Raw genomic sequence first — 116,233 nt, 5'->3', positions numbered from 1 at the left:
AGGGATGCAGTTTCCTGGTCCCTCTACCCCATCATTGCTCCACCAGGAGTCAAAGGAGGGCTCCTTCACTACCAAGACCTCCTGAAATTTTGAGGATTTTAATATCTCAGCTTTCCTTCATGAAAGGAGTGATACAGAATTGTATGGGTAGTCAGATCTTCCCTGGAATGAAATCTGTCTAGCAAAATATTTAAGTGTATCACAGACATATGAACCATTAAAAGGGATTAATAATTGTGTTATGGTTCAGTGTGAGCTCAAGAGGTGAAAAATTAAGTGCACACAGATTTTCCTGTGAGCTATGACAAGATACACCATGTTTGTGAGCCCTGTGAAATTCAACAGCATACCTTGGTGCTGTGAGTTGTAGTCAGAAACATCCTTACAAACAGCTACATGTTTTGCAGCCAGCATGGAAGTAAATGCACAGCAGCAAAGTAATACTGTAAGTGATAACATGCAAAACTCCTGCCTCTCTCACCCTGCTCATCATTGCCACAGCTTGACCTCTGCAGTAATATTGTGCTATCATATTGAGCTCAACTAGCTCCATTCCACAGGGCAGAATGTATAAGATGAAGTACAGAACTGCATGAGAAAGAATATTTATTTAGACGTTGTTACTAATAGCTCATTGAAATACTGTGTGAGGGACACATACATATTAAAACAGAACTACAGCATTTTTCAAGTTTAACAAAAGGTTTTATAATTAAGGTGTAACATGAATAAATTTGTTCTAAATGGGTAGTGAATATACTGCATTTCTTTTTTCTGATGAAGCACACTGAATCTAAACTTACAATCACCATGTGGATACCTGATTGCAAAAATAACAACGATAATAATTAAGATGGTGCAGGCTGCCATTTTCTCTTCATTTGCAGCATGTACTCTCTCTTTTTAATAACTCCTCTCTACCCAGGCTTGTTTCCTTGGGGGAGAAAAGAAAGTGATTTCAGAATTGCTGTACCCATTATTACTTTAAAAGAACTACAGAATAAATGCAGTAAGTAGAGAGGAGACACAGCTAGAGTTTGAGGGTCACAGCACTGAGCTCTAATCCTTTCTTCAAAGTAGACACACCATTCCAGCTAGTTCTGAGGGAATAAACAGGAGATCCATCACTTAAGGGAAATGGATAAAAGGAGGAAAGGTAAGAGGTACACTTTTTAAAGGCAATACAATTTTTCTTAAACATTCAACAGGTCATGTTAGTGAGCAAGAAAACACATGAAAAATAAATAATCCACAATCAAACAGGTCCTCCACAAGTATCCAAGTGCCTAATTTAGTTGCAGAGGAAGGAAATTTAATGTGGGCAGAGGCTTTATACACAACCTCTATCTTTTCCTTTATTTCTTCTTTTAGGCATAAACAATGAAGAAAAGGGATTGTTAAAAAGCAATGGGAAATATCTTGGGATTTTTTTTTCTTTTAAAGAAGAAAATATATGGTGTTGAGTGTTACAGAGAACGTGATGGCTGTATTAGGAGTGCAATAATAGGAGGTAGACTGCTTTGATTTTACAGGGCACTTGCACCATAAATGAAACACGAATACAGCCTAATTAACCTGATTAGAGCTATTGCTTCTACACAGCAATTGTCTTTACATAACACATTCTGCTTGAGTAACAGAGTCTTATTATCTGCTGTTGTACTGCCATGGATAGCTCTGCACTCTCCTTGTTCTGTATTCACATTGCTGAATTATGGTGCAGTGATGCCATTTCCATCCTGCTAATGTATAGCCTAATGACAAAGCAGAGATTAGCCAAACAGCTCCCAAGCACCCAGAGCAGGTTAAAACAGATATAACCAGTTGCCTAGGAGAAGAGATTTTTAGCCTTCAGTTTTCCTCATTTCAAAAGATTTTTAAAAGGAAGCTTCACACCTATTTCATATTTAACATTCCCTCCTTGAATTTTTTGCTCAAAACATTCAGCATTTGTAAGAGTGGCACAGCCTCCAAGATAATGTTTGATACTCTCTCCGGAGACATCATCTAATGAATGACAATGTGTTCAAGGTTGGGCTAAATTGCCATATGCTTATTCTAGTACATTCACAAAGGCATTTTTTTTCCATTAGATTGCTTTAAAAGGAGTTGTTGTTTTTTTTTTTTTTTTTTTGACTGTTTTTCCAGTTTGATGCTGGCACACCACCACTGGAGTGATAACTGTGGGAATTGGATACAAAGTTTAAAAATTAAAACAGGAAGAAATGCTATTTATATGTTGTCTAGCTTCTGATGTATGCATGGTTGGAAAGATACTGTTGGTCTAGATTAATAGAATAGCTGTAGAATTTTATTTTGATAATTTTTCTTTTTGCTAATATATGCTGCTAAGACAAAGACACATTTTGGTGCATTTTATGAAGTAGTTGTTGGGACTGTTCCTAAGGCCAAGTGTGCATTGCCTGTCATTTCCAGATAAAAGAATGAAAGTACAAAGAGGAGTGGGGAATCTGACTCTGACATCCTCAATCTGAAAACAGATTGTTTTGATACGACTTAGTTTTACTAAGAAGCTCAAAGGTGTTTATTTGTATTCAAATATGGAAAACACATTCTGAAGCCTGACAGTCCACCACCGTGGCTACCATCATTGGCTCATCAGCCAGCATACAGATTCAGTGCCTTCAGGCTTTCCCCTCCCCTTTCAGGATATACTATTTCCCAAGTCATTCAGCAGGGTTAAATGTTAGCTTGCATCTGAGGTTTGAGTCACAGCATGTTTGAGGACTGGTGTTTGCTGTGTAATTCCATTGCACTAGAAGATAACTAATAAGTTTATCTTAACCCTTAGGCTTCATGGTCATGGGGTGATTGGCTCCTGTGGGGTTGGTGCTGACAGGAAAGCAGGTAGCCCTGAAGTTTAGCCATGTCAGGAGTCCAGCTCAGTCACTTTGGGGATGAAATGGTGATGGCACCGACAGCACACAGAGCTCTGTGCCCTGCACTGCCCTGGTCAGCAGGCTGAGGTGCTGCTTGGGACTGCGTGCCTGGCTCCAAGTGTCACGGCTGGTACCTCACCCGAAGGGAGGGATACTCGGGTCAGGTTTACTGTGGTGAGCTATGACTGGGAAAAGTGTGAGCACTGCTGCAGGGAGATGAGGAGAGCCCACACCACCCTGTGTGCCTCAGGATGAAAGCAGGAAGAGGGAGAAACACCCTGTTAAGCCGACTCAGCATCACAACCCTTTTTCAGGAGGCACTGTGAACACACAAACAGCTGCTGCCACTTCAGAAAACAACCCATGACCCTCTGCTGCACTGCATGACATGCCTTTCTATCTCTGGAAGAGCAATGCCCAAGTCAGTGGTGGAAGAATTTTAAAAAGAAGGAAATTCTCAAGGCTTTATTTTTCTTTACAACAGTCCAAGTGTATTACACTGCAAAACTTCAGATTTGCCTAAGAAAGGAATTTGGCTTATTTTTTAATTTATTTTCAAAGTGTGGGGTGGTAAAAATATAAAATGATTTCTCAAAATTGTTACTTATTGTGGTCCTACCCAAAATGTGCAAAATTTTTTAACAATGAAGGGGAAAGCACTGATTTTTTTTTCTTAGAAATCAATATTCTAAGGTATAATGATGATTTTTTTTTTGTTGTTTCATGGACCTTCATCTTAGTTACATATTCCTTTATATCACAGTACCACTGCAAGAACAGGATGGGTCTGGATCATCCCTTTCTAGTGCCAGAGTAATAGACAGGTTCATGGTGTCAGGAGGAAGCTCACCATTAATTTGCTCTCAGTACAGAATATGTGAGGTGAGTGATACCTTAGTTTCACAGCACTGGGTCACTGTGACATTGGGTCATGGGTCAGATAAGATAAGCTGTGTATTATTCCTAAGGAAGGAGCAGATAATACCCAGCCAGTTCAAACAACAGGCATTGACTTTACCCTCACAAAATAGGTAAAAAAGGCAACATCACCCACCAGTATTTAATGAATGACTATGACTTCCAAACTATAAAAGGCCTAATCACATACAAATAAGAACACATTTTTTTTTAAGTTAGTATGAAAGTTCGTTCAGTAATAAATTGAGCACCATGTCTCACCAGTTTAAAGGAAAATTGCTACAAGGTTATTCCCACAACAGTATGTATTAATCATCATAATATTTTCTGAATAAGACAGATAAATGGAGCACTGATATTCATACCTGCTTATCAAGGACTTCAGCACTGGGGTTCAGCATTGCCCATAAAAATCAGAGAGCAAACTAACTCTTGAACACACTTGTGGCTAAGACCATGAAGATTTAATTTAATCCCCGTAGTATAAAGAATTAAGGCTGAACACATTTGTATATCCAGGAGAGGTTGGATCTGGATGCAGATTCAGGCCCACTGTCTTGCACACTTACACAACTGCATTTTCTCCCACCTTGCAGAAAATCTCTTTAGCTTTTGACTGGGACCAATTCTAATACTTATGATAAAGACTGTCTTTTCCTGCAAGAAGAGCATATATCACTAAAATTCTGTTCTCCAGTGTGGTATGTGCAGCCTTGATGTGTAACTGCTCAAATTCTATTTTCAAGACTTTTAAATATAAATATAGGAAAAAGTTAAAGGCAGGCCCCTGCTCTCTACTCTCTGTACCCGGCACTGAAGTTAATGGTATCTGTTCATGGAGTCTAACTGGAGCTATATCTAGGTTATGCTGACACTAATTTGCTCTTTGAGAATTCACTGTAACTTCAGTGCAAACATTCAAGGAATAAAATAGTTCTCAGTATGAATAGAGTTTGAAAATCTGCTCTAGCATGGATACTTCTCAGAACAGTAAAAATGCTATATGAGAACTCTTTCAGAAGCCGTCCATTTTTTTAAATATTCAATTTTTTAAAAAATAATACCTAAATTAATTTACTTTTGCTCACCATTGGAGAAAACAATAGTAAGATTGTTATTTTTTTAGTTTTCAAAGGCAAATAACTGGAAAAGCAATTTCTAAATTTAATTTTTAATAAATGCCTGCACCTATCAACAAATAATGTCAATCTTGAAACTTAAATTGGACATAATCATCCATTTTTTAATTCTTCAGAGAAGGCAATGGAATGAAGACAGAGAGATTCCATGGATATTTTCTGCAGTTTCATCTTGTTGGCTTTCCTTTCCCCTCTGAAAATTTATTTGTAATTCATTCACTGGCTGAACATCTTCTGGAATAAACTGATGCAGCTCCAATTAAATGGAATTGGATCACTTTACTCCAGCTGTGTATTTAGTATTTTACAGTTTTTAACATAGGGAGGTGTTGGTTGATGCTAACTTAGTTGCCTGTTAGAAAATCTCTAGAAAAACAAGTTCCCTTGAACTGATTATTAGTAAACCCTCTAATTGAGGACTTCTACTACAAACCACAAAGAACCATAAGTACAAACTAGTAAATAATTCAAGCACTCCTATTCATTTTCCCAGACTTTCTGGACACTGTGACACAAGTAAATGAAAATTTGTATTCCTCTTGATTTAAAGATTGATTTAAGATCTTTCCTACAGCAAATAAAGCTACTTAAATTCATATATCTGTGAGTTTTCTGAAGTGAATGTTAACTTTACCACTCCATTCTTTACTTGTGCACTCCTAAATATATGCAGCATATACCACAACCAGGTGTAATAAATATGTGCATTTAAGCATATATATATTTTAACTCCTAATTAATTATACAAACATTTTATACCACTTGTATTCTTGGTCCAGCTATCACAGGCAGTGATCTCTTCAATGCAGGTGCCAGTGGCTGCCACACCCCACAGAGTCACAGCAGAAGAGCCTATTAACACAGCCAAGACTCTTAAAACAAGATTTTCACATTTATAAAGCTCAACTATCTTTCTTAGTGTAATTATTATTTATAGGCATTAAAGATTTTTTTCAAATCTGCCTATGTTTAGCCTCTCCAGACAGCTTCTGGGCTTTCTGTAGCAGCAGAGTGCTTGAGCAGATCATGGCAGTGCCACTGTTGAACTTGGACTTCAATGATGCTATCATTTTAGGTAGAAGTGGTGATACTAAATAATTCAGTGTCTTTCTGGAAGGTAGCAGCCCTGTAACCTTTCAGCTCTCCTCACCAACCAATCTACAAAGAAATGTTGCTAGGAAAAACTATGGAGGAGTGTGGGAACAGCTCATCTTCCAGGCATAAAAGTAACTGCTGGTATCAGCAAAGGAAAATTAAAATATGAGACATACCACTGTAAAAGAAAATATGCTCTACATGAAAGCACATCAGCAGTTCCATCTGTAAGTTTCTACTCACTCAACATGTTGGAAAAAGTATAGAAAAAGATAAAAATGCATGTACAAAGACTTAGGCAATGTCTGAAGAGAGGGTAACAAATGTTCTCTCTTAATGAAGCATGGAAAAGAAACCAATCTCACAGTAAGTTTGAAAAGCCAGGCCAGTCACCTGGGAAACAAGAAAAAGAGGCAAACCAAGAAAATAGGCTATCAGCCTGAGCCTCACGAAGCATTCACAAAATATAAGTACCATAGACTTGTAAGTTGGTGGTTAATGGGCTCTAAAATTATAGAACTGCCTATAGCACACGTGGAACCACAGGTATGTGAGCCAGCCTTGTGACTGAAGATTACTGGGGCAGCAGGTTCAAAGCACATTGAAATGAAGACCATTACAGGAGTTTCTAGATACCTTTCTCTGACTCCAAGGAGCAGTTTAGCCATGAGTTTGAAACAGCCTTTCCATCCTGAAGTTACAACAAGTAAGATTTCATTGCCGTTTAATGGGTAGAATTCCTCATGCAGGAACAGTTAGACCTGTGGACAGTTCTTTAAAATGGACCTGGACTGAGATGATGAGCCTCCAGCTATAAACAATAAGGTGCAAGGACCACAACTGAAGGCAAGAGGAGGATTGTGAACCAAGGAGTGTGATTCCTCAGAAACAGTGGGAAGAATATCCCTGAATCAGGCTTGGGCTGCCTGCCACAAAAGGTGGCAGAAGGTGTGAGGAGAAGATTTGTGCCAGCTGTATGGAAGAGTGGGTTCAGAGAAGCAGCCAGGTTTTTCATGAGGGTATTCCCTTACCCTAAGAGTTCAGGGGAGTCTATTTTGCTAAAAAGCAAGAGACACACAAGATGCTGACAACAGCTTCAGATTGATCTGGAGAGTGGGAAGGGATGATGGACTTCTCAGGGAAGGAGTTGTTCGATTTCTCATCAGAGCACTTTGCCCTCACTGCCACTCATTTCGCTCTAGAGCCTTGTAAGATCTTTAACCCAAAACAGGTGGTTTTGTCCTACTAATGAGACTTAATTGGAAACCCATTGTTTTTACAGGGAGACTCTTAGGTCTTCTCAATAGGCAGATCGAAATAACATGAGGGAAAAAGGGATTTAAACTGAAAGACACGAGTGACATTTTGTCCATGTTATTACCTCAGTATTAAGTAGTTTATTTTTGTCTCTCTGTCTTGGGGAAAAATGGTTTGGATTTGCCTTTGACTATGAAAGGCGATAGAGAGGTTTTAAACAGTTTAGATAAATAAATGGCAAAAAATTACTCTGGAAAGAAATGAGAATAATTTGAAGCCACACAATAAAAAAAGATAGAGATATATAGAAAATTCTACTTTTCCATTTTGAAGTCCATTTAATATAGTTCAGATTAGAAGGCTGGAAAAAGGTTTCTACTTCAGTCTCTTATCTGAAGCCAGGAGCAAGTGTACAATGCAGAAAAAAAGGAACCAAGAAAACTTTTTATTTTTCTCTTTGATGCCTTCACAGATCCTTCAGAATAGAAGAGAGCTTCAGATGCTTTATTTTTTTAGTCTTGAAGAACTTCTGGAATAACTCTGAATTTTATATATTCTGTTTTTTCCTGTTAGCTTTTCTTTTTTATCTAGAAAATTTATTTTAACATCTCCCACCATCTTTAGCTTGTCTCTTGCTTTGTCACATTGTAGACACAGTGACTGTCTCAATGTCAAATGAGGGCAACAATATTCCTCAGATGGCTATTTACTCTCTGAAAAAGCCCATGCTGCAGTTCTCTAAACCTTTCATTAATATACATTACTTTATAGGGGTTTCAGTCATCCTTTGGGTGCTGCTGCCTCCTCCTGTGGTACTCTGACTATTCCACTGTGACAGAGATTTGGACACTGGCCTTGCTCTTCCCCCCTCCCTCATTTGGGACCTCACACAAGATGTGGGAGGCTCTGTCTTCCCAGGCTGCTCACAAAACTGGTCTTGTGTTCACCACAGGCATCGCTAACAAACGAATAAGCAAAAAAACCCAACCAAAGAACTCCAGAAAGACCAAAGCAGAGTTGCCTCCTGTGAGTGTGTGCTGTGTTTGTCACCAGGGATGTAAATAGCTGCCACAGAGATGCCAAAAGGCAAAAAAACCCCAACCTCACCTCAGCCTTATAGCACAAGGGATAAATGGAAAGTGAGTAATAACAAATATATGAGAAGAGAGTGCAAAGCCCTGATTTATATGCTGGTGGTAATTCCTGTGCTGTGGTGGGAGGAAGGTGCTCTAAGCAGGGGTGTGAGGAGAGTAGAATGCTGACTTATGAGCTCCACTCCTACAAATAGATTACTGCTGGACTGTAAAGTGCCAGAGACAGCACTGCTTGAGGTGTATCTGCTTGAAGGAGGTTAACAGGAATGCCACCTCTCCTCACATTTCTGTTTCTCCTTCTATTTCATCAGGTAAGATCTCTCTAGCAACAATTTATCATAATCTCATTAGCAATCTCCGACAACTGCGTTCTCTCCAGCTTTGTTTTCTCTCAGTTCTTATGATCAAGAAATACACAGTTTTCTCTTCCCTGATTTCCTTCAGTTTTTTTTTTTTTTTAATGAAAGCCTGCAGTATGTAATGAACGATTGCTGCCAGGAGCACATTGCACAGTGTCTATGTGATGATTATGTGAGTGGTTCACAGTCTTTCACGTTCCATAGTATAGAAGTGAGCCTTTGGGGCAACTCAAAAAGTTTTAAAACACTTGATTTCATTCAGGGAAGAATCAAAGAGTTTCACTAGAAGAAATTGTCTTTACACATATAAAAATTGAAGGTTTCTAAAGGGATCTTTTGGTTAGATGACAGAAAACCTGCATTTTGTAATACCGCAGGGGTTCTTTTAATAAGTCACTGAAAAGTTCCATTTGACAAGTCAAACCTTGAATTTTTTTTTCATACTTATTATAGCCAAGGAGGTGCTAACCTAATACAATGGGCAAAGGAGTGTCATCACAATACAATAGACCAGACAGAGTTAGTACAATGCTGGGCAATAAGGGATCTCACTATAATGAGTTGGAGAAGCAGTGTCTGCAGCATAAGAAGCATGCTTCAGAAAAGAGAAAAAAATGTGTTTGGTTTGTTACTGGTGATTTTATAGCTGCAATTGTAACCCAATGCAATGACCTCTAGATGCTTAAGAGTCTTTAAAAAGCAGAATGATCATTTCAAAGGTTCACAGGCCAAAAGAAACCATTATGGTACCTAACTGGGGACCTCAGTAACACAGGCTTGTAGATTTCTGCACAATGTTGTCTCTATCTGACTTGATAATTCAGAGTTACATCAGTGGTGGTAGGCTGAGGCTCAGTTTGGCCCTCTTTATTGCTCTCATTGATGCACTGTGAGAGCTACAGAAGTATTAGAGGATGAGATGACAGTGTTTTCTCTTGACTTCCATTTAATAAAAAAAAAAAAACTTTGCATAAATTAAGTCAGAAATCTCTTATTTTCCTGTACTTTTCTGGTATCGGTTTCCAAAATCTTTATTATATTTTTGGCCCTTAAATCACTTTATTCCATTTATACTCACTTCCCAGATCATGTTCAAATTTCAAGGTGCACTAGCTCTGGCATCAGGACAATCCTACAGCAAGTATGAAGGGTCTTTGGCTAGAAAAACATTCCCACTCACTACATCTTTCTAAAGCACAACATGGGCAAAGGATGCTCAGAACAAATCCATACAATATGCTATATGTAAATCTCCACAGGTTTTCAGCAAACTACACTCTGCAAATTTATGTGACCTACTTTTTCAGATTGCTTGGTGCATAATAGCATCCTTGCTGTCAATCACATGGCAACTGCAAGTATAATATATGCCCTTGATGTGGAAAGAAGAGAATGAGGCATAACTTGAATAAAACTTGGGCAAGATGTAGAATAAAATGACGTAGGTATGAGTTCAAATTTACAGCACAACAATACAAATGCTTGGTGGGAGAAAAAGTGCTGCTCATTCTCTGGAGAGCAGAATGAAATATATGGGGTAGAATGGAGTAATTGTACTATACAGAGACACAGTTTGGATCACTTGGATATGCATGTGACAGACATCTGAAAGTCCAAGCAGCACCTTTCCTGATTACCCAGAAGCTCCAATGCAAAGCTTCATAAAAAAGAGTGACATTACAGAATCACAGAATAAGCTGAGTTGGAAGTGTGCCCAGGAGTGTTGCCCAAAAGCTCCTTGTACTCTGTCAGGCTGGTGCTGGGACCACTTCCCTGGGGAGCTTGCTCCAGTGCCCAACCACCCTCTGGGTGAGGAACCTTTCCCTGATATCCAGTCTAAACTTTTCTGATGCAGATTTGAAGAGGGAGAACTCCAACAATATATTGGAGTTACTTGGTGCAGAACAGTTTAAAGAGGAGTGCATTTCTGGACCTAGTTTTTAAAACATTTTTTAATAGTTTAGTACTAATGAAAAATGGCATTCTTATTTAGCACAGAAAAGCTGAAGTGGTGTATAAGCTTTAATTCAAACATGGCAAAACACAGCTACCTGCAAACATCACTAGAACATTTTTGACTTCAGTAAGACCCAATTTACAGCTACTAAGAAAAAGAAACTATGAAATATTTCTGAGTTCCAATTGCTAAATGGCCTTCAGGAGTCAGAAAACTTGGTTTTGTGGTTTAGGCAGTAGATAAAGCCTGAGGAGAACTGGTTTCAATTTATGGATCCATGTTGGTCTTGGAGCAAATCACACTTAATACAAAATGTGGATAGTATGTCATGCCTGTTGCACTATAAACATTTTAAGGCAGGGAAAATCTCTCACTAGGTGAAGACTCTGCATCTACCTCAAAGAAATATCTATCTTGACTAAGAGGATGAGGTATTCCTATATTAGAAATACTGATCAATAACAAAAACAACTATTGCTGTCTTTTCCCAACCTCCCCTGGTTGCTGAAGCTTATCTCAGATGTGAGATTGGGTACACAGATTTTCTTCTGCACTGAGCTTTGTTGGGGGCAGACAGTTCCTGCCTGCTGATAAAGATCAAGAAGTCTGGCAAAGAAGAAAATGAACAAGAATTGTGAGGGAAAACAGAAAGAAGGAGGACCTGATGGAGGAAAATATACTGGTGGAGATATTCTGGTCTGCAGATGGTGAAGGACTTATCCCAAGTGCTTTCCACTTCACCATCTGGCACTAGCTAGAATAGAACGTTCTCAGAGAATTTGAAAAGGTTGCTTTCACCTAAAAAATAATCCAAATATAGGGCTAATGATTAAGGGGAAAAAAAATGGTTATGTAGCCAAGTATCCAGAGTTCAGAAAGTGGGGGGAAAGCATAAGCAAGCCCAGATGAGAGCTCTAAACCTAATTTTTTTTTTTCCCTAGCCAACATTCAGGGCAAAAACTAACCCTTGCTCTGAATTCTCTTCACCTTGTTCCTGTGTTTGATGTTTCGTGCAGTCCTCACCATCCTACTTCTCTCATCCTTTCCTTTCAAAAATCCCTGCATCTGCAATATCACTGTGACTTGCTTCTAGGCCATAACCTGGCATGTGGGATGAGGGTTAATGGTTTCAGTAGATATATATGCTTTTTGTTCTCAAGGGAGATGGCATAGGTTAGAAAATGAACTGCCCCTTTTCTATCAGTGCTATATTCTTGCTTCTCTAAGGGACATTTGGGGTATAATGTGGTGGGAAGACATGTTACAGATGGATAAAATGTGGTGAGAAGTTGGTTTTATCTGCCTCCAATTAGACATGGAGACAGAAAGGACAGCAGTTTCTGGACATTAGGAGGAAAGTTTGTTTGGCAGGGTTTTTGAAACTCGGTCACATATTTTTTGTTTAACAGCTTACAAGATAGTGTATTATAAGACTGAGTGAGTGTTTATGATCTGTGTTAGAAAAGGACTATGGGATGTAAGTTGCTGGTGAATGGTTTCAGCTTATGTCTGAAAGGCTGGCAAGGATGAAGGAGGCACTGTTTAGGGCCCTGAACCCTGGAGAAATGGAAGCTGACCACCCCACATCTGCTCCAAGGCTCCTCCTGGGGAAGAACAGCAGTTGCTACCATTCCATGGGGGGATTTCAGCACACAGTGATTGCTTCACTCTGGTGTTTTTGGAGGAGGATAGCAAGTTTATACTAAAGTGTAGGTATAAACATCCTTCAGTTTACACCTACACTTGCATTTATTGCTAAGGGAATCTAATTTCCCATTAAGTGCCTCTGAACTCAAATAGCTCCAAATTGGGCCTTTGTTTTTGTGAAAGTATGTAAGGAAAGACCTATACTACCAAAGACATCTCTGCTTCTTATTCTTTAAAGGCTTTGCCAAATGTTCTTATTTAATAACAGTTATCTTTATGTAGTAGCTGTATCTTTTCATAAGCTAATAGTTGTAAAGCACTGTCTACTTTGCTTAATGATACTACTTTCCCAATATAAAACAGGTCTAATGGGTGTCAAATGTGAAAGCATTATTCCTGCAATTTATCACTTAAGCCTTCTTTCACTCTTTTGGGGTGAATTGTTGTATTTTTAAAAGGAAATTGATTGCCTTGAGTGAATTCTTTTGTTCTTCTACATTAACAATTCATGAATGAAGCCAATAGCTGCAACACAATCTTCGGTTCCTTGTCCCACCAATAACCCCAGCTGTATCCTGGAGGGTAAACTCACACTGCATCAATCAGCTGTCCCCGTGCTCTGCAGCACAGCCATGTGAACTGTGCCTTACTCTATGTTCTCGTTTGCTCCATTGACTTTTGGCAGTAGGGAACTCCACAAAAATGAATTAACTGCTACAAAGTTTTCTGGTGTGCTGTATTTTACATGATTGGAAAGTTACCTTACTAGGAAGAATACAGACATTTACTCTGAAGTTCAGAACCAAATGCCAATGGTCAAATGATCCTGTGCACCTTTCTTCTCTGCCCTGCTCTTTTCACTATCATTGTTAAGAACTGGGCCAGTCCAGTTAAAAAGATTTGGGAGATTAGAGAAGTTTCGGTTAGGGAACATTTTGGACTACTTTTTTTTTTTTAAATAACCCAATGACAGAAAAATAACCCCAAACCAGCCCTATAAAAATGAGCTGGGAAAGGCAAAGAGGGTAGCAGTTTAAGAATACATTAAGATTGCACCTGCAAATGAGTTCATTCAGTTCTTTCCATGAGCAAACCCTGTGCTTCTATTCTCAAATGAGAAATAAACACCCAGGGCTGGTCAGGCAGACATCCAAATGCCCAGACTCAGTGTAGCTGTGTGCCCACAAAACTCATATGGAGAAAATGGAAGCTGTGAATGTGGACTTCTGCCTAACTTGCAAAGCTGGAGCTCTTGTGCAGGAAAACTCATCAAAGTCTGCTGTCCTGGCTGGCCTTCAGTAGCTAATAAAGTTTCTCTCCTGTGTGTCCCTTTTCTTACTGCTGCTGACTCCTCCCTTGAAAGACACCTGCTCTTAAGCACATTTTCCTCCTTTACCTCCTCCTTATTTTGGCTCGGAGTCTCCACATAAGCATGGGTATGCATGTGCCCTTTGCTGTTTTAGCTCCTCTCCAGCCACGTTTGCCTTCTCTATGCAGCAACCTGTACCCACCCACAGCTCTGCACACCCCAGGTTTCACCCAGGAGTAACACCTTGGGTTCCCTGGACACACTCAGTCCCATCTCAGTTTCATCATGGTACTTGGTACCAAAAAACCACTGCTGGTTTACAAAAACCCAACCGACCAACCAACCAACCAACCAACCAACCAAAACTATATTGACAAAAGCCATATTTTGTGACCAAAACCCAATGAAACCTAGCAAACAGTTACTTTATTTCCTCAGGAAAACAATAAATTGAGATGAAAATAAGTAGATCCCCCTTTGTAATTGAAACTATATTTAAGAGAAGCTCCTCTGGCCTAGTTGCTTCAGCATGTGACATCAGTGAGATAGAGGAGATACAAAAGATTATTTGTTTGCAGATTGCAAGGTAACAAGCAAGTACATCTGAAAATGTAAACCTAAGATAACTCTTCTTACAGATGATCCTGGGAGAAGATGAACAGATACAAGAAAGAAAAAAAAAAGAGGCAGAGAAAGGAATGACAGACCTGCTGTAGGTAATATGAATAAAGATTTAAGAAAAGACCAGTGAAAAGAATTAATTTTTCTGATTCACCACTTAAATTTCTTGAAAGTCCCCAAGAAATCTGATGTCAACCTGAACCTAATTTTTTTTTTCCTATAATTATCCACATTTGAAACAAATATTGCCTGGGATTAAATAAAAATATTTATTTTAGCTGATTTTTTTTTAAACTTTGATTTGATATCTTCTCAGAGAATTTAGAAAATAAAATAAGTACTTGAAAATAAAGGGATTGACTCATAGAGATCATTGCTAAAATAGAAGAAAGAGAAGAACAAGTAATGATGGCACATTTCACAAAATGGAGCAGAAACAAAATCTGGGTTGTGGAAAACCCAGGATTAGATTTCACCTCCACCAAAGCTGCAGTGCAGACAGGAGCCCACCTTTCCTCTCCTATGCTCATGCCATTCATTCAGACAAACATTCAATAAGAGTTTATTTATGTGTTCATTATTCAATATGATATAAAATTATACCTATAGACCCAAGTTCCAGTTGTGATCCCATGCACACGAGGAAGAATTAATGAGGTGACCTCACAGAGTGGAGAGAGAACATCTGCATCCTGATCATAAGCTGTGGCAAGACACACAAAGGCTACAGTTTTCTTGTTGTCCAAAGCAATCTTGGGAAAATGGGATCAGAAATTCCAAGTCCTGGTACAGTGATTTTTCTGAAAAGTGTTCCACAAGACACACTATAAAGACTGTCTCTAATGTCCCTCCACCTCTGTGCTCCCTGAACTGGTTGGGCTGAGACTCCAGGAGAGCTCTGACCAGATAACCTTGGTCAACAAAATATTTTACAAAGACAAGGGCAAGGTAAACTTCCCTGGACTAGTCTGCAGTGTCATAAATGTTTGCAGAATTGACTGTTCCCTCCAGAGGCAGCCCCATGCTTCACTGTCCTTGCTGCATACAAATGAAGTCACTGCACAGCACAACCAAGTGCATATGCTGTGGTGTGACCTTCTGTTTGGTGACATCCATCAGTGAATTGCTCTGTGCTAGTGGCTGTCTGAAAATCAGCTGGTACATGAATTTCTCCTCTGATTTCACTAAAACCCAATCAATAAGGGCACATGGCTTTAGTGTCCTCATATACCTGCTCTGTGAATAAAGTAAATGAAATATTTGCACAGACTTTTGGGATTCTTTTTAAAGGGCCTGACCACAAATTGGAAGATGTCAGGAGCTCTGAGGAGGGGACTACAGACAAGCAGCATTGTATGCACAGGAACTGCAAAGTCCTCTCTTCTAGGTGGAGGAAAAAGAAAATCAAACCAAACATCAATGAACACTTATGCTAAATTAATCTTTCAGGATTTTTTATAAGTTTGTATTGCTAACTCTCTGATGCTGGACCCTTGTGAGCAAGTAATCCTGATGCAACTAAAGAAGCATTATAGATAACTGCTCAAATGCAAGCACATATCCCAGCTATATCTATATTTGCATAGAAATTTGTAAAATAAAGTTCTCTTGGCATGATAATTGTAAGGACATTTTGGGGGAATTTTGTTTTTCTGGTAAAAAAACCTCCAAACATTAACCAACCCAATTATTTTGTAATTATGGAAAGATTAGGTAGGAAGTAGAAACAATGGCTCACCTTGTATTCTATTAAGAAAACTGGGGCAAAACAAACAAAAGTGCAAACAGCAGTTTCAGAACAAAAGGAGATTCCTCTGTTCTGAGTGTGCCACTAAGCACAACATGCCCCAGCTATTGAAAAATATCCATGACTAATTGGAAATCTTCTGAAACAAATTGCAGCTAAGGCTCATACAGAGCTATCCCACTTGGACCAAAAAAGACTCAATGCCCCTGGTGGCAACACTGAGAAAATATAAATACTTGTTATTTTCTGAAGTTCATTCTTAGGTATTGTCTTTTGGTTGCAGACAGTACGTGTGGCTCTGTGAGTGAGAACAGCAGAGCCAGCGTGAGACAAGGGGGTTATTATTCCTAAATGTTATGCTATTGTTCTTAAAACATTCTTCTGCTAAGAAACAGTGCAGCAAGATAAAAACAATGGTATTATACTCAGGAGAAAAAAACCAATGGCTTTGGAAAAAAACCAACTCTGGGAAATGGAGAGGAGGTTTTGCAAAAGAGCTCTTGTTTTGCTTTTCAAGGCTTTACATGGGACTGAGCACACATAATGGCTAAGAGCAGAGACCAGAGCATTTAAATGAGCTTTTCAGAAGTTTACTTAATAGATACATGTTTTACATCAGGGACAGATGATAGCAACTTTTCTTGCTCTGGGTTTTTGATTCTGATAAAGGTGTGGAAAAGAGATAAACATATCTGCTCATGTTACTGTTCTGGTGAGCGAAAGAAATTTGATTAAAACTGTAATTTACTTTACAGCTACAGAAGTTATAGGCTAGTCTTTGGTGTTCAATAAGTGTTTGTTATGTCATCTCAAGCATTTAAACTGGTTGGTGCCCTGTCTTAAAATCCTTCCCCTTCTTGCCAGTCCTCTTAGTTTTTGTTCTTATTCCCTAACCCCTTTTCCAGCTGTCCACAATTATAAAAGTAAATGATTTCAATATGATGCAAAAGAGTAAACAAACCCTTACCCTGCAATTGTTCTAGGCACTGTGAAAGAACAAATAATCATTTTGACAGGTAGACAAGAGACAGGTCAAAGTGATCTGCTGAAAGTCTGCCTTCAAGAAAGGGCAGCAATGCAAAGCTTCTTTCCTTTTCTTCTGTCTTTGTTTTCTTTCCTTCTCCTCACTCTCCTAAATTTCAGGGTGACCCAACAGCATTCATAGATAATGATAGTGACTTTGTTCACAGCAAACTACAAGGCAGACACAGCAGAAATATGTGATCTTTTCTGCATTTTTAAAGTAGTAGTACAAGATCCCTTTGCTTTTGCATAATGATATAGAGCCATTGCCATTTTCTCAATCTATTACAATAAAATACACTCTGAATATTCACTACTTTGAGATATGGTAATGAGAAACTTTCTTTCAAGAGGAAAAGTTTGGACACAGGAATGGGAAGGGTACAGCTCAGAAACTTTTAATTTCTACTTGTCACTGCAAGAAGAAGAATTCCCATCCAGTTAAAACAAGCCAGGTTTGAAATAATAATTTGGAGCCCTGAATTATGGACCTTCAAAAAATCATGCAAATTCTGCAAAATATTTCTAGAGACATCTATATATATATATTGCACATCTATCTTTATGTGAGTAATACATTTTAAAACTCTTTTTAAGGACCTCCAGTGTCTTTTTCTGAAAATCCATTCATGTTCTCAAGCTTTGGCCATCCCCCAGGCTATGGAGCTTAGATTTTTCTCCCCCTAATGGCAGCTAGCACCAATCATCACTTTCCAGCAGCTACCCTGGCAGGATGTGGGCAGCCTTATCCTGATCTGAGGACAAAGGGCAGCTGGGACACCTGTCCTGGCACTGTGGCCTGCAGCTGGAGCTGGGGAGGAGGCAGACCCTGGCCACGGTGTGCTGGCAGCAGGGTGGGGGCTGGAGGTGCTGGTGGCCCTGTGAGCGGGGCAGCCCCTGTGGAGGTGACAGGGTGCAGTGTGGCCCAGGGCTGGTGACAGACCTGGGCTGCTCCTGCCTGTGCAGGGACACGGGCTCCAGGAGGCACCGCCAGCCCACACTGGAGGCCTTTGTATCCTGGTAGCTCTCCACTACACATTTGCTTGTGTTATTACTTCTCATGCTGGCAGGCTTAAACCACCAAGGGTAATCCTGGGACAAGCTACAATTACAACTCCTTTCTGTTGTGGAGACATGACCTTTGACTGTTTGATTGCAGCTGGCTTTGGCTCAGGGCCTGCAGCCAAAGCTGTGTCGCTAGCATAACATGCAACACTCTCTGCAGAGCCCCTGAGTGTAAGCCATCACTTCTCTGATCTAAAATACACATAATTGCAATGAGCTGTGAGATCCTCCAGCATTTCACAGCATATATAAGAGATTTATTAACAAAGATTTTCTGGTTCCAGATAGAGAATTATGCAGAAAGCCAAATTTTTAGCTTTCATGAAAAAATGAAGCCCAGAGTGTGAAGAAGGGGTGAATTCTGGGGGATGTATGTGTCCCCATGGAAAAAGGGACACACCTTTTCCATGTGCCACTTGGTACTTCTATGAGAACAGATCTTCAAAGGAGACAGAAAAATGTGACAAAATTGTCGCAGCTTTACAGTGTTTAGGTTAAAGCACAATACTAAAATAATTCGGGTCATGCCATTTACATACAGTGATGGTAAATTCTTATTAGTAATCCATATACACAGCAGAATTATACTCATGAAAGAACTGTGGTTAAGACTAGTTCAGCAGTCGGACTGCTGCCAAGGTTATGTGACCATCCCAGCTTTAGGCACAAGACAGGGCTGTCTGGACCAGGGGGACTCTGCCTGCAGCTCCTCTATGCTGTGCAGGCTGGCACCAGCCTACTCTGACTCTGACAGCAAAGCAGGCCTCTGAGAGGAGCACTGCAGCTACCAGTGCACTGAATTCCACTGAAGCTTCCAGCATCAAAAAACAGCCCTAAAAAACTCCCTCAAAAGCAACTGCCCCGTCAACCTCTACATAATCCAGTTTATCTGTCACACATGCTTTGTAAAAGCATCAGCCTATTAAATTCAACAGAGTCGACTTCAAACTTGCTAAAAAGAGAACAGAACACCATGGATATATTTTGGTCAGGCACAGTACAATATTTGTGGCCTTTCTTCCCCACTACAGTTATGCTACAGACACATTTTATGTGAGTAGACCTTGTTAGACAAGCAGGCGTTTCCAAAGCATTACAAATGCAACGAACTATAATGAGTACACACATAACAAGAGGATATTCTGCTGTGCTGCTGGCCTTGATTGGGCAGCTTGTTTAAACATCAGGTTAAATCCTTTTTAAAGTGAAGTGCCTTGCAGAGGTTTTGCAGCAGTGCTCTTAATGACTGCAAAAAAAAAAAAAAAAAGAAAAAAACAGGAAAAGAAAAAAAATAGAAAAAGCAAAAAAAAAATAGAAAAAAAAAGAAACAAAAAGAAAAAAGGAAGAAAAATAGGAAAAAAAGAAGAAAAAATAGGAAAAAAAAGAAAAAAAAGAAAAAAAGAAAAAATGAAAAAGAAGTAAAAAAAAGAAAAAAAAGAAAAAATAAGTCAGAATAAGGTCAGGTCACATTTTCTTTCAGCTAACTACTCCAACAAACCTATCCCTAATTTTTTCCACACACATGAATTCTGCATGGAATTGGAAGGAATATGCGTTTTCTTCTTCCTCCCAAGCCAAGCATCGTCCCGATGCCACCCCACCTCCCTTGCTCCGGCCCTAAGCCTCTCGCCCCTCGTTCTCGGGCTGTGTTTTGCGCCGGGCGGTGCCAGCGGTTCCAGCTGTGCGGTTCCAGCTGTGCGGTCCCGGCAGGTGGCACTCGGGCTCCGCGCCTCGGGGCTGCGGCCGCTCTCGGCTGCGCGGCCCCGGCCGGAGCGGAGCGGCGCTTTCTGGCCTCAAATCGCGACAGCAGCGTCTGTCGGGAGTGTGCCCCGGTTTCCCGGGGACACGATGTCCCGCGGGTGAGGCGGCCGTGTCGCGGGGAGGTCGCTCCGCGCTGCGGGACAGCCCGCGGCGGGTGCGCCCTTGGTGCGGGGAGCGGCGGCTCGCGGTGAGCATCGCTGCAAACCATCGTGGAAGGAGAATTTAAAGCGCAGTTATTATCCCCAAGGGAAATGCCGGCATCGAGAGGGGAATGTATGTATGCATACTGTAACTCCTACTAGTGTTAATGGGAATTATGCGTGTAAATCCCCGAATTCCAGCGCACAAAGATGAGAGTGTCCCTGTAAGGGTCTGAATTTATGTATTTGAATTAAATCTGGCTGTTGGGAAACTCATAATGCTGTGGCTCTTATTATAAATTTATACTTAGTAGGACTAAATTTCACCTGAAACAACAGAGCCTGAAGTGTTATTTGTTCCAGCACATTATTTTGTTAGATGTGATAATCAGCTCACAGCAGGACTGTGAGAGGCTACTCAGCTTGTTGACAATTCTGGGTCCCATCCAGCTTCAAGCAGCTTCTGAAGCAGCTCTGAAGGCTCCAGAGGGGGATCCCAAACCTGGCTCTTCAGCAAGACATGGCCTGGGCATTGCTGACTATCCACAATCCCTTCCCAGGACATCCTTTTCCCTGGTGCAGTTACCTGTTCTGCTTTGTGTGCACTCCCACCCCAGAGCAAAGACTACAGGTGAGACTCAGCAGAGCTGCTGCTGTTTCCAGCCCCCTGTATTTTGCCAGGTGGATGAGATTTTTTTCTTATGAGCTAAGTGCCTAAAAAAGCAGTCTGAGGTGGAGGAAGAGCTTCAAATCAGTTCTTCTTGATTTACTGGGCTACTTTGTAGATTATTTCAGGAATTATGTGACCTAAGGGTATGACTTCCATTGGCATTACCTTTGAATTAGGAAGGTGCCTTTCACAGGAGCTTTTGTCCCACATTTATCATCTCAGCCTTAGATGTCTTTTAATCCCAAGGCATCCCTTCTCTCAAGGCTGCACGTTTTCTGTCTGGTCTGAAAGGAAGGAAATCCTGTTCTGACCCTCATGTGTCAGCAGCTGGATTTGATGAGTAGCCATGGTGCTGCAGGAGGGATGCCATGGAGTTGGGGGAGTTCCTAATAGGGAAACATGCCTAAAGAAGCCATGTCCTTCAGCCTGCCCTGTCTTACCTTCATCACCTTATTATATGGGCCAGCACCTACAGGGAGGAAAACAGAGAAACACACAGGACAGCTGTGGAGGGCCTGAGACAGCAGTGCATGTGTGGAGGGCCTGAGACAGCAGTGCATGTGTGGCAGGGAGGGTCCCCTTTCCAGGGCTGTGCAGCTTGTCTGCCTCAGGGATGCAGCAGTGCTGGGTGCCAGCATGAGCTCCAGGGCCACTGCATACAGGGATGGCCACAACCATGGTGCAAAACAGCTGCCAAACTGCCCCTCACCCCCTCCCATGTGGTCATATTTTCTCCTCCTGCCTGTATCTTTTTGTTCAGTGCTCACACACTTCATTCCTCTCAGCTACCCCATGCGAGAGCAGCCGTGTGTGACCTCTAATCCTGTGCAGTCCCAAGCTTAGGCTGCAGCAAACCAGCACTTAATGCCACCCTAGATTTAAATACCAATCATAGAGGCAAGGAATTGCTTTATTGTGAATGAATCCTTAATCTATCAAGTTATTTGGAACAGCACAGTTAATTATTTTTAAACCTTCCTCTCCTACCTTAAGCCTGGGTGTGTCTCCAACAAATTCACTTTCAAATCTTGTAATGGAATAGAGGCATTGCCAGTCCTCATTAGAAACACCACAAAAGCCTCAACAGCAGTGCTGTGTTCCTTGTAATTGTTTGTTTTACTGATAGATCAAGCAGCCTGTTGACAATGGTTGACTGCAACTGACAGCCTCTTCTAATAAGATAAAGAAGATGTACATTTTATTGATTATAAAACAAATTGGGTTTTTGCCTCTTTAAATTTTTTATTGGATAAAATTGGAGAACTTCGGCCTTTGAAAGTGCAGCTTGCCATGGCATTACAATGAATTATAATCCTAACCTATTCATGCTTCCTCAAAGGCCTGACCCGTTTGCCTGCCTTGCAAGCATGTTGTAAAATGCCCCACATTTACATACATATTTTCAGGAGCTTTCTATTCAAGAACTGCGGCAGACTGGAGAAAGAGAAAGAAGCTGAATGGGCAAGAGTTCTCAAGATCCTGGAATTTTAAGACTCTTGCAATATTTTGTCACAAGCTGAGAGCTCAAGGCAGACATTTTTGGATATGGTTCTTAGTTTTTCATTACATAGGAGTGGAAATTTTTAATCCTTTCTGGCTCTGAAGATCTATGTTCCTGAACATCCTGGGGATGGAGCCCCTATTGCTGAAATAAATCTAACATTTTCTAGAACAATTTTTAGGGTCAGATCTTACCAAAGCTTAAAGGTAAATCAAGACTTTTAAAGACCAACTCCCAACATCGGGGCCCCCAAATCTGCTCTCAGCACTTTCTTGCAACCCCAGATGTCTCCCTGCCTGAATCCAGGCTGTGCAGGCACCTTCAGCTCTGCCTGTGCATTTGCTCAGAGAGGAGCAGGTAGGTGGGGATGTGTTACTGAGTGGCACCCAAGTCCCCTGCCTGGCACAGTTTGAGGGGGGAGGCCAGTGAACACCTGTGACCATCAGCACAGAGTGCCTCAAAAACATCACAGTGTCAACTTCACTCTTCTAGCAGAAAGAGAAAGGGAGGGAGAAGAATTGCTTGTGCCTTCCCTGACACATCTTTGTGGGTAAGAAGGCTGGAGCACCTGGCTGTCAGTAAAGCTGCACAGCTGGGACAGCAGCAAGAAGCAGCCCTGACTCCTGGTCTCCAGTCTCAGGGCTGTCTTTGTTCTGTCGCTCTTCCTGCTCTTTTCCTGCTCACCCGTAGCAGTGATAAATGAGGAGGTGGGGGTGGCGTGGGGGAAGTTTTGGAAGAAGCTGTCAGAGCACAGGCTTCCACCTACTGTCTCAGGCACTTCCAAAGGGAGAGACATTTGGGCATCTCTTGGGCCCATGGTTTCTTGCTTCAGCAGCTGAGATTTGTCAGGAAAGCACACCCCTACTGTGCTGAGTAGCAGCTCATGGGCAGGTTTCTGGCAAACACTCCCAAAAAGTCAGAGATTTAGATTTGAATCCTTCCAGGAGCTGGAGCACATGCCACCTGGACCCACTGCTCTGGGTTAGGAGGCACTTCAGGATAAGTGGATCAGTGTCACCATTGCAGTGTGCTATGAATCAAGAGGGCAAAAAACAACCCTTGCTCTGTTATTATGCAACTGGATGTAGGTTACCTCTCTCAGAAATGCTGAATCTGACACACAATGATAGCAATTGCCTTCCTCATCACATCTTTTTCAAAGGACTGACTATTCCTGTGCTCCTCTTTTTCTAAACCAGTTCATATATATGAGAAAAAAATACAACATGTCAGGTACCATACCACCCTAAAAAACATCACTCTGGACTGAGCATTTTGACCATATGACCCTTTCCATGTTCTCAGCCTCAACCTCTTTCAGTAAGGAGGAATCAGACAGACAGACAGACAGAGACACACACAGGGTCCACAGCAAGCAACAAGGGAAAAGTGAAACTCAGTTTCCATTTGCTTTATGGTGGGCAACTTTGTGGTGCTGCCCACAAAGTGATGAGGCACCTCAAACCCCTGCTAGTGGTCTGCAACCAGCGTGGCACTTTCACCTCTGCTGGAGCTCTGCCTCTGTGTAAGGACCAGCTCCTAGGTCTGCACACCTGCTCTGCCAGCCTGGAAACTGGATCTGAACTGCAGCTCTTCCAGCTGGCAGTGCATCCACAAATGGTGACCTACTGATTACACCCACACTTTGGCGCTTTTTTTTTTTTTTTAATTATTATCTGAAGTGACTCCATCATAGATTTCAGTGGGGTGCTTGGGCTTAGGAGACTGGTTTGAAAATTTTGACCCAAGTGTATGGGTTACTTCCAGGTAACATCCATTCACTCACAAGGAGGACCAGTTAAAAGCAGCTTGCAGTGCAGCAGTTTGTGCTACTTCTGTCCTACAGGGATGAAAAGTACTTTGGTTTCCTGTTTGTTGATCGGGTGCTTTCTCCAGTGCTCAAGTCAGTCAAAGGAAGAAAAAAAAAATTAACAGAGCTTTATAAAAATATTACATTCTTTCCTGGAGTGGAGGCAAAACAAACAGAAGTTTAAAGTAAACAATCTCTACCAGCAGATCTTTTCCCCTTTTATTGCATGAATTACAATGCCCTTCAGCCAGCAGAAGGCAGAGAAAGTTCTGCCAGGAAAAAGAGTTATTTGAAAAAGTTTACTTTAAACTTTTGTTTTCTTTGCTGCACACGCACACACACACACACACATAAAAAAAAAAAAAGAAGAAAAGAAAAGAGAACCTTTCTTTTTCCACTTTAGTGCTAGGTAGAAAGAAAATGGATTTCTCTTTATCGACTGGCATGTGATTGGCAGAAGTAAAGGCAAGTTTCCTCATGGTCATGCCTCTGTGCTCAACCATGACCTGGAAGAACACTGTGAGAGATAAAGCAGGACTGTCCTGTTCAACAAGGAGATGCAGAGCAGTGGAAAAAACAAAATATGAGTGTCTCTGATCAATCCACTGATATAAACAAGCACAAAGCTACAAAGCCAAACAGCACAATTTTATTCTAATGTAACTGCTCAATGAATCTTTTTCTTCTAAATCTCTGTCCCTTTTGTAATGAGGACAAAAACTGCAGTCTGTTTTCATTCCCACTATTGTAAATCTGGAGTAACTGGGAAAAAGATAAAAAAGCTCTTTGTTGGCTAGGACAAAAATTCTGACTAAAAAGTAAAGTGTTCTCAAAACAAAAACCATCACCTTTTGTGAAAAACGTTCCATTTCTGATCGGTTCTAATATTTTCATTTGAAACAGACTTCTTGACCAGAAGTTAATAAAACTGTGTTGTGAAATACTCAGAGCATTTTATAAAATGTACAAAAAAAAAAAATAGGTGGTTTCGTGAAGACTTTATAATAGACAGAATAAGAAAAAGAGACTAAGATAAAAGGAGATTTCTAGCAATATATAAGCAGAGGGGGATAAAGCTGAATAGCAGTTGGATTAGTGCAGCATGAGTTTGTTTTTAAAGTACATCCCTTTTCTGCACTTCCACCCTCTCCTGTTTGCCCCACAACCCTGACCTTGTTCCTCCCCATTTCAAAAGAGCCGTCCCTTCTTATTTCCCTTCTGACCTGCATTCCTCCCTGCTGGCTGTAATGTGGCGATAAAGGCACCAGTAAACCCCGCCAGCTTGCCTAAGATCAGAAGATATGGAGGGTGATGTTAGCAAATTAACTGATTGGTATAAAACAAAGGGGGGAAAAAAAGTCGTCAGGAAGCCGAGAACTTTTGAACCCATTTAAACAAATACGTGGCAGAGGAGCAGGCTTGTCTGTTACAGGAATAGCGTCTGCAAGAGCCAAGCCAGAGCTCAGACACCACAATCAGATGCAGCTCAGAGAGCAGCCCCTGGTAGGGGAACAAAGGTGTTTAAGAAAGGGGAGTTGCTGCCTTGCAGAAGGCGGGACACAATGGGATGCTCCTTTCTGTCCTTGCAGACCTGTGCTCCAGCCCCTCCGCTCTGCAGCACCTGCAGAGACAGCCCAGCCTCTTGGTGCACTCCCCTGTGACTGTATGTTCAGGGGCCTGGGCTGGCAAAGAAAGCATGCTGAGCTAAAAAGAATTGCAGTTAAGGCTTTGAGACACACAGAGGCTCATTTATTTAGTACTTTGGGCTTTCCTGCTTGTCCACCAGCACTAAGAGGGTTAATACCTTCCTCCTGGGCTGGCCTCCAGAGATACTGCTCTCTGTGGCTCCAGTTGCCTTTCAGAGGTTCTTGAGATGATAGCTCTCAACTATCTCTTTTGTAGCAGAATTTATTAATTTATCTTCCCCCCCCCTTTAAAAATGTTACATATTCGGGTTAGGAGGCATTCATGCCTCTGTTTTTCTACTCACCAAGTATAACTGTTTCTACCTTTGTTTCCCTGTTGCAGCACTGCTATCCCTTGCTCACTCCAAAGCCAAATGTTGCACTCCAGCCTTCTCCACTTTACTGGGGGCTGGAAGATCTCAACTCTCAGCTGTACTGGGAACTGCAGGTCAGCTGTGGGAGCTGGGTGCACACAGAGGGAGGGTCTCTGGGCAGGTGTGTGCTCAGCAGTACCTGCCAGGGACGGGTGGACACCTGGTCCTGCCCCATCCACTGAGAGAGGGAGTAAATGCAGTACTGCTGCTGAGAGCAAGGAATCAAACCCCAGAGTCTTTAGGAGTTGTATTATAGGTATTAAGTGTCAATCATAATGAAGACAAAGCAGAGCTGAGCATCAGAAGGGAGATTATCCTTCAGTAGGACATGCACTGTAATTTCAGTGAGGATATACTTTACTTTTTTCTGCTTCAATGCGACCCACCTGCCAGAGAGGAGTACAAGCTGCCTCTCCCTTAGCTGGCATCTGCACTAAATGGGTTACAGCTGCTACTCACTTCATTTAGGGCCTAACCCCTTGACGACAGAAGCCATGACTTGTGCACAGGATTTTGATGAGTCCTAGCTGGGTATTTGCAATTGGTATTTCTGCAGATCTCTTACACAGCATGGAGCATATTTTCAGCTTAAGAAGTGTGACCTGATCTTGAGCAAAAATGAGCTCATACTAACATGGTTAAGGTGGGCTTCTTGGAAATGGAGGGAAAACCCCCACGTATGTTAAGTGACAGGGACAAAATCAAAAATGGCTGAGGACTGGTAATCAAAACAACTTGAAGTTCACAAAATAAAAAAAAGAAAAGGTTCATAAACATAATGGAATGAAAAACAGCTAAATTAATTCCACTACTGATAATGAGCAGGAAGCCCAGTGCTTGGGATCATGAGTTTATGCAAATCTGTTATTACTGCAAATTGGCATCCTAAGACCCTGATCATACAACACTTGCACATATGCTTAACTTTATGCACATGAGCAGCCTCATTAACGCCAAAGACTTAGTCGTGCATAAAACTGAGCAAATACATGAGTGTTTGTAAGATTGGGATTTAAACACAAGGGAGAGAAAACAAATTTACTGTATCATCAACAATTATTTCTGAAACCCAGCAGAAGCCAAGGTGATGCCAAGAAGTCTGCATAGTGCAGAAACATTCAAAGAGAGAGAGGAATGGGATTTTGAAGATTGTTGCCTTTAACTCACTCCATTAGACCAAATAATGGTGGGCCAGACACAGGAGGAAAACATCTCTGCCGAGATTAAAATATAACTTATTTTAACAAAGTAAACTGGATTGTCTCTTAGAAACATAGATTTCAAACTTAGTTATTATAAAGAAGAACAGTCTATAATCAACTTGGATTTGACTAAGTTAGCACTGTCTCACAAAAGTCTTACAAAATTAATATTTTGTTTATGTGGATACAGAGCTGACTGCAGCATTTATATAAATAGTTACAATAAATACAAAGGTTTACATTGCAGGGAGGTGCCTATTGCAGTGCAGTGAAGGCTGATGGTCAGTCTTGGAGCTAGTTTTAATTAGAATAATCAGCAATGCTTTGGGAAACAGAGGAGCTTCCCCTATGTTTGATGAAAATACACTTTTTCCTTGGAAATCCAGAGGAAAAAATATAACAAAATATGAGCACTTACCAGCAATGCAAGAAAAAACCCAAGGACCTGCAAAACAACAGCTGTAGAAGTAAAGCTTCTGCCAAATTTAAAGGCATAGTTCTGGAAAAGGAATTCTGGGAAAAATGCAACCCTGCATTAGGAAGATTTAAAAAAAGGCCTCTACAAAACATAATTGTTATTATAAATAGAATCAGTAACAATTTACATTTCAGGGTAACTTCAGTGTGCTTTTTAAGCATTTTTTGTTCCACTTGGAAAAACAAAAGTACATTCTCAAAAGTCAGTTTTACTGTTACTTTTTGGTGTGTATGGAATTTTTTTCATACTTTCTGTTCTTCCGAGCCAGTAGGACTGCTGCTGTCAATATGGCAGTGCAGCAGTAAAGTTGGTGGAATTGCTGTATCTCATATTAGTCACATCTTGCAGCGCGTTCTGAAGCCGCAGTTCCAGGGCCTCCCGGTTCCATGCCTGGCCATGGACCTGACTCGTGGCAAAGTCTGGACGTGCCAAGGGCTCTTGGTTCTCCACAAGGCTGGCTCAGGAGCGTTGTCATGGAGCTGCAGAGCCTGAAGGCAGCAGTCCTGTCCTTCTGTGACTGCGGCTCCGTGGACAGACTGCCCACAGCGCCGGCCGGCCGTGGGGGCTGAGCTGGCAGGGAGCCAGGCAACTCGTGAAAATGCTTCAGCACATTCGCACTTGACAGTTTGGTTGTTTTCAAGTGGACTGTCAGTGCATTGCTGATCAGTTGTTTTCAAGTCTGCATCCATCTTAAAGGCTTAATTTTATATAAAAAATTGCATGGAGGATGACTTTAGTGAGGTGGCACAGTCCCTTCCATAGTCTCAGAGCGCTCAGCGCTGGATGTATGAGAACCAAGGGAAAAGAGTAGCACAGGCTGCAGGAAGCTGCTGGCCAGTGGCCCTCCTCCCACCATCTCTTTTTCCAGAGGAAAGAAAATTTTAACTTCATGGGTTTTGACTTTTTTTTCTAATCTATACAGATTTCAAAGAAGGAGGTAGAGCTTCTCCTGGGGTTAATTGGCACATGGCAAGAGCGTGATTATGAACAGGCCTTTAAGGAACTATGATGAAAAAGATATAAAAAGTGAAATTATTGATGAGAAAAGTGACACTGGAAGTGTAGCAGCTGGAGGAATCAGCCCTGAAAATGTTTGTTTTGCTTCACATAATCATGTGCAGCATTGCTTTATCTGTGTGGTCAACAAGGGGCCCAAGTCCTGGCTTCAGAGCATCCCCATGTTCTGAGCTGAAGGTCTGTGACAGCTGGGGAGTGGAGAAAAGTCTGAAATAAATTTGCACTGTATTTATCTTGTTTTGAATGACTACCTGCTTCATTGCAATAGGTAAAGAGCACAGAAGTTCTGTTTATTAGCACAGCTCCAGCAGACTGAATCTCCCAATGGCTATGGTGATAATATTGCAGTTTCTTTGAAATACTATTCTAATTCTTTGAGGGAATATTTATTTCAGAATAGATGAGTCTTTACCTTATTCATTGTGTTCTGAAGCATACCTTAAAATGCAACACTGAACACAAATTTCTCTTTGGTTTAAGGGAAAAAATTTCTTCATCAAGCATTTATTTTCAGAGTGAAACCTTAACATTTTATTTTTTATATATCTGGTCAATCACTGATTTGTTTTTACTTTTTTATTTTTCCTGTTCGTCCCACAGGACATATCACAGGCCTCTAAAAAGTGTGCAATCTTATAAAGTGTTAAACAGAATTCTTAGTTTTCAAACCAGTCAGCTAGTTGATCTGATAAATAGATTACATGAATTAACTTCTGGAAAAACAGTTTGCTTAGCACTTGAGTGCCAGTTTGCATAACAAAATTGTAACTAATGCCTGATTATTATTTTTCTGATTTGATACCATAGACTAATAGAACAATCCAGGCTGAAAGGGATCTCAGAGGGTCATCTCACCCACCCTCCTGCTCAGAGCAGGGTCAGGTTGGGATCAGGTTGCTGGAACTTTATGCAGTCTTAAAAACCTCCAAAGATTTTAACACAATTGTATGAATTCTATGGGCAATCCTTTCCAACACTTGACTGTCCTCATGGTGAAAAGAATTTTCCTCATATCTTGTTGAAACCTCTCTTTTTTCAGTTTATGTCCAATGTCAGCCCTCCTCTCTCTGCTGGATTGGGGTTCATGTAACCAAGGGCTGTGACAAATAAACCTTTTAATTGGCAGTACATCAGCAATGCATGTGCTAGGAAGGACAACTGCAATATCCTTCAGGGTCTGAGGCAGGGAATCTAAAAAAATGTATTTGCTCTTTATGTGCTGTATTAAAAGATGAAAACTCATCCTTGTATGTAAGGAAAACAGAGTTTCAATGAAGATCTGACCCAGAGACAGGAGAGCAGTTTTCCTATAAAAGATGTTCTTTCATTACAAAGACTATTGTAAGCTAAACATTTATGATATATTTTCTTTCCAAGGAACTTTTTCAATCTCCCTGAGCATGCTGAAGTCATTATATAGTTACTAGAGATGCTTTGTACAGATCAGCTTACTACAGGTTACAGTTCTGCAGGAGATTAAAAATGATGGGCTGGTAGATATCCTTCTAAAAATACTCTTTTAAGTAATATGTATCTGCATTTCCCAACCTTAGAAGAACATAGACAACAGCAAAGGAAGTACAGCAAATAATTGAGGGCAAATGATATGTAACAATGTGAACTTTTACCACTGTATTTATTTAAATGAATGGAAATGTCAAAATGTGAAAGCAAAGCACTCCAGTTTATTCACATATTTTACATTCAAAGGACCAGGAGATTTCTTTAGGTTTTTTTTTGAAAAATAGACTACTCTTTTTTCAAAAACTTGACACAGGCATGGAACATACCTAATGAAGCCTATCACTGCAGTGCATAAAATGAAAACCTTGTGCATAAGGAAAAAAGATAAAAACCAAAGCTGACCACTAATAAAAAAAGATTTCCTTTAATATAAATAAAATTCAGACTAGTGCTTTATTTTAACAGACAACACAACAGTGGGATTTATTAACAACTACATATTTACAGTGCCTCACTGGCAAAAATACTGGGCTTCATCTGAGATCCTAGGACACTTCCTGAGAAGGCAATGTGGACAGGAAATTGCTCAGCACTTCACATAATTTGGGTGCTAAAAGGGTGAAATTAAAGCATATTTTTCAAGATGGAAGAATGGTTGATGCATTGTGTTTATGCTCTGATCTGCCAAACTTGTGCCTTGGTACTCCCTTTGATTTTAGTGGTTCTATTCATACTCTTAAGGTTAAGTGCAGGATTGATTCAAACCCGGGAGTCTCAGAGGAAGACAACTGCTTGACTCAAAGATGCTGTGAGAAAACTGCTGTAGTTGGAATTTTACATGGTACAGAGCCACATTACCTTGAATTTAAATCCGTCTTCTTCTGCATGGGTGATTTCTACCACTTTAATTTGATCCTACAAAGTCTGGGTTCCAACCATCTATGAAGTGACAAACCTGTGAAAGCATCTTCTTCCCACAGCCTCCAAAATCATAGTGCCAGTTAAGCAGATCTCAGTCTTTTTGGCAATTAAATAAAATGAGAACCAGACCTTTTTCAAAGTATTCACAAAATAATCTTTCAGTTATAAAATGACTGTCCCACCATTCTTGTATCAGATCTGACCTCAGCTCTTTAGATCTAAACAGTTCTTTAGAAGTTATAAAAATAAAGGATTGATTAATATACAAATATATATTTCAGAGTGATAAGAGAATAATATTAAACAAATTCCTTTTTTAATCTACTTTAAATTAAAAGAAATGTTTTCAAAAGTCTTGGCTGAAACAGATCTTTATCTATTGACTCTTTAATGGAACCCATTCCCCACAGATGGTCACATACAACTTAATCTATGAAGTTTTTTACTACAAAAGAATGGTGAATATGTTTCCACTAGCAAAGCACTTCATAAAATCTGCTGTGCCAGTTGGTTTTTGGTATCTTGCTTTCAAGAACTGCAGATATTTTTAATATTAGAAACAAAACCTCAGTCATGAGGTCTTGAGATTCTTTAGAAATTTCTTTCCCTTTTCTTTATTAATATTTGTTTTGCAATGATCCAGTTTGTTTTGTATACTGTTAGTATACAGAATAATATAGATGTTCTGCACGAATGCATATGTATGTACAAAACCAGTAATTCAGTTAAGAGATATGCCTGCTCCCTGGGTCATTTCAAACTTTCAAAATACCATATTTTGCAGTAATATCCATAACACCATGTAAGTTTCTTCTTTCTTCTGCTGAGATGCTTTTGGGTGTTTTCCTTCCCTTTATCTCAAACAGCCGAAACAGCAAGGAACATTTTTGAACAATCTATAATACTCCTCCTGGATCTGAAATAAAAATATTGAATTCAATTATGAAATAGATTTATTAATAGGTCTATATGTCTTTGAACTCATTGTACTGCTCCTGCCACTAGATATTTTAAGGTGGGGCTGACATTTACTTTTGGACAGACTACTGAAGAAAGTATCATCCCAGGCTAGTGTGGGTGTATCTTGCTGCTAATTGAAAATACTGGAAGTTTTATTGCACACATTATTATTTCATCAGGTTAATGACACTGTAACCAGTTTTACAGTTAAAATCCCTATTTCCCCATGTTTCATACTTCAGTTTTAAAACTGGACAAAATGTGTGAGAACATAAAAACTGGACAGAGGTTCTGCCTCCACTGAAGGCAGAAGCTCAGCTTCAGGGAGGTGGACAGTGCAGGGACATGGGACTGAGTCACTTCCCACAAGGAGTACAATACTTACCTTCCTAGACAGCACACAAAGAAATATGAAGATGAACATCCCCTGGAATGCATTGAAGATTGTAAAGAGATAGGCAGTAACCACAGACCCTTGGACCACATGGAGGACCCCAAAAATCCAGGTAGCCCCAAGGAGGAACAGGAGAGCAAGGGCACCACGGGCACAGGATCTGGACAGGAGGAAAACATTGTGAACAACACACAGGCACATGCTACTGTCCTTTCCCTCCACTTTGGGTGGGGAGTGCTGCCTTGGAAATTCTTTCACAGCTGCCAAGGCCTGAGAAGTGCAAGTGCAGGGGCTGCTCTTCAGGGTGTGCTGTAGCACTGTAGCATGAACAAAGTCACACAATCACTTCGGAAGAGCAAAGGAGTAAAACTAGAGGGCCTCAAAACACTGGCTTCTTTAATCTTCAGCTATGTTTTCTCTGGTGTACTGCAGCACCATATGATTTGATTTAAATCTACTGTTAGTGTAATTCCCCAAGGAAAAACATATGTCTGTTATGAAGCATTCCCCCACTTTTCCTCCTCCCCCCTATCTTCCTCAAAAAAATAACCCAGAAAAATGTTCAGTATGCTCTTAGGTCAGTGCATGTGCATGACATCAAAGGATTCCCAGGCTGCCTCTCAGGTTCACTGCAGAGGACGGTGCCAGTTATAAAACCAGGCTCTTTTAAAAATTCTGTCTCTTAAAAATGAAAAAAAAAAGGAAATTGTTTTTAGAACACAAGTATTCTCAAATAGTTCCTGGGTCAGCATATTGATGCCTTAAAATTGTAGGAATGATTTGCTACAATTTTTTTCCAAGATGCTGTAGAGCCCCGCTCACAGACTTGCACAAATTACAGCATGTTGTCTTGGAAATGAAACCACTGATTACTTTCTTATTCATTCTCAGCTCAGTCATTGCAGGACTTCCTTTGAACAGCAGAAATTTTTAGCACTGCTCCCCTGAAAATTAATAAGTTTCAACTTCATTAGAAACAGGTCACCACATGAAGCTATGAAAGGTGAGGAATAAGAGAAAGTAATCAATAAAACAATTGCTAAATCTTAACTATAAATCTAGTGCAATGCATTGAAACTGCAGGAGTGTTCCTAAGCAACACAAACAGTAAGTTGTTTTCAATGTTCCCTGTAGTACACTTCAGCTTTTCCTGCACAAACGGTTTTCAAGGTCCCTATAAATCAGTTTTAAAGAGAGTGAGTTGACGGAAAAATCATAGCAGCATGCAAAGTAACGAATCTGCTCCATCCCCCCAGTGCCACAGAAGCACAATGTCCTACTGCAGACTTTTCCCAAGTAATGGGAATGGCTCCAATCTCTTATCACTTGCTACTTCAAGGCAAATATTTTGGTCCCATTTCAGACATAGATTTGAATTCTGTTTTGGCTTGCATAGAAGCTGTGGAAAATACTTAAGAAAAAAGGACAATTACATTAACTTTGCCATCAGCCTTTACCCTCTGGTTGATATGGGCCACTTGTTTTCTTTGTGCATCTTTCATACACACCCTATCAAACAAGGTATGACTCAGTGGGAATAATGACTGCAAAACTGATGCCCAAATATATATATAAGGGTAATGACAGAAAAAAAATATTTCTTTTTCTACAAATCTCAGGATATTAAACTGTTACTTTTGAATGCTAATTATCATCTCTGTCTGTATTTAAACCTACAGAAAGAAGGTAGAATTTGTACTGAATGGCAAACTTACCTTATATTTTCATAACAGCTGACTTCTGGCTTTAACATTGCAGTGTGTCGAAATACTTTATAAATAATCACTCCAAAAGCCAACAAATTAACCTGGGGGGAGCGAAGAACAAAACTTTTAGTTCAAACCAGGATACCTTTAAATGCCAATAACTGTTAAATGTTTAAATGAAACAAGTCAGATAAAATTTTTGTGTATCTGAAATCTACAGAATCCCATGCCAGGAAGGGAAAAAACCCACCCAGTTCTGATTCACTTCTATTAAAAAAATATTAGCCCTGAAATAAATATTGATCAAACAGGGATGTAACCCTACCTTATCTCAACAGTATCACTACCAACAGTCTGCAAATGTTTATTGATTCTATTGGAAAATCTCTTCGATTTCCTGCTGAGATTATTTTTCCTGAGTAGAGATGAAGGAAAGGAAAGGAAAGGAAAGGAAAGGAAAGGAAAGGAAAGGAAAGGAAAGGAAAGGAAAGGAAAGGAAAGGAAAGGAAAGGAAAGGAAAGGAAAGGAAAGGAAAAGAAAGGAAAGGAATTTAAAAAAAGGAAAGAGAAATTTAGAAACTCCTAAAAACTCTCTCCCCTATGGGTTTTCTATTGTTCTGTATCATATTGATCTCAAAATGTGTGTCTTTTGCTGCTAAATAACATTAATAGCATCATACATTTTGAGGTCTTTGGGATGTGAAAACTTTCAAGTGAGAGAAAAGTCTTAGAGGCTTACACAAATAATTTTAAAAATCTAGCTTTTACTGAAAGGCATCTTGCTGTATATCTTTTATGGTTTTTTTCATAGATGAATCATTTTGGTATTTTTTCCTTGATTTTTTACAATGGCATCGCTTGATTTGAGTTTGAAACAAAAAAAACCAACTAAAATAAGCAATTTTGCAAATGATGCTCAGTTGTGATTCGGATGCTTTCTTGCCTTGGCTAGGCTTCACTGATCTTTCAGTTAAATTTATACTGCATTCCTTTAAAAAGGTGGAAGGTTGCCTTCTTAATTTGCAGCATTTAACATCAGAATATATTAAAAATATTAGTAAATAAACCAAATTTTAGCTGTGTTTTATTCAGGTACTATCTGTAAGTCTTTGGTTGCAATCCCTTGGTCAGTTCCTGTGGGCTTCCAGCTGTAGAATGAATAGAATTAATGCCTTCCCCAAGCTGTTTCTCCAGAAAGACTGGATGGTTTTTCCCTGCTTCTTATTCTTTAAAAGAAAAAAACAAACCAAACCAAAAACCCAACCCTCCCCAAAAAAAGTCTCTGGAATAAAAACAAAAAGCTGTTGGAGCACAGCTCCACTTGAAAAGGAATCACTTTCATTTGTTAACACTCATAAGGTATGTCTTTAGAACATTTTTCTTGTGTCAAGGCAGGAATATCTAATATTAAAACAGTCTCTGCTTTAATTAGCTGCATGCTCATAGTTTAATGCAGCATAATATATTTACAATTTGATAAGACAGGAGATAGAGCTGATGAGCAGTTTTGGGAATTAATCCTTCATTGAATACCTTGTACTAGTGCTGATCATGAGAGATATTCTGAAGCTCCTTATATTTAAAATTGTAATCTATGATATCTCCTAAACCAGCAATTTTTCAAAGTTAATTATGAGTCAGTCAGCAGTTGTGGATAATTATATGCAGACTTACTTTTTATTTTATATTTGTTGGTGAATAATATATCAAATAACTTCATGCATACACTGTAATCTGCATAACTCACCTAATGTACTTATTAATTTGAAAAAAGTAGCGGGAAATGTGATCAAAGTACCAGAAGTATGGAGAACACACTGCAACTTCTTTAGAAACTGCCAGAAATAGTTTCTGTGAGAAGCTCCATGGGCCAACCCCCCTTTCTCCCAAAAGCAGCTGCAGAAGTGGCAGGGTTTTGCTGAGCAAGGATGGGGTGGGCAGCAGGCTCCGTTTCTCCTTGTCCCAGTGGGGCTCCTTTGCACAAATACTATTTGCACTGTCCGTTTCACAGGATAATAGGATTTGGCCTCCTGCATTAAAGTAATACCCATTAACTGTGATCTTTTCATTCACCAACCCATTCGAATGGGAATAATCTGTTTGTATCAGGGGAACAGGAGAGGTTAACACCAGCTTCTTGGAGTCAGCTGCCAGAACACAATTATTGTACAATATGTCTCAGGTAGCCTCACAGGAGGTAGTGTTACAGGGTAATGAGGGTGAACTTAACTTCTGAAACACTTGGTCGTTTCCAAGATTTATTAAAGTCTTAAGTCGGTCTTTGCCCCATTTTTAAGCACTCCATTAATAAAAAATTTCTGTAGCAAAGTGAAAGCACATAGACTGGCTATATACAATGCTTCAACCTAAGTTAGAAACCTCTGGAACTGCATTTTGTCCTTTGAGGGGGGATGAAATGGATAACAGCAAAGTTGTAGCAACTACTCTGTGACACAGAAATGAAGCAAAACAAGAGGGAGAACAATAGCATGAACTCATGGGTAAATCCAGGAGGAAAAAAACTAGCTAATGTAAACAATGTGTCAAGTGTGGCCTTTGGAGAAAACTGGTAATCCAATAGATATCCCAAAAGGTATCCTAAACTTAATGCATCCTGCTTCAATCTGATACTCTGCATGTTCTTTGCTATGAACATACCAATGGCCTCTATTTCTGGGAAATGTAAAGTAAAAAGTTCATATTGGATGGCAGGACTGAGTATGAACACTAATAAGTTGAACTTATTAGGACTAAAGGGGAAATAGAACTGATATCCCCAAAGAGCCTTATGTGCTCCAACAAATGGAATGAGAAGTCAAATACCTTAAAATGCCTAGCCAAAGGTACAAGCGCTTAAGACATTTGAATTTGTATCCAAAACTGAGTTTCAAACAAGTAGAAATTGAAGCAGTAGGCTGCAGAAGTAATCTAAAATACAGATGTACACAAGAAGTCCTATGTACATCTCAAATTTTCTGTCTGAGAGAGAGGGGCTTCTGGATGAGAGACACTAAAACATCTAAAAAGTTTCGATTGCTCCTTACAGCCAAATATTGTTTTATACTTACTTTGGTTGTAATCATGTGTTTTCATTTTTGTAATTAAACCACAGTGTTAAGATCTTGTTGACTAGAGCTTCACTGGCACTATAATTAAGGCTGCCTTGAGGTGCCAGGCAAGGTGAATGAGAAGGAAGCGGCAAACATAAGGCATGCTGTCCCCGGAGAGGGAGCGGCTGCAGCGGAGCAGGATGTGCAGGCAGCTGTGACACCGAGCTCAGGACAGGCTCTGCACAGGGCCAGCCTGGGGACAGGTTCCCTGAATAATGAGCACAGTCAGCCTGCAGCTCGGGGCAGACCCAGGGCGTGAGGGGCTGCGGCACGGCCGCAGCTTTATCGAGTGAATAACGATGTTACAGCGTGACACGGCGGCTCTGGTGCCTTTGTTTGCAGCGCTATTACATGGCTGAGCAGGCACAGAAACTGCTGTGTCCTGAGAGGGGCTGCTCGGCAAGTCTAATAGACTAGAGGGGAATTGCATTGATTCCAAGCCCTGAACTGAATAATTTTTTTGTATTTTATTTATTTAACAAACCACCCCAGACTGCTATTGGGCAAACAGTGCACTCAGCCCTTATCATTTTACAAAGGAAACCTCTGACTTTCTCCCTACCAGGGCAATTCTCTGAAGTGCTGAGCATCCTCAGCTCTGCCTCCTCTGCAATTCAGTGAGAATCATCATTCACTCATCATTGCTCAGGTGCACTACAGGACTAATTTTAATAATTAATCTATTCCTTTTTTTTTTTTTAAGTGGTTAATCAAAGTCAAGGACTGATACAGAAAAAGCCTCCACTCACAGCATCTTCAGGGAATCAAGTCTCCCTAAAGATATTTGTATTTTTAGCATTCTTAAATTCTAGAAATGTTGTGGTATATTTATGAACAAATGAAAAACTTAAAATATATTTGTGAGAAATAGACAATGAACAAGAGCTATTACTAGGATGTCCGTGAAATCAGGATTCTGTAGATATAGGCAGCTACATTTATGTAGCTGTATAACCCTGGATAATCTCGAAGGAGACACAAACCCAGGAGCTGGGTTGTATTGTACACCTGAGATGGAGTTTAAAGGAAGGATGGTAAGTGTTATATCTCTCTGGGACATCACATAAGAAAAGGGTCAGAAGGATTTAGGGTTTTGGAGTGAATTCTGGCCCCATTAAGCTAATATGCAGAATGCCAGTTAAATAGTAAAACTCCTATTGCCACCAGCATTGTCAAGGCTTTCTCACTGCACACCACAGAGAATGGCAGCCCCAAGACATTCACAGGCAACAGTGGACACTGCTGCAGGTTTTAGCACTTAATGTGTCATGGATGCACGCTGTGGTAAAGAGCAGGACAGTGATATTTTCCTGCTGCTGTTTTGGGATCTCCATGTTACAGTTCCCATGTTCAGAACTGTGATGTTGCTGGGTTAGGTCCAACAGGCACACAAGGGAGAGTTCAGAGCAATCTGGAGTGGTACAACTCCTAGGATCAGATCTGACCCACAGCACTGATCTGGATAATGTCCTCTTGCAGGAGAGAAAAAGCAATTTAGAATTCAAAGAAATTTACTGGTGCTCTCCTAATCATCTGGTCAACAACAGGGAGGCCTTGCCAAAGGAATTAGCCCAGGGAGCTCTGTTCAATCAATCATGTGTATTTTAGAATAGGATGGGAAAAGCAGTGTATGGAGCTAACCTACCTCCACCTCCATCTAGGATATTCCTGAAAGTCTGCTTGCAGATTAGCATCCCTCCCTCTCTCTCCTTGCTACCTGAGCAGGTGCTTCTGCAAGGAAGGAAAGCTGGGCATGGACAGAGCAAGATGCTGCTGCTCTGGCTGCTACTCCTATCAGGTCTGGGACTGCCCCAGCAGAGGGAACTGAGGAACAATCTCATCTATTGTCTAAGCAAATTACCAGCTTCTCTGTGGATAGCTAGTATTTTAGAAACTAAATAATAATAGAAGAACGAGCATGTAGGTCCTAAAATCCTAAATGTTCCAGGCTGCTGGAGTTCTGCTAATAGCACATTGCCTAGCAACAGCTACATTTAAAATAGGTCCTTAATTCCACTCTGAAATGTAGCTATTTTACATATTGGAAGAGTATTGTTGTGTTCTGTCCTCAAGTAAATATGATATTAGTGCATCACACTGCATGAGACGCTCCCTGTGTAGATACAGAATGGTATTTATTGTTAGTTGAACACTGAATAGGATGAGCTACACAAAATTTAATAAAACTTGCAAATAAAAATATTTGCACTCATGTTGAAGAGCTGTAATTTCTTTCATAATTAATTACAATTAAATTGTAAGAAACTGAGTGAAGTGATCTATCATCATTTTGCCCCATCAAGGTAGCTGAAAGCTGTCAAATTTGACAACTAAGACATCTTTTTTCCTTCTTCCCCCCCCTTCCTTTTTTAAAGGAAGACAAAGAGCGCTTGAAAGCTCAGAGGGGAATGGTCTGTCTTTCATGGCAGTAGCTCAGTTAGCACCTGGACTTGTGGAGAAATTAAATGGATCAGGACAGGGCATTCAAAAAAATTTCATCCAATACTTCTTTTCTTGAAAAATGTCAGTTCATTAGCACTAAAAGACATTTACTGTTTTAGACTGTGTTTTCACCAGGAAACGCTTCCTGACTAGGACAGCTTTTCTGAATAAAACCAGAAAGGACACTCCTGAACAATGAAAATCCCTGTGGACAGCATATTTATACAGGATGTTGGAGACATGGGGCACAATTTTCTGTTTTACTTAATATTCAGACTTGGCTATGACCCTTGGTTTCTTCAGCTCTGTATAGTTATTCACTGCTACTGCTACTGCTGGATCTATTCCATGCCATATAAATAATTAAATATTCACTGGAGCAGAAAGACCTGGATTTCCCTCACCCCCCAGTTCCTTGTCCAGGATTATCTAAAGACAGTTTTGTTTTTTAAACACTGCTGCAATTGTTTAATATGAGGCTGAGGGTTTGAGAGTATTTCCAATGCACATTATTTATAGAATGAAAAAGGAATTAGTAATTTCATGTATGATATCTTTGTATAAAAGGATACACCCCAGCCTTTCAAAAGTTATTAAAACATTTCAAATACCAGCCTTTAAAGGCTCTCTAGTGTTACAAAGAAGAGAAGGTATAAGAAAGAAGCAGCTAATTCTAAAGACTCAGACATACTAGTTCTGATTCAGTCTGAGCACTTTACATTCAAACTTCAAAAATGAAACCCCCAAATCATTCCCTTTTCCTTTCTTAGTCTCTGTCTCAATAATTGATGAAACCATCTATATGCTGATGTCAGATCTCACAAAAAAGAATGAGAAAATTTCTCCTGCTGCTCTCTTAGGCATATACTTGAATTTTTTACATATATCATATTGAATTTGGCTCTTTCAAAAAATGTCTGAAGTTCAGAGCAGCTGTATCTGTATCAGTCTGTACAATGACCCTCATTACGAGTGTTTGAATTAATGAGCTTGTGATGGTCTGGGTTCTGCCAGGGAGAGCAATCCCTTTCTGCCTCTCTGGCTGGATGGCTGATGGCTGGGTGAAAGCGGCGGCGTTCAGTGGGTCATCGTTACTGCAGCCCGCGAGAACGGAATTAAGTTATTAACAATACAACCGTTTAAGCTTCAAAATGAAAATGTATGCTGTATTAATTGCATAAAATTGGACACAAGCTGGCAGTCAAACAGTCAGGGCTTGTCTCCTGACTGATTTATCTCATTACCATGTCCCCAGTGAATATATCTTCTCGAAAGCTTTAAGTATACAACAGCAGTCTTATCTGGGAGTAGGAAATGGAACAAAAACATTAATGAACCTCCTTTAGGCTGTATTTTTGGGAAATATTTTCAATTATTCAGGGGTAGAATTTTATGCTTCTAAGATTTTAATGATTTCACTTGTTTTAAAAGTTAAAACATAGCCAAATGACTTTATTACAAATCCTGACTTGGGGAAAAAAAAAAAGTTCACATAGGATTGCTTTTTATTTATGAATACTTCAAAGTTTTCTTTTACATACTTCAAGCTATAGATTTAGACTCAATTAGCTGTTTCCTTTATATTTTTAGAACACTTAAAAGAAGACATAAATAAATAAATAAATGGGGTTTCCATGCTTTTCATCAGTGTAAACAGCTTTGCAGACTTGTGGATTCAATGTTATTTCTTATTGGATTGCAAAACCAAACACATTATTTACTGTCAGCTCTGCAGTCAAGGGCAGGAGGGATGGACCAACAGAGTTGTACCTGACCTCAGCCATAAATGTTACCCCAGTTAGATCCAGTGGTAGGACTGGGGTCTATTTTGCTCACAGTGTAAATAATCCCTAGGTTTACTCTTCTTTTCCAAGAAGCTTTTGCGAAGGTGTATTGTCTTCTGAGTTGGGAGTGACATAAATCAGGCTGTTTAATGAACTGATTCAAGGTGCATCAAAAAACTCAGACTACACATTGCTCCTATCCCTATGGTTTCCTTGCATACACAGAAACCTTTCCTAGGCTGCATCTGGAGCCTCGTGCAGGAACCCTGCAGGAGTTTTACACAGCAAAGAGGAGTGAAATAGTTGTACATCATCTTTTAGTACAACTAGCTTCAGTGACTAGATGAGCTACCAGGAAGGAGAAAGCATCAGGAGCATGACTGAGATGTGAAGTCTGAGAAAAAGCTGTATTTTCAGTTTTGGAGGTGTGAATATTTGTCAGAAAGCTATCCATACTTTCCACAATTTGCCAAATCCTCTTGAGGATTCGGCCTTTTGCTCTTTCAGAACTATCTGTGATTCTGTTGTGGATATGGTCCCAAAATCCCATGGTGGGATTTATTCAAAACCACAAAAACTTATTTTAGTGTCCAAGTGAGATTTCCAAGCATAGTGCTCCTATGCAATTACTGTTGTGAATTAAATTCAGCTCTCTAAATGCCTGTCAGGGTTGAATCAAAGGGGCAGTAGGATAGTGGAAGAAAATCTGATTCAAGTGAGATGTCATGTGGATGAAGTCGTTATGTAATTGCTAAGAAAGTCCAAAAAACATCATCAGTCTATGGTAACCATCTAAAGCAAACCAATGGTGTCCTTTCAGTGAACAATTTAGGGTAAGCATATATGTTTATAGTAATTGTGCTTAGAACAAGGCATATAACAGAACCACCAAGAAGATATGAAAGAACTAAAAAACCCTAAAATACAAAACAACAAAACCAAGCTATTTCAGTCAGTTGTGTGGCTTTCCTGAAAAAAAAAACCCACAAAAGCTGATTATACATGGATCCATTAAAACAGTGGTCACAGTATGTCTTTCTAGAACTGAAGGAGGATGTGTGCGACATTAATCTGCTCTGAGCTGTGGAACATCTCAGGAAATCTGCAGCCAGCTGGCACATGCAGGTGCTCTTCCCCTTTCCCTTGACATCCACCTGTGCTCCCTCCCCTGCTGTGTCTGCTTGGCTCACTCTGGGTGACAGAGGACACGCCTGAGTTTCGAGTCTAGTGTCCTTCCAGGGACTGCAAGGGAGAACTTCATATACTTTTTTCTTATAGAGCTACTAAGTTGATTAAAAAAAAAAAACAAACACTTTTGTTTGGAGCATCCTTCAAGGACCCTTCAGCCTTATGTAATGAATTTGTTACTATGCAATAACATAGGATCAAGTAATTTTTCTAATTACATTACTATAAAATGACTAATGGACATACCCTCTTTTTTCTAAGTATTTCCAGGGACCATAGAATTGGGGCTTTAATGGCAGAGAGAAGGAAGATAAAACCTTGATTCATGAGAAAGCTCTGGTCTTGCTGAGAAATTGCATCCATTGGGTTTGGCAATATGAATGCTGTTGATCCTGTCCACTGAACAGGGCAAGTATTTTCTGACTCGGTTGTTATTTAGCACAGCAGGTATTGTTGCTGAACAGCACTGTGGTTTAAACTAATCTGTTTCAAGCAAAGTTGCAGACTCGGTCTTTAATGCCACTATATAATTAATTCTCTCCACTTTATCCACAATGGCATAAGAAATGCCATGGAGACACCTTTAACTGAAGCCACTGAGAGGCTAATGAAAAGGGGACTATTACTCTTTAAAAAAGAATAATAAAGGCATTGCTAGTCCCAGTAGGAATTTATTTCCACTAAAAAGGCAGACTGAGAAATAACAGTAGATATAAAAAAATGTTTTAAACAGCTATTTTCTGAAAAAACACACAGTTAACAGTGGAGTATATCTTTCACATCTATCTAAGAAACATAACTAAGCATTTATCACAAAAAAACCCATTGAATTTTTCAGAGCATAAATATTCACTGAAAAATGTGAGATGGTGCTATGTTTTGTTGTGGTGGAAGTCAGAGGTCAAGCAACATTTTTGATAATAATTCTTAGAATATCAAGAAATGTCAGGAATACTTATTGTGCAATGTTTCACTAAAGAACAGGGATAATAAAGTGAGGACACCGAAAGAGAGAGCGGACTTGACATCACTGTGATGTGACTCACCTCAGAAGGGCTGCTTTTTTCTTTTCTTTTCTTTTTTTTTTTTAATGGTAACAATGGTCTGTCAGACCATGTTCTTTATTGAAGCTTGGGAAAATGTAATATCTATTATTCTTTGAATATTTATTTTTTAGAAAAAATATGTTCAGTTTGAATAGTCTAGATTAAGTACATGAAATTTGTGAGTATATGGGAAAACAGCACAGTAATGGATTTGCCAGGAATTCTTCTGCATTGATTGCAGCAGTACTACTAATCCTGAATCAACCTAAGTGTACAGAACTGAATAAGTATTAGAGCTGTCCTTTAAGATTTGATAAATGCACTAATCCATTAATTTTACCTTTTTTTGTTGAATAAATTATTTGACAAATAATGGTAAAATTCATCAAATAAATTATCTGATGAATGTATTTTTTAAGTAATCGACTAGCTCTAATGAATATGCAGGCAGTTCCTTAATGAAAAGCATTACTCTACTGCTAGCCTGCTTTCATCACTCATATGTCACTTTTTTGCATTTTGCAACTGCAATCTGTATATTTTATTCATTTACCCATTCATTTATATAGGGAAGGTTCAAACCAGTATGGTTAATCAATCACTGAAGTTCTTAGAATATTTTTGCTTTACAGTTGATTATTCATTATATTTATTAAAAAAGGGCTTGGATTTTCTGGGGACACCACTCCCAAGAATTATTCTTGGCTTGTACGTTCTAAGTCAAGTGCACAAGAATGCTCTGAAAATTGCAGGGTTCATGTATAAGCCATTTTTATAGTTGTAAACACTACAATTACCAATTGTTTCAAGAACCTGGAACTTGAAGCCAAGCCAGACCCTTCAAAGTCCCTAAAAACAATCATTAGAGGGGTAAAACAAGGAATAGCGTGCAGGAGCTACCTCCTCACTGCACAGCACTGGGATGTTTGGATAAAAGCCACAGAGAGGATTATTTGGATGATGTTCAATTTTGGAAATGTTCCCACCTCAAAGAGCAAGTCTGTATTTTTTATTACAGAGGTGATCTCAACAAATGATAGTGATAGATTTATACTGTCAAATGGCAAATTGTACCTATTAATGTTACAACACGTCACACTTCTGAGTCCTGGTTCCTCACAGAGGTGTGCCAATTTATTGTGACAGTGACAGTAGGTACAACAGTCAAGTCTGCATGACTCTGTCGATACTGTAAAGGCACAAATCATGTTTTCATGGGTGACTTTGAACTTGCTGCACAAAGCTCAGATGAACATATTTGATGGGAGAACATTGTGGGAGACAGGTATATTAGAAGGGTTGGCTAGAGCTGCACTTGGAATAGCAGCGATTCTTTTCCAAATTTTCCTTTTCATGTCTCATAGACTTTCATAACTGCAGTGTTAATAGCCCTTGGCCAACCCTTCCAGACATCATTTCTACTCCCAAATGGATAACTAATATATAACTGAACCTCAAAATAGGTACAAGTGGAAGAACTTATGCTGTGTCTATAGAGTTTAAAAGATGGAGATTCCAAAACCACCAGGGGTAAAGAATAAAGCCCTTACACAGGTCTACTTCCACTCAAAAAGCTATGATGCCAGAGGTGGGGAAAGCCACCTTGAAATGCTCCAAAATGGGAAGGAGTTTGTTGCTGGCAGAAATTACATGCTAATCAAAACTGCAGCCACGTCACCCTGGCGACAAATACTCATTTCCATTCTACACATTTATTACAGGGAGATTATTACTGTAAGAGTGTATTACAATAGAAAAGAAAGTCTTCTAGGGCTTCTTTTTATTCTCTGGGTTTTTTCCCTCCCCCATTTTCATATCTTTTATCTCTGGGGTTTATATTTGTCTTTGCCTCAATCAGTCTTTGGCTGCCATGTGTGTGAATGTTTGTCCCTTAAAGCTTGAGATAAACTCACGTTCCTATTAAAAAGTTTAAATACTTGTTATAAATAATTTCTCCATACTTGTATGCTTTGATCTAATCTACTGCATAGTTTTAGTTAAAATGGTTGTGGTTCTAAAGATTACAAATATTAGGAGGAAGGAATAAATTGTAGAAATTATCTTCAGTTTGCAGCTTGTTTTCTAAAGGTTTAAAATGCTCTTTCTTTGCTAAGTCCATCTAAAGAGTTTCTGACCCACTTCTTTTCATGTACAGTCACCAATCTAATAATAATAATAATTTTTAGATGGGATCAATAAGGCCATTACTTTGCACTTAGGACTTCTAATAGAACCTTAGTATTAATAAGCAAACACCTTCAGAAGTAGTGTTTCTGCTTAGGCAATCAGAGAAGAACTTAATTTGTACTCCTGATAAACACTTGAGCTCCCTATGCTTCATTTTTACTACAGATTTACAGCCCAAGGACATGTCTGAAACAAGGTGCCCTGAGACAGCTAACCATTGGTACAGGAGGGGTTCTGTTCATCATTTACATGCTGTCTCAGAAGCGTATTACACTATAATCCAAACCACAAATCTCCTGGGTCCCACTCACAGAAAGGGAAACCACCATTTGGGTACATGGGCATTTGTCCTGACAATGATTTTAATGGTTTTTTGCAATACTTTTGTGGTGAGTAGCCCTCCAGAGAATTGGTATCCATGGTCTCCTAACTGTCTTGGAAAATCTGCACGTTCAATGCTATCAGTAGATGAAGTTTAGGATTAAAGGTAAACTTGAAGCTGCTAGATTTTTCAGCTTTGAATATGATGGTTGTAGTGCCCTATCTGGTTATTCTAGAACAAAAATGATATTTTCTTGTCAGACTTCTTAATTAATATTTTTAAAATTCTTTCTCTTTAGTTAGCTGTGGGCAGAATGGAAATATTGGGAAAAGATTGGCTCCTGCAATTTAAAGGACTGCTTGAGTGGCACTACTTTGGAAAGAGTAATCTTTGTCATGTTGAAGCCCATGCAGTGTTCTCAATAGGAAGGCTGGACAATGGAAACAGAATTGCTACCAAAAATGTGCTTTCCACGGAGAAGACATCTGACACCAACTTCTTCTTCCAGTGTCAATGCCTATTTTCATAGGGTTTTCCATATTTTCGTTTACTACCTGGATAGAGCATGAGCGAAATACCTAGGTACCTACACCCTTAGAAAATATCCCTCTTGAAGTTCAGGCTTCATTTTGCTGTCAAAACAAGCTGTCAAAACCCTCAAAAAAACCCTAGAGCTGCTGAAGCACCTTGCTGAAAGCAGATTGCCTTTCCCCCCATGATCTAGGAGCATATTGTTATGAAGAGACGCTAAATGAAAGTATGCAAATGCTGTGAAACAAATTAGCACAAAATACTTCTATAACACACAAAAAGTATCTGAACAACCACAGGGCTCTTTGCTGTTCAGCTACAGGTCTTAGGCAAAGGAGTGAGAGAAAAAGCAACTATCTGGCTGCTCTCCTCATCCATAGGAGGGCTGCACTGGCACACAGGCCTGGATCAGCTTCTAACACCTCCCTTTTTCCTTTTAATTTGCAGGGACTGCTGGAAGATCTGGAGTGCTCAAAGAATGTCTACAGGCCTCAGAGTCCAGCTTGCAGGATTTGCTTCTGCAGCCAGCCAGATTTACAGCAAAGCCACTGCAGACCTGCTCTGCCTCTGTGCTGTGTACCTGAGATCCCCACTGGGCACAGCTCAGCTGGAGCTGAAAACAAGGTTACAGATGCCTGCTCTTGGGGCATTTTGTATGTTTTGATAATGCGATTTTCGTGTGCTAACCCTACAGAGATACATCACTGTGCATAAATCTTTACTTGAAGGCAGATGAGGAACAGCAATGAGAAAAATAACAAAACCCCAGCCCTGCTGCCTCCATGGAAGAAAAGATAAGGTCCAAAGAGGAAATAGGAAATTGTAAACATAAATCTAAGAATTGTAAGAATTTCCTAGCAAAGGATGATGTCTTGCCATGATTTTATTCATCTTATTAACCTGCTGGATGCCAGGACTATCTGACCCAGAAGCCCTGACCCAAGGGAGGTCAGGGTGCTTTGCCTCTCAAAATCTGATGTGCTCACCAGAAGGGTGAGATGGGGAGGCACAACCTTGCAGCTATATTGGCAGGTTGTTTCCAGCTGTATCCAATATGCAGTGGGAATTTGGTGTGAAATTTGACCAGAATTATACCTTATATTTTATTAAGCTTTGAAATGGATAATGCCTTGAAATAAAACTGTTTCACTGCCAAGTTACACGTGTTAGGATCTTCCACTTCTTCTTTTTAACAAATCCTCACATTATACCAAATAGCTTAAAAAGGAACACAGCTGTAACTGACTTGACCGTAGGTGCTGTGAGGCCTCGCTATTGCACCTTCTCCTTCTGTTAGCTCAGCTATCACTGTCAACACAGTCATACAGAATAAAGCCCCATTACAGCCAGAATGGTTCCTTAAACTTTATAGCACTTAGGAATGCTCCTGAGACACCAAAAACATCTCGATTCAGAATTGAACATGTAATACCTGCCAAATTTGCGGGTTTGAAACCACTTCCAATAGGAATTAAAAAGGCCCTCTTCACAGCTGAAATAGGGCTATCAATACTTGACTTGTCTGCCCATGTGAAATAGCAGGTTCTTTTCTCTGACGTCGCAATTTAGTTTAAAATGGCTTTGATGATGACAGGGTACATGCGGATGATAAAACCACAAAGATGACAGTCTAATCTTACAAAGATGACCGATCACTGATAAGAGATTAAGTCACACAACGTTTGAAAAACCAGATTATCTGTCTGCTAGGATGGTGTCTGTGTAACACCTCCTGCTGAGCCATGCTGAGATGCCAGTGACACACAAAGATGCTTCTCTGTAAAAACCAGAAATGCTTCACAGAATTTCACAAATCATTGGGATAAAAGAATGAGAGTAAGAAAAAACTCCTCTGATATTATATTGAACTTTTTTTGTCAAACATTCATTTTTCAGACTAGTAAAGTATTTAGATGTACAGCATATAAATAATTTAGAGGTACTATAAAAAGGTCTAAATTAGTCAATTCTGCCCTATAATTAGCACTCACAGCTATGCTGGCAGTGGGTGGGTGATTATTAAACACCTTTTATTATTGGCTTTATGTACTACTATAAAAAATTAAAATTATACTTACAAGAATTATTAGACATGCTGGTCCTATAAAACTCCATATAAAGTTATTCTTAGTGCTGAGCCAACATCTGAAAATTAAACAGCAGAAAATGCCTTGAAATGTGCTTTTGTGATTATTGTCTCCGTCTGTACCATGATTTGGACACAGAAACAGTGACTTACACTTCTGTGGTGCCATAGTACTTGTACCCCAGTGCAGCAGAGATTCCAACGACCACGGCTGGGCTGACATAGCCAAAGACATAGAAATTCTTGTGCAAGAAACCCTTGTTGTAGATGACTCCCACAACTATAAGGTAGAGGTGAATACCTTCAATGCACATCCATGCAAAAGCAGCCAAAAGGAAATAATGGAGTAGTCCAGCAGTAATTGAACAGAAGAGCTAGAAATTCAATCAGAGAAAGCAGGAGTCACAATCCTATTAACAGGCTTTCATCAATATATATTATAATACAAGAGTACATGCACAGCAACTGAGTGACCTTAAAGTGGGGATTCAGCCCAGTTGTAATGCTGGTTAACAAGAACTTGGCCTACACCCATTTGTACATTTGCTCATTAGTGTTTTCTGTAGCAAATGGTAAAATAGACTAATTCCACTTTTAAGATTAGTTTCTGTCTTCCCATAGGTGGTTTGACTAGGTTGATCCTATTGTTATAGCTGAGTAGTCTATTGGCTTGTTCTAAAGAAAGTTAATTTTTATTATTTTGATAACATTGTAATTAGGCATCACAAGGAATTATTTCTGAAATAACTTTTGTTATACAAAGTGTTTGTAAAATGATATTTTTCAATCCATCAATACTGGAGTGCTATCTCAGGAATAGCAGCTCATATTTTTTCAAGTGATTTTAAATCCTATTCAGCTACTTATAGTAGGATATTTTGATAATTTATGCATAATTTTATTTCTTAAAACTAATCCGAGTTGCAAAAATTAACGCCCTAGCTTTCTGAAAAGCAAAAGGGACAGGTCAAGACCTCACGTGTGGTCCTCCAGCCTACAGCTCAATATCTCAGAAGTCAGCTTGGGATTGCAGCTCTGGCCTGATTTTAGAGAAAACTGTTAACCTGGGGGCCACCAATGTGGCTTTATACAGCATCCCAAGTGAAGTGAAAATGCTAAACACATTGAGATCACAGTCTCAGTAAAGGTGACAAATTTTAAGTGAAATCCATGGAGCAAAGTCAATACACACCAGCTACACATCAGACGAAGGCCCTGCCTCTTTAAATGACCATTTTGTATTTCCTGTTACTGTAATGGGAAGGCAGGGTCACTATTGTAGGTAGGAAGTGTGGGGAGTAGAAGGAAGATCATATCTTATACTGTATATTTATTTTGCAATACAAAATCAAGGCACAAGTGAAAACTACCCACCTTATTATTGTTCATATTAATTCCAATCAGAAAAATAAGTTCTGCCAGGAAAAGGCTGCAGCAGAGGTTTTTGTGAATTGTCGTTCTAGTGCTTTGAATTTCACTGAAGAACCAGAAGGTGAAAATGCACATGGAGAGGCAAATCAACGAAATAATTATTCCTAGCTGAGTGATTCTTGTAAGAATGCTATAATTTGTAACACCCTGGGGGAAAATTATAATATAGTATTTAAAAGAACAGCTTTGTAACATCTCAAGAAAGACCTCATTCTATAATACAGCTCTTTTCTTCTTTTCTACAAAATATTAATCAAAACTGTTTGTAGAGTTTCACTGGAAATGTACACTTTGGATAATCTAAAAAGTATTGGGTTTTTGTGAGACAGATATAATTCTAGGGGAAATTAGTAATAAACTGTATATATTCCTGCTCTTGCATTTTCTGATATTTCTTAAGGAAACTTTTTATTAACATCAGTATCTCCTAATAAGATTTTCAAAATCAGATCATTTCAGTGAATGACAAATACACTGGCAGTAGGACATCTATTAATATGACACAAATATTTTCTAATATAAAAGGACTTATCACAGCAGTGACTTAGATAAGCAAAACTGAATAACTGTCTTACTGAATTTGCAACATGATCAAAACAAGACTCTGAAATAACAATCACTTCAAGCAAATGCTATTCCAGATATTTAACATGAACTTTCTCCTGAGAAACACAAGATACTTCAACACTGGACGTGAATATTTTCTGTATAAGAATACAATTTCTTTTGCTGTTTGCTATTTGAACAAAGAAACTCTGAAATACATGACTGTACATCAGCAAAAGGCTGGTATTCAGCTGACCATAAAATGTATCCCAGTATTTTTTTACTAAATAAAGGATGAGAGATTCTTCACCTCCCAGCCTTTCTTTTCAAAATAACTATATAGGTACCTGCAAAGGTTTTAAATTTCAACTGAAGACTTAGGATGCTATTTAGCAACCAGGAAACAGCCTCTATCAGCATGAAATTCACAGTGTGAGAGAACTGTCTCAATACAGTATATTCATGCTAATATTCTGCTTGCTGTCAGTTCTGATACCTTATAAAGCTGCCTCCTGAGGCAGGACCTGAGCTCCTGCAGATCCCCACTGAGACCCTGGAAATCTATGGAGCTTCTTAATAAAAGAAAGACATAAATTGAATGGCCATCCTCCCAATTTTGTGCTGGTCGGGAGTGCCCATGTTTAATAGCCATAACCTTCAGAATGATTATGCTGCTGCAAACTCTCCAGAGAGAATTTAAAGCAGATTTTTAGATGCCAAAGTTAGACAAATGGGTGGCAAAGTTTTGAGAGATAGAAATTCAGGGCCATATGGTTACTGACCACCAATGAATGGCAGATAAATCCCACAGCAGTATTAAAGTGAGATGTAAAATGAAATGCAATGCTCCAAAAATAAGCACAACAGACTGTGTTTTTGGAACAAGATACTTTGCTGCATCACTGCTCTGTAATACTGCAGAAAGGACATAAGGAAATTCAAACACATATGGGAGGAATTTTGTTTGCTTTGTGCACAATAAATTGTGTGTTTGCTGAACAAAACCGAGAGACAACCTAAAGGGGGGGTGAGTATTCAGGTTGCACTAAAATAAAAACATAAGGAATAAAACCAGAAGAAAGTATCAGGTAAAACACTAAATTAAAATAGCACTTACAACGGAGCCACCTGAGGACATCAAAACAGCAAAATGAGTCAGATGATTACATTTGCATGAGATATGAGTGGAGTTGGAATGTGTCAGCTCACAGCCTTCTGTAGCCCAGTTGCCATTCATTGTGTCTGAGTAGTTCCAAAATGCACATTTAATGTCTTTATCTGCAGTCTGGAACAGAAACAAGATGTTCTGCTGATGGCAAAAGGCAGGATATTTCCCATCAAGAGACCTTTCTTACGCTAGACCGCACAATTCATTAAAAAATGCTTGTTATCATTGGAAGGTTGGGAAACAAAAAACACATTCTGCAAGGCCTATTCCAAGCAATTAAAATGTGGCTGGGGATGGAAGCAATTTATTCACACAGCTAAAACCCCACCAACATGTAGTCTAATCAGATTACTGAACCCTGCTGGCACCTGCAAAGATGTTGGAATTTTTACCTATTGAAAACATTGTTATATATACACTTGCACCTGCTGAACATGGAGTAGACTCCAAGGTTACAGCCACATTGCTTACCCATTCCAAATGAGCAGTTCAAAAACTGAGACTTATTCCATGCATTTTACAAAGCAACCTGGGATAAAGCCAGGGTCATATCACACCTGGTATATCACCTGCTACACAACAGTGATGAGTAAGACCATTAGTATTATTTAGTACAGTGAGTGCTTACTAAATCTAGTCAAAGACTAAGTCTCCACTGTAATATAGGCTTTCTAAATATATGCAAATTTATATAAAGGTGATTTCTAACTCAGAAGGGAAGTAACAAATTTAAAAGCTGTGTAACCAAGGTTAGCACCTTGTTCCATTGCTCACCTCTCTACAGAATTGCTTTCTTGTTATGTTTCTGATGATTCTTTGTGTTGTGTAAGGTGATTTTTCACATATGATTCAAGCCAGCAAAAATCTGTATTTGCTGGAAGTAAACCTCTCAGTTTTAAATAAAGGTGTTCAGATTTCAGAAATAACAAAGCTCCAAAACTATAGGTTCTGCTATTACCCCCTAATTCCAGGTTACCTTTTTTGCATTAACCTTGAAGCATTACTTTCCTTTTTTTAGTATACATGGTTAACTGTCTGATAAACTTTCAGAAAGAAAACCCACCTAAATACAGAACAATCAAGATCCTGTAATATTCTCTGGTTCAGACATCTACATTTTATTCATTCTACAACCCAGCAAAGATGGCATCATTGCCCTTGCTTAAGTCCCATAGCACTTTTAGTACCATATTTAGTATATTGCACTTAGGATGTCACATTTGACATTAATCTTATTAGAGTAATAAACTGTAACTTCACAACAGCAAACAACAGAATTATGTCTTAGTTCATCATATGCTGCAGGTATGCTTACACCACATAAAATGATTAGCTAATGCTTTGTTTTACTTGAAGCTGATAATAAAAAACCCCCTTACCTTGGCATACTTTAAGGTAAATGTTATTTTCTCGAGCTCATAGAGTGTGGGTGGATTTGAGCTAATTGCAACAGCTATAACTGCAGAGCTTACTGTCTGTCTCTGCTCGGAAGGGTCCTTGGAGGAGAGGTTTTTGGGTGAGGAAAGCAGAGAGCCGATGTTGCTGTACCGTAGAAAGACAACTGCTACAGTGCCTATCAATCAAACACACCATGGTTAGGAGTTTGTGGGGTTTTATGGAAGAACAAAATTGAAGGCATTAAGGAAACAATAAACAATAGACATTATTGCTGCTATTGCATAAAATATGCAAAGCAGATGGAGTCTTTGTGGAATACTTATAAAAATGTTTTAGAGACAATGAAATATAGCTTTATTTAAAACAATGTAACTGGCATTGGAAATAAAAATGTGTGTTCGCACTGGCAATACTAATTAGATATATGCATATGTATTTTTCCTAGAGTAATGTATACTTGCTGCTGTTCTGCAACTGGTTACACATGTGGTGTCAACTCTTATAAACTGAAATGTCTCTGACCTAAAGTAATTACTGGACTTTACTGAAATACCTGGCTTGCTTTGACTTCCATTGGACCCAGGATGGGAAAAAAAAAGGTATTTTAGGATTCAGGGATGATCTTAAAAAAATGTAGAGATTTTCTCCCTCTCCATATTTTTAGATACTGATATGAGTCAAGATACAGATTAGATGGAAGATGAAGGTTTAAAAAATTTTTTCCATGTTTATTAAATTATGTGGTATAAGTCCAGAGCTGTTTAAACACATGTATTTATATTTAGTGGCATTTATTTATATTTAGTGACTACAGTAGTTGTAAGCCCTTTCTGTAACACTCTGAGGTACAAGCCAGATCTGGGTCCTGCTGGTTTTGGTACTAAAGATTACACATTCTTGCCCAGTGAGCTACTCTCTGAATAGAAAAATGCACCAAATTTTGAAGGAGGAGTAGTACAGAGAGTTGAAGGAGCCAGTCCAAATTCACACAGTAGATCTATGCAGAGAAAAGGATAAGCTCAGGTCTGTAGTACCAATGCCCAGGGTGAAAACTCATTGGACACTCACTGGGCCACTGGATATATTAGAAATATCAGTCTTGAGACAATCAAGGAGAAAGGATGATAAAAATCCCTTATCTTCTTTGTAATTAGCAGTGAGGAAGTTCAGCCTTGGTAAACGGCACATTTGGCTGTTTTCTAGTGGGTAAAAATCTATCTAAGGTGTTTATTAACCCACCTACTCTCCAAGCTTTGTTTCTTACCATTTGGATGAGGTTCCTTTCTCTTCTTTGGAGAGATCTTTATGTAATCTCCTCCTGTGTATACATGAGGGTGGATGTGTTTCATGTGGTGTGAATCAAAAGCAAAAACCTTGAGTGCTGTAAAACGAGAAAAATACTGTACAAATCATGACTCCATTATGGCCTGCCATAATTTAGAGTTGGGTTAGTAAGTGTGCTACTGGATTGCATAATTACTATGAATTTTAAGACTCTATCATTGTGCAAAATATTTCAAGAAAAATGTCATTAATATAACATGTTTGTTTAAACATCTATTTTTTTTTTATTTTCATGCATACATTTTGCTTGCATACTTTTTACTTTTTCTATGAAAAATATAGTCTCTTATTTACCTTGCCTTAAATTAGGTACTGGAAAAAACAATGTAGGTTACTTTAGGAAGAGCTATTGCTTTATTAAAAATGTATTTCTGAAAGGGGCTACAAATCACAATTATAAAAAGGAAAGCACAAAATTCTCCACTGAATAATAACGTTTGATAAAAGCCAACTTTTGAAAAGTATATATTTTATGGTTATCTATCCATGCTACCAAATACACATTGCACCATGAACTAATGATGTGTCTTGTCAAAAAGCAAACAAACAAGCATCACCCCTTAGGACAAAAACTACATTAGAGACTATTGAGCTCTTTACTTGCTTCATTACGGTGCTGAGTTTCAATCACCCAGGATGGGAAAAAAAATAAGTCAATAGGGCTTCTTTTAAAAACAAAACAAAACAAAACAAAGCAAAACAAAATGAAACAAAACAAATCTAAAACTTGACTGATGGAGGAATACCACTAAGCTAGACCATCTGCATTGCTTATAGCACAGCACACAAAAATAATAGGAGCTATTCAATAGACCAGCTGTCAGAAAATGTTTGTAAGGGCATAAGAAATTGTTTTCTTTGGCTGGAGTTTTGTAAAACTCATAGTTCAAGAGCTTGCACCAAAAGAGCAGTGGAAAGAGAGGGGTCATGTTGTAGCTCTTAACCTAAAATAGTTGTGTCTGGCACATATGAGACCTGTGAAAATTTTATTCATGCTGAAAAACAATAACAAAAAATTTTTGTGTTTAGGTCCAGTTTGGAAATGGGCTCATTCAGCTTACCATTTTAGAACAAAACCAAGGAATACAATCATTAACCTTTCAACACGGGAATTCCTCTCCATTCTCTTTATCAGCTTTTTCTGTCACCTTGGTGACTGATACCTACAGTTCCACTGGAGACTGCACCTGAATCCTCTCTTGCTGACTTTCATGGCCGCAGTCCTGTGGTCATGAGAGCCTCTGCTTTCAAGCAAAGGAGGTGTGGGGAGGGGGGCACAGGGGCTTTAGAGCCAGCACCTGGCACTGCCCTGCACCTGCTGCAGGCCCAGAGGTGCTCTGCAATGACATGAGTCTCATTCTACAGAGTCTATGTCGAGGAACAAATCCCTCCCTTCTTTTTCATCACTCTAATTGATTTTTGGAAAGGTGAGGGAAGAACAGGTGGTTTGACCTGCCTTGAGACCACAGTAGGAATCTTACTCATCAAGTCATCATATAAAACAGCAAGCTGGTGAGAGACAGTGAAGGACTGTACTAAATCTAAAATAAGAAATCAGATCACATACAGTTTGGGGGACATTCAGAAAAATAAAGATGAAGGAGTGGCAAAGGAATCAGTCATGCTTTATAAGGATTGGCAAAGTGGCTGGTCAGCCTTACTCTGCTCTCAGTGGAAGGAATGGTAAAACTATTATTACCACAGCAAAATCAGCAGGTATTGGTGGGAAGGCAGCAGCACACAGGGAGAAGGGAGGTGAACATAATGGTGCAGTTGAGACTAACCAATTCTCCTCCTGGGGAATTTCTCTTAAAATGAGAAATTCCTGTTGAGATTAGGTCACTCAAGATTAAACTCACTAGGTAAAATCTTTATTCCAAGTTCATTTATGAGAACTGCACTGAACAAGAAAGAGTAAAAAAAAAATCTGTAGAAAGTAAGTCCAAATTTTGTTCCACTGGCATTTTATATACACATAAGATGCATAGGATAATTTTGTGCTTATAAAATGAATCTAGACTGTGTGAATGTGGCCATAATGAGAGATGTAAGGAGAATATCAAAACAAGTTCCTACAGACTCAATTTATTTTTTTGCTCTGGACTCAAAGGTTTGGTCTTTGAAAATTATGATACCTACACTGAAAGTCAGGTGTTAGTTACAAAATTAACACCTGTTTCTTTCACATAACACCATTTCTAATCTTTATAATTGTGCTGAAAAACTCCTCAGTTTAATCCACATCTAAAGTATACCTTACAATAATTTTCTTTATCTTACCTATGTCACTTGCATTAGCATCCAGCTGGGCTGTCCTTTTGAAGCTCTGTGACATGACAAGTGTGGCCTGCTCTGCAGTGTGCAGCAGCTTAGTCAGGCTCCTCCTTTGCTTATCTACAGGCAGAGCTTCCCAGGCTGTAATTTTGTCTTTTTGTAAAAAATTGTTCACTGTGTTGACCAAAACCTGTAAGTAAAAGCACGTGTTTGAGAAGAGTCATAGGCTGCCTTTGGAATAAGGACAAACCCCACAGCTCCAAGGCTTGATCCACTCACGGTAATGGTGGTGTTCTGGAGGGCTTCATTGTCAGAGACAGGGTCACTCATGGTGTTCCACGGTGAATAGGACAGTGCTTCAACATATGAAATCACTTCTACAGGTAAAAGGGGTCCTAAAGTATTTTTATTAATTTCTTGCAGCTTCTCCAGAGGTGTTTTTAAATGGCTAATCTGAAAAATGCCAGAATTCATATCTTAATGAAACAATTAAAGCCATATTTTTGTATGTGAAAAGGAACCCAATAGACTGATTTCTCTTAATTAACATACTGGTTTATAAGACACTTGTGAATAAACACTCCTACCCAACCAACAGGTTGTCCTATAAATTATTGATATTACACATCTAGTATAACCCTCACAAACAGCCACAATTAAAAAAATGGTGTGCTATCATTACATATTTTTTTTCTCGACAGCAGCTAAGTTTTATTTATCCTGATGATCCAAAGTGAACTAGTAAATGTTCTGCAAAAAAATAAATTAAATATCAATTATATGATTATTCTGCTTCTGTATTAATCTATTGACTTTTCTTTTAAATTTAGCTGAAGAGGTGGGAACAGATGGGAAGTATTTGTATTTTTTAGTTGTTTTTTATCAAATGCAAATTATTAGTTGAGTGAACTGTACTGCCTATTTCTCCTTCAGTGCTTCAGCTTATAAACTGCTAAATGCACTTACATAAAACAGCTAGTTTAAAATATAGGCAGGAGAGTGTGAGATGAAGATTAACCTTCCACATTTCGGTCTCATGGCTGAATAAGAGAAGAATTCTTACTTCACAATACTGGAATCTAATTAATAAAACACCCAACATCTGATTTTGTATAATCTCCACTCTCTGTTGTTGAACATCTTTTACAGGGCTTGCTTTGTCTTTGACTGTAACTCAACAGAACTAGAAAAACAGGCTAAAAATCTGACAGTTATTTACAAGAAAGGATTTTTAATTATTAATTTAAGTTTAGTTTGAGTATATCTTTAAAAAAAATCTCACTCTAAGATTCTGCTGTAACATTTACCATGCCTTTGCACCTAAGGTATTATATTTGATATGATGCATTACATTGCAGGTAAAGATAAAAACTATATTAATACTACATATGTAATACTAGGTTAATAAAATCCTTTAAAATAATATCTTTTTGAATCCAGTAACTGAATCAAATTGCTTAATATCAAATGCAAACATATACAATTGCTTTAAATTTATTTATGCTTATGCGTCATTTATCCTTTAAAATTAGACATTACTGTAGCTGTAGAATAATGGATAGTGCATTCATTAATATATTTTTAATTTGCTTTAGGAATCTCTTTTTCTGGTGAAAAAAAATATTTTCTGGTGAAAAATACTCTGGCCACAGAGTATTTGTTTTTATAAATCCTGTATCACTTTACACACTTGTCTTTGAGGAGTAAATAAAGCAGCATACCAAGATGCTATGGCTCCCTTTTCTATTTAGTCACTTGTTGACATTACTTTTGTAAGCTATCTTGCCTTCCTTCTGAACAAGCAAATAATTGCACATCAGTAAATGCAGCAGTGTGTAACTCCAGAAATTACAGAAACAGCTGAGTGATTACCACACTTCTGAATTTTTCATGCATCATGACTCACTTTGCTGGAAAGAGAACACGCAGATTCCCAGCAAGTTATTATCATGACTAGAACATACAACCCAGTTCAAATAATTTGAAATTATTAAAAAGCCTTCTGTCAACATGCTTAAGTTCAATTGTATGCTTCAAGCCTTTGTTAAAAACTGTTTAAGAACTATTATATTTGAAACAGCAGTTTCAAACAGAAACAATTAAAGGATTTGAAAATTAATCCACAAACCACTGCTACTTACTCTGGCTAAAGTTCTATTAATATGTTCAGCTATACAGTCTTTGAATAACTCACACTTGGCCTTTGGATTTTCTGTGAAAACAAAAGGGGAAACTAATTATACACTGCAGTTCAGTCAATATTCAATACATACTAATTGCAAAAGCTCTTGTCTAGGTCATTCCCCAAACCACCAGCATTCTGAATTTATGCACATAAAACACAGCATTCCATTCTCAAACTACAATTACAGACTTTATCTTGGCTAAAATTATAGCACTGGATTGGAATAAGCTGTTTTATTCAGGTGGAGAATTTGGTCCCTTTTATGGGACTTCCACAGGTGGGGCAGAGAGGGCTCAAATTTACAGAGAGCAGTCCAGATCTGACAACTGTGAGGAGGTAACCATTATTTCAGATGGATCTCATCACACTGTTTAGCAAAAATACATTTACAAAATTATTCTATTCTCCGGAATTGTAGATGCCACAGCCTTGCCTCTTTTTCATGTCTTGCTGATTAATCTAACTGAAGATAAATAGGCACTGGTGGGTTTCTCAGAAGATGTATCTCTATAATAACACATAAACCTTTATAATATCATGTACCTTGGCAGGAAGTGCCATCATTTGGCTTAAACTGCAATTTTCCTGTGGATGGTTGATAACCTTCCTTACAGGAGCAGCTAAACCCTCCATCCATGTTTTCACATTTTGCATGATCTCCACAGGCAACACTTCCTTCATTGCTGCACTCATCTACATCTGCAAATATTGTGAGAAATTGAATTTTTATTAAGTATGTACAGAATAACACCTTGCTGCTTTGTTGATAATAGCCCTGCACACTACAAGCAGTTTCATAATAAAATTTCATGTAATAAAAAAAAGCAACAACTAAACCCACAATCTCAGTGGCAAAACCCCTGCCAATTATGATAGTTAAGGATTAGAAGGATAAATCATAATTGATCATATTTTTATACCACCACTTTTATTGCTCTATAATACTACACTGCTCGTGTTTTAAAACCATATTAATTCTATCATAACAAAATGGTTGGCATGATGCAAATCATCTGAAATCCATTTTTCAGAGATTAGACTAAATAGATTTTCTCTGCTCAGTTAGAAGAAGAAAAAAAGCCCTACAGACTTGTCTTTTAAGTTGCAGCTTTAAAAAGACACTGCAAAAGCTCACTCTGTCCATCTTGTTAATCTAAGAATTAAACTCTGTGCCCTTCAAAGTGCTTGGCATATCCTTTTCTTTCTTTTTTTTTTTTAATCCACATTTAAATTACATTTGCCTAAAATGTCTTTTTTTGCTTCTAAATAAATTGCCATTAGGTAGACAAGTTCAGTAACTGGGTGGGGCATAGTCCAAGAGTAAAACCAATGAATTCCAGTAAGGGAATCCATGAATTGATCAGTTTAGGAGAGCTGGGTACTAAATCCCTGGCTGGAGTACTGATTATTTTGCATTATTTGGCTGGCTAAGGATAAAGATCAAATAACTCAATGGAGAAAGCAAACTGGGAACTATACCAAATAATTCTGGAGAATGAAGTAATGGACTGTGAAGTGCTGTGCTGGAAAGGAGAAAAACATGAAGAGCTTTGGGACAGGTATATCTGAAAGATGAAGTGGTACATGAGTGGGTTTAAAGTAACAGCCTGAGAACTGAACTGAAGGAAAGGGAGGCAGTGCAGGGAATGGAGGAGAGAGGATGGGAGCTCCAGTCAAGAACTGGTATGATGCTTAGTTTTGGGAAGAAATTGCTGAAAAAGGAGAAGTGGTTAATTGATCAGTGGAGGAGAAGAGCTGTCTGAACTGATAGGCAGCCTCTGCTGAACCAGAGGGTGTTTTAAAAACAGACAAGAAGAAAGCAGATTATGGGGTGGCTGGAAATACACTATTAGCATATAGAAACTAGGTTCACACTCTGCTTTTGATACAAGAATCTTGGTGGTTGTCAAAAAGGAGCACAAAATAGAGCAACAATGCATGTAAAATTAGGTTATTATTGAAAAATGGAAAGATATACTGCATGCATATGGATATATAGAGGGAATGCAAAAAAATACATGAAGAATACTTGAGGGCCATCTGTCTATTTGGACAGAGGTCTCCCTGTGATTTAAGGTTGATGTCCCACTTCACTTTCATATATCTCTTTTTCTCACTGAGCCAATGCTCTGTTTTGAACCTGAAATGCTGTGTTTTAAGCCTGAAGCTCAGAAGCTGCCATGGAAAAGCCATTCAGACTCCTGCACAGACAGGAAGGAGATGTGGGACTGGAGGTGCATTTGCCCTCCCCAGCACAGCCACCACTGCTCTGCAGGGAGAGCCACCAAGAAAACTATGTGCTTCAATGGCTTGCTGCCAGCATGGAAGTTTAAAGCAGGAAGTTAAATTATGATTTTCTGCATTAGGGCAATAGTTTAGTTCCATATTTAATGTCCCAAACTGCTAATGTTTCTCTTTAAGGAGATGAGTTTTGCATTATTCGTATCTGTATGGTTTCTGTGACTTCAGTATTCATAGTTATGGAGCTAACCACATTTTACATGAACCAATCTGGCAAAAGGGAAGGAAAATAACATGATGTAGTGCTACACACAGGGTACCTCATAATTAAATGCTGTCATTTAAAGACACAAGGCTAAAGTTCTTACTCTTGGCATTTAAATAACCTCTCACATCAGTAAATTATAAAGCTCTGCTTGAAACAAGTGAGTGTCTGTCAGTGCCTTGTTGTGTGACTCTGTAAGACAGAGAGACTTTGAATGAAGTGGCAGGGGTGAAAATCATGACAAAGCCAGTTAGTCTAACTAGAAAACACCATCACCCTCACACCAAAGATTTCTTTGGCCTTGTCAGCTACATGGAGGGCATGTACATCTGAACTAGCCATTCATCATGTAATGCAGTGCTAAAACACCAGCAATTGGCAACAATCTTTGCCAAAAGTTACAATAAAAAAAGCAATATTTTAATGCTTTTGAGAATACTAAGGATCAGGTTTCCATATGATTTACTGATACAAATGTTTTAAAATTGTCATGACACTTCTTTTTATAAACTTTTAGATCAGTAAATAATTGATTTCTTATTATAGGGCAGTCATGCAAATTCTTTTTGTAATTATATAGGATATAAAGTGTAATGGAGATTTTAATGAGAAGAGAGGATTATCAAAAAAAAGCAGGAATTCAAGTATTTTGGCACATCTCTGGCAACAGGGCTGCTATTTAAAATCTAATAGAGACACCCTGTTGAGTATATGCAAATAGACTTTCTGCAGTTGAGTTGTCCATATGGAATGGGTCCATATCATGCCTATTTAATTTACTGTTTTCAGAAGAAAAAACAGCTCCTGGATGACAAAATTAAAAGGCAATATGTCTGAACTTGCAAGGTACTAATCAGCTTCATATCCCTTTTAAATCAATGAGATTGTCAGGAGCAGCCAACAGTTTGTGGCAGTTGCAAGAATGCAGCTTTTAAGTTCCTGCTTTGAAATGCTGTGTGCAGTAGCTGTAGGCTTTTGTTTCTTTATAGTTTGTAGTTATGCCTTTTTAACCAAATATGCAACGGTTGGACCACACATGGACAACAGCTTGTCAGTGCTTTCAGCAATCCAGTTTTAGTGGGGCTTTGGGGTGAGGATCCCAAACTCTCCTCCTTGATGTGCTGTGGGAGCAGTAGTGGGCTGCCAAGGCTGCATGAGCATTCCTCACAGACAGCATTCCTGAGCAAAGGTTGAAGAACAACAGCTTTTTAAACAGAAGAACATTTGCCATAGATCTGTAAAAAGCCCTGGCCTTTCAGTAAATATTCAAAACAAATCCTGCAGCTGAACTTTGAAGCTTTTATAGCTGCGATCAGAAAAATAATATCACCCACACCACTTAGGCTAGTGTGAAAATAGATTTATAACCTTTTATTTTATTTCTTTGCTTTGTCACTCCTCATCTATTGCAGCAGGCAAGGAAATTCCAATTAAATTAAAAGTACGGAGAACAGTTATTATGTTCAGTCTTGCCAATTACAGGATTGTACCTACAACGCTTTGATTCCTCACCAGCCAGTCAAGACAGCTTGATGTCTACATTATACCTTCTGCTTATTAGTAGCTTGCAAGTGATTGAAAACTCCAATTGCAAAGGACTAGATGTTCCCTCCCCGTGTCTCCACACTGTGGAAGGCAGCAGCACACACAAAGTAGAAATGTAAAAGGCTATGAATGGCAAAGCTAAAAGAAAAGTTAGCAACGCGGCCCAACGCCAGACTCCGTCCACTGTACAGTTCCCTTGTCACAGCAAAGGATGGGATGGAGAATGGGTGCCTTCCCAGTGCTCTCAGAAATACCTGAAGGGAGCTAATAGCATGTTCCCAGAAAAGGCAGAGTGGCGTGGATGTCACTTTCATCTCACAGATGGCCATTTTCATGTTTTTACTCTGTTGAGTGGGGTGAAAAAAGTAGGTTTCTATTTCACTTTTTTATCTGCACCTGAACATTCAATAAATTGTGAAGTCTAAGAAAAGTATGGCTTTTGCACAAATCAAAAAATAGATTTTAATAGCTCACTTTCAGGACAGCAGAAAAATGTCTTCAGAAATGTCACATCCCTGCATTCTTAGTTTTTTCTTCTCCATTTCCTTTATCCTTTTCTTCTCCTCTCTTTCCCTTCCTACTGTCCAGTTTTTCCTCTCTCTGTATCTTTCTTTGTCATCTCTTCAGCAATTCTACCTGATAAAATGGGTGAAATACTTTTGACCCTCAACTCAAAACCCAGCATTCTGACTGGATTAAGGGTGAACCAACATTTCTCAAAGCCATTTTCCCAAGATTTCTTTTGATCTACTACCCTGGGGAACATTATCACTTTTTACTTGGAAGCTTACTGTGGTTTCCAAAGAGGGAACACACAGGTATGTGCATGGACTTTGAAAGTGACTTGCACACACAAGGTTATGTGCCACACTTGCACTACTGGAAACTCAGGTAGGTTTGAGGGCATAAACAAATAGGGTTCATAATGTCATACTCTCCAAAATTCAAAAACTTTAAAACAAGTTTTAAAGTTACTGCCATGTACATATATACATATATTAAAAAGAAGATTTAAGACTTTGCAGAATCTAAAAATATATTGTGGGGCCCCATAAACTTGTGTAGGATGGATACCTGGTAGTTCTGTTCTGTGATTTGTACTAAATAACTTGCACTCTATTTAGAATGAAATGTTGGTATTTGCTTCAGCTGTCACCCTGAATACACAAATGTCAGCTGCCTGTGTGCAAATCATATCTGCTACCTGTAGCAGCAGAACCATTGGGTACAAAATATCCTATTATGGTTTCCATGATGGATAAGGAAAAAAATTAATTGTGGATCAAAAGGTTGTGTTTAGGACTCACATCTTGGTAAAGTAATTGGTACACTTGTTTAATGAAAAAAGGTGCCCACAGGTAATTTTTTTTCATTTCAGTGTGCATTTTAAAAGCTCTTGGCTCCTCCATGTGGATATTTAAAAAGAAGAAGTACTCTAGTAGAGGATAAAAAAACCATCAATCTGCCCAGTAAAGAGGGAAAAAAAGGAAGAAATTATCAAGCTAAGGGTAAGAAGTTAAAGTGACACAAAGTCAGAGAAATAAGTTTGAAGACAAACTCCCAAAACTGAGGAAATATCATAATGTAAAAATCAAAACCTGGAGCAGAAATGGTGAGAATATTTACAGCTCAATGTGCTAACTGTCTCCATCCCAGCTAATTTAAGAATGATTCATAGCAGCTGGATAAAGCAGAGCACTTTTAGATGGATGTGAGCAATGGGCAAGAAATGTCGATTAGATCACTTTCTGGCTTAATATGCAACCACTCTGCTGATATTAAGAGCAGTGAGAAGAGAGGTTGTCAGCACTCACAAGCTCACAGGAGACATACCTAGAATGAGACACAGTCAGCATAAAGGTGTAAAGGGCAATAGATTTATTTCTCATTTTCCCATTCCCTGAGGACTTTTGCAACATACAGAGAAAATTACCAGGAGTTTGAAAAAGAGAAATAGTTGCAGTTCTTTCATTCAGAGGAAATCCTAAAGGATTGCATGGTTGTTCAGAAATAACATTTTTCCAGAGAACTTTTCCTCCCCTGTAATCTTGAACATGTTCCATTCAACTGCTACAGAACCAGAGGCTAATGAATGGCACAGGAGGTAGGATAACCACTGATCTTGCTTGTTGCTTTTGATTAGACTTGAAAAATAACAAAAGTATCGTAACCAAGTTTCCAAATAAAAGATATTTGAGGTATACTAGTTCAAACTTATAGAGAATTTTGTTGATCCAGATCTGAAGGCAGAATATTTTGTCACTTTTTCTCCTGAGAATGTGACCACCTTGCTCACAGATCAGTGAAACAGTGGCATAAATGGGTGAATTGGTGATTTCTGGGTAGCCTTAACTATATATTTATTGTATAAATCTGTGACATGTGGATTTAAATATATTGCAAGCAGAGTCAAGGTGCAAGTGTCACTGAAAGCAATGGCAGATGCTCTGTTGTCAGGGAGAAGTGTGGGCCTGAGCTGGAATATTGAGCAAACATGTTCCAGTCCAAAATATAGGAATTTTATATGCAAACTCCAAACTTCACAAACATGAGAGCATGTTGCTAGATTTTTATAATTAAGAGAAGCAATAAGAGAAGAGTGACAGTGTAAAGCTCTCTGGCAGACGGTAATAACTTACCCACACAGGAGGTTCCATCATTAGGAACAAAAATTTGTTGACCATTGCTGGGTTTGAAACCAGACATACATGTGCAGTAATAACTTCCCTCTGTGTTTGTGCAATTGGCATGCTCTCCACACGGCTGAGTAGCATTTTCACACTCATTATCATCTGCAAGACAAATGATGGGAAAATATATTTACATTTGATGATTGAAGAAAGCAGTATTCTATAAGCTTAATTTGGCTCTGGTAATTCACTTGCATAAGCCTTGAATGCTGAGCTGGCAATCTTGGTATCTGTCTATAGAGTTTTCCCATTGCCAAGGAAGTAATCAGGTGTTCAGCAGCATTCATCTGCCCTCATCATGTGTGAATCTACAAGTGAGAGATCAGTGGGATGCTGAAATGAATGGTTTAATTGGATGTACACTTGGAATAAAGGATTGAGACAAGTGCGCGTTCTGCCATGGTTGTAATTGATAACATTTTTTTCCTATCCAAAACTCTACAGGTAGAAGCTCACTCTGAGGATGTGTCTGGGAATTCTGAATCATAAAAAACAGAGGTCAAAAGGCTATAAAGAAATCACCCCCTTGATTCTCTGACATCAAAGCAAAACCACTATAGTTAAATGCACATTTTTAATGGCCTGTTTTAAAAGACTTTCTACGGTATTTCTCAGCATTACTGTAAAAACAGACTTACAAATTCATCCTGCTGACTGGCCTGAGTCTTCAAGTATATTGTTTTTTCTTAGCTCTCCCAAGTGTCTCAACAAAGGGATCAGCAAGATCCATGTCTTGAGCCTTACCTCTTAGCAATTGCTCTGCAAGTCATAATTTTTGTACCTGAAAATTCACATGAACGATTTTACAGGGCTAACCCCAGGCCTCCAATGACACAGTGAAAAAAAGGAGTGATATACACAAGTTTGAGACTGTCATTATGAGCATGGGGATCCAGCAATCCTAATCAAAGGTCAAAAAAAATCATAAACTCATGCTTTGAACTGCATAGTTGATCTCCTGCAATGACTCAATAAAACCATTTCCTATCCAAAATCTTCCAAGGTTTCTGTTGTCTATTGAATAATTTTCAGACCAAACTTGAAAAAAATTTCAAAAGCTTTCTTATTCAGGCCCACTATTTATCAAACTGAGAAAAACACTCTCAATACTGATAAATCCATCTTTCCAACAACCCATTTTTTTAAGTACCCCAAAGCTTTGAAAAAAAAAATCAATTAAAGTCTCCCAAAGAAGGTGGCACTCTTGAGTGGAATTTTCTATTTTCTACACCATGAGAAAGGAAAAGAGTTAAAGACTTCCTGAAATGTACTGGGATTTTGTTCCTGTTCTCAAGCAAAAGGTACTCATAACATGATGAATGACAGGAAAGAATTCTAACAGGGAGAGAAATAACAATTTATTGCAGAAGAGAAATGATTTAGGAGCATGACAGGGAGAAGAAATATGATTTCAGAAAAGACACCCAAGGATGAGCTTTAGAAAGGTGCTCCTGCTTCCTGATGGTCAGTGTTCTCATAAGCTGTTTACAGAGATAGGATGCAGATAAGGAAAGTGGCATGCAAGCTGGGGCAGTGACAAGATTAAAGTACAGCAAGAGCCACAAAGCCTTGCAGGAATATATTTCTGGAATAAAACTTCGTCACGACCCCCAGCATAACTCAAACAGGACACATTTTGATATTTGAAGTCTGACAAGATTTTCAGTGTGACTCAGTTGACTCAGACATGCAAATATCAATTCAGAGCTGCAGTTTTCCTCAGGGGAATTTGGGTCAACAGTATCAAATGGATTATGCTCATTAAAACCAAAATGTAATGTAATTTAATGAGGAATCCAAGTATAAAAGCACTGTGCCAACACACGTCAACAATATTTATTCCACAGCCTTGGTATTCATGAGAATACAGCAGAGGATGTGTATCATTTGGATCTTAAAGAATGCCAAAATAAAACCTAATTAGTATAAGTGGAATTATGATAGGGAGGAAAAAGTGTGATGTTGATCCCAGTTAAAAAAAAAAAGCACGAGAATATGAAAAAATCTGGTTTGTCATGTAGCATTGCAGAGACTAGGTCCCAGAAAACTTTGCAAACCTTAATTGCAGGGTCCAATTCTAATGTATTTTGTGTGTGTCTGACTCCTTTGCAACTCAAATTTGCCTAGCATTTAGTGACAACAAAAAAAGAGTGGACTGCCCTATTCCAGTTAGTTGTAAAATTAATTTGGTCTTGGGAAAATATTACAGATTCTAGAAAAGAGTATGTGTTGACTTAGCAAAGCTCATGGGATTGTAGTCTTGGAAAATGAGAAGTAGAAGGTCACTGATAGCGGCAGGACTAGATTTAAAGTAGAGGAACAACAGAGCTGAGGAGTCTAAGGGCTACATGCAAGAACATTTATTTTTGATTTTTTTACTAGGAGATCAACTGCAGTCCTTGATATCCAGCAATATTGCCTTTTTTTGGTGGTCCAAAGGATTTATAAGCAATATTAAAATGACTCATACAGTGGTTATCAACAAATTCTCTAGAATTATACCTAAATAACTTCACTGGATTATTGGTGTTTTTCCTCAATATTTATGATGTCTGCAAGGGATTTAATGGTGACTCTATGGCCTTGGTAAGCTTTCTTATTGAGAGATCTTTCAGATCATTACAGAAACATTTTGAACATTGAAGAACAGCAGTAACTTACATTGCAAACACAAGAATGAATATTTTAAAGAGTTAAATTCACATGGAGCTTTCATTTCACTATTCCCATGGTCTAAAGTAATACTGAGCAGACTGTGCAGGGGGATAATTTACTGGACCACATCCTGCTTGCATTGAAATTAATGACATAAAAGTTACTGATGGAAGTAGGCTATGGAAAACTACTAGGTTAATGAGGAAGGCAAGAGAAGAAGTTTGAAAAAAAAAAGAAAGGATTTTCATATACAGTCTATCTAAGCATTTCTTTTTACACAAAATATTCTACAAGATAAAAAATGATGGCAAAAATAATATCGAGTTCTCTGTGTAAACAACCTGAATTTTTTATTCAGACAGCACTCCAATGAGGAGCCCAGGGGCTTAAAGTAATATTGCAAATTTTACATGATTTATAATGTCATTGGATTTGTGATTTAAAGGATGTCAGGAAAAAACAATGGGATTTATAGATGAAAAAAATGTTTTCCTAACAAAATTTCCTGCCTACGCAGAAAGGATACTATAAGTGACAGCACTCATAGAGTCCACCTGCTTTGTTGTTACCTAATTTAATTACAGCACATGCATTTAATGCTGCACAGCTACTCACTGAACACTGCAGGCAGTATTTCGGGAAATATACATTGCTTTAAAGATTTTTTGTCTCCAGTAAATTATGAAAAATTTGGAGACTTAAGAGGCACGACCAGCCAAATGACAAGGTTAATTATCATGGCTAAATGGTAATGCTACATTCAAGTCTGTTAGATACAGAAGGCATTTCCTGAATAGCTGCACTTGAGAAATGACAGTGGGGGCATGGACCTGGTTGTTGGGATTGGTTGGTTTTTTTAGGTTGCTTTCCATTTTTGGCTAGTTATTTTTTTACATGGCAGTTCTATGATTTGGATTGCTCTAAAATCTCATCATTACCAATGAAAATGTAAGGAAGATTATAAATAATTTCCAAGGGAATTTGTGTTGAGTAACTCAAAGATATGTGGGAATGTGGGAGATAAAGCAACGTGTACCTGAATACTGGTAGGATGTTTACATGGTAGAGTTGTATAATAAAATCCATTTTCCATTTTTACCTTAAAATTACAGCAAGCATGTATTTTACTGTACATAAATGTCATAGTTAGATAGAATCAACTACTGTTATAGTAATCAATGTAATGTAATCATACCTCTGCTAGTCTCTTGAGAATGTATTATAGATTTTTAAAAGCAAAAAACAAAGCAAAAAAAAAAAGAAAAACTGATACACCCCTCTAGACCTCCATTTTGATTTGAGCTAGTACTTCTGTTGTCAAACACTTGTGCTCATTAATATGAGTACATTTTTGCATAGAGAGAGCATTAAATTATTTTAGAAACTTTAAAGCATACCAATACAAAAAAGAAGAATGATTTATGGATTTTAGGGGCATGATGCACTTGGAAGCTAGAGGAATCTGCTAAGATTTTAGGAGGAGAAAAACGAACCTGGAACATTTCCTTTGTTGGATTCCATGTCCCTTTTAAAGTGCAAGATTTACCATGTCATATATGGTAAATATATGGTATTTTAATAATGCGTGGTTATGAAATGATAACCTACAATTGGAAAGCAGCGACAAAAGTACATAATCTGCTTTTTTTTTGTGACAAGCATTGGAAAATTCTTTGAGTTATCAATTTTGGATAGACGATTTTTGTAATACCGCTTGTGTATTTACATGAAAAATGTCATGAGGAAAAATCTTTTAGTAATGGATTTATCAAACAGCTATGAAGGATTTTCATTGCACTGGGCACATCTCTGTGATAGACTTTTTGATGATATGATGACATATAATATGAAGAGTTAGTTGTGGGGTGAAACTTGTCATATTGATTCACAATCACACAGAAGTTTTTCTTGTTTTACTTTTTATAGATTTCTAAATAAATTGTTCCTCCCTTCAAGTAACAAGCAAGGTGGAAATCCAAAGTTATACAGAACGATTTGTGCATTTTCAGTCCTCCCCAATCCATGCAAAACGAGATTTTTGTAGAAATGAAGAGAATATTAAAGACACCTGACCAGAGCTTGAGTTTGTTAACCTGAGCCTCACTGGAACAAGCATAGGCCCAGGGCTGTGATTTTCAGGAGTTTAGTGAGGCCTGATGTTACTGTGGACTACAAGCAGCTCTTACACCACAATATGTGCGCCTCCTATTTAGTGCGTTCCCCGCGTGACAAAGTTAATGCAATTAAAACATCAACAATTAATTTTCCCCTAATCCACGCAAACCTATCTGTGGAAAGCAAGGCTGTAGGCCTCTGGGGCACACCCATCCATCAAGATGGACCCAGTATCTCTGGGACACAGCAGTGTGAGCGCTGGACAGCAGTGGGAAGGAAGGAAATGCAGCCAGGCTGGCTGGGGAATACATTGATTCATTGCATCCGCTGCTTTCTGACAGTAGCCTCCGCTGCCAGAGCTGCTATGGAGCCCCTGGGGGAAACGAAAACTACCCTTCCCTAGTGTAACCCTCATGGGAGAACAGGGCTTGAAGTGCCTCACTTAACCCCTCAAAAGCAAGGAAATGAAAGGCTTCCTGTAAAACAAATTCCAGTGCTACTCCCCCCGCTGTGCTCAGCCTGTCTGGAGGTCTCAGAACAGTGGGTGATTTTACATACATTACTTCTGTGCTGCAGGACTGCATCTACTGCCATCAAAGCCCGAGTTAAGAACAGCAATACCATTAACAACCTTGCCTTTCCTTTTTGTGATTTGTTTCCATTAATGGCAATTTAACACAATTTGTTTATGATTCTCCAAAGATTCAGCATTCGAGCTTGGTCTAAATCAGCATGAAAGAGCAGATGCTTAGAATAACCACTAGAGACTGTAGAAACTGGGCTGGAAATCTCATTTAAATATGAATTGCTTTCATAATGGGCCTGATTCATCTTTGTCCTACACCTGGGCAGGGAAGCATGCAGTTGCTGCATAGGAAATCTTACTGCTGCAAGCTCTGCCTAGTTCAGATTTCACATTTCTCTGCCACCTTCAAGAGCTTTTCACAATGCCTTCTTGGGATGTTTTTGTAGCTTGTTGGGAGTTTTTCACCAGTTTTGACTTGATGGCTCTAAAACTAGCTCCTATAAGGTCTTAGTGCAGCAAACAAATATTTTCTCTCACACAGGCTATGTGTGTATGAAGGGATGATTTCAGATCAGCAGTTCTTTCATGTCTGGATGAACTAAAGGGCCTCACAACAGAAAATTTGCTTAGTCCCAGTTTAAGGAACAGAACAGAACAGTCTAAAAGAAGGAGGAAAGAAAAGTTTCCTACATATCAAAGTCACACTCAGGTTGAGTTTCAGAGAATGGACAAGGTTTGGAGGGGTTAATATATTATCCAAACTGTTTCCCTCATCTCTTGCTGATATTTCCAGACATTATAAATTAAACATGAACAGCATTTATTATCAGGTAAATGCCAGAAATGAAATTGTCATTTTGTTTAGCCACACAGAACATCCTGCCTTTTCAACACTTGTGAAATACCAGAAAAAGGCAATGTATAATTTGTGGTCACTCCTATGTGAAGCATGGGGTTGTGCTGGGGTATATATCATTAAAGGTACTAGTCCTTGACTGGAAACAAACCATTTGCTCAGAGAGGCATCTGCAAGAATTTGAGAAGGAACAACGTGCTTAAATTAGTGAAACTGAAGTAAAAAATTAAATAATTGAAGGAGGGAATAAATATTGCATGGTGCTGTCACAGTTTTTCCCCAACACTTCCTCCCCTGCACCTCTGGAGAGCAGAGGCCCACATGGAGTGTATCAACACCCTCTCATCACTCTCCCAGGAGAGACCTCATTGCTGTACTGACCAACAGAGATTCAGCAAGAAAATTCAGAGCTGCAAGTGCAGAGCATCAGTTTGGGTGTCCAAACCACAAATTAGTTATTTATTGTCTGACTGACACCCCTTCCCTGACTGGGTCGTGAGGGTAAGACCCGCAGTGCTGTGACGATTTTCTCCCACAGGCAAAACTTGGAGCTGGTCAAGCATCCCCTGCTTGTGGAGAACAGGGTCTCAGGAGCCTGTCAGGGGTGTGGGTGTTGAGCACAGCCCAAGAGGCAGCTCAGGCACAAGGGACAAGGAGCTGCCACTCACTCGTCAGGGTAGCAGAGCACGACCTCCTTGTATCTGGAGTACTCCAGGATCCCCTTCTGTCTTTCTCCCAAGACAAGAACACAGCATTAATTTACCAGCTAAGAAGCTGGTCTGATGGTTAAAATGCAATGCTAAAGAAGGAGAGAGATTTTAGCAGAGTAATGTCAGAGACAGTACAGTGGGAAAAAGCCCCTGAACAGGCTGAAGATGGTCTGCTGGCGTTCCAAGGCTGGTTTTTGAGGTGAGAAGTTGTGACTAGGTGAATTATTTGGAAAACTGGTTAATAGATAATGAATAGGAGTGGATAAAAAATTATCCCAATTCGAGTTCCAGTCACATGCAGCTCCTGGTTGGTTATACTGTGAACTCAAACAACACAATGCTCCCATCTGACAGGATGTGAATAAGTGAGATGTCACTCAAATCCAAACATTTTGGTCCCACGCAAGAGATTAGACAGAAGGAAAACAGCTTAGGAAACAGTCTGATTAAGGGGGAATAAAAACATCCAGGCAACACTGTCCTAAATTTCAAAACAAAAAAGTATATTTAGTCAGAAAACACAGCCAGGAAATGCATCAGCACTTTAGACTTGTAGATGAAATCCAGAGTGGGGCCATCATGGTGTGGGTGAGCAAGATGTGAAGAAGGTGTAACTGAGAGAAAACACAGCTTGACTGAGGCAGTGGAACATTGAGCATTATCTGATGAGCTTTATCAGACTTGCTACAAACATGCAGCAAAGGCTATGGGAAGAAATGGTGCTGTTCTACGTCAGGATATGGGCTTATCCTTCAGTCACTCAGGACTGCATCCTGGGGTCTGGAATGTCACATGGCAACAGCAGCACTGTGTTCCCACTGTGCCAGGCATCTGGGGCTGGAAGCACACAAAAGCACCTGTGCTGTTCCGGGAGCCTCTGCAAAGCACAAAGGGCAGTATCAAATATTTAACATCAGTGACACTGTGAGGTGTGTGAGCTCGTGGCACAGGTGGCACACAGTGATGGGCACAAATGAGCAAATACATGGGGCTCTGCAATGATTCATAAAATAACTGCTCAGGCACAGAGCTACCTGGTAAGGGTAGTTTTAATTGGAGTTGATGGGATCCATTTGTTTGGGGTGGTTCATATTATACATTTGGGAGCCAGAAATTACTACCAGGCTGCTGAGTTCCTCCCTGGAGTGGGCAGACAGGTGTGTTTGAGCTAAAGGACGAGCTCAGGTTCATATCTAATTCTGAAGCACGCTTTCCCCTAGCTGACTTGCTCCATTGCTCCTTGTGGCAGGCTCAGAAATACCAGGACTGTTTTTGCATTTCTTTCCAAGTGAATATGCTCATGTTTGGTTTAAGTGTGTGAAAAGTCTGTTTCCATAAAGAGCCTGACCTCAAAGTCACAAATGCCCAAGGAGTGGCTCCCATTAACCTACACCATTGCTACTACAGGAGCAAAGGGGCAAAACCTGCCAAGAGCAGAAGTCAAGAATCAAGATCACATTGCTCTTCATCACCCACACTGATTTAATTACAAAACCCAACCTCAGTATCCTGGCAGACACCCACAAATGTCAAGCTTGCTACTCCAGGATTAGACAGAATGCAATTGAGACATATCATTAGTTTCTTGGTTCACCTCCTTCAAAAACAAGGAATTAACACAAAGTGGAGTGCAGCTGAATGGGGATATGCTGGATTTGAACTGCTGGCAGTGTGCAGGTATCAGGGTTTTTCTGAATGCTACCAGCAGAAATGTTTTAGAAACTTTGCTTATTAAATTACCAAATTTCCCATTTAGCTTTCGTTTTTGTTGCTAACTTCCTTGTTTTCACTGAAAAACATCCTTTAACTGAAAAGTAAAACAGGACATGCACAATCAGAGTATTTTTGTTTAAAGGAAAGTAAGCAGCACAGCAGTCCCCTACTGAAAGGGATTGCCAGTAGATAACCATGCCCCCTCCTGCAGAACTGAATGGGAACCCAAGTAGTTCTGTTTCAGCACTGCAAATACAACTGCATTAAAAAAAAAAAAAACCAACAAAGAAAACCAGAAATACAACCAAACCCAAACCAAACTATAGAAATACAATATTGGCATTCTAATTTCTTGCAGATTTCCCAATGCATTTTCCATCATTCTGGTATAGAATCAGCACCATCCATGAAAGTAGATTTATCACAATGTGAGAGTGAAGTCTTGATTACATTAACTCTTTTTTCAGAGTATTTACTTATTTTGTGTCCAATACTCCAATAGCCACTGTATAATAATATAAAGGAAAATATGACTCAAAGTTTTTCAATTATCAATGCACCTGGTTCTTGTTATTTCCAGCACTAATTTCTCAAAACTCTGCTTGCAGAACACATAAACTCAGTATGACGGAATTTTTTGCATGTTACATCAGAACCAAAAACACTCTTGTAGAGGACAAATTCTTCAGTAGCTGCAAAGAGGTTGTACATTACCATGCACCAAATCTTGTGATCTATCTGATCTGCGTGCAACAGATGCTAAATGCATCTAAAGAAAGACAGTAGAACCACAGCAGGATTACTCTGTTAACAACTAAATCCCAAAAGCTACCAGGTGGATGTCTCCTACAGGCAGTTCCAGAGGGTATCACTCAGAGGCAGTGATCTCTCTGGCTCCCCCAACAATGACCCATCAAACAGCAAGTGAAACACTAAGCTAGAGGTCATGGTGAACATGAATTCCTACATCTCACATTTCCAGGCTGCCTTCCTGGTCCATGAGAGGTAAACTCTGTCTGTTTACATTTCCCATTTTACCAGTGTTTTTGCAAGAGAAAAGAGAAACTGAATTTTACTTAGAAAGTTTTTGCTAAATCCTAAATTTAGAATCATAGCATTAAGACTTTCTTTGGGCAGCAAGGACAGCTAGACATGTAGAAATGACAACTGTGCTTCTCAGTGTTCAGCATTTGAATCTGCTGCTTAATAACAGGTTGCACCTTATGAAGCCCAGGTATCACTGTGTTACATTTTTTTTCCAAAGGACAAATTTATTGCAAATAATTTCCTGTAACATATCTGAAACAGTATTAAGAACATTTTTTGCTTTTGAGATGTGTATTATGTTCCATTTTGGATTTAAAAAGCAGAATACAATAAAAGATGTGGTAAAATTTCATTGAGAGAAGTAGTAACTCAAATAACATGGAAGTCACATATAAAACAGTGACTACAAAAGCTATTTTTTTCCTGTTGTGGAAGAGTGCTCATTGATTTCTGAAAGCACAGGCTAATTATGCTCTGAGTGGATGGAGTACCTTAAGGAGTCTGGTCTGGCCATCACTAGAGATCACTATTTGCTTTTGTCAAACCCAACTTGCAGTACTAAAGGCAGGAGTATCTTGACAAAATTTGATTGCCATCTAACATTTGGGAGGTTAGATGAGGTGACCTAATCCTGCTCTATGAAACACTTGGACCCATATTGCTCTAAGCTAATATTAGGGTTTGGCCATTATAAGAAGATTTTACAATAGTGAATAATGGTTTTATTTATTTTATTTTTAAAGTAAAAAATTACATGTGAAATAGTCATCTTCTACAGTGGCCCACAAAGCTTTCATGTGGCTTGATGACTGTCCTTTTTATATTAGTCCTATTTGTGAGTTATCCCATTTAAATGTTCTGGAATTCAATAGCTTCACTTCTGGATAATAGACTAAATCACAAAAGGAAATAATTTCAATCTATAACTGAGAAAGGCCATTAATTGCTGGAATCCATCCAGTCTCCAAACCTGAAGATATCAAATATGGTCTGGCAAGGAGGAGACAATTAGGCTGAGGAATTCTACCCAGAGGGAAAACATGCCAGCATTATTTCAGCTGGACTAATGACTACAACAATAACCACTGAAGTATTTCCAGCTACTGTCAATGCTGCAAGTATTTAACTCCATGGTCAAAACATCTTAACTACTGACAGTGATATTCTCAGAGACTGACCCTAGTGGATGATTTTGGGGAAAAAAAATCACTATAAAATCATGCAGGTTTTGGTGATGTGTACTCCCCACAGCCTCCCCCCTTTTTTTTTCTTGTGATGTGAATTAAAGCTAAATGTAATGATAGAAGTGGAACTGGAGATTATAAAACTTAAGAGGAGTTAGGTCTGTGGTACTGCTTGGCTCAGTTAAAAGGTTGCAGGTATTTGGATGATTATAATCATTTTCCCATATAACAGCCAAATATCATCTTAGTGGAATTTGCTCCTTTGAAAGCATCTAGCTCTCCTCCTTTCTGTAGCAACCTCTTCCAAAAACCAGACTTGGTCTTAAGGCCAAATTTCCTCTTTCATCTCTCCCTCCTGAAACATACAGTCTTGAAGTGATGGAACTCATGGTCTCCTCATGCTAAATGGTCTGGGTAGCTCTTTCTGGACCTTTTTTCTAAGGCATAAAATCTGGAAAATTTTAGCTTCATGTCAAACAGCAGAATGAGTTAACCTGCTCAGATCTCTTAATGAATTTTGAGTGTGAGGGGAGTACATGGCATCCTAAATCAATCTAAAGAGACTTTTCCCTTGCTGACTACACTAACTTTACTCTTCATCAGTTAATACATCCTATGTTGAAATAGTCTGTTTATTCATAATCACTGTTGTCTACATGAATTTGTAATTTTCTAGTGAAGGTTTTTATTCTTAGAAACAGGGGCTAAGGACTCTATTATCCCAATGATACAAAACACTTAGTAGGCAAAAAACAAAAGTCCATTAAAAGCATATCTCAGTTTGGACAGAAGTAATACTTATACCATCGGTATTAAAGTTGAAATGCCATAAGGAATAAAGTTGAAATGTGGCACGAGTCAGAGATAAAAACACTTTTAAGTTTGTTCACCATAATACAGCCTTCCACACAAAGTGTTATTATGTCCATTTTATCCTGGGAGTCTGTCAGGAGGAGGGTGTGGATATGTTGTAAAATTGCTGTGTATCTTTTGGCAGTGGGAGCCAGGCTGTGTGCCACCCTGTGGGGCTGCATGGGCTCAGAGGTGTGTCCCATCACAGGCAGTGGTGCTGCAGCAGTGCAGCTCTCAGGCCAGGGTAATTTGCCCTTTAAATCCAGTCTCCATTAGCCTGGCCCTGGCAGCACAGCACAGCTCTGCTCACTGTGCCTGCCCTGGCTCACCCAGCACTGCCCTCCCTCGGCTCAGCAGACACCTGGAGGAAAAGTCCCAGTGACACAGCACAGAGAAAACACTGCTGCCACTGGTTAAATTTACATACTGAGATGAGAGAAAAGGAGGATTGTCATAAGGTACCGAATAAATGCACATAAAACACAACAGATTTCCACAGACAGCCATGCTGAGGTTCCATCCCTGAGGGGGAGGCACTGCAGAAACTTTCACCAGTATTGTTCCCTGAGTATTACTCAGCTTCAAAGTTCTCAGTTGGAAAGGCTGAAAACTTGCTTCCCAAGAAAATCACTCAAAAATATAAAAAGAACCTTCCCTTCATATATTGAAATAAACCCCTCAAAGTAAGTGCCTAGACCTAAGTTCAAGCAAAAATAATCAAGATAAATATTACGATTACTGAATCAACTGAACACGTAGAAGACTTGGGTAGATTTCTGCAGCATGTTAAGTATCCCTGAAAATTGAGCTGTTTAATTGGAAATGTGGTGAAGTGCTGCAAGTTGCAGTAAAGATGGTTACTTTGTTTTCAATCTAGGAAAACCATTATATCATGTATCATATGTTTTATTCATCAAAAGAAGTCATTGCCTTTTGTCCTCTGCACCTGCCTGTGAATGCATCACTACAGGCAGTTCTATAGAACAGTCTCAATTTTGCTCCAAAAGTCCTAACACAATCAACATACTGAAAATCCCAGTTTCAGTTTGTTGGGAAATGTTCTCTGTGCTTGAAATTGTTGCAAATTTTATATTATTCTAAGCATAAAACATTTCACTTAGAGTAGGTTTATACCTCAAATCTAAATTCCAACTATGGACACAAAAATAGTGTTTAAAAAGACATTTATTTTCAAATGGTCAAGCTGTTATATACGAAAATAATATATAAGAGCTCAAATTCTTACACCAGCTGCCTTGGCTCCAGATCAGGCACTGTAAAGTTAACCTCCAGGACCTCCTCCAGAGACTCACTGAAAGATCTGGGATACAGCACAGCTGGAGCCAGGGAAAAGGGCATGCTGGGGATGGGACAGCATGCCATGCTTTGGGAAGGCTGATATTTTACAGAGGGCTGACTGTCATTCAGAGGAGTGTTTTACCAGTCCTAAAATCTACACAGGGATTTGAGTAAAGAAAGGGCATGCCTTTCCTCTTAGCTGGTGACATCCATGTTACAGCTGCTAGAGACAACTGGCAGAGTCACCCTGTGACTTAAGGCTCAGGCAAGAAGGAAAAATTGTTTTCTAAGCAGGCTTCACTTTTAGGCCATTAAACTGAAAGATAATGATCAGTTTTTTGAGGAGCAAGAAATTCTTTAGAACTTCATTTGGTGCCTGTTCTAGCCAAAGGCTGCTGTGCTGTGATATTTTATGTTTAAACGTACCCTACTCTGACAAGCCACCAAAGTCTTTAAAGTCTTCTCATCTTTATTGCAGACAGTGCTTTGATCTCAATGCCAGAAAAGGTCAACACAAGAACTTCAGAATTAGACTTGTTTACATCCAACGTAAAACACAAATAAATGAATGTGGCAAGGACATCTCAGGCAGATTAAATAAGGCCACATTTTCCTAGTTCCACTCAAAATGTTTTTGTTTTTGCCAACCATTGTGCAAGCAATATCTTCATCAAATCCAATGAAATTCACTTATTGAGGCACTTTCCCCCTCAAAATGTTTCATCAATCATAGCCCAGAAGGGCTCTGTCATAGGATAATTGCAACTTGGCATACCAACAAAGAGCATCCCAACATCCTCAGCTTCCTTATCTATACAATAGGCAGGGATGACAGCCATTTTATTAGCTGAGATATTGTTACCCCCATCAGATAAAATAGCATGTTTTGTTGCTTTGATGTTTTCTGTCAGCAGAGCAGAGCTGTTGTTTCCAACTGCATGTTTAGAGAATGGCTGTGGTAGCAGCTTATGTTCCCCCACAACACCCCTGCCCAAAACACCTCACAGAGTGAGTCAAGGGATGTACTAATTGCACTTTATCAGAAAGGAATGGGAAGACCAAACAGAGCTTCTGCCACAGTAATTTCTAGCCAAGACATAATTGTGGAGTCATTTCTTGTCCGAATACTTTTCTTTGAGGGAGAAAAAAAATCACCAGAGAGTGAATTCCCTCTGAAAGCAGCCAGCTGAGAGGCCACACAGAAATGATTTCAGCCATTCCCATTCCCCTGTCTCCATATACAGTATTATTAATCCACAGAATATTTAGTGAATTAAAATAACATTTGGGGTAACTACTTACCTTTAACAATTTTCCACAATAACAAAAATTATAGCATTCAAAATTATAGCACTAAAAATTTGTATCTTGCTTCCACATGCTTGGTTAGATCATGCAGACTTTGAAGGCTAACAAAAAATCTGTCATGCAGAGCAATATGCAAACCCATTTAATTTTCTATTTAAATTCTTCCTGAGAGAGTGGACTTTTCTTGAATTTCAAAATAGCAAGCCTGTTAACCAAACTCCAAAGGTGGAAAATTCTGCTTGTCGACACCAGGCTTATCTCGCTGCACCATCACTTGGGCAATAATTATATGAAGTGCTGTAGACATAATTTAATAATTCAACATTTGCCTACTGCTACTGAAGACTTCCCATCTATACTAAGCACAGGGAAGTGCTCTGGACTGTCCAGTGGACTGCATGACAAATACTGTCCACATCTTTTATGACAGCAGGGCTATAGCACGCCACTTTGTGATGAGGGTGTTGTTGGAATGATTACAGGAACAGCACAATTAAAAGTCATTAACCCAGCAGGAAATTTCATCTTTGGTGGATTCTCAGCAAGGGGTTGCCCCTGATAACAAAGAGCAAAGTAAGCAAGTGTAAACTGTTCTGACAAATACCAGCATCTCTGTTGACCTTCACAGTTGCACACATGCCATGTGCCTCTAGAGAGTCAGGCATTTCCATTGATGCTCTATCCAACAGCCCTGACATAATGACACCTCTCTCTGCCACATCTCCACCCACCCAGCCCCCAGCTCCTAAGTAATTCCCAAATGCAAAAGGTGTGTTGCTTCCTTTACACAGCAGTCTCCTTTCCCGATTTTCCATCTCCACACATGCTCCTGAAGCCACCTCCACTACCAAAGGTTGTGAGCTGGATGCACCCTTGATTATATGACCTTGAGAGACTCACAGATTTCATTTTCTTTTATTGACTGTCCTATAGACTCTGGGTGGAAGCCTGTGGAATCGCTTAGCCTGCCTTTGTCTCAGTTCCCCATCTACCAAATCCTTTCATTTACCTTGTCTGTTTTGATTTAAACAAAATGAGCTCAAACCCTTAAAGGTCACATTTGCTTTGATAGCAATATGAACTCATTTGGTACCTTGATCTTGTTTGGGTAAGCTTAAACCACATAATGAATCTTAAGAAATGAAACAAACTGAAACTTCCTTTCAAACACTGCTCTTCAGAATGTTTTTACTTCGAGCGAAGGACGGTGCAAGATTAAGTTGCACAGTTAGAAAGGTACCTTATTACCCCATTAAAAAGCAGAGCTAAAAAGGAAATTCTGCCATAGATTTGAGTGGTTGGGAGGTTTAACCCTGAATACCCTTTTGGTATTACAGAGAAGTTACAAGTTCCTCATGCTTGTCTTTAAGCCCTGTGAGCTCATTCAACAGATGCCCTCCTTGCAGCAACCTTCTCAAGCAGACTAAACCATGCTCTAAATAAAAGTTCCTTCTATTGGAAAAAAGTGTTCTAATGTAGAATCTAAGGTCAAATTTGCAGACAAAAAGAGGGTTGTGATAGTCTATTTTGAGCAGAATTACTTGTTATTACTCGTTATTTTTATGCATCAATGGGCACCTAAATGTTCAAGTGCTCAGTCTTTAGAAATGCCCCCAGTATATGAAATGAATACTTCTACAACATTCAGTATTTTTTCTGCTTAAAGCTTTAGCTCCTGAAATCACATTAACAACTCCAAAACTGAAAACTTAAACAAAACCCCCCAAAACCCAAGTACCAGCAGCTCCTAGCAACAGAAATTTTAATCTATTTTAAATGAAAGAAAGTCAAATATTTTCACGGTTCCACTTTCCTGGTTTGTAGGACAATGTATACATGAAGTCTGATCCACAGATACATAACTTGGCAAAAAGGTTCTACAAATCCAGTGATCCTACTATTCATTATATGAAATTCTTTGTTTTTTCAACTTTTCAGACACACCCTGGGCAAAATGCCTATTAAATCTCTTGAAAATTTATAAAATATCGAGTTACATAATTGTGCCTCCTTGTTTTGTTGATGCATTTCTGAAAACCTCTTCACAAGAATGTGACAGATGATAAACTAACAATAAAGAAGAAAGAGACCAGCAAATAATCAAGGCAAAGTCAACGACAGGGAATCACTCATTTCATTACCAGTACATATTTCTTCAAACAGAAGCTTCTGACACACTTCAGTCTTGCAGCTCTGACTAACACCTGCTGACAGACTTAGCTCATATCTGTCTACCTGCTTCACAGAGAAAATAACTGTATAAGGATCCCACTTTGCTTTCAATATGTTTCATTTGTTCTCCTGCCAATTGCTGATCTCTTGTCAATTTACTTTCAGACTTGGAAGAAAATTAAATGGTTTGATGACATATTGGTATTTTATCTTTGAAATGCAAAATATGTATTTCAATGATCTTAGAAATGTTTCACTTCTTTGAAATGTTTGCAATTGTATGATGTTGGACTTGATCTCCGTCTGGAACAAAAGAGTATAACTCCATCTAACTAATTGAATCTAGGCAGTTTATCACAGCTGGTGATCTTGTCTGTGTTTTTTTCATTGATTAACAAAGAATATATCATATACTTATTTAGAAATATGCAGTGTGAAAGGTGATGACACCCTATATCCTTTAGGCATGCTTGAAAATACCTGTTCTAGATGATTATCCAAAAATGCTTCCTAATAGCCTTAAATAGTCAAAATGAAATGACAGAACTGTCATCACAGCAAATCACATAGGGAAAGAAAAATGATGCCAGCATTAACTGCATCAGCCACCTGCTCTATATAGGTTATTAAAATGATGGAAACAGTATGTTGGCTGTTCCATATATGCAGGCTAAAACCCCCCGTAGGTCCAATGTTTCATAATACTAGCTGTAATTTACATGCCTGTAATTTATACAGCATTTCTCAAAATGCTGGCTGGAAAAGACTGGCTACTGACTGGGGTACTCTATTTCCTTTCTCTGTGATTACTTCCTTCTTTAATCACAACTCAAAAAAAGGATTTTGGCACCAAAAGCACTTTGACAAATGCCGCGTTGTGATTCCTGATATCAGGACTGTCTTGACCCTGTCAACAATAAGTGGGGCAGTCTTTATTTTGTAATGATGCCTCAATTCCACTGAAAACTCATTTCCAAAGGGTTGGGGTCCTATAAACACCTATGGGAGCTTGTGCTACGATCAGCACAGTAGCAGTCACTTTTATTCAAACACAGGAAGAAGAAAAGGAGAAAGACATGAAGGTAATGGCAATGTCCTCTTCATTAGCAGTGTTTTAGCAGGAAGGAGTTTGGCGGGAGTCTTAAACAAACCTGCCCTCCCCTCGTCCTGAAAAACACACCAATCACCCAGCTGCAGGCAGAGCTTCACCCCGTCCCTCCTACCGAGGCTGCTGCAGGTGGCAAGAGCAGCTCAATCTCCCCTGCAACAGGGCAGGTAATGCCTCATGTGCCAGTCTTGATTTCAGGTTCCTGCCCTAGGGACACCTAATATATTTTATCCAAGAATTGTTTAAAGTAAAATAATCTGTCATATAAATGAGTGGAAAGAGGCTCATTTTAGGAGCCACTGCCACTGTGACTGACCAATATAGATGAAAGTGCTCACATTTAGGCTTTCTTAACCCAAAGCAGTGGCTTTCCTCTCTTTATGCTAAGTTTACCCATCTGTAAAGCAGACACATTACAGTTTACCTAACTCAGAGAAATGAGATAATACAACTTTGGCAAAAGAAAGGCTCCATCACATTGCTTTACTAGACATAAAATGGTAATATGAATATATGATTTTAAATCAACATTAAGATAGTGTAGACTGTGGGACATTTCTGATATTGCTTTTGCTGGATAATGTAATTTATTTTAAAACAGGTTTCTAGAAGTGCTTGATATTCCACAAAGTCAGCCTGTGTTACAAGATGTACATAGCTAATCTGCTGAGAAAAGAAATCATAAACAACACTTTATTCCATATTATTTTATTCATGAGAGCATTTTCCAATTGGTGCAATCTTGAAGTATAGATTGGATCTTGGGATCACATAGCTATGCCAACACACCCCTAAGTTAGTCTGCTTTAAACATTCTTAATTTCCAGAGGAGGAAGGTGGTGCAAAATATTTAAGGCTGGCATATCTGGTTTAAAACACCCATATATTTTCTTTTCTTTCTTCTTTTGTTTTTGCATATTTTCATAAGGGAAAAAAAAATCTCATTACACTATTACCCATACTTTCCTATGTGAGTATTCTGTGCAGGGTATTAACTGTATTAGCAGTTAGTTTCCAGGGTGGAAATGACAGCATTTGCCTCTGATTGTCCCAGCACAGGAAGTATGACTCTTGGGAGCTCTCAGAGCAGGCACCCACCACTGCCAGAAACAGAGCAAGATTATATTGCTTCTTGCAAGAGGAAGAGCTTCTTGCTCTTGAGTGAGATTATATTGCTTCTTTTTCTTCTTTTTGTTTCCCCAGGAGCTGGACTAAAATTTTTGTAATATGCATTAAGTGCCCGCACATAACTTACAAATTAGCCATCACATATTTTCAGTAGTATTGTTTTCACAGAATAATCCTTGGTGATGTTCACAACTAAGTCTGTTATCTCTTTGATGAATGCATTTTAAAGTCTAAGGAAGAACATGGGTAAGTGACACAAAGAAGAGAGTGAAGATTTGCAAGCAGTGACAAGAGTAGACAGGAAGGCAAACTAGTATGTTTATAAGTGGCTTCTCAGAAGTCATCTCCCTCAAAAATGTAACTCTTCTTATCCACACTTGTGCAATACATACAAATTAATACAAAAGCTTCATTAGATATTATCCCTATAAATTATTTAAGAGAGGTAGATCCTAAGGTCTTGAGGACATTGGCCAGAAGATCCTGCTAGATTGGATGCTGAGAGCTGTCTCCCATGACAGTCCTGGATACTAAGCCACTGTTAAACGTCTGTCTTGACGGAGATTTATTTTGTATGTGCTTGAAACTGAACCATGTCACATATTTGGCAGGAAATGTAATCCCTTCAGAAAGAGGATTTGATCCTCAGTGTGATCTTGCCATTCTCAGGCAGGAATAGCTCTTGGTGAAGCCAGTGCAAGATCTATCCATGTATTTCTGTTTTGAGTAAGGGACAAGTCCCAAACATGAGAGCAAAAGCTCCTGTCCCCACCAATCCACATGGCCCTGATGGCATGAGAAGAGATGTCCTATGGATACAAACTGCACAGGGCACACACAAAATGCCTCCATCTGAATTAATCCAGAGAATTGCTGAATATTTTTGAAATTGTTTCCTAAACCTCCAAGTAGCATGTGATGCAAACAGCAAGGGCTGAAAATACAAGGTATCTGGGATGTAGCATAGCATTTGATACAGTGGCTCACAAAATCTTATTAAAAATATCTTATGATGTCTTGGGTAAGAGTGCTGTCATGGGGATTGTAAACTGGCTGCAGGAATGTAAACAAAGGACAATGGGTGACGACAAACAGCTCTGCACTGAGCTGTAAAGGGCTACCCAGTGGGCTTCCCCAGGAGCTGGTGTTAAGCCCAGGCTCATTTTACATATTTCTTAATGCTCTGGAAAAAGAGATGAACATTCTGAGAAATAAATTCATGGATGATACTAAATTGCTAGATGCTTTTAATATCAATCAGGACAGAGTTATTCTATAGAGGGAAAGCAGAGAGGATGGGAATGGGAAGAGTCTGTGACCACACTCAGCTATACAAATACGTGAGGAAAGGTTTTATGTCCCAGCTGATAATAATGGGAGGCCACTGAAAGTCCAGCCAAAAGCAGCTTACATCTGGTCTGTCAAAGGCAGGAGCAGAGAAATAACAATGAAATCAGCTCGGAGGCAATTATTAGTTATAACAATTCTCCCAAAGATGCCAGATATTAATTCTCATTTTCTAGTCTCAATAAATTTCAATGTTTGCAGTTTTCTAAGATTTTGTGTGGATTAGCATGTAGCAATGTAATACAGAGCCATGTGTCTTCATATAACATCTAACACATATATATATATATAACATATAACATCTCTTTTCTGAGGAGAAACCAGTGGTAAAAATCTTACCATTTTCTTTGTATGACTTCTTTGCATATACTATCAACATGATGAGAACAGAAGTAGTGAAAATTGACACAGAGGCCTTTTTAGGAATTTCACTCTCCACAAGCAAAACAATGCACCCAAATGGAATCTGCCAAGAGGTGTAAAAAAATTAATTCTGCATGTTCCAATAGGTCCTATGTTACAGAATCATAGAATCACCAGAGAATGGTTTGTGTTGGAAGGGACCATAAAGACCTAGTTCTAACCCCTCAGCTATGAGCAGGCTTTCACTAGACCAGAGTCCTCATGAAAAATAAGATTTTTTCCAAGCACTGTTCTCTGTGTGCTATGGAAACACCCATGAAAAGATGCCACTGTCCTTATCTATCTTAGTGACAATATGTGCAGAGTGCTTAACTATATGACACTATTGCTCAACAGATTGTGTCATGCTCAGCATGCATAGCTGGAGGAAGAAGGTGGAAGGGGGGCACATTCAGAGGGATGGCTTTTGTTTTTCTGTGTTACAGATGAAGGAGCCCTGCTGTCCTGGAATGACTGAACACCTGCCTGCTCATGGGAGTGGTGAATGAAAGCCCTCTTTGGCTTTTCTTGTGTGCACGACTCTTGCTTGTAAAACTGTCTTTTTTTCAACCCACAAGTCTTCTTGCTTTTATTTTGCTGATTCTCCCCCCTGCCCCACTGGGGAAAGCAAAGCAGCTGCTCCGTGGGGCTGAGTCGCTGGCTGGAGTTAGACCATGACACACCAAAAACCTGAACATGTCAGCTAAAACAAAGGTATCCATCAAAGATTATACTATTCCCTACTTTCCTTCCTGACTGGTGAACACTGATATGGAAAACTAGAGCAAAATCAACCAAAGAAAGTGTATGTAACACACACAAAAGTCTCTTCAGGCTGCTTTAAGTCATGGCAGAGGACGACTTCAGCAGAGGAACGAAAACCATGCCTGGCTCCAAGCACAAATCCCAAATGTTTGAGGAGCTGATAAGAGATGATTTTAATCCACCTTTTGAAATATCTATCACTGCTAGTGGCTTCTATTTTTTTCATCTAAGTATTGCCAAAGAGACTACTTAGGGAGCAAAGTTAAAAATTTCCAGAAGGAGTTTAGTTGTAGTACTTTCCAAGTAAATATAAATTATGCTTTTATACAGTGCAATTATTTGCATGACATAAAACACTAATGTGTGGATGCTTTATTTTTAAGCAAATGTTACACCTAAAAATTCTTAGGACTGGTAAGGACCTGGGTCTGAATCTCATTTGATGAAAACTTGTATAGTGACTAAATTTAGAGAATGCCTTTCAAATATGATAAAAAGTGTTTTTAATGGGTTATCTTATAATTTTCTCTCTTTTCTCAAGAATTTAACACATCTTTTTAGTCGAGTATTTGTAGAGACTCTTCCTTTCTCCAAAGTTTCTGCAGAACTTAAACACAAATTTGCCTAGAAAAGTTATGTTGAGCTAGTTTCTGGCAGCAATCTGGCAGAATCTTTATGTCTGCACAGAATTGTGATTATCTCACAAATTCACAATACTTTAATTCTGAACCCTACTATTTTCCATAGAGGCAATATCTTCAGTGCTAGTCTGAATGCTCTGAATGTTAAGTGTCTGGCTCTGGCTGGATTCCCTACATTTTTTGTCTGTGAACACGTAGCACATGGCTCTTGATTACTACTTTTAAATTGATCTGTGTCTGCCATGAAAATATATTGCTTCATAAAAGTCTTTCAGGGTATCAGCTTCCAAATTAATGATTTTTCTCTCAAGCTCTGACTTTGAGAGCTTACAGTACAGAATCATGCAGTCCAGCTACTTGAATCAAATTGAAATCCGTCCATCTGCAATTCAGATCCAAATTCTTTCAGTGCTCTTGGCTCATCTCTAGGTAAAGAGCAGCTGTTGTCCTGTTAAAGTGACTGTAAATAATTCTAACTTCAAGCTTCAGCAGTGAAATGCCCTGGGGACCACTTCACTCCCAGGCTGTTCCTGGGTTTGGTCTCCAGCTGGTGGAAGCTGCACCCTGGTACTGCAGAGGTGCTGCTCTGCAGGGTCTGGCCGGGGCAGAGGCAGTGCCCAGCAGTGCCAGGAGCTGTGGCAGCCCTGCAGGGCCGTGTCCCCTCCCTGGGACACAATGCTGAGCCAGAAACCCTGACCTGGGCTAATGTCACAGGGTGCTTGCGCCCATACAACACAGGTGAGGAGGGGACAAAAGCCAGGGTTTCTTTCTCTTGCTGCTTTCTCCTTTTCATGCCAAAAAGCCTGTCACCATGCTTTTTAGGGGCTACATGTGTTTTGCAGCACAAACAGTACAGCACCAGAGAAAGAAAGGCTTGTTTACAGCAGAGGTTCAGTAAAGTGTTTAAAGGAAAAATTTTCCAGTAAAAAGAGATGGGCCCTAACCAAGAAGGAAGGTGCTTGTTAAAGCAACTCTATCAGAATAGCAGATGAATCACAATGTGATATAGCACTATTTGAAAGGATGTTTTGAATGGAGCTGTCAGTAAGTATTTTAATAGCAAGTCTTCAATTTCTGCTTTATGGGGTTTTTAACCACCAAGAAGAAAACATAAGTAACAAGGAGGGATTTAGGAATTGTTTAGTGTTTGGCTGTTCAAAGAAAGAAAAGAGCCCTCCACATGCATTGCAGCTAATGAAAATTGCCATTATGGGGCTTTTTACTCCATTTGTGAATGCTAAACACTGTAATAATGCAAAGTCCTTATGATTTTCTAAATCTCCTCAATAAGGAGGATATTATCTACTTATTTAATGACCCAATCTCTAATGGCAAGGAGCTGCTACCACCAGCAGCTCCAGCTCATTCACATAGTTCCTCTCCCTAATTAAAAGGTCTTTACAGTTAAAAATAAAGAAATAAATCAATCAAAAACCCAAACTGCCATCAGATGGTAGGAAAATAAAAGGCACTTCAGGGACAGATTTTCAATTGCTTGGCATCCACAACTGGGAGTATTCTTTTGAAACAACTCAGTCCTCCTTTAGGCACCTCAGGTAGAGCCAGGCAGTTCAAAAATCCTGAACATATCTTTCTTTGGAAAATCCATCCCTAACTGTGGCTTTGTGTCCAAGAGCCATTGTGGCTAGCGAGACTCAATCATAAGCCACCTACCTCCCTGCTGGAGGAATGTCACCAGCGTCACCCCTTCTGCAGGAAACCCTGATAAAACACCTGACTGTACTCATCCGTGCTCCTGCCACTGCTTGCTGCTGCAGGAACAGAGGCAGCAGGTCTATTTTTACCACACTGCAGTGAAGGCAGCAACAGCCCTGCTCTAGGATTTCCCTCACAGCTCTCAAAGCCAGGTGTCCACATTGCAGCACAGACTCCTTACTGGCATGAATATCAAGCTCAGAATGGGATGTGGCTGTCTGCATGGCATTCCTTGAGGGTAATGTGCCATTGCCAGGTTAAAAGTTTCCTGTAGGGTGATCAGTCTAATGCCCAAACTTGAGTAATAATTCAAGAGCTGTTTACAGGTAATGAAAGCTGCAGTAGCTTTCGCTAAGAACAGAGAATAAAGCTCAGAGGTTTTATAGCACATTCCTCTGCTCAAACAAAAAACATTTGGTGGTATTAACATACTACCTGTTTATTCAATAGGAAATACAAAAAGTTAGTTAACAGTTCTTTTTTTCTTCAGCCTACAGCTGTCTAAATATTATCCCAGCCTCTCCTTTGACATCCACCTGAACCCCAGACCTTGTGTGTGCAAAGTGATATAAATGGAGCTCCACACTTGTGTAACACACTGCTGTGTCCCAACACACCTGGGATTGAGTATTTGACTTCTGGGAGACCAGTGGTGCTGTATGATGCATCCCTGAAGCGGCCTCATTTTCTAAAGGCAACTTTACTATGAGTTTCCAAGGTTTTAACCATAAAGCTGAGTATGATGAAAGAGTTGTGGAATCACCATAGCAAGATTTGCATGACAACACTGAAAAAGAAGCCAAATTGTAGTTCTGCATAGTTTACAACTGCTGCCCTGCACAGTTTCTATTTTGATCTGCTCAGATGAAAAGCTGTGTAAAGTTTTAGAAACTTCTCCCCATCTATGCTTTTGAGTCACTTTTGAAGGCTGTTTGCCTTTCCCATTTTCTCTGTGGTAGCTAAGGAGATGAAAGTCTTTCTGTATGCACCAGATATCCCTGACACAATGGGAGAGAAATATTGATATTTTTTATATTGCACAGTGGGTCATATTTATGAATTGATGCATGCTTCATTGTAGCTCTAAATAATGGAACATTTTGGATAGGAACAAAGGGCCTGAAACTGTCTGTCTGAGTACCTCCAGTTTCCTCTCCCTTCTGAACTCCTTACAGGCTGATTTTGGAAAGGTAGAGCTTCCTCAGGATCAATGTTCCCCATGAAAATGATTTATTCAAGAGAAAAAGTAAGGCAAAACCTTCATTGTAATACAATTTTTCACCTACTCCTTTCTCATCACCACAAGCTAAAAATGCAGGACTCAGAGCTCCTATTCAGGCCTGCAGAGCTTAACTGAATTTCTCTTTCAGACCATGGCAACACCCTGAAGCTTCTCTGGAGTTTCTTTAGGGCCTCTGGTGTTACAGGGATCAGTGATGAAGACTGTCATGGGATGCAGAGATTACTGCTGCAATATCTCCCTGCCTGCCATCACTCTCTGATGCAAACTGTGAGCCAAGGCTGGGTTACCCTCAGCCCCTTTGAGCTTTGGGGACACCCAAAACTCACTAGAACGTCAGGAGGGCAGTGAAGATGGCTGTGCTCTGTCCCAGCTGGGACTGAGCAGGACAAGACAGGACAATGGCTGTGGGAACAGACCCACAGCTCATGTGCACAGATGGGGCAGAGAGAAGCACTGGTCTCCCAGCATAGAATGAATTCACCTCTTCTTTCATCTCCCACTGGTAAAATTCTGGGGATAAAATCTGCAATACCTCAGGTTAATTTCACATTTTTTAAAAATTGAGATTCAGGCACTTTGCAACAAATAGAAAGTAAATATATAAACATGCAAGTCACCATCCAAGCTCATGTTCTCCCTCAATGTAACTTATGTAGATTGCTGCCTATGTGCCTAGCTTTCATTACAAATAAAACATAAAAGCCAGTGCATATCCTGCAGAACTGTTTTTCTTTATTGCAACACCATTACATGAAGCCTAGTAACATAAACAAAGATTAGACTTGGCTGTTTTGAACAAATAACCATTTATTGTCAAGGCTTTTCAGGAGCTTTCATTTTCCTTTTTGAAAAACAAGATCCTGTGCCAACCTAGCAAATGTGTAACATTAAATAATAAGCGAAATAATGGGACACCCTACCACACCGTTTTTTAGACAATCTCAGAGTGTCCCAGTTGTACGTGTCCAAGCTAAGGCAGAAACCCAGTTAAATTAAGCATATTCAACCAAAACCCCACCAGCAGTCCCTTGTGACATGGCTGCTGTTCCTCAGTGCTGCAACCAGCCTTTAGAGCAGGAGGAGCCATCCAGGGGCAGAGTGCTCCATGGCCCTGGAACAGCACACACAGAACACAGCCAGAGAACCTTTTCCCTGCTTCCTGTCCCAGCACAGTCCCAGAGAGCACAGGACAGAGGTGTCTCACCCCAAAGGAGCAGCCAGGTTTGGGGTGGGCAGGTGCAAGGAGACCCCCCTGCACCTCACTGTGTCTGCTCCAGCTGTGGCACCACCGCTGCTGAGGCTCTGGCCTCTGGCGCTCCCTGGACGTTAATTGCACCAGAATTCTCCATTTTAAAGTAATTGTGAACCTCCTAAGCCCAGCCAGAGGTAATCACACAAGCAGCTATCCCTTAGACAATGAGCAGAGATTATTCAGCTTCCTTGTACCCCAGTGAAACAGCAGCTTCCTTCCTGCCCCTGATTGGGGCTGTGATTAACCACGCAGTTCAAGGTGAAAGGAGAATGCGGCTCCAGGCATATATGGCTTCCTTTAACCTCAGCAAAACACCGTGCCAGATATTTCAATTAGTGTGCACCAAGGTCACAAAATCAATTTCTTATCGCCGAAAAACACACATACTGTAAATTTCATTTTCAAGCCATAATCTCTAAATTAAATCTGTGTACCTAAAAAATATACAGTGCAAAATTGCAGTCCTTCAGCCCCCTCCCTCTCCTGCAGCCCAGCAGCATTTTCACAAACATCACCTGGCTTTGTGCTCTATATTTAGAGCACAATGTTTGGTTAGATTCTAATCTTCTTGGAGAACGTCATTATCTCTTTCTTTGGCAAATAGAGGTCCAAAGTGTCAATTACCTTCTTAAACTCTTTCATACACACAGGGCTGAGCTGGGTTTGATATTCGCTCTGCCAACAGCTCAGTCGGCAATTTTTCACAGTCATACACAGAAAAATTGTGCACCAGCATATCATCCTAGATAAATTACACATTTCAAATGTGGTTACATACAACTTCACCACTCCTGGCCAGCATGTTTTGGCAGAAAAAAATAAAAAGCAACAATTAAAAAAAAGGCAAAAAAAAAATCCCAAAGAAAACACTTTTCTGTAATTGAACTCTATGAGTTCAATATAGAGCTACAGAGAGAAAAGTAAAATGAGTATAGGAGATTAGTGGGCTATTATTATATGTAAATCAGTGGAGCTGTGCAGAACTGACATCATCTCATGTGTGTAATTCCCGATGATGCATCCCTTGTTCTGTGGGTGACACTGACTTCACAGCCCAAAGGCAGCAGCACAGTCTGATGGCTGCAGCAGCCTCTACCATGGGCAAGTCTAAGCTGAGAAGTCTCAAGGAAGTGGAATTTATGGAAGAAATTTCTTTGCAATAAATCCTGTTCTTTCCTAAACAAAAATTAATTTTGACTACACAGTCACAGAATGAGTAAAACACAATTTTGAGATACCTTGCCTTTTATTTTCATAGAAAATTCTACTTTTTTTCACATGCCTACTTATATACAGGTTCCTGTGTACATGGTTGTGTGCATTTAATATACATGTATGAGTATACATGTTAAGGAAATGCTTTTCATCCTTTTACTTGAAAACAGCAAGTGAGAAGAACATATTGTTACTGTTGGACCTCCTGGGACTACTTCAGATGTTAGAGACACAGGAAGGGAATCATATCTCTGGTAAACACAAAGTAAGCAAACTCTGAAATAACAAGTTTATAGCTCCTTAAATGAATTTTCCCACATTCTCTGAACATGTAACATATTGATTCTTAGTACCATAAAGCAGGATGAAAGGAGCATTTTCTCAAGAAAGGAAATTAGCATTATTTGGCAAGGGTTAAAACACATTTTGAATTAAACAAGTAAGAAACCATCCAAGTGCAGATAATCAGCCTAAAAGTTTGGGTAAATTTTTGAGAGAGACAAATAACTCTTTTCTACCTCATCATCTACACACATTTTAAAAACTTCTTTTAGATGCAAACAGGACTAATTTAAAAGAGAGTCTGGTTATGATTAAAGATATAACAAGAGGAAGTTTTGTTTCTTTCTGGTTCTTTCAAAAATGCATTACTGTATTTTAGTCATGCTCAAAGTACCATTTCAAGAAATGTAAACATAACACATAAAAAAAATAGAGAGGTCTTTTTTTCCTTTTTTGGCTCAAATCTGAGAATGTAATGAATCTATCTAAAAAGTCCCTAAAATGGACTTTGTCCAAGGCTTCTAAAAGTTAGCATCAATCTTAAAAATAGTTATTGTGGGCTGTGTCTTTGGCCCAGGTGAACTGTGTTTTCTGGCAGTAGGAAGAAGAGCTAACTCTCTGAAGATCTTCTGTCTCTCATTTGGGTGGGAAACAGGGAGTGATTTCTTCATCTTTGGATTTGGCATTTTGGATGTATAAAATGCTTTGTGTCAAAATTTTATAGGCTCAGCTATCACCAAAGGGGTATCAGGGAGAGCCAAAGGTGATACAGGGACTCCATCATGAGAAGGCATGAAAAGACACTTTATTATTAGAAATCTACAGTTCTTATACAAACAATGGTGGACCTAAGGCCTGATTGGCCTTTAGGAATATTCTCTCACCTATTGGTGAACTATGAACAGCACACTCTGCAGAACCATAGCTATAAACAATGGTTACAGAAAGACAGATAATAATTGTTTGAATTCTTTCCTCTAAGTTTCGCACAGCTTCTACACAGCTTCACAGGATTTTCCTAGGAGAGCCACGTCTTTCTCTGTGATTCCCCACTCAGCCATTTACAGAGGTAAGACAACTGGAGCAAGACAGCCTCCACCATGCCTTATTCAGCAGGGCTGTTTGTTACTCCAGACATCCTGCACTGCTTTCTTCCTGACTCACGTTCTCATGCATCACCAGGCACTGCTGTAACACATGCTCCCCTTTCAAATTCCTGACCTACTCTTAAAAAATTCAACTAAAACATAATTTGAATATAGCTATAAAAAATAAATTCAAGGCTTCAGAAGCTGTTTTGACTAATACTGTTAGCCAAGGGTATGGCTATTTTCAGGAACATAAACATAACTCCTTCCTTTGTGGCTGGAAGGCAACCATACAGCAGCTGGTTAGTCCCCAGCAGCCGATGGACATCACAGCCATGAAAGCCTTCCCAAATTCACAGAAAGTGTGACATCTTGCACATGAAAAGGCAAAAGACACACATAAAACCATAGGTCCCCAAATGGCCAGGAGCCTGCTATGTTAACATTAACACCAGCGCTTTCCTAGGCAATTGGACTGTTATGCACCAGAAAATCAAATCCTCCCAGTTAATTTATCCAGACTTTTCAATTCCATGATCTGCCTACAGGTTTAATCTGGAATGTGAAACCAAGATACCTCAGCTGGGTAACATCTCACAGCTCAGCAGTCAATCTCTGCACTTCATGAAAAGTAAAAAACCATTCAGCTGTATCATTACCAAAGAGGACACAAGGGAAGAAAACTTTCTGTCCCCTGAAGAGGTACCCTGAAGCCATGGGCTAAGTTAAATATTATCCCTAAATATTTATATAAATAATATCCCTAAATGTAACAAACAGAATGGTGCTTCCCAACAAGTCTTGGGATCACCAAAATGCCCAACACCTAAATCTGCAGTAGGAATTCTGAATTAGAAGGTGACTCCTGCTTCTTCCCTGAAACCACATAAAAGCTCCAGCAGAATATAGAGGCAAAGAAGAAGAGATTGGGAGGTGCAGGAAGAGAAGGGTAAAGGGAAAAGGGTAAGGAGCATGTCAAAAGGGCTGGGAATTCGTGATCCTCTTTGGCCCCCTGTATAGCACATCCCAAGTTTTCCAAGCTGTCACATGCTGAGTTGAGCCCTGTTAGTGTTTGGCTAAGGCATATCTTTGTCCTGCTGTGCTATGTTAGAGCAGCTGCAATTTGCCTTTTTATAGCTTGTGGTAACTGATAGCAGTGAAATGAATTTAGGAAATGTGTGGATTGGATCTTCCATATCAGTGATTTCAGACTATTTGGTAAACACAGAAGTGACATCCAGTGATGTATGCCTGCTGTTAAAAAAAAAAAAATCTCCTTTGGTGAATCAACATTCGAATTAAATAATTTTCTATTGAAGAACAATTTTGGATAGAATAAAATGATTATACACAGTGGTTTTACAGGGTCATTTTAATTTGAAAGCAAAAATTCCCTCCATAAAAAACATACAAAAATTGGGTGCTGCAGAATGTTAACAATGACACCAGTGAATCCAAATAAATTCAGCTATTGCAATAAAAGTCAATGGTGGGACTCAGCAGCATCATGGTAGAACAAGGAACTGAGGTCTCCCAGGAAAACTTCTTTTTATAGACAGCAAAAGCCAGAGAGTTGGTATTTTGACTCTCCATAAAGCAAGAAAATATATTTCTGCTCAGATATTGAGCATGCTTTCAATTTGATTCAGCTGGATTTACACAAATTGCCCCGTGTTCTAACAGGGATTCTGTATTTTGATACAAAATATCACTTTGCACTGATGAACTTTTTACCTCTGTAAAATGATAAATCCTCCTACAGTACACTTCAGAAACAGAGTTACTGCCTTACCCCAATAGAAAGTTCCTCCGACAGCCTAAGTCCTTGCTCAATATTTCTGGAAGAGCTGTAACTATTTTACAAGTAACACTGATTAATCTTGCAGTATAATTTGCAAGTGACATTTACAAGGGAATATTGTGTAGGGATATCTGGGAGGGATATTGTGTTCAGGCTTTTCCTGCTTGCCTGCCTACCCTCCTGGAACAAACAGCACTGCTTCATTTTCCTTCCGTATTTTACAAAGTTAAAGTAAACACTGTGATCACACTGTTTACTTTAATTTCCTGCAGTGTGCCAGCAAAGCAGCAAATTGGCAGTCAGCAATCAAGAAGCAGCCAGCATTTGAAACAGCAGAGCTGCTTAGGAAAGCATCACTGATGCCAACTCATTTTCCCCTTTGTTTTAAAAATAAAATATTGGCTTCTATGAAGTTTTACTTCTACCCTTATCTTTTCAAAAGGATCAAAAATTTTGTTAGTTTCCTTTAATTTTCTTTCAGAAGAAAGCTGGAATTATGAACAACACCTAATTTATATGTCCAACTCTTCTTACATAAATGGCAAATATGTACTATTTATCTGTAAAAAATCCGTGGCATTTTTGCATGAGAGGAAGTTAACTTGTCTATAAATCAGTTGTTTCTGGGTATATCTTTATTTTTTTTTTTTGCCAAGAGCTTTAGCCCATGTTATTTCAATTATGTGTATGATATTGTGAAGCTAAAGCCTTGTGCATTACAAGCAGAATACACATCTGCCCAAGAACAGTCCTAAAAAGCAAATAGATGTACTATCAGAGGTCATTCTCTCTTATTTAATACTACATAAAGCAAGGAATATAAATACAAAAGAAAAGGTAAGGAGACTGGGATAGTATTTTGTACCTCAGAGGTGTAAAACTTGACAAGGTGACTCATTTATGGCTTTCTGGAAGATACTGTACAGAGGGAATTTATTGCTCTGTAAGTTATAATTCTGATACATAAAAGAGGCCAGATACCACAATCAGTTATTCTCCTGACTATGTACATTCCTGCATATATTCTTGCTGAAGACAATGAGATTATGAAGAGGATTAGCTTTTTGTTAGAGTGGCCAAAGTATGCCTTCAGAAAGTCCAAAACATGACCTAATTTAAAGTGGTTGAAACCTTATGGGAAAGATTGTAAAAGGATAATTATTTTAAAAGCCATGACTTTGACACCAGGAAATTAAATTCATATCTATGTGTCTTTATCTATACACAGCAAATCCAATAATCTTGAGCTCTCTGCAGTCACTTAGCCAGCTGGCAAAGGGAGCAAAGTCAAAACTAACAAACCCCATTCCTAAGGTATGTTGACATCAGTGATTCATGATTCATCAATAATGGTGCTAGGAAATAAATGTAAGAGGACATTATTGCCTTTTGCAGCACAGAAAACTCAAGGGAAAATGTCTAAGTGTGTCACAGTGAAAAGACAGGGCCAGCAAAGAAATAACTTTTACAAGTATTTAAGAGGTGTTACAAGCAAGTAGAGGTAGAGAAACAAATGTAAACCTTTCACTGTAAGAATGTACCTATAAATAAAAATGAAGAGTTTCTCAGCCATGAAAGCTTAAGAGGACTAACCTGAAAACTAAGATTTTCTGTTCAACATGTTTATAAGGAGGAAGAATTTGAATTGCTTGTTTCAGAATAAAGTCTCAAAACAATGACTGATCTGGTTTAATTGACTACCAAGAAAACCACAATGAAGAAGTTGGTTCTACATTATGCAAAATTACTAATGTTGTTGACAGTAATTATGACTCTCACAGCCTATCTAAATAACAAAAAGGGCAAATATATAAACATAATGTACTACATAGGCTCTTTTGAAAATGCCTGTATTAGCACATAATTGATGATCTCCTTTGAAGGTGACTGCACTATCATTGTGAAAGCCTAAGATTATTAACTGAATAAAAATGGGTAGCTTTCTCTAGAACAGCACACACACCTGCTGCTTTTGCCACACAGAGCAGCAAGATCTCATACATCATTTAACAACTGAGGCTTTGCTTTACGTCTTCACAGCTTTAAACTATTCATGATAGGGTGTAGCCTACATTTCTAGTCCTTTATAGAACCTACCCAATTAAAATTCTGGTTAATTTTTTATGCTATTAGAGGACTACTGCACAATATTAGTAATGCACTGTGTTTCATACTGCCCTAGAGAAAAGTTGTTTCTCTTTCAGGGCCAGCAGCCACACCGTTCTGATATAAGCTTTGCTGGAGGGTAAGTGGCTTTGGTGGCTGTTGAGGTATTTTACCAGAGAAAATGTTGGTCTCCAGACATGAGACTTGCTTCAAACCATTGCCACTTGACTGCAATGCACCACAAGTACATCTAGTATCTTGTTTGCCTGGACCGACTTTGGAAATTTTATTTAAAAGACCGAGTTTTCAAACACTGAGTATAATTCTTAATAAACAATTAATGGATTTACAAGATTTGTGAATGCATATTTCATTACAATGAATTTTCTTTAAGTACTCAATGTTTTTTATGAAATTTGAATGTAGATTTCTCTAAGAAAATGCAGGTAAAAGGGAAAGTAATAAAAAGGTATTTTATGAGAAAAAAAAAGCATGGAAAGCAAGATAAATCTGTCCTCACAAATTTAGATTTAATAACATTATAATAGGTGCATATATAATGGATGGGTTTAAGAACATCAATCATGGCAGTGAGAACAACAGGTACCCTTACTGCAAATTTAATTGATTATTCATAATTGCAGACTTTCTAGAGCAGTACAGACAATGTAGTGGGTACCAGATGATGCCAGGTAAGTAAATACTAGCTTGATTTATAACAGGCAGTATTGTTAAAATTGACTTGTTTTTCTTCTTTCTCTGCATTATTCACAAGTTTAGGCCCTTGACTCTGCAAACATGATGTGCACTTATTATTCAAACCAGCTGACTTTCATGGTGCTACAAGTGAACTAGTGCAAGAACAAAACCAGTTTTGTGAAGGCCATTTCTTACTTTCCTTTGTCCGGCTTGATAGACAAATAATGATTTACCTATCACAGCAAGGTTAGCATTAAATTAAAGCAATTTATTTAGAAACTACATGAAACTTGATGCAAAAGAGACTGACAGAACAGTGTTTGTTCAGACTTTAGAAGGGAAGGCAAAGGGCAAATAATAATGCTGCCTACTCTACTCTGCCATGGGAGGTCATGAGGGCTTATGGAGGAGATGAAGCTAAACTATTATTAGACATGTACAGTGGTAAGTGCACATGGGAAGGAAAACTTACAAGCTGCAACCAGAGAAACCTCAACCAGTTATCAGAAAAAAACATTTCCACAATTGGTCAGACACTGAAACAAGGGCCCAGAGAGGTGCAGGTTTCATCCTTGGAGATACTCAAAACTCAGCTGGCTGAAGCCCTAAACTACCTGGTCTAACCTGCTCTGAGTGGGGAGCTGGACCAGATGACCTACAGAAGTCTCTTCCAAACTAAATTATTCTATGATTTTGTGATTCCTCATTTTTTGTTATTTTATACATCTATATTTCTCTTTAAACGTTCCCACCTTATAAACAAAAAAAGAAGGCCTTAGAAAAAAGGCTTTTGCATTCTAAATCTTCTTAAACAAACATACTTCCAAGCACAGCACGGCAAATAAGCTACAAAACTCCAAAATACCCATGGGCTGCTTTCCTACACATACCAAACCAAAGAGTTACTGCTAAGTAGTAACTGCTAAATTTCCCAAGATGCTTGAAACACAAAAAGTGACCTGGTAAATGGCAACTTCTCCTAACTACTTCTCAGGATACTGAAAACTGACAAGATTCATTTCAGCCTGTCTGCAGCTGGACATAGTGATACCTAACAGTGAAAATAAATATTAGAGCTATTCATAGTGGAAGAAAACTCAAATATGAAGGTGGAAGGGAAAATATCCTTTTCTTTAGATGAAAGACAGAGTCATCCTAAAGTAGATTGCTTAATAAGATTTCTGGCATATTTCTCCATAGCAGAGAAACCAGCACTGTCGTGCCTCTGTGGCATGCACACCTCCCTGTTTTCCCAGAGCAGCCCAGGGGCTGTTACCTGATGGTGATCAGCTGCTGGGAGGAGTGGGCAAGTGCTGTGTGTGTGAGGCAGGGAGCTGAGGGCTGTGCAGTAGCCACCACACCAGCCTTAACTTCAGAAATCCTGAGCCACAAGGGAAATTACCGAAGGTAAAGCAGCAAAGATTAGTTAGCAGCTCCCATGGAAAAGAAAAGCTGGAAAACAGGTTCATACTCAACTGAGACACATGGCAAGCTATATCAAAACACCAAGCTGAGCATAATTTGTACAATTTCTCAGAAAATATTAAAATTTTTGGCTTTGAAGACATCTTAGTGTAGGATACTGCTGTGACATAAAGTTTAATCCGTGAGCTAGTGGGCTCTTGAGTAAGTTTTTCAAGTGAGCACATAAAGAAATGTATAGGTAAAATCTGTTTACCTTTACAGACTGTTATGCCATTTCCTGTGTATCCTTGGGAGCAGTAGCAGCCTGTTGTCCCACCCTGAACTTCACACCTGGCATCTTTGTGGCATGTCATGTTGCAGCTTGGAGAGGTGCAGCCATAGTCCAGCAGACTGGAAATCAAAACTGGAGCAAAGGAAAATCAGATTTGTTTCATTATCTAAAACCTTTATTCTGAGCACTAAAATGAGATCTGGGCCAAAGGTTTCCACAAAATGGGTGTATTCTAGTAAACATCATCACAGACTCTGTTGTACTGCAGGATAGGGCAAGGGCCACCGGCTACAGGGGCATTTTTGGTAGAACAGCAGACACCACAGATAAACAACTCAAATGTGTTCTCAACCAGTATAAAATTGGTAAATAGCACAGAAGTCACTCAGTGATAGGGGGAAAACATTTCAAAGCTCTCTAGTAGTTTCCAGTAAAGCCCAGACATTTATTTGCTCTCTGAATTATGTATGGAGTGAAATCCAAACTGCCCTACATGTCTGAGAGAAAAATACCAAAGAGGGTTCCCCTGATCACACCTTTTATTCTTATAAGCACTCCCATACTTCTGAAGCTAACACATAGGCATGGTTTGGTAGATTAAGATGAAATATCACATATTTACGTCATTATGCTAGCAGGGTTTAAAAGTTATTTACGGTGTGTCAAATTATTTAACTTTAATCTCTCAGAACGCCATAACTACTTTCCCATTGTATGAATGCATATGGTTTTCAACATAAAGAAAAAAAGGAATCTCTTCTTTTGAGAAAACTTACAGATCACTATCACACACACCCTACAATAGGTAGATATAAGGCATTTAGCTCAGAAAGGAAAGGAAGTTTTTTTACTTTATAGTTTACAAATTATTAGCGGGACATAGTGAAAGTTGCAGAACACAAAGATCCTTCTGGGTGCTGTCTTTCCCTGTAGTTCTGCTTTTTCCTACCTAAATGTCCTTCTGGATATTTGCTAGCCTAGTGTCACAGTTGCATTGCTGGATGAAATCTCACGGAGATGCTGTTTTCTTGGAAAAATTAAGACTTCACAAAAAATTCAAAAGATTTAAAATTACACACAATATTTAAATATTTATATATATAATCCAAGTCAATTTAGATATCAACAAATTTCACATTTTCTCTGTGTTTCTGAGAGGAGAGACTGTCTTTCACAGGGATTAAAACAGAAACCTGTTGATTCTGTTGTCATTTTACTGTTTTCAGCATGTGAAATCTAAAAATTTCCCAAGCAGATGGAGAGAGAGAGAAGGAAAAAAATGTACAAAAAATGCACAGAAACTCACAATATTTATGGTTTTTTTTTCAGTACCAAAACCACAGTGAGATAAGGACTGGTGTTTTGGGTTTGGTTGTGGGATGATCCTAACCATGCAATTACCAAATCCAACAGCAGCACTGACCAAAGCTACAGGGATTTCCAGTCCTGTGCACCCAGCAGGTTTCAACCATCCCCAGTATAATAATTTCTCCTTGTCAGATCCCACTCCCTTCTCGCCTGGCACACACTCCCCAGAGACAGAGCTTTCACCTACCTAGGAATGGAAGCAGTTTCATTGGTGATGCTGTTGCTGTGCAGTGCCTGTTGCAGAGCCCCTGTGTCAGAGAAGAAAACTCCCTGCTTTAAAATATATGACCATGTGCAAAATACGCACATATGACTGAGGGGAGAGCGATGTCCCAGTACAGGCACAGCCCTGGCTCTGCCCTTTGTCCCAACCTCACGCTTCCAAAAGTTCCTGAGGCTCTCAGACAGGACAGGAAGGGTCAGGAGGGGCTGAGGAGCTGGTCTTCTGGCAAGTAGGAAAGCAGTGAGAAAGCAAAAGGGAAACAAGAGGCTGCGTCTGGCAGAGGATATCAGAGAGGATTCCGGGGTGAGGAGGTTAGAGGAGCATGGAGCTGTTTGGGAGAGTGGCAGGGGCAGGGTGAAGCTGGCAGGGGTGACTGCAGCCTGCTGGCAGTACAGGAGCAGCAGGTGGAGCAGATGAGGGAGGGTGAGGAAGAGGTGGGGGAGAATGGTGACTGCTTGGTGTTTACGAGCTCAGAGGTAACGGTCTACATGCTTCCTTCCACCTTTTCCTGCTGACACGAGTACATGTGAGCCCTGAGATTCTTTCTGTTTGGAATCAATCTTAGCTGACTGCTGTGGTTCTTACTGCTTTCTTCAGTTTTGAGATGGATCTTCACTGCAGTCAAGCAATGTTGCTTTAAGGGTAATGGGATGTAAGGGAGGTACAGGAAATCGCTGAACTCCGCTTTGTGAGGAAAACAAAGACATAGGCAGGGAGGAAAGAGGCAGGAAACTCAGGAACTGAAGGAGACCAAATTTCTAAGAGTTCATGGGTTGTGTAATAAGATATGTTCAATACAGCATTTGGCATGTCTTTGTGTTTAACTCCAGAGCAGCTCTATTCTCATTACAGCATCCTGAAGAGACTTCAGCATGTACTTGTATCAGGCATTGATATGCCAATATTTTCTCTAATCTTGCCAGGGACAATGTGCCTACAGTAATTTCCCAGCTTTCTGGAGATGATGACTCTCATGTTGAAGCACTGTAAAACTGAAGCAATGACGTGTGCCTGTCCTTATAGATGCAACCTGAGGGATGTGCACCAACAGCCATGCTGCTGGGAGAATGGAGAATCTCTCAGAGGTAAATAAAACACGAGAGGCTGGGGAAGGTCACTGTGACAAAATACATCCTGTCTGACTAGAGGCTGGCACTTTGGTAGGTACCTGATGGGAGAGCATCAGTCTGCTCTTGGGAATTATCTCTAGATCTGGCAACATTTTTTTCAAAAATTTTGGGAACTATTTGCTCACCCCCATTTTCCAGCCTCATGATCACTGCTGGCTGGAGTTCAGTGGGTAAAGCTCTACTCAGGCCAGGGAGGTGTGAGGCATGTAGGAATAGCACGTCGGTGTCTGCTTGGCACAAAATACTTCTGGAGCACCTTGGTAAATAGAGAGGAAGCTCCAGGAACCGGATGTTAATTTCTGATGAACTGCAGAATAATGAACAAAGGGTCCAGGTGTAGGAAGACATTTTCCCTCCTGTTTGACTTTGTGATGGGGGAAGGACTTAAAGGGCATGAGAGGAAGGGACTAGGAATTTGTTTGTTTTCTTAAGGTTTTCCCATAATCTAATGCATAGAGCCACAGAGGAACACAAAATCAGATGACCTGAGGATAGCTTTGATCTGCACGTCCTGTCCTGTTCCTTGTGCTGGCATGTACTGTAAGCTCAGCTGGTCTGTACTAACTTACAATTATAAACCTATAATGCAGAAAATAAATGTTATTGTTCTGTGTCTTATTACCCCCCAAAATCAAGCTAAAAGATTTTGACAGGAAGTGAGAGAACAAGAAGTTACAACCTAAGATTCAGGCCTTAAGAGCTGGAAACACATTTTTACCACTCAGGGATGTACATTTCAATTTTGTCTAGACACCAGCATTCTGCAAGGAGTGTCCAGATGGACTGTTTGGAGAGCAATATCATAACCCCAGTGATAGTAAATTTATAGTAAAAAACTTTAACTCCTTTTCTAATTAAAGGTCTAAGGATACAGGAGAAATTGTGGATGACTCAGAAAGATACCCCATAATCTTACTACTGGGAGATGAATGCCTCCTTTTCTTCTTGCTAAAAAGGCACGTGATGGCACCTTTTCACTGGTCAGTGATTCAGCCCTGCAAGGGGGACTGTGCCAAGCAGGTGAGGATGTTTCCATCAGGAATGGGGCTGCTGAGCAGCTCAGTGCACTCACAGGTACCTGGGTGACGTGGAAGAAGGGCACAGGTCCAGCTGGCCAGGGCTGACGCTGTGGCTGGCACTGGGTGAGCAGGCAGCTCATAAAGAAGAAAGATGAGGAAGAACAGAGCAAGGACAGGAGAAGGTAGGCTAGGTCAAGAGCAACTCGGTGATAAAAGGAGCTTCGATCAGATTTAGAAGGCAATAGGGAGACAGTGAAGAAGAGGGATTTAGGAATATCTTAATGAGATCTCAATACTGGGAGCAGTGGATTACTTTTGCATTACACTGCTTTAAAAACTGGCTAATGTGAGTGTCATTTAGAGGCTGAAGACAGCAAGGTCACAATAGGAATGGATGTGGAGAAGGATGGACTTGACAAAGATTTTATGGGGAGAACGAGGAGGAAAGAAGAGATTTCTGAGACATTTTGGAGATTAAACCAGAAGGATTTACTGATAATATCTATTGGCATACAGGGACAGGAGTTAAACAAGTGGAGATGAGCAAGTGAACACATGAAAAGGAGACACTTTCAAATTTGTGCTGTCAAAAATTTCAAAAAATGCTGAGAAAAAAATATTGAGGTGTCACAAATCTGAAGTATTGATGGGTACCTGTCTTTATAGGCAGGGAAGAGGGACATGCACAAATGTGCACATTCCTGAAAGAGTGGAGAATAGGTCTAAGCTAAATAAAACGGGTACAAGAATGTGGAATGCCAGTAGTGCAGAATCCATCATTAAGAAACATTAGAAATAAATGGTTTGTGGAAATATTTCACAAGTAAGTCTTTCCATTCTTATCCGTGGAGAGCAAAGCCCCAGTTCTATACTTAACTGTGTTACTCATTTTATAAATGGGCTCATTTATCTTTGCAAGACTGAGTTAGGAAGGCATAAGTAAATGAATATACACAGGTTAACATGCTTGACTTTAAACCACACATTTCTGATTACTGATCACTGTGTTTGTACTGATCTACATGCGACTGTAGAATTCTCAAGCTGTTGTTTTTTTGCTGGTGAACTGATGGGAAGACATCAGCCTGCTTTTATAAATTATTGGGTACTTTCCAAGCTTTGTATCATGAAAAAAACCTATTTATTCTTATCCTTGTTTTAAAGGTAATTGGAATGCTGATTTTGCAGACAATGCTGTGAAAATAACAGGCACAGCTGATGGCTTTCTAGAGCTCAATCGTATGTAGCTTTCAAAAGATAAATGTAGATAAATACAGACCACTGCCTTCATTCCAGAAACTGCCTATAGTGCCAACAAAGGAGCAAAAACTGAACAGAGCTAGCATTAGGTGTGGCTTTTAAAATGAGCAGAAGCATGATCTGCTGTATTAAAGATTTTGTTTGGTGTGATCAAATTTGGACTACTAGCTGAATATACAAGAAAGAATCTCACCAAACTTGCAGTTTGCCATAGGTTGTAGATCCCACTTTCAGACCACAACAGGTCATGCTCAAAGGAGATGGTGAGAGGGTGTATCAGATTGAGAGATCCTGAATGCCCCAGGTATTGTTTATAAATCCTCACCCTCCTTGGTGTTGAGATCTGTGCATTTTCAGCACCCTCAAATGCCAGTACCTAACCCATCACAGTCTGCTCCATCATAACCCACCCTGTATGTGCAGAACAGCCAAAGGCATGTGCATGCAACACAAGCATTTATCTCTATCACATAAGTACATGCGTGTATCAGTTAATGAATTGGTATAATAAATATTTAAAGCAAATAATAAAATTATGATAATTATGATCGTGATCTTTCATGCTTTGCTTTTTATTTTTTGACTAATGACTGTTGAGTCACCCTGTTTCCTGCCAAAAAGAAAATATGATGTAAACAGACAGAGGATGAACAAATGCACTGTATAAAGCTTTTTCTCTGATGCTTACTGTGGTTTTTTTTTATATCAAATTTATTTATTGGTTTCAAATCACTATCCTATCACTTCAAAAATTTAGATGGTCTTTATAATACTTCAGAAATGTTTCATTTATCTTTGTCACTAGGACAATTATAGGGTTTTTTCTTCTAGTCACGGAAATCTGGATACAATTGAAAATGTACTTAAATGTCAGATAAAAATAATGAATTTCCATTATTGGTTAAAATTATTTTCAAATAAAAAAATCCATGGAAAGTATTTTTCAAACACAGGCCACTCAATCACAGGGCAGCCTGTCTCAGAGGGCTCTAGCTGAAAAGTAGTGTCAGCATCTGTTTTATAACTGTCTCACCTCACCTTCCTGTCTGAGTGCTTTACAAATCCTTATCATTTTATGTGCAAACATCATATTCCATCTGAGCATACAGGGCTGAATAGATCTCTTGGGATGATGTAACTCTAGGCAATTCTGAAGCAATAAACACACAAACTCACATAAACATATGCATGCACACATCCTCCTAAATCTGCGTAGCTATGTCCATCTGAAGGAAATGGCACATTTCAGTGCTCAGAGCCAGTTCCTTTCTTCTCTTTGTTTTACCTTGGATGAAGTCATGAAATAAAGGAATTTAAAGTGAATGCAATGTTTCTGAAAGCCAGATTAACTGCCCTGAAATTGGGCTCTGTTTCTGCATCTGCTATAATACAGCGGAGATGTACAGATTGAGTATAAAGTTCCCCACAGCTAAAAGGGATAAAGTAATTCAGTTTCCATGTCTGTTTGTGTTCTCCTGGTCATGCTACAGTGAAATTGTAACAATAGTCTCATTTCTGCAGGAGAAATAGAGTGAACTCCATGAATAATTACACCAATGAAATGCCAGACTACCAGTTTCTTTTAATACACTCATTTTATCCCAGAGCAGCAGAAGCAAAGAGCTCTCACATGTGAACCACCAGGTGACCAGACTGGGTCCTACAGGCCCATGATTCCTTCTTTGTGTTTTTCACATGGGAGAAGAGTTCTGGCACTTCTTGTTTGCCTGCCACAGAGTCCCAGAGTGGCAGTCCCTGTCCTGGCCTGTCTGGGTGTTTATCCTCCCAGTGCTACAGTCAATCTATCAGCAGAGCAATATCCCACAAAAGCCATCTTTAATTTTTTGTCTTCAGGTAGCACTCTGAAAACTGGTTAAATTATGACGTAGGTTTGGGGTCTTACCAATTAACTTCAATGTCTATTGAAGAATGACATGATCCTAAGCAAGGATATTGGGATTTGGTCCTGCATTCCCAGGAACCTTGATGTGCCATGGGGGTGTATCTTGCAGAAATGAAGGTCAAACAATTTGTGGAGGAGGTGTGACCAGCTACATATGGCCACAGGAATGGACAGAACTGTGGGAAGAATGAAATATGCACAATACTGGAAAAGAAGATGCTCTTTTCCATCCTCTCAGTCCCTCACAAATCCAGATGCCCTGGATAACAGTTCATAAAAGTTCTGGCTCTCTGCTGCTGCCGTGTTCTGCCTCACTTCTCACAGTCCTGCCAAGGCCAGAGCCCTCTTCCCCCTGCCCTCTTTCCTTCCTTACCCCTTCATCCTTTCTCCCAGTGACTCCTCAAGAATTTGTGCATTTCCTATCTGAGAACTCTAGCAGAAGGAAAAATACTTGAGGGCCATGACAGGAAACAAAATAATACTCAGAGGAGGAAAATAATGAATGATCATTTAAGATCGAGAGTGGAAAGTTCATCGTATGAACTGCCAAGAGTGCTTTAAGTCAAACCCAAACATCTGCATTACAAACAACAATCATATAATCACTGATTTCTTGCATTATCCCTTCCCAGGCAGAGAGTACTCTGTGGTGAATGGGCCAACAAACAATTATTCTGTAATATTCCTTCTCTGTGATATCATCTCCTTCCTTGAAGATTTCAGGAACATGAGAATTTGCTGGGACGTTGAAATGTTTGGAGAAAAGTTGGCTGTAGCACACAGAGTGTAAGTGAAGCCCCTCCATTCAATGACAGATGCATAATGCTTTGAGAGAGGGCACGGACAGGAGGGACAGGACCTCAGGCAACCCTGCTGTTATCCAATATTATCCCATTGCTTTTCTACCACACCAGCCACTTGGTAAAGCATGTTCTTCATGTGCACTGACTCCAGAAAGAGCTTTCTCTGGACCCCAGTACTACAAAGAAGAGAGTTCATAGCAACTACAGAAAAATTGAGATTTTTTTTGTTTGGGCCAGTGACTTAGAGCCATATTCTCCCTCACTCATGCTACAGGCTGTTTCTCTGGTGTTGGGGCACTAGTGGCAGAGTGCTGACAAGTTCTGTTGGAGCAGTTTAAAATTAAAACCTGAAGTTTGCTGAAATGGTTAGCATCCTTATACAAGCCTATGAACTCATTGCTAAAACTTTCTGTCTGTTCTCTCATGCTAAGCATTGGATTGTGGTGTGTCTTGAAGAAACTCAAAATATGCCCCTCACAGAGTTACATATTTTGTATGGTGCTGGTGCTTTTGACGATCTCTTGATTTTGGAAGTAAACTTGCAAGTTTAACTTGCATCCTTCAGACACCTTCTCACATGTACTGGCTATTTCACCTGAAATTGTTTGACTCTGTCCTTTCAGAGTTGCCTTTTAGCTTAAATTAATGTAATTTTGTCCCCCAAAAGAGAAATTAATTAATTATAAATAAATAAATAGCTCTAGTAATTTTTGTTTCCCAGCTTGGACTCCTTATGGGTCTAGGGGTCACTATTTCTATCTTACTTTAGCCCTGCTCATGGCTGGAGTAGGACTGAAAAGATATTTCTGGTGTCGGCTCACCCTCCCCCCTGGCTTACAGCACTTTTCCTTCCTCTCTGCTGCTGGATAGTACATCCATCCTAACCCAGAGGTTAGGGCTAATTCACACCCCATCAATAGGCACAAGAAGTTTAAATGATTTCTTACAGTGTTCATTATCTTGTACCTGTCTGCAGTGAGCTTCATCTGGTATCTTGTTAGTCACTCAGGTTTTATTAGCTTCTCCTGAAATTCCTTGCTTTGCTCCTTGGTTTATATTAACTTAAATAATTGTGTATTGTCAGCAAATTTCAGCACCTTGTTATTCATTCCATTTCCCATATCATTAAATATGAGTGGTGAGCAAATAGCGGAGGAAATTATTCATGAATATTCATTTAAAGTTAAAAGCAAATTCCATTTTCACAGCATTCGTGACCAGCCCTTGTTCACTTTCTGAAAACAACTGAGTGCTAAAGATTTACTCGTGTAAGTGCATGCAGAAGATTCACATTTTGTTCCCGTATACAAATAATCCCTCCAAAAATTTCCTCCTGCATGTTTCTAGACAAAGTTCACATTTTGTGAGTAGAGGAGATATCTCTAGAAAGGGGACAGAATCCCAGAAGCTAAGAGCATATTTGAAAGGCCTACTCCTTTCTCATGCAGAGACAATGTGACACAAGACAAGTGAGGAGAGAACTGCATTTCTGACACATCCCATTCAACATCTGCACCTGCATTCACCCAACGCCAAGCAGAGACCTGCAGCCTTCTGTTGCCATCTGCATGGGCTCCTGACCATATTTCCAGCTGGTCTGGCTTATGGATTGGCTATTCCATGCATCCTGGCACTCTGGTCCAAGCCTGTCTGGCATCATGGGCTCCCTGCCAGCGTTGGTACAGCCTGGCTGTGGTCAGCTGAGCCATTCACAGGCTGCTGGCCCTGGCCCTGTTCTGCAGCTGCACACCCAGACCAAGCTTTGTCCAGGTCCCTGCACCTCGTGGGTCCCTGGCCACCTTCACCATCCCCAGAAGCAAGAGCCTCCCTCACCTGTACAGCAGAGCTTGCACTGCTTGGTACACCAAGCACAGCTCCTTTTTAAACATCACCCTGTGCATTTCTGAAACAACGTAATGAGATGTGTCATAAATGAAGACCATAAAAGAATGAGCTGTTTTTATAATAGCAGTTAAGAACCCATCCAGTCTGTTAGCAATTGTGTTATGAGTTGCACAGCAGTGCTAACCTAAATGAAGGTTATCTTTGGAATCCATGAAAATGCTGAAAAGAGAGAAAGAGAAGCAGGGCTTGAGAATGAGGCGAGCAATCTGCAATACTGTGACACTGTGCATGAGAAACATCATTGTAGCCCAGTGACTAAATTGATTTGTCTTCCAAATGGCAAGAAGAGGTTGAATGGAGGTGGCTGGTGAGCAGTTTAATTTGATTGCCCCCAACCTTTATTCCTTATTTTTTTAAAATGGTATCAATACTCTGTTAAGTGTGCATGTAAGGAAAAGAACCCCTTCAGTTGCTTCAGTAAATTCAAATCTGTGCTCCACATTTAGCTCCACGTGAACACAATGTCACACACACATACTCAGAGTGGACAATTTGGCCTTTTGGGTGATTAGCCAAAATTGTTTTAAGGTCTGCTCCATGCATTAGTCTAATGACAAAAACAGGTCAGAATGGTTTGCAGAACTTACAAAGCAGCAAGAAATATGTGCTTGCCTCGGTTGTAGGTAGTTCTGTCTGTGAACACCCAGGTGTGGCAGGCATTTCCTGAAGAAACTCCTGCCTGCAAACTGAATTTAGTGGAAATTTTGCTCATGCATAGCTATAGGACTTGTTCTTTAAAAGAACTGGCATACAATAAGTCTGTTCATGAGCTGCTTTCACTAGTACACTGAAGTCTTCACTTACTAAATCAGATATTTTCAGATTAAATATTTAAAACATTTTCAAAACACACTGCTGCCGTATTTATGTGGTCCAGTGAGTGCTGATTATAGCATATGATACAGCTTTTTTCATAAGATTGCAGGAAAGGTGACGTGCAGATAGTCATATGCAACTTCCTTCACAGAAATGCCTGTATTTAAAGTGGAAAAAGAAAGGAAATTAAAATGAGATTCCATTGTTTAGATGAAAAAGTGCAAAGGTTCACAACTAAATTAATGTAATTCTGACTTTGACCTCTGGACAAAGCATTTAAGAGCTTTCCAATAATGACATAATATTTACTTGGTGCCTATGCCTTAGTTTGCAGTTTAACTACTTAAAGAATAAACCAACTACAGATTTATAGTATATGCATTATATAGTAGATATGTTATAACTCTTACACTCATCACAGTTGCTTTAATTAATTCAAGTGATGATATGCTGGATTTCAGCTCACAAAGCCCTTCCCTACAGCCTCATTGCCATGATCCTAGAAACATCTGGGTGCACAAATGGATGCTTGTGAGAAACTCCACTGTGTTTCAGGGAACTACAGGGATGCAGAAGATGAATGTATACATTTGCTATTCTATATTTCACACTGTTTGTCAATCTTCATTTTTAAAAATTCTCCCCTAGGTATCTTGAATTATTTTTTATTTCCATATTTTTGAACCTCCCTATCAAGAAGAAGGTTTCCTTGGAGATTTTGAGATTCTGAGTTCACTGAAGTCAAGGGAACTATGCTGCTTTATGCAAGCTGGGGATTTAGTCTGATAGTCTCATCTTAGTGAATACAGAGCAGATTGAGTTTATCCAAACTTAAGAAAGCCACATGAATAAGTTTGTTTGAACAATTCTGTTGTATCCCCTCTGTATTTACAGTGCAATTTAGCAGGCTGAAATTAATTTTTCCTCTGATTATGTTTTCTACAGACACTGGAAAGGTTGATGAGTACAATATAGTTCTAAATGATGTGCCTTATTCATGCTTTTTTCTTTATGTTCCATTACTGTAGGATTTGAGTGGAACCATATGATTATAGTCTTAAGCTGTCATGCAAATGGACTAATTTTGTTCCATTTCCCATTCCCCTCACTGTCCTTGTCAATGCAACGGATAAATCTTGCTCTGTGTTCTGTTCCTCATAGACTTGCAGGGCTGTCATCAGAGTGGATTAATCTACTGCCTGTGTTATCACAAAATTCTCTGTCCTAACAATGACTTATCACCGAATTTAAAGCTTGATATACTTTATATTCAATCTGTAGACTTAGTCTTGCAACAAAAATTGTAATGAGAGCTAAAAATGGTACAAAAATAATCCATTCTTATCACAGTCTTTGAATTGTAATTTCATGGATTTCCTTGAATACAGTATTTTACTGAACAATAGCAAGAGAGAACATGACAGAATAACATACTTGAAATTTCAATTTTAAATGTCACCTAAATTAAGCTTCCAAATTGTTTAATTAAGTGACCATAGCTCCATTAGAAGTTATTGTCAGCACAATCTCTGTGCAAGCAGTTCCTTCGATAAAAGCCAGGGTGTGGTCAAACTATTACTCAACAGCATATAAAAACACCACTAAAAACAATTACAATGGCGGGACTTAAACATAAAATAATACAAATTTTAGACTTATTTCTTCCACATATAATCCTTTAACTCCCTCCTTCATGCTTGGCTATTGCATGGTTTTTAAACTGACATGTGGTTGTTATACATGCTTGTTATTTATTCTTTTCTCAGGGTTCTCACTCTGGTCTAAATTACAAGAAAAATGTTTTAAGCATTTCTTTAAAATATGTATTTATCTGTGTGCTCAAGATACTAGATGAAATAACAATTTTTTATTATTCTTCCCTCTGATGTTAGGTATGAAAGGCCAAAAGAAACTGACTTAAGATACTCTACAGAAAAATAATGCCTTCTAAACTTTAAGCTATCTTGTTAATTTTTTTTAGCATATTAGGTTTGTCTACGTGGGAATTTTAGAATGAGGCAAAGAAGTCAGTCCTAGATTATGTTAAATAGAAGAAGGAGCTTCCACTCCACTACCTAGAGCCGATTTACAGAAATTCCTATGTTAACCATTTCATCTACAGATTCTGAGTTTTTTACTTCATAGTTGGCAATTTTGGCAAGGAACCCAGTGCAAACTTTTGCGTGTCAGCTTTGTGATTTTTCCCACCATGCTTTATGAGATGCCTCCTACAACTGGCAGTAGGCCTGAGACTGGCTGTGTTAAACTGCCACGATGCTTTTCCCATAACTCAGCTGTGTTTTGCCAGCTCCATTTCTAAACTGCCATGAGAGCAGCCTGGAAGACACACTGCTCACTTCCAGCAGTCTTTAAAATAAACAGGATAATGCCTTGCATTGGCACTCATGCAGTCAGATGGATTTTCCCATGTAGCTTTGGAGGAGCAACATTATGATTTCAGAAGAAAGAAATCTGGAGGATGAAGTAAAAAGCAGTGTGTGGTTTGTAGTGTTTTTGGTAATTTTGATTTTGTGTGTTTTTTTTTGTTTGTTTTGTTTTGTTTTTCTTTGAAGGCCTCTCTTTGCAAATGCATTCAGAAAGCGCAACATTGATGCTTTCCTTGGCAAGCTGTCAATGTCTGGTAGGAGGAATTCCTGGGAGGAAAAGCACTGCTGAAGAATTTTATACCAGAGAAGGTGATGATCCTACCAAGATTTTTGGTGCTCATTTGAAGGTGCAGAATATCCATATGAAAACCTTTTTCTCCCTATAATTTAATACCCTTCATGCCTTAAATACTGAAGAAGTAAAAGCTTGAAAAGCTGCAGCAACAAGTGGGGAATGTACTGGGTATTATGGATGTCCCCTACAGGCATTAAGGACATTTGGCTAGGTCTGTAACATACTGTGCTGCCCCTGGGTGAGAAATGACTGCCTCAGAAATGGAAGAAGACCTGGACAATTCACAAGATAAAGCTTGTCTTGAAATGAGCATACTAAAACAGACTGTCTGCTTTACCATGAGCTGTCCTTTATCACACCCACTCCCACATATCTTGCTTTGCATCCACAGTATAAAGAATGCTTTAAAATTATTAAAATTTATTAAAAAGTGCTCATACTTTGAACATTAGCCCATCAATGCAGCATTTCAGATCCATTGCTCTCTGTCTGCACTATAGCACAGATGCACAGGTCAGTCTTGGGAGTGAAATTCCAGCCCTGACTTTTACAAATTCCACAACACACACACACAGAAATGATGTGCACAGAAATGATTTTCATGAAGAGCTCTCATTGTCTGCAAGGTCATATAGTTTATGAGCACTGTTAAAAGTCTCCTTCTGGTAAGATCTCAGCATTTATGTAGAAAGGTTGTTTTTCTCTCATTATGGTATCATGGGAATTTTTCACCTTTTCTTGGGTTCCTGTTTGGCTTCAACAATTTTTGAGAAACTTCCCAGCATGTTGGTAAGCATACTGGAAGTGTGCAGTGATAGAACGTCTTGCCAAAGTGCTCTCTGTTTTCCAAGAAAACAGGAAGGTATTGGGAGCACTGACTGAGGCTTGATCCTCTCTTGTCTTCAGCCACTACCACAGAATATTTTTTCCCTTGACTTGGCATAGGGAGTAGGAGCAGGAATTACCATCTCAGTTTTATTTATTCCAACAACATCTTGCAGACATTTGCTTTTGTGACACCCTTCCAGATGGGACTGAGCATGCAGCTATTTGAGTCCCAGAGCTCCACAGATGTCCAGATGGAAGACTAGAGTGCACAGCAATCAGTGAGTAATTGGTTAAGTGATAGACCTGCTGCAAAGCAGCATTACCTCAGCCTTAAGGAGGATTAATTACAAAAGACCTATGATGCCAATGGATTCTCTTTAAAAAGTTGTGTGTGGATTCAAGGCACTTTAAGTCAAAGAAGCTGTACTTAATTCAACATAATATGCCTACATAAATAAGCAAGTGTTGAAAGATATTAAGCACTTTATATAGCACACTAGCAAAAGTATCTGAGTTTTTTGGGGTTTTTTTTGTAAAAGTATTCTGGAAACAGTAATAAACTGATCCCCCTGTCACCAGAGGTGGTCTTCCTAAAGCATAGTGTAACCTCTAGTTTTGTCTCACACATAGCACCCAGTACTGAATACTGAACATGAAGTTTGATCCCAAAGTGCTGATAAAATACAGCTGATTTCTCAGCTTAGGCTGACAAGATTTGTTCATGCTTAAAAAAATAATGCCTCAAGTGACAAGCCCTCAAGATTTCAAAGGAATCCTAAGAGAGCTTTGTTCAATCAGAAGGTAACAGAGATGCTCTTCCTGACACATCGCTGCAGTCTCAATGGAATAAGACAGACACCAAGGAGGGGCAAATACTACAGATCAGGTTAACATGAAAACTTTTTTGCAAGCACTAATTGGAATGCAAATCTTTGTACCATAAAAAACCCGAGCTATGAATAGAGCATTGGAGTTTAATTGATTAAATCTGTCAGTTTCTAAAAAAGCCAGAGATACACGTTCTGATGTACTTGACTCCCAACAGTTTTATTAATAGCTATATGGTTCTTCAGCTTGCATAGAGATGCAGGTATAAAACACTGTATATTTTTACACTTTGGCAGATTTCCTATGGAAGGCACACAACAGAGTGTGACTCACAAGGTGAGCAGGAGTGTGCCTGTCAGTGGGGCTGGCTCTGCTGGCACAGCTGAACTGCCGAGGCTGCAGAGCTCTGCAGCAGCAGGAGTGAGGCTGACAGTCACTGAACACCAGGCACAGGTTTGCCATTGCTCTATGAAAGAAATTACAATAAATTGTAACAAACACAGGCTGTAAAATACCAGGAAATCAAAGAGAAAGAATAAGAGAAAA

At 39.3% G+C, this 116,233-nt stretch overlaps 1 protein-coding gene across 3 annotated transcripts; it reads right to left on the bottom strand.

Moving 5' to 3' along the window:
- Positions 1–30,432: 30,432 nt before the first annotated feature.
- On the bottom strand, positions 30,433–102,802 carry ADGRL4 (adhesion G protein-coupled receptor L4). Of its 3 annotated transcripts, XM_071436432.1 has the most exons (17): positions 102,663–102,724; positions 102,478–102,538; positions 100,905–101,054; positions 65,946–66,098; positions 59,799–59,954; positions 59,212–59,282; positions 57,350–57,523; positions 57,077–57,260; positions 54,717–54,833; positions 53,434–53,627; positions 52,004–52,171; positions 50,284–50,487; positions 49,063–49,283; positions 48,902–48,968; positions 34,224–34,315; positions 32,500–32,668; positions 30,433–32,070 (listed from the first exon to the last, which is right to left on the bottom strand). In XM_071436432.1, the coding sequence occupies exons 2-17, from the start codon at positions 102,497–102,499 to the stop codon at positions 32,008–32,010; spliced, it is 2,205 nt and encodes a 734-aa protein (XP_071292533.1). In that variant the 5' UTR covers positions 102,500–102,538; positions 102,663–102,724; the 3' UTR covers positions 30,433–32,007. The 3 variants fall into 3 exon arrangements, with proteins under 3 accessions (XP_071292533.1, XP_071292532.1, XP_071292534.1); XM_071436431.1 differs by having other exon boundaries at positions 102,478–102,802; XM_071436433.1 differs by lacking the exon at positions 59,799–59,954 and having other exon boundaries at positions 102,478–102,802.
- Between the last annotated feature and the right edge of the window lie 13,431 nt (positions 102,803–116,233).

The sequence above is a fragment of the Agelaius tricolor genome, unplaced genomic scaffold, assembly GCF_023055355.1.
Source record: "Agelaius tricolor isolate 1412-34295 unplaced genomic scaffold, bAgeTri1.0.p SCAF_11, whole genome shotgun sequence".
NCBI lineage: Eukaryota > Metazoa > Chordata > Aves > Passeriformes > Icteridae > Agelaius > Agelaius tricolor.
Note: the sequence above shows the minus strand (reverse complement) of the source record. Positions and strands in the feature narration are given on the sequence as shown.

Coding starts and splice junctions, on each gene's coding strand:
- ADGRL4 (XM_071436431.1), bottom strand. CDS start 102,499: ATGAAACTGCTTCCATTCCTAG. Junction 50,488..52,003: donor TGTCCTCAGGTGGCTCCGTT/GTAAGTGCTATT, acceptor ATTTTCCCCCAG/GGTGTTACAAATTATAGCAT. Junction 49,284..50,283: donor TTAATATGAACAATAATAAG/GTGGGTAGTTTT, acceptor TTGAATTTCTAG/CTCTTCTGTTCAATTACTGC.